Source organism: Lactuca virosa, chromosome 4, assembly GCF_052849685.1.
Source record: "Lactuca virosa cultivar CGN04683 chromosome 4, Lactuca_virosa_CGN04683_v6, whole genome shotgun sequence".
NCBI classification, from domain to species: domain Eukaryota; kingdom Viridiplantae; phylum Streptophyta; class Magnoliopsida; order Asterales; family Asteraceae; genus Lactuca; species Lactuca virosa.
Window position 1 is genome coordinate 424487839 of NC_136429.1, and position 144179 is coordinate 424632017.

At 37.0% G+C, this 144179-nt stretch overlaps 1 protein-coding gene across 1 annotated transcript; it reads left to right on the forward strand.

The window, feature by feature from the left end:
- Nucleotides 1–24468: 24468 nt before the first annotated feature.
- Nucleotides 24469–27463, forward strand: LOC145169131 (uncharacterized). Its single transcript, XM_079087699.1, has 4 exons — nucleotides 24469–24737; nucleotides 25400–26436; nucleotides 26543–27292; nucleotides 27379–27463. The coding sequence occupies exons 2-4, from the start codon at nucleotides 25410–25412 to the stop codon at nucleotides 27387–27389; spliced, it is 1788 nt and encodes a 595-aa protein (XP_078943825.1). The 5' UTR covers nucleotides 24469–24737; nucleotides 25400–25409; the 3' UTR covers nucleotides 27390–27463.
- The last annotated feature ends 116716 nt before the right edge of the window (nucleotides 27464–144179 follow it).

Consider the following 144179-nt stretch of genomic DNA (forward strand, 5'->3'; position numbering starts at 1 on the left):
TCTGAGTATTGGATTCAACCCGCGCTCATTGGAATCACTTCATGGATTTTATCACGAGTGATCATGAGACGATAATATCTTATATTCTTCAAACCTAGAGATATGAGTTGTTACTATGAGTTGGTTATACATTGATTGCACGAAAACGCATTGATAACTCGATGTTATAAAACGTGCCTTTGTGTATGATTCAACAAGTAGTAGAACAAGCCATATGAGTCGAAGTTTATCCATTCCTTTTACCTTCAGGATAAAAGCGATATCTGTGGGCCCCTCGATGATTTGGTGATGACAAACGTAAGTGCTCGGCCGGGCCTGGACTGATTTGATTTGTTCAATTAGTCAGTCGTCATAAATCAGAAATCGGGAAACAACAAATGGACAGAGAGAATGATTATAATCCATGTCTCAGTCCATATGATATCTAGAATGGAGGAATATATGATCCATTATCTAATGGACATGTCATTTGGTTTGTTCAGAGTTTGACAGCGGCTTTAAGAGCTACGATTGCTACTCGGGATCTTGGAGTCATACTTGAATAATAGTTTTAGACTTATCCAAGTGGGAGACTGTTGGATTAGGTGTCTAAGCCCATAACTATTATTGGTATGTATTCGACCCGAGAGTAGCATGGTCCGTTTGGGTTGTATATCATCAGGACAATTTGTTAGGATGGACTTTTGAGAGAAGGTTATTTATGGTTTATTAATATATTATAAGTAATAATATATTAATATGAAATCATATGTTTTAATTTGTAGTGATCAAGAATTAATTTGGAATTAATTTAGTGGTCGAAAGAGACTAATTAAATCTATGGGGACTAATTATGATAATTAGTTATATTTATATGTGTTGGGCTTATGATCCATGTTGGACCAAGTTTATGTATGGATACATAAAGAGTTGGGCCACATGAACCATGGATCATAAAACCCATGGGTATGGATTTGGGTTATATCCATGACCCTAGAAATCCCACATATAAATAGATACTTCATTGCCCAAAATCGCCACTTGTATCTTTTTAGAGTTCATGGTGTCTTTTGTGTGCATGGAATTCTCTCTCAAGTTCATCCTTTGTCCATGGTGTGTTGTGATTCCATTTGAGGCTTCCACACTATTGGGGCTAAGCTCTTTAAGGCCAAATACACCAAGAATTCAAGCTCCATCAAAAGGTATGTCATGCTAACTAGTATATTATAATTTTATGTTAAATGCATGCTAGTTGTAAGATTAATACCTTGGAAACCATTTGCATGTATAAGTAGTGAAAACATAGATCCAAGGTATTTAGGGTTGTATGTGCACCATAGGATGTTGTAGTATACCAAAACCCAACAACTATAAAAATCGAAACTGAATCTGCTCAACCGAAAGTCAAAGTTACAACCGAACCGAAGGGTAATGAAGCTTCGGGTTCTGGTTCTCAAACTAAGAAGAAGGGGATTGATGATGACAGTGATGATGAAGAAGAAGAGACTATTGCTGAGGCCCTTAAACGAAAGAAGAGGGGCAGAGAGTTGGATGAAACCTTGAGGGTTGCAAGGGAGGCTGAGGAAAGGGAAAGGAGGAACAAGGAATAAGAAGAAGCCTTAAACTGCAAGAAGGCCTTGTTTCCACTCTGGACAAAAGAGACACTTATCAATGAGGCAATAGAGTTTCCAAGTGTTTACTGGTTGGAACCTTTTGCTTCGTTTGATTGTGACAATTCTAAGGACTCACAGTTCGACAGGCCAATAACACGAAAGGCATTCACATTTCATTGTTTCGATTCGACTGCTGAAGTTCCTTTCCCTCATCCAACAGTTGATCGTGAGCTTATCGAATTTTATCTGAAGTATGGTCAACCGCAGTGCTTGACATGGAGTGCACAGAAGATTGTTACTATCAAGGTACTCAAGCCTTCGCCTGCTGGGAAGTTCATAAATGTTAATTTTAAAATCACATGAGGATCAGCAAACTCGGTGTCGATTATTTCCCTGGCAGACCTTCCGAATTTAAATCCTCATGACTGGATCCTATTGTTTAACATTCTGCTCACCAATCCAAAAGAATATGAGCCGATACTGGATCATTTAAAGAGGATGTTGGCCTCTTATATGCATGAGGTTGCTGCTATGGATCAGGAGATAGCGAAAGTGATGAACAAGAAACTGACTATCAAGCCAACACCGAAACCAGGAGATGTGAACAAAATGAGGATGGGCCAAATCGATTCTACAAATCTTACTGTAATGTTTACAAGAGGCGAAGCCAATAGATTTCTATTCGCTCTTGTTGACAAACAATTATTCTCAATTGACTGCTTGGAGCACATTATCAACATTATCCATCGGTGCAAGCAGAACTCAGAAGCAGACAAGAATAACTTTACGGACATGCTTTGGTGGTACATTACGTTTTGTCATCATCTATTGGCCATCATACCGAAGGTGTTCACGACAATCAAGAAGTCTTCTGCAGCTCAACCGAAGTGAGCTTTCGGCTCCATTGACGCAAAGGAGGAGATTGTTGAGTCTTATTGTGTTGTGTCATGGGCTTGTGTTTTGTATCCGGATTGGGCCTGTCCATCCGTGATTATCTAGTAGGGTTAGACTATATATAGTGCATGCATGTATGCATTAGTTAATGTTCTTAATCATCATTATAGTTTTGTAACCCTAAGCACCTCTACAGTCGAAGTTCTTAATCGAGCTCTTCTGAGGTGTTAAAGCATTAATCATACGACATCTTTAAAGCCATTCTTGTGTTCATAATTACGTTCTTAATTGTTTTCCTGCATAGAATCTATCGATCCTAATAGAACTTTGTTCTAACATTGTTCATCATCAAAGCAAAGATTCTTCGGAAGTGTTGAGCTGTATCAGTTGAGTTTCAATGGATTCATCAGCATATCGTCAAGTTTGGCTAGAGTTTGGAAGATCTACATGGTTTTAAGCAACAGTTTTGGTTAACTTTACAAGTTTTATCGAGCTAGTTACGCATTGATGGGATCTGTGGTCGTTCATGAGGATGTTTATGTTCATAATTGAGGGTCATCATTTCATTAGGTCTACTAGTACTTCACATTTGGGTAAGGCTGGGAGAAAACATAAATGTTGTAGATCCAGAGTCGGTTATGGGATTCTCTTGAGGGTGTGTATGGTGATAAGTTCATTAGATATTGTTATGAGGGAAGTATGTAGCTTGAGTATAATAGCATGAGAGTACTTGGCTTGATCTATTGGCATGGTTCTTAATTTTTTGTAGCCTTTAAATCGGGAAAAGAGTACAACCACATATCTCATTCTGGTTGTGTGCGACCATGTTTTCATCTGATTTCACGTTAGTAGCAGCATGTACTGTGAAAGAAATTGTGCATGGTGAAAGAGTATTTTAGGCCCCTGTGGTGATGGTCATGATTTTTTAGGCTAGTGATGGAATGATGGCAAGATCAAATTAGTACCGTGAATTTATCGTTTTAGTGGTTAGAAAGTGTCACAAGGTATCATGAACTAGTGGCCGTATGTTTCATATGGGCGGGACTTGGTAGTCATTTGATGGAGACTTTTAGGTCTGAAGATTGTTAGTCTTATTGGCATGTCTGGGATCGGTAGTCTTTTGGGAGGCCAAGATACCGGGAGCATTCCAGACATGGGCTGAGAGCCAAAAAGGGCATTCCAGACTCTTAGGTTGTGGGCCTAGTGTTCATGTTTATTTATTTTGCAAGCGCAATTATTGGTTATCAGAATGGGGGTAATCCTATGCGCAGTTATTGGTTATCAGATCGGGGGTAAACCCGAGTGCAGTTATTGGTTATCTGATCGGGGGTAACCCCGAGTATAGTTATTGGTTATCAGATCGGGGGTAAGCCCGAGTGTACTTATTGGTTATCAGATCGGGGGTAAGCCCGAGCACAATTATTGGTTATCAGATCGGGGGTAAACTCGAGTGCAGTTATTGGTTATCGGAATGGGGGTAAGCCCGAGCGTGGTTATGGGAAGAGCAAATCCAAGCTAGACTTGAGTGTGGCCAACAAATGGCAGGGTTGTTAAGCCAAATGGTTGTTTGGGTTACTCTAGTATGCGATCGATTAACTTCCGTTTAGATCTTGTCAGCGCACTTATATGTTGATTATTATTTCCATAAGTTTTGATGGTGTTCCTAGTCAGAGACTAGGGGTAGGCGCGACGAACGGATGATCGCTAGTCTTAGAGTATGGTTTATGAAGTTTAGAACTGAGGGGTTCCTGGTTCCCTGGAGTATATTTATGGATATTGTTGTGAGTATAGTTCGAGGATTCAGCGGTTGTTTCGTTCTCACTGGTAGTTGGGTCTTCAGTTAGAGAGAGAAAGATAGTCGTTGCGATTGAGTAACTTCATGTTATCGATATATTAGACCATTTTGACTGGTTGGCAGGGTTAGCAAGGTAGCTTACATGCTATATTTTGCTGAAGAGCTCAGTCAGATTCTCAACACCTTCCACGTTTCGTGGCTTCAGAAGTGTGAGGCTGATGACTAAGCGATTGTTCCTTTAGATGATATTCAGGTTGAAGATCGCCTAAACTATGTTGAGATGCCAGTGGCGATTTTGGATAGAAAGACGAAGGCCTTACACAATAAGGTGGTATCTTTGGTCAAGGTCCAGTGGCAGCATCAGAAATGTTCCCAGTAGACCTAGGAGCCCGAGCAAAGATGAGGGAGCATTACCCATAGTTGTTTTCCTCAACAGACTTCGAGGACGAAGTCTGATTCAAGTGGGGGGAAATTGTAACATCCAGATTGTTGGAGGTACTTTAATATATTATATTTTGGATTTTAGGCAGTACCACGTCATGGAGAAGGCATCCCACAATGTGACGATGGTCATTATACTCCGGGTTTTTAATGGCCACCACGGTGTGGAAAATGTTTAATGATAAACCCTAATATCTGGGGTTTGCGTTGTATTTAAGGGAATATGATGGCTAGGGTTGCTCACCCTCATCCTCCATCACACTCTCTCAGCCTCCAACCAAACTATAGCTTGCATTTTTACTCTCTAATCTTTTTGTGTTGTTGTTTGGAGATTAAGGAAGAAGGAGGCGACTTCTATGCTTAGATTTAGCAAGAAACTATTCTCACCATCTTATTCTGTATCTTCTGAACTCTTGTAAGTCCCGAAGTTCCAAGCTTTTTGGTTTATTGTGAATAGATATAGGTTTCTATGCCCTAGTCTTCATGTTCTTGATTATTGGGTGGTGATATCTCATAAAGTTTGCAACTTTATGAATCTCCAAGTTATTTTGAACCTTAGATGCCTTACATCTGGAATATCATTGAGTTTTAGCATCATGCATGGAAGATTTGGCCAAAAACCCTCATTTTGACATAATAGAGTCTAAGTCATGCATTGGACATGCATGTATAGAAAGTAAGGATTTTTATGTTGTTATTTGATGCTAGAAAGGTTTTGGAAATGGAGATCTAATAATATTCAAGAGAAAGTGCTTAATGGGCTAAGCCAAGTTATGATCTTGCCCTTTTTAGGTCTAGAAATGGGATCTCTATCCCTTAGAGAGTCTAAAGGGATAAAGTTGTAAACTTTATCCACTTAGACCTTGGAATGGATCAGATCTGGGCTTTGGAGCCCTTAAGATCAAGGAAATTGACTTAATCCATTAAGCTGTTGGGGAGCCCAGTGCCCACGGTGTGGCCAAGGTCTCTACGGCGTGGTGGCTAGGTTGAGACTCGACTGTTTCGTCATTTGGTGGCCATGACATGGCCAAGGATGGCCACGACGTGGTGACCTGTTGTAGTTGACTTTGACTTTAACCATTGACATTGTCTAAGTTTTACCTAAGGGTATTTTGGGTATTTTGAGTTGTATTTGAGATTGGTCACTATTTGATGAATAGGTGACGGTTAGAGCTGATATTCGGAGCAGAAACCTACTTAGTTATCTGTTCGGACAGAGGTGAGATTTCCTCATTGTACTTGTGGGTTAAAGGCACCATTTTCGACCCAATAGATTATGTATCCTCCTATAGAGGATGTTGATATGTTGTAGTGATATGTTAGATCGGTATCCTGGTAAATAGGATGTAGTATGCGGTAGTAATCTGTAGATGTGTCTGTTTTTCTGTTGACTGTTATATCTTAATCTGTTTGCTTGACATATGTTATATGTTATGTTTATGTCGAAATAGTATGGTTGGGTTGAGGTAGTACTTCTTTTTGTTGTAGCCAAAAAACCTTTAGGTAAGCCAGACATAAGCTGTGGGCCTTAAGGGCAAGCCAGACTTATGTTGTGGGCTCGGGAGCAAGCCAGATAAGGCAAGCCAGACTCATACTATGGGCTTAGGGGTAATCCAGTCTTTTAGCTGTGGACCCAGTATATGCTGTTATATGTTTATGTGGGTTGGTACTTTAGGGGAACTCACTAAGCTTTGGCTTATAGTTTCACTTTATTGTTTTAGGTACTTCAGATGACTGTGGCAAGGCGAAGGCGTGATCATGCACAACCTTCTGTTTTATGTTATTTGGATTCTGGGATACTCTGATTACTGAAATACACTTTTGAAATAATGGTTTTATAAACATTTATGGTTTTGGGTTGTTTTCGAAAAGTTACAAATTTATTGTGATTTTTGCGACGTTACACTTATGCTTTGAGCATGGTCAATCGCTTTCAGGGAAATCCTAGCAGAGCTCATTAGACTGTAGTGAACAATATTCATAAGTTTTTGCGAAGGACGAAGGAAATGTTGAGAGTGAGTGGATATAGTGACGCCAACTTTTAGACAGATCAGGACAATGTTTGTTCTCAGTCGGGCTGGGTGTTTTTGTTAAACGGTGGTGAAGTTACTTGGAATAGTTCCAAACAGGAAACAATGGCTGATCCTACTTGTAAATCAAAATACATTGCAGCGAGTGAGGCATCAAGGGAATCGGCTTGGTTGAAAAACTTTATCGGTGATCTGATAGTAGTCCCGACCATTCATGAGCCAGTGTAATATTTCTATGATAGTGAGGGAACGATTGCTTTGACAAAAGAACCAAATGATCATGATAGATCCAAGCATATCGACAGAAAATACCATTACATCAAACATAGGGTTGAAGATGGTCCTCTCCAGGTGAAGAGAGTATCTTCGGAAGACAATCCTGCAAATCCTTTCACAAAGGCTTTGAGTATCGTTAAGCATTACCAGCATGCTAGGAGCATTTGCATGTTTTACTTACTGAATGATTTGATTATTCGAAATTCCTCAGTCGCTAATACTATTGGAGGTAAGTAGTGAATCAAGATTGTCATGAATTAAGTTGTAGATTGCCTATAAGGGTTAGACATTGTGATAAGATTTGCTAGAATGTTCATGAGTACTTAGAAAATTAGATTTTGAGTATTGGATAAACCCACACTCAGAGAATTACTTCATGGATTATATCATGAGTAATATTGAGACAATAGTATCTTATATTCTTAAAATGTAGATATATGAGTTGTAATCTACAAGTCGGTTGTGCATTGATATTACGAAAACACATCAGTAACGTGATGTTATAAAACGTAGTGCCATGCATGATATTATGATTAAAAGATACAAGGATATAAGTCAATGTTTATTCGTTCCTTTTTCCTTAACGGGGAAAAGTGATATCCTTGGGCCCTCGATGATTTGGTGTTGACATTATAGTATTGGACCCAACCAGGACTGAATTGATGTGTTCAATTAGTAGTCTAATGAGGTCATCACAAATCAGGAAACCGGGAAACATAATTTGAGACAAGAGATTGATTGTAATCCATGTCTCGTGTCCATATGATATCTTGAAGAACAAAGGAATATTGGATCACTTATCTTAGGCCTGATGTCTGGTCATAGACTTATCCAAGTGTGAGACTATTGGATTACTTTGGAAAGCTTACTTTGTTGTTTAATTTAGAAGTTATACTTGCAATTGTAGTTATAGACTTATCCAAGTGTGAGACTATTGGATTAAGTGTCTAAGCCAATAACTAAATTGGTATATACTTGAATTAAAAGCAACGTCCTTTTTGGGTTGCTTTTTGAGAGATAGGTTGATATATTGGTTTATTATATGATTAATAGATAACAATAAATAATTTGTTAATATATTATGAGATTAATGTATTAATTAGAAATAGTATTATTTAATTAATAATTAATCATAAATTAACTTGAATTAATTTTGGGCAAGGTTGTAAAAAGCGTTCGGCGGGCGCTCGTCGGTCGACTGGTGACAAGCGATGAATCGGTGTTGGCGGCGATTAATCGGCGACCCTTATATATATATATATATATATATATATATATATATATATATAGTCATAATCTACTATATAAACATTTAAGTAATAAACCACCATAGTACAAGTCCATACAAAGTTTAATAATCCCCAAAAAACACATTGTCATAGATTTAAATTTCATATTCTTCTAATCTCCTCAGACTTCTTCCAATATTTGAACTCCATCTGATTCATATTCACATTCTTCAAACATTTTCTCCTGATTGGTTGATCCCACAACTACTAGTTAAAGAAAGAATCCTCATTGGTTGATCCGACAACTGTTATATATAGAAAAATAACATCATATTTCAGTGAATATGCTTCATGTTTCTAAACAGTTAGAAAGACATAAGAAACTACAAGTGACAACAGAAAACACAGAAACAGGAAACATAAAACCCAACCAAAATGACATCATATTTCAGTGAAAAACATCATATTTCAGTTAATACCTGTTGAAAAATCAACAACACCTACTATTATTTCCACAAATATTGTAATGTACAATTATAAACAAGCATGAGACATTCACATTCACAAATGTGAAGACGTGTAGATATGTAAAAACGGGAGCAACCAATACATCAGGACACAACAAAATACAGAGTAAAAATCACAAGACAACACCAATACAACAGGGTCAATAAACAAACTATTAATCCAAGAAATAACCCTTCCACTCATCTTCCTTACATTATAATCAAATCGACTGGATTCATACCTTTCCACTTCATATCACACCCCAAAACCGGAACGGCGGAATCGTTCAGGGGTGGAGGACGTCATGTTTAGTATCACGAGATATGTATATGGTAAGCAAGTAATGAACAACCATTTCATTTTGAAAGAAAGTGTTTACCATGTGTGTGTTCACAAAACATAGAATTCATAAGCAAATAACAAAACAAGGCTTGAAGCTACTATGCTCCATCTTCTGAATTCCCAGCACGAGCACCTGTCTAATAGTCTCCTGAGAATACAAGTTATTTGAAAGAGTTGATCAGCAATTAAGCTGGTGAGTTCATAAGAGTTTAGTAATGTAAGTAAGTTGTAAAATGTTATGGAAAATGTAGATGTTAAATGTAGTTGTAAAATGTTGTAAGTTGTAAGCTCTATTTTGAAAAGTTCGCCTGTTCCTCTAGAAAATCCTATATTTCCTACTTTGATGGAAGTTTAAGTAAAATGACACTACAACCCTTTCTATGGGTACTAAGCGGATACGAGTTATATAAGACTCAGAGTAAACAAACAATCGATTGTGCGCATCTGCCCTAAGCTCACAACCAAACGAGGAACAGAAATTAAGGCGGATAGCACACATCCCATTGGTTGTTAGATCATCGTCGTATATAACCCTAGTGTAAACACTTGTTACTCATGGAGTTTATTGTAATGGTTCCTTTATATCTAATGAAAAGTTCTTTAAGAAAACCCATATTTCTTATAATAAAATGGTGACCACAGTGACTACTTTTATAATAGCTTAGTTTATACTGATATATATAATCTAATATCGGATAGAAAGTTAACTGGGTGAATCTGCCCTAAGCCCACAACCAAACGAGGAACATGAAGTAAGGCGGAAAGCACACATCCAACTACCTATTGGGTATTAGTTTTATATATAAACATGGTGTATAAACTAAGGTATTATAGAGTTACTCACCTAAGGTCCTTTAAATTGTACTGGTTTAATAAAATGGATTAAACCCTTTACTGGGAAGTTTCTAGTTTTGTATAGCAAAAGTACTGATTTGGAAAGTATGTTTTGTACTAGAAAAACTGTGCTTTGACTCTGTGTCCTATAACCTGACCCATACCTGGTATCCTTATGATGACTTAATGTATACTAAGCATACATATATATAGAATCGAATAGAAAATAGATTGGGCGAATTCATTCCAAGCCCACAACCAAACAAGGAACAGAAAGTGAAGCGGAGAGCACATATCCTATTACCTGTCGGACCCTATTGGTATATATATATCCTGTGATGTATACATTAAGGAATCATAAGACTAGCATTATGGTCCTTTCTTTTAAACGTAGCCTTCTACGAAGGCATCTTCTGTTAAATGTAGCCTTCTACCAAGGCATCTACTGATATGTGCTAGACTCGACTGTTCCGTTTTTCGTTTGTAAAAATGTATGTTTTCCCTAGTTTATAACTATCTTAACTCGAAAATAGTTTGAGTTTGACTTTCAAGTGGTACTGTCACTTTATGAAAGAATAGGGAAATGTAAGTACACAGTTGTCATTTATAATGACGTGCGGATGTACTGGTGACCTAAAACATGTTCGTTTTATTACGGTCATAATGTGAAGGCTAGAACCCTTACTAAACGCTCTCCCTGTCAAGAGATTAAGGGAACCAAACGCGACCTCTGCAAATTCTTGCAAGCCGTGTAATTCACATTTGTTATATGATCATGTATACCCAATATAACTATCACCTTTTGTTTAAAACAATGAGTTAGTGATCAATTGGTATAATTAGATCCTGTGTGTGTTCTCATGCTATAGCAACCTAACTTGTATTTTTTGTACTGTATATTGTACGTTCTGTTTGTTTCTCATAATTGTGTGTTCTCTATGTATGGTATTGTTTGTTTCTCTTCACTGTATGTTCTGTATGGTATTGTTTGTTTCTCTTCACTATATGTTCTGTATGCTTCATTGTACTAGAATTAATGAATAGCATTCTGCTAAACTATACCTATTATATTTTACTAATGTTCTACTTGAACTGTTATTGAAAAGACTCATTTATCTACTAAGTTATGCTTGTACTTTAAAAACGGAGTTTTGTATAACTATAAAGTAACATAACTTTAAAAGAGTTTTTGAAATGTTTTGACAACTTATAAATGACATAAGTAACATTTTGAAATATGTTTATAACAAACATTTACACAATTATCATTGTGTTCAACTTGTATCCCCCCCCTCTTAAAACAGTTAAAACAGTTAAAACATTCATTACGGGGTATGAACTCACCTGATGTTGGTGATTCAAACGGGTATGCGTGTAAGGATGAGAAGTTCCACGAATGAAGTCCCAAGACACAATAGGTCCTAAATGACATATATTGGCATGAATATAGTGTTTATAAACAACTATATGAAAGGAAACACCTTCCGGGACTAGGAAACACTTTGACCAAGTGTTGGAATCATATGTGATTCAACAAAGGAGAGTGGAATGACACTCACATGAGTTTACGGCCATGGGTTTACGGCCCAAGGGATTTTACGGCCGTAAACTCATGGTCACTCATGTATAAGTGCAAGTTTGAAGGCTAGGGAAGCTTTAGGGACTTTTTCTCTACACTAGTATGAAAAAGACCAACCCATTGAAGGCTTTTGATGAGTTTACGGCCCAAAGGAGTTTACGGCCGTAAACTCATAATCATTTATGTAATTGAGTGAAGGTTAAGGTCCTTCAATCATCAAGGAAGGGTTCTGGGTCACTAGCTTTGCATCTTATAGGGTTTATGGTCCGTACATGCTTCAACATTGAGTTTACGGCCAAGGGAGATCTTGGGCCGTAAACTCAAGATGTTCTTGGGAAAAGCATATTTCAAGGGTGTGATTCAAGGCTTCTAAGTAGATATGAAGTATAGGGAAGAGTACTTACGATCTAGAAGCTTGAAATGGTTGATATTCGCCAGGAACACTAGTGTTTGTTCTTGGTGTTCTTGGTGAAACTTGAAGATCTAAGAAAAGAATGATTTCCATGGATGAAATCATGGAAGGATACTAGATTAAGAGATGTATCAACAAATCTAGGAAGAATACTTACTTATATGAAGATCTTGGAAGAAAGTCTTGATGATACTTGAGAGGATTTGAAGGAAAATCGGCCAAGGAAGGAAAGAATGAGAAACATGGCCAAGTATCATCTATATATACTTGAGTTTATGGCCACATGAGTTTACGGCCGTAAACTCATGGTCTTATGGCCGTGAACTCATTTTGATGAGGTTATGGTTTGGTTTGCTACACTGTGGTTCTAGCAGGTACTTTCTAACACTTATTCCTTAAGTGTATTAGGCTCAAAACTCCTTAGAATGACATTTAACTGGGCTAGAACTCAGTACTAATGAGTTTGACACTCAGCTGAGTTGATTGACTGGGCTTTAAAAATAAAAAAATTTCGGGTTGTCACATCATCCCCCCGTTAGATGGAATTCAATCCCGAAATTAGCTTTCTTAGCATTACTACTGGGGTTGCGCTCCTCTGATTGGCAGAATACCTACTCGTAGACCTGGCAACTTTGCCCTTTTGTTCATGATAGGATTCGTACTGGGTCCATCTATCATTACTTCGTGTATACAAGTCGTATATAATTAGGGTTAGTAAGACGTTCGGATGTGCGACTCTGCCCCAGGTCCACAGCCAAACAAGGAACAGGAGATAGGGCGGAAACACACATGCTAAATCTGCGTAATCATAATCATATACCACCCTCGCGTATACACTAAATAATGATAGGTGGGCTGTATTCTTCCTTAGCCTCTGTGCTCGAACTTGGTCTGCTGGACAAGTGGTATTTCGTGACAGTCTGCGGACATCTGACGATAAGGCTTCGGAGGAAAAAGTACTCTTCGCACGAGTACTTCGGGGTTTAGAATACGAAAGATAAAACTGAGGTTTAGGTCGGACTTTCGATACGAATGACGAAAGTTTCGAGAACTTTCCGATCGAGGCGATAGAAACATTTGAACTCAGTATGGTGAGGACCACGCCAACTCATGACGAAAGATAGTAACAGACTCTTTACTGAACAAAGTTTTGGTCAAATGAAAGAAACGTCCGATATACGATGATGTATCCCTTGTATGATCGATACTGTACTTCTAGTGTTTTCAACAATGTACCCTTTGCAAATGATCCAGGGCTTTCTGTTTTACCTTTGATGTTAACACTCCTACGTATCGTACCGCTATGTGTGTATACATACAAATGAAAGTGTTTTAATAACTGGTGGGGATACTTTATATCATGATCCTCCTTGGTAGTACTACAATCGCCTTCCATATACAAGTTATAAATATTTAAGATGAACCAGGCAGTTGACGGAGTAACTCTGCCTCAAATCCTCAACCAATTAAGGAATGGGGACCTAAGCGGAGTCATTCACTCTAAGTCTGCAACATCTTAGTTGTGCACAACCCTGATGTATATGGTAAGCCGTAATAGCTTCTCTAAACGGATATTTTAGTTCTCTTGAATACTGTGACCTATTTCAACATGTGAGTTATTATAATTACTTTTAGGTGTTATCCCCAAATTTTAATCTTGTATGAATATAAATTAATTTTTAAAAGTAATTACTATTTCGAAAACGTACCGGTACTCGTCGACGACTCCGGGTTATATTCTCCTGTGGTGATCATCAGAATGCGTCCATCCACGCCTGAGTTCTTTACTATCGGGCAGTCCCTCTGAAAATGTCCCGCCTCTCCACAGCCATAGCATGCTTGGTTTTCGTCAGCTCCGGGGACTTGGGAGATCGGTTGAGCCGGTGCCCTGCAGAAACGGACTGTGTGTCCCTTTCTGTGGCAGTTCAGACACTGCATTTCCCGACATACTCCGGTGTGGTGAAAGTTGCACTTTCCACACTTCGGGAGGGTTCCAGCATAGCGACTGGCAAGTGCTGAAGCAGTAGGCGTTGTAGCGGCGTACATAGTACTCGCTCGTTGCTCTTGCGGGGTGTCCTGTGTTGTTCGTTTCTTCTTCCTCTTGTTCCCCGACTTCTGATTATAGATCTCTTCCCTCGATGGCTCGGGAATAGAGACTTTTACACCATGGCGGACTCCGTGGTCGATGAGTCGCTGAGCCAGGCGTTTAGCACTATCGAATGTGGCTGGGTTAGAAGACAACACATTTCCTTGGGTCGGAGCAGTCAGACCCCAAATGTATCTTTCTATCTTCTTGCTCTCCGGGGTAACCATCCCGGAGCATAGATCTGCTAGCTCGCTGAACCGGTCAGTGTAGGTCACTATGTCTGAGCCGACCATAGTGAGATCCCACAGCTCTCGTTCTAGTTTTTGAATTTCGCCTAACGGGCAGTATTCCTCCCGCATGAACTCTTTTAGGTTTTCCCAACCTATTGAGTTAGCCACTGATAGAGTCAGTGACTTAACATGGCTGTTCCACCATGTTAGGGCCTTGCCAGAGAAGGTGCAGGCAGCAAACTTCACTTTGCTTCCTTCTGGGCATAAACAAATTTCGAAGATCGACTCTGTTTTCTCGAACCATTGCAAGAGGGCAATGATTCCTTCAGTCCCATTAAAGGACAATGGCTGGCATTTGGTGAAGTCCTTGTAGGAGAACTCTCTCGAGCGCACGGGGACCTCACCCTGAGTAGAATCAGTAGGCGCTCCACCTCCGCTGGTACTGATGGAGTGATATTGAGCCATGGCTATTGCCACAGCCGCGGCCACTGCAGCGTTTATAGCTGCCATGTCGATTTGCGTAGGAGGCGACGTTGGAGTTATCAAAGTAGTGCGTCTGTTAGATCTGCGAGGAGGCATCTTTGCTAAAAGAATACAAAGATGAGACGGTATAAGTCTAAAGCAATGGACACAAGCCGAAAGCTGAAAAGACAAGGTTATCCTAGTTCTGGGTGTATTGGGTCCTGACTTCCACATGGTTCTAGAAACAATTCATAAAAGAGTCTATACCTAATAAACTCTATGAATTTGAAATAACTATCCTCGAATGAATATCTGTTTCCTGAATAACTGTTACCGGCTGCATGTAAGAAAATAATCTTAACATATAATGTGAGCAGTGTTTCCACTCGCTCATTTAACAAGATTATTATTAAATAGTGTGACGTGTAAGACGTTTTGGTTACTTCGGCTGATCCCTCTTTGAAAACTTCTCATGAACTTGTTCTTTTTCCTCCTGGACTCTTCTGTTGTCTACTATGAGGAAGTGGTTACGTCTATTTGGGCTTGTCGTGCGAGAATGAAAGTGACTAAAGAATCTATGAGCTTTAAGGTAACTTTATGGGGTGATCCTTACGGAGTCCACCTATAATTGTACAATGTATACAAGTTTGTATATAGTTGAAGATTAAATAGACCTTCGAATAAGTGATCCTACTCCAAAACTACACTCTTTAGAGGAATCGATAGCGAAGCGTAGACCACAGATTCTAAGTTTATAAGATCTTGATTATATATAAAACTTTAGGAATATACATTGCAAGATTATAGACCTATCCGTAAGGGTCTTTTAAGTTATCTCATAAGTTATTTATATGGACTAAAATACTCCTATAGTATTTCAACGTAATGTACTTGATATGTTCTAAACTTGTTATTGTGCTATGGAATCATAGAATACTCCTATAGTATTCTAACTCTAAGGTACTTGTTCTAGTATTCTTTTGACTGGTGTTCAGGTAAGTTTTAACACTGTTGCAACACCACATCCTTCCCAAACACATGTCGGTCACATCTCGAATGAATATAGTTGATCAGGCTATATTGATCCTTGCTATGGTTACCTAACTGTTCGGGTTGACGACAGTGCCCAACCTTTAAATACTTTAGTTTTGTTCTCCTCGTGACACTAGTTCTATTATGTACATGTATAAGCAAGTAGGTATATTTTTATAACTTATAGTTATACTCTAAAAATATATCATTATCCAGAGCACTTAAGCCCCATTGTATTTATAGTTATATATCTTTTATCGGTTGATATACTTAGTTCACTATAAACAATGCTCTGATACCAATCTATCGCACCCCAAAACCGGAACGGCGGAATCGTTTAGGGATGGAGGACGTCATGTTTAGTATCACGAGATATGTATATGGTAAGCAAGTAATGAACAACCATTTCATTTTGAAAGAAAGTGTTTACCATGTGTGTGTTCACAAAACATAGAATTCAATAGCAAATAACAAAACAAGGCTTGAAGCTACTATGCTCCATCTTCTGAATTCCCAGCACGAGCACCTATCTAATAGTCTCCTGAGAATACAAGTTATTTGAAAGAGTTGATCAGCAATTAAGCTGGTGAGTTCATAAGAGTTTAGTGATGTAAGTAAGTTGTAAAATGTTATGGAAAATGTAGATGTTAAATGTAGTTGTAAAATGTTGTAAGTTGTAAGCTCTGTTTTGAAAAGTTCGCCTGTTCCTCTAGAAAATCCTATATTTCCTACTTTGATGGAAGTTTAAGTAAAATGACACTACAACCCTTTCTATGGGTACTAAGCGGATACGAGTTATATAAGACTCAGAGTAAACAAACAATCGATTGTGCGCATCTGCCCTAAGCTCACAACCAAACGAGGAACAGAAATTAAGGCGGATAGCACACATCCCATTGGTTGTTAGATCATCGTCGTATATAACCCTAGTGTAAACACTTGTTACTCATGGAGTTTATTGTAATGGTTCCTTTATATCTAATGAAAAGTTCTTTAAGAAAACCCATATTTCTTATAATAAAATGGTGACCACAGTGACTACTTTTATAATAGCTTAGTTTATACTGATATATATAATCTAATATCGGATAGAAAGTTAATTGGGTGAATCTGCCCTAAGCCCACAACCAAACGACGAACAGGAAGTAAGGCGGAAAGCACACATCCAACTACCTATTGGGTATTAGTTTTATATATAAATGTGGTGTATAAACTAAGGTATTATAGAGTTACTCACCTAAGGTCCTTTAAATTGTACTGGTTTAATAAAATGGATTAAACCCTTTACTGGGAAGTTTCTAGTTTTGTATAGCAAAAGTACTGATTTGGAAAGTATGTTTTGTACTAGAAAAAATGTGCTTTGACTCTGTGTCCTATAACCTGACCCATACCTGGTATCCTTATGATGACTTAATGTATACTAAGCATACATATATATAGAATCGAATAGAAAATAGATTGGGCGAATTCGTTCCAAGCCCATAACCAAACAAGGAACAGGAAGTGAAGCGGAGAGCACACATCCTATTACCTATCGGACCCTATTGGTATATATATATCCTGTGATGTATACATTAAGGAATCATAAGACTAGCATTATGGTCCTTTCTTTTAAACGCGGCCTTCTACCAAGGCATCTTCTGTTAAACGTAGCCTTCTACCATGGCATCTACTGATATGTGCTAGACTCGACTGTTCCGTTTGTCGTTTGTAAAAATGTATGTTTTCCCTAGTTTATAACTATCTTAACTAAAAAATAGTTTGAGTTTGACTTTCAAATGGTACTGTCACTTTATGAAAGAAATGGGAAATGTAAGTACACAGTTGTCATTTATAATGACATGCGGATGTACTGGTGACCTAAAACATGTTCGTTTTATTACGGTCATAATATGAAGGCTGTAACCCCTACTAAACGCTCTCCCTGTCAAGAGATTAAGGGAACCAAACGCGACCTCTGCAAATTCTTGCAAGCCATGTAATTCACATTTGTTATATGATCATGTATAGCTAATATAACTATCACCTTTTGTTTAAAACAATGAGTTAGTGATCAATTGGTATAATTACATCCTGTGTGTGTGTGTTCTCATACTATAGCAACCTAACTTGTTTGTTTTGTATTGTATATTGTACGTTCTATTTGTTTCTCATAATTGTGTGTTCTCTCTGTATGGTATTGTTTGTTTCTCTTCACTGTATGTTCTGTATGGTATTGTTTGTTTCTCTTCACTGTATGTTCTGTATGCTTCATTGTACTAGAAGTAATGAATAGCATTCTCCTAAACTATACCTATTATAGATTACTAATGTTCAACTTGAACTGTTATTGAAAAGACTCATGTATCTACTAAGTTATGCTTGTACTTTAAAAACGGAGTTTTGTATCACTATAAAGTAACATAACTTTAAAAGAGTTTTTGAAATGTTTTGACAACTTATAAATGACATAAGTAACATTTTGAAATATGTTTATAACAAACATTTACACAATTATCATTGTGTTCAACTTGTATCCCCCCCTTAAAACAGTTAAAACAGTTAAAAGATTCATTATGGGGTATGAACTCACCTGATGTGGGTGATTCAAACGGGTATGCGTGTGAGGATGAGAAGTTCCACGAATGAAGTCCCGAGACACAATAGGTCCTAAATGACATATATTGGCATGAATATAGTGTTTATAAACAACTATATGAAAGGAAACACCTTCCGGGACTAGGAAACACTTTGACCAAGTGTTGGAATCACATGCGATTCAACAAAGGAGAGTGGAATGACACTCACATGAGTTTACCACCATGGGTTTAGGGCCCAAGGGAGTTTACGGCTATAAACTCATGGTCACTCATGTATAAGTGCAAGTTTGAAGGCTAGGGAAGGTTTAGGGACTTTTTCTCTACACTAGTATGAAAAAGACCAACCCAGTGAAGGCTTTTGATGAGTTTACGGCCCAAAGGAGTTTACGGCCGTAAACTCATAATCATTTATGTAATTGAGTGAAGTTTAAGGTCCTTCAATCATCAAGGAAGGGTTCTGGGTCACTAGCTTTGCATCTCATAGGGTTTATGGTCCATACATGCTTCAACATTTAGTTTACGGCCAAGGGAGATCTTGGGCCGTAAACTCAAGACGTTCTTGGGAAAATCATGTTTCAAGGGTGTGATTCAAGGCTTCTAAGTAGATATGAAGTATAGGGAAGAGTACTTACGATCTAGAAGCTTGAAATGGTTGATATTCGCCAAGAACACTAGTGTTTGTTCTTGGTGTTCTTGGTGAAACTTGAAGATCTAAGAAAAGAATGATTTCCATGGATGAAATTATGGAAGGATACTAGATTAAGAGATGTATCAACAAATCTAGGAAGAATACTTACTTATATGAAGATCTTGGAAGAAAGACTTGATGATACTTGAGAGGATTTGAAGGAAAATCGGCCAAGCAGGAAAGAATGAGAAAAATGGCCAAGTATCATCTATATATACTTGAGTTTGCGGCCACATGAGTTTACAGCCGTAAACTCATGGTCTTATGGCTGTGAACTCATTTTTATGAGGTTATGGTTTGATTTGCTACGCTGTGGTTCTAGCAGGTACTTTCTAACACTTATTCCTTAAGTGTATTAGGCTCAAAACTCCTTAGAATGACATTTAACCGGGATAGAACTCAGTACTAATGAGTTTGACACTCAGCTGAGTTGATTGACTGGCCTTTAAAAGTAAAAAATTTTCGATTTATCACACTTCACGTCTATAATCACTTACACTATCAGACTCCATGTGGACCCCGATAATAACAATAAAAATCGACTGAAGAAAACAATCGTCGTAAGCATCGTCGGCAAATTCGGGGGCTAAAGATCTTAAGACACAGAGCTTGCGTCGTCTTCATTCACAATAATAATAAGAAAAAATCGATTGAAGAAAACAAGAATGAGCTTGCTTCGTCGTAAGCAGCACATAGTTTGCGTCGTCGTAAGCATCACAGAGCAAATCGCCAAGAATGAGTAGCGTACATACCTGAGTTGCGTCGCCGACCCCTGTGTTGGCATCTTGTCGTCAGACGATGTCACCGACGATGAAGCAATGATTAGGTCAAGCCTCTCCAAAGCGGTGTAGAGAGAACCACGAGAAACAGAAGCGATTGAATGAAATTTTAGGGTTAAGTTTGATTTTGGAGCCCTTTTTTCTAATTTTTACCATGGATTTTTTTAATTCGTTGACTTTGTTGACCGACTAGGCCGATTAGCCCGCCAAGAACTGGTTTTGACCAATATTGACCCAAACCGATTAATTTGACTACCAATCTCTAATCGTAATCGGCTCAAGGCCGCCAAGCGATTAATCGGCCGCCAATGCTGATTTATGCAACACTGATTTTGGGATTAATTGGATTAATTAAAAGTGCAATGACTAAAGTTGTAATTGTTTAATAGTTGAACAAGAGAAGGATGTTGGAAGGTTCCCATGGTTGGCCGAAATTTGGCTTAATCTCTAGGGTTTCTAGAATACTCCATGCGGATAATATGGATAATTAGGAAACTAGATAATCCCAGATTTGAAATAATATTATTTTATTTCAAATTAGGGTTTCTAGGATCTTCCTATCAGTTATAAATAGGGCCCCCTGGACTCCTTATTTTCATACATGAATACCTAAAGCAAGAAGATTCATAATTCTACTTCCGTATACTCTCTCCTCTCAAGTCTTCCATTGCTAGGATTTGGGTACAAACCATTAGAGACATCATAATTTTGGTGTTTGCTTTCCAAGCAAATTTAAGAAAATAATTCTTGATTATTTACAATAATAATCAAAGAGGTATGTTAACCCTAATCTTTGTAATTTTGATTATAGTAAGCTTGCCTTAGGGTTTATGATGTTCAATTGTTTATTGCTTTCAATAGAGAAAACTTAAATCCAAATTAGGTTGCATGTAAACTTAAGGGTTAAGTTGTTTTCGCCACATGTATTAATTATAACATATAAGACCTATCAACTTTCACATACGAACTCCGTTTTTGATGTTATTAATATCCACAGAATCCTCTCGATGATATTTACAACTTTCATTAAGGTCTCAACAGCTAATTCTCAATCTAACAAAAATTCATATTTAGACCAGTTTAGACTATTAAAGTCCTTACAAAATTCATAACTCTTTAATACGAACTCCGTTCTCGATTGTCTTTATATCATCGGGTTCATATTCACAAGATCTTCAACTCTCGTTTAGATTGTTTTATCTGATAATCAACCAATTTGAATTTCGATTTCTATGTCCACACTGCTCCGCTAAAACTTCGAAAAATCATAACTTCCTCATATGAAGTCAGATTTGGATGTTCTCTATATGCACAATTTTGGTTTTATGATTACTACGACTTTAGTTTAGATTACTTTGGATAATAAGCAGTCTATCAAAAATTCACTTTTTATGATGCGTATAGTTGTGTCGATTTAATCGCGAAACTTCGAAGAAGTATAACTTCTTCATTCGAAGTCGTATTTCAGAGTTCTTTATATGTACATAATCCTTGTCACATATACTATAACTTTAGTTAAGATTATTCATCCTAAATAATATCCTATCAAAATTTTGTTTTATTACTTATTATATCTTAATTGTCTAGCCCGGATCTGCGGGTGTTACATAGATGCAACTGGAAATGCTAAACCTTGTGAGGCTTGTGTTCCAGATATACAACACAGGGTGAAGTTCAGTTCGGCTCAAAACTCAATCAAGTAGATCCTCGAGTGTATTCACTCAGATCTATGTGGTCCCTTTCCTGTGAAGTCTCATGATGGATGTCAATATTTTGTGACTTTTATCGATGATTATTCAAGGTAGACCTGGGTATACTTTATGAAGATAAAAGACGAAGATGAGTGTTTAGGCAGTTCAAGGAATGAAAAGACTATGGTTAACAAACATACTAAGAACCAAGTCAGTTCACTTATAACAAAAATGGGTTGGAGTTCTACGTTCATTTGACAACTTCTGCAAAACAAAAAGTATAGTGAGGCATCACATTGTACGACTAACACCACAACAAAACGCAGTGGCAGAATAGATGAACCAAACACTGGTAGACCATGCTTAGTGCATGTGGTTGTCTGCTAATTTATCGAAGCAATTCTGGGCGAAGCAGTCAACACTACTTTCTATCTGGGAAATAGATCTCCATCAACTATAACTAATTGTAAGACTCCTCAAGAGGTGTGGTATGGGAAACCCTCTGATAATTCTGATTTACAAATGTTTGAATGTCCTGCTTACGCTCGTATGAATGGTGGTAAATTGGAGACGAGGGTAATGAAGTGCATATTTCTAGGATATGCATATGGAGGGAAAGGTCATCGTCTGTGGTGTACATAATAAGGAATGACTCTAAAATTTGTTATTAGCAGATATGTGACCTTTGAATCAGTTATGCATAACTAGAGAAAATATGGTATAAGTGTTGTGGGGAACAATCAGGGTGCTAGCTAGAATGTGGAGTTTGAAATAGAAACCCCACGCAGTTTTGTGATAAATGAGGTACAACATGGTGACATGGAACAACATATATGTGAGTAGTCCCTTGAACAACCTAGGAAAGAAGTGTCTGGTAATGATGATGCCAGGAAAGACTACTTGAAGATGTTTCTGGAGAATGAGCATCTGATGAACAATTTAGCAGATGAAAAAGAAGATAACGCGGATGGAGATTCGGAGGGACAGAAGATTAGGATGGTTATTCAATTCTCACTACATTAAGAAAGTGTTGAAACAATAAAAGATAGATCGATAGATTCTAACAAGTGAAATTAACCAAACAATAAGAACAAAGAAGATCAAATGGTTCTAAATGCTTAGATTCAATAGCCTTAGAAGAGTTCAACAAGAACTTTGCTGTAAAGACTACGTAGGGCAATACAACTTGTTAACCCTAAAATGGTGCATGCATGCACTATAATTACTCTAACTCTAATATCATTAAAACCCCGGTGGACAGGCCCAACTCGTTACAATATGGACTATTATAGTACAAAACAATATTGACACAATACATTAAACACCCTAACAATCTCCCCCTTTGTGTCAATTAAAGAAGGTAGATTCTTCAATGCGGCTGACGTTTCTGAACTTTGAACAACTTCAACATTAATCCAAGCAAAGTGTTGCGAACTACGATATACCATTTGATCATGTCTGCAAAGCACTTCTTGTATGCGGCATCATTCGCTTTGCATTTTTCTGTTACCCCCAAAACGTAGTTTAGACAAGATGTAGAATAAAGATGCATGTCTGGTAAGGAGAACAAGCACTTCTGAACTTTCTCGTCTTCTCGTTGTTGAAACGCCATGCTCCAGTTATCCTCTCTAATTTTTCCCAGCTTCATCTTGCTCATATCATTCAGAGCTTCTTTAGGTTGCACAGATGGTTTCTTTCTTAGCTCAACCGCAATCTCCACATCCATTTTCCCAATTTCTTGAATCTAGGAGACTAACATTCTTTTCAGATGTGCCACTATTGGTTCGAAATTCTGTTTATCTTTAGACAAAAGAGTGAACAAAGAAATCCAATCATATGGATTTAGGCAAGGCAAGTCAGCAAGAGTGAATTCAAAGACCGAACTCCCTGCTCCCCGGACTGCTTTGAATCGAACGTTGATGAAGCTTTCTGTTTCAACTGAGCCAAAAACTTTCACTGCGGCAATTCGAACTCCATGTCTGATATTGGAGGTTTCCATGCTTAAGATAAAATGAGAAAAGCATGTGATTGACATCGTTATCCAAATCAGGAGCTTTCTCAATCTTCTCAAAACGTCGGAATATGAAAGCCTTCGGAGTGATCGGAAAATTAAGCTCATATTCCGAAGAGTTATCCAAGTCAAATGGGACAACTGGCTCCAACCAGTGAATACTCAGATTGTCAATTGCCTCGTTCAGAATCCGCTCCATGGACCAAGGAGGGAAGAGGGCCTTCTGAGTTTTAAGTGTGACATGAGCTTCACGAGCCTCCTATTCAGCTGCTTCAGCTTCCTTGCTAACACGCTCAATCTCATCAAGCTCTTTCTCACGAGACTTTCTTTTGAGCTTTGACCCATCGGATAAATTTTCTTCTTCTTCATCATCATCACCAACCATTTTTCCTTTGCTTTTAGATGCAGAAGCTTCATTACCCTTCTAATATTTTGTGTTTGGCTTTGGTTTGTGTTCGAACTCACCAAAATCACTAGCTGTGTTCTTGGGTTCTTTACCAGATGTCTTCTTAGCTTCTCCCCCTTGTTTCGCAAGAGCATCAGATTCCGAAACACCTTCGATACGATTAAGCATGGAGAATACCGGTTTCAGTTTTTCCGTAAGATGTTGTCTTACCGAGACCATGAGAAACGAGTCACAAGTCTCTACCAGATTCTACAAGTAAAGGTTGACATCTGCGACACAACTTTTTATCAGTGTTGCAAATATCAGCCTAGGCGGCCGATTAATCGGCGCCTAGGCGCTTGTCGGTCCTCGAATGTCAACGTTTATAGCTAATCGGGCTATATAATCGGATATGGTCAAAGTCGGTCAAAAACGGGTCTAGGCGGGTCTAGGCGCCCAAATCGGTCAACGAAAGTCAGAGCAATTTTAAAAAAAATATATTTAAGGGCAAAATTGTCAAAATGTAAGAAATGCTTCTTGGGTTGCATCCGTTTTCTCATTCGATGCAGTAAAAAAAATCGCATTCTCTCTGCCTCTCTGAACCACGAACGAGAACGAACAAGGGAAATCTATCGCATCTTCTTCTTCTGTTCACCTTCGATAGTCTCACACCCGTTTTTAGCTCTAGCCCCCGGTTCGTCATCTCCTTCAAGAAACGACGTGCAGTCTCCTTCCAAGCTTCAGTTCACGAAGTTTCTGGGCTCATGAAGTTTAAAGATTGCAGTTCTTGAAGTTTATCGGTTCCAAAATCAACTATTCATCCGACTTCAGCTCCTCTCGTCGACACTAATTGAGATATCAAGGTTCGTTTTTACTTCTGACTCTTCTTCCTACTTCAACTCTTCTTCCGACTTCTCTGTGACAGCTTCTACTGTTAACAGCAAGCAATTTATCTGTTAACACTTAACAACAAGCAATTTATCAGTTGGTTAACACTTAACACTAATTAAGTCTAAGTTATTTATCGGTAACATGTTTATTGACCATGGGAAATCGATTTGAGATTAGGAAAATAGAATAACTTTCCAATGATATTATGTGGATATTTATCTGTACAGAGCAAAAAGATGAAGGCTTGGGGTCTCTGTGACAGCTTCTTAACATGAAATCTATTAACAGCTTGTTTTGTGACAGCTTGGGGTATATGAAGTCTTCTCTGTCACAGCTTCTGTCAAGTAGTTTTTTTTTTTTGAAATCTGTTAATAGCATCTTCTGTTAAGAAATTTGGTATTGGTTAATTGAACATTTGTTGAAACTGTTTAACATGAAATCTGTTAAGAAACTATTTAACATGAAATCTGTTAAGAAATTTGGTATTGGTTAATCTGTTAACAACACTTTAGCAGTAAGGCATTAACATGAATCTATAAGTTGTTTGGTTGATTGATAATCATTTTGTCAAGCATTTATATTATATTTTTTAAAGTGTTAATTTTTTTAATGTGTTAATGTGATGAGTTAACAGTTGACAATCAATGACTTCCAATGCTTCAACTACACCTTCTGTGGGATCAACCGCCATCGATGCACATAAACGGAAGTCGGATGATGTTGGTTGGGAATATGGTTTTATCCCGGATAAAAGCAACTTGGATAGATTGAAACGTAAATTGTCTGGAAAAGTGTTTGGCGGAGGGATTACTAGAATGAAACAACATATTGCTCATGTGAAGGGGAATGTATCTTCATGTCCAAGTTCTACAAAAGATTATCAACTGAAATGTCGAAATTCTATTAATGAAGGGAAGTTAAAAAAGAAAGCTAAACATTCGCAAGATGAAGCCTTAAGATTTGAGGTGAGACAAGAATTTCATGATAGCGTGGATGGAGTTGAATTTTCTTTGGGGTTGAAAGCACCAAATGTTATAGGCCCCATGGATGGCTACGCAAACAAAATAAACCCCGAAGAAGAATTGAATGTGAGAAAGGAAAAAAATGTTGATCTTAACAATATTGTCCGGAAAGAAAGAATACTCACGGTCCATAAATACATTAGTAGGTGGGCATATGAAAGTGCAATTCCTTTTCATGCCTTTGAAAGGGATAGCTTCAAAATGATGTTGGAGGTTGTTGGCCAATTTGGAACTGGGCTTCCACCTCCAACTAGACATGCTTTGAGTGTCACGCTTCTAAAGCATGACGTTGAAAGAACAAAAAACTTGTTGAAAAAAAACGAACAAGAATGGAAAGAGGATGGATGCTCGATTATGACGGATGCTTGGTCTGATCGAAAGAGAAGGAGCATTATGAATTTATGTGTTAATTCGAAGATGGGTACTGTTTTTTTATCTTCAAAAGAATGTTCTAACGAAGCACATACAAGCCAAAAAATATATGAATATGTGGAGTCTTGCATTCAACAAGTTGGTCATGAGCATGTTGTTCAAGTTGTGACCGATAATGCCACGAATAACATGGGGGCGGCAAAGTTGCTAAAAGAGAAAAGACCATCTATTTTTTGGACATCATGTTCGACACATACCATTAACCTTATGCTTGAAGGTACTTACATTATTTTGTTTATTTATTGTATTTATTACTTTATTTTCTTTTAAAATGTTTAATTTTATACTATAATTTGTTATTTAATCGTGTTTATTTCTTCAAGGTATTGGTGCACTTCCAAGGTTTAAGAAAATTCTAGATCAACCAAAGAAGCTAACCATCTTCATTTACGCTCACCACAAGACCTTAGCGATGATGAGAAGTTACACAAACAAAAGAGAAATTATTCGACCGGGAGTCACGAGATTTGCTTCCGCCTTTCTAACATTACAAAGTTTGGCTGAAAAAAAGGAGCAACTAAGACATATGTTCTCTAGCACCGAATGGGAGGAATGTAAATTTTCTAGTACACCTAAAGGGAACGCCTCATATAAAACGGTGTCAAGTGTCCAATTTTGGTCCGATGTGGCTCAATGTTTAAAGGTGTTCTCCCCTTTGGTGAAAGTCCTTCGAATGGTTGATGCGGATTGGAAGCCCTCAATGGGTTTTGTTTACGGGGAGATTAAAGTTGCTAAAGAAGAAATTATCACATCATTGGGTGGAAACGAGAAAGCTTACAAACCTATTATAGATATCATAAACAAAAAGATGAAAGGTCGTCTAGATTCAAGTTTACATTTAACGTCTTATCTTTTAAATCCATATTATCACTATAAGGATCCACAACTCCAATATGATCCCGATATAATCAATGCGGTTCTTGATTTTTTTGATACATTACTTTGTGACAATTTTGAGATGCAAAGGCAAATTGTAACAATTGACTTGCCAAAGTACAAGAAAAAAGTTGATAGATTTGGTTGCGATCTTGCAATTAAAAATTGTAGGGTGAATGATGTCGAGTTTGATCTGGGTAATTCAGTTTACTTTTAGTTATCTATTTTAGTATTTTATAAAATTTTGATATTTATCGATTAATAATGTGTTTTTGTTTAAAAGGTTGTAGCTAGTTGGTGGGGACTATTTGGTATCACAAGTCCTCATTTGACAAATATTGCAATGAGGATTCTTTCTTTGACTAGTAGTTCATCGGGTTGTGAAAAGAATTGGAGCACGTTTGAAGGGGTTAGTATATTATTAAATTTATATTTTATAAAATTTATATATTAAACACATTTCAACTCTTTGTTGTGTTTACATTTCTAGGTACATACAAAAAAAACGAAATAGATTGGAGGCAAGCAAATTGAACAATCTTGTCTATGTTCAATTCAATGCTAATTTAATGGAAAAAAACCAAAAGCGAAAAGATACAAATATGGAGGTGCTGTTAGCAAATGATTCACTCTCGGCTCAAGAATGGATTGTTGATGTAGATAAAGTAGACCCCGAAACGGTTAATCAAGATCTAGGAACCGATGATAATCAAGCACCCCGAGAAAGTCCAAGAACGGGGGAACTTTCCGATGAAGATTTTGAGTCCGAGTGTGAGGAGAAAGTGTTAGAAGAAGACGAATATGAGTCGGATGGGGTTCAAATAATGGAAGTGTGTGGAGAAGATTAGAAGATAATATGTTTTATTTTTGTGTTATTTAAACTTATTATGAACTTGTTGGACGATGATTTGTTGTGTTTGTTGAACTTATTATTAACTTTTTATGTTTGTTTTGGTCTTGTGGATGATAATTTATTGTGTTTATTAAACTTGTTATTAAACTTTTATGCTTATTTACTTATATTATTATGATTAAATTTAGATTTATTAATTTTTGAATAATTTTCTTAATAATTAATGGTCTCCGATTAATCCCCCGATTAATCCCCGCCTAACCGATTAATCCCTTGACCCTAGTCCACCGTCGAGCTACCGTCAAGCGATTTTTGCAACCTTGCTTTTTATAATAGCCTTTTCGGAGTTAAGGTCGCCAATCTGTTTGTTGGCATGAGACATCTGCATAGAAAGAACTTTTGTTTTCTCAGTTTTGACAACCAGCTTATCTATGAGTTTGTTCTCTGTGGCCAGATCCTCCTGTAGCTTCTCAATGTTCGAAACGATAGAGGCACTCATCTTGGCATTATAAACTTTTATGGCGGAAAGAACTTTGGAAAGAGCTTCTTTCTCCGTTTCAAGGGTGGTGCCAAGACTGGTGATAACTTTATTAGCAGATGCAGTATTTTGGTCCGAAGATTTTCGGAATCCTGCCATAAACTGCGTTACATCAGAAAGTAGTTTTTTCACTTTCTCGGTCGTTTCCCTAACAGTTTGCTCGGAATTTTCAACTACTTTTGTAGATGCATCGAGACTTTTGGCATGCTCCTTGGTGAGAGTCTCAATTAACTCTTTGTGAGCCTAAAAGTAATACTCACTGTTGGACGAAGATTGGGATGACTCAAGCAGAGTATCCAATTTTTGATTGAGGTTTTGAACTGCCCTTTCGTCATTGGTGCATCGTCATCATCACTCTCCTGATGAACAGTGAATAGGCTGTAATGGAAATCTTCAAAATCATCCCGATCATCACCACAAATCGTATCAGGATCATCATCCCTTAAGGGCGAGACTGGGGTGGAACTCTGACCAACTATAACACCAAATGCACCTGCCACCGTATCAGATACGTTGACAGTTACTTGAGGTGAAATCGTGGTAGTGGTTGTGGTAGAATCAGTGTAGAGTGGAGTTGTTTGGGCAATAGATATATGTGGTGGCGAAACTCTAGTAGATACATTTGGATAAGGAGCTATGGTCATGGATAGAGAGATTGGTGTAGAAGTAGCAGTAGGAGAAGGTGGAGGAGATGGAACATGAAAGTAATCATCTGTCAAGGGAATTGAAGTGGGAATTGGAGATGATACCTTCGAAGTAGACTCAGTAGGAATGGGCTCCGAAACCATGTGTTCCAAGACCATAGGTTGCGAAGTCGTTGCAGTATCTTCAGTTTCCTACTGAACTTGTTCAGTCCTCCGAATCTTCCGAAACAGTGTGAGAGTCCGAATCCTCTTGAGCGACAGGAGAAGCAGATTGTGGTTTGCGAGCAGCCTTATTAATCTTCTTTTTCGGAGTTTGAGCTGGCTCGGAAGGTCCAGCTTTCGCCTTTCGCTTTCCTTCCTTTTTGGGCTTGTTCCCTTCTTCAAGTACCCTTCGTAAATCATTGGGCATAAGACGAGGACCTGAGGCAGGTTTCTTCCAATACTCACTGATTAGCACATTGTCAGCTGGAACATTGAGTAGCATGGCCTCCGGAATGGATCCAAAAATGTCAAATTTGGTGGTATCGGACACAATAAAGTTGGAAGTATGGAAAATCGGAATCGCTGCCATCACAGAATCATATGGTACCTGAAGCTGAAGAGGAACAAGTGCACACTTGACGATGACTGACCAGAAGCGAGCACAAGAGATTTCCAAGTGCCTTGTGGTCGAAAGTGTGCTTTGAACCCGTTGAGCCCAGAGTATTGAACCATAATCAAGGTTAATCCTAGAATAAAGACCATATATTATTGTGCAGAAAAGCTTGCTTGAACTATCTAAACCCGTAACTCGCTCTGAGAAGCTCTTAAACAGTAGAGTGAAAAGCCCATTCCACATAGGAGGAAGGTTGGGCTTCTTCAACTTCGATAGGAGAGAGAGGTTTTCTAAATACCCCATTTGGTAGAACATCTCCATAATCACAAATGAAGAAATTAATTCCAGATCGACCAACCCCTCTGTTGAAGAAAACCCTAATATCCTACTAAATCGAGCCTTAGAGATGGAGATTTTCTTGAAATCAACCTCAAACATTATCACAACTTCACTTTGTTGGTAGCTTGCAGTGGAGAATACCTTGGACAGATGAACCAATGAGACATTCTTAGCCATCATTAGGGCTTGAGCCAACGGAGAGTAACAGAGACACTCGATCATAGGCTTGATTAATTCAGCGTAGTTGGATGAATCGAGATCCATGATGAGGTTTTGGATGGGTTTGACGTTCTGTGAGAACAAGATCTATGCGCAGAGACAAGGTTTGAGAATTCAAACCTTGAGTGATTGCTTGAGATCAATGTCTGCTTGATAATGGATGTTCAAGTCGAGACTGGAAAGACCAGTCAAGTCTTAGATAATCGGTTCAACAAATGATCAAGACATTAATTGAGACCAACTTGATAATGATCAAAGTAAAGTTAATAAATGAAGAACAAGAAGAATGTTTTTAATATGATAAGAGTAAATGCCAAAAGTGAGTGAAAGATCCGTACTTGACTTGTATTGAAATCTCCTATTTAAAGGAGAGAGTGTTACAATGAATTATCCCAGATGTTTACATAAGACCGGACAAAAGACATAAGTCTAACATTCTGATTGTCCTAAAGCAACTTTAGACTAAGTCCTATGAAACGTTACATTACATACAAGACAAATGTAATAAATGCACTAAAGACATAAAGACTTCATTCCGGACAAGTAATCTTCCGGAGATGAGGCTTTGATCCGGATCAGCATACATTTCGGACTTCAGGATCAGCTCCGGAATGTATTCCTCTTCTAAATACTTCACTCTCCTTTTCTCCTGCTCCGGATAGGTTCCGGATCACATCTTCCTTCGAAACCAACATACTTCGGAATATGTACTTAGGATTGCTAGAGGTTCACTTTCAGGTTCCAACAATCTTCCCCTAAGTGAACTTAGCAATCCATCAAGCTTAGTTCATTTCTTCCTTGATGAAGGTGTATGCTCAGAACAACCATTCACACACCGCAATATACCAATTCAGTTGACTTACAAACTTTGCCTTAACCTGTTCCGGAGCATCAGACTTGGATGCCCGGGATATGAACTTCTGCAGAGCTTTGGTAGGAACCAGGTGTTTGTCAAGGACTCGGAAGAAGTGCTTCTTGTTTGTTCTTCTGGTGGTGTAGACAAACCCTAGAACTGGTTCTTCGATCGAACCATCTGCAAGAACTTCAGCTTCCCGAAGAACAAAGTCGATCTTTGCAATGAATTGTTCGGTTCCGTAGAGGTGATCAAGTTCGTAATCACAGCAGCAGAACTCAGCAACATAGTCTTTGAGAAAGCTGAGAGTTGCGTGGTAGGCACCCATACTGATGTCATTCTTCTGATTTTCTCTGAAGTAAGTAGCTAGGGTAAGGATGTCGTTCGGATTCATTGATGGAAAATCCGCATCAGTAACAGTCTGGGGAGTTGGCTTGTTCCGGAGGAGATGGAAACGGAACAGAGGACAGTTCAGCTCAAATTTTACCAAGATTTTTCTTCCGAAGCCATGAACTTTGGTGATCCTCTTCCTTGTCCATACTTCCTTGAAGGGTTGAGCATTTTTAGCATAAAAGGTTTTGAGCCTCTCACGCTCTGTCCGGATGATCACTTCCGGATTGTCGGTTGGGTGGAGCGGAGCAAACTTCGTGTATAATTTGCTACAGGGAGAGAGAGGAAGATCCAGTTGATCAGAGTCATTTGAGGGAAGGTCGTAGTAGAGGGTTGGGATGATTTCCTTGGCTTGAAGGATGCCTTCTCGACATAGAGGAGAGATGCCACGCATCGGATCGGGATGGTCTTTTGAGGCTTGAATATGGATGCTGTCCTCCAATGCCTTGTGAATTTCCTCCTCAGACCATCCATATTTTTGTTTGAGAGGAGGTCTGGAGTGGAAGGCTTGATGTTCGGAAGTCATCGGTTTCTTCCCTTTGTCTTTCTGAAGTGCATCAATGACCAACTTCATATTTTCATCGATGATAAATTCCGGAGTGGGAGTTGGAAGCGGTTCTTCTGGAATTTCATCTGGAGTCCGGAGAGGAGAGCCTTGATCAATTGGGGCTATTTTTGGTTCCGTAATGGGAGTGGGAGACAGCACAGAGGGAGTGGCTCGGAAGGCTTGAGCAGTAAGGATGATTTTGCCTTAGCCATTTTAACGGCCATTTCAAAGGCGTCCGGAAGAGAGGATGGCCAGGAGACTGCGAACCAGATCCTCTTTTGTTCCTCTGTTAACACCTTCGGAGCAGTCAGCTTTGGAGCTTGAAGACCAAGAACTCCTTTGGGAGCTTCATCCGGAATATAGACTTCATAATCTTCATCACCTTCGCTCCCTTTAGTGATTCCCAGGATTCCGGAGACAAATTGAACATCTTCTTCTTCGGAATCGAGGTCCTCATCCCTGAGTGTGAATTTTAAGGCTGGTGGCCAGCTCCTACTTGAGCCTTCTCCCCCTCTTGCATCGGTGAACCTTGAAACTGGTGCAAGCGTCAAGACTTCCTTGATATCATCAACTTTGGAGAACACCTTCTGAAGACCTGTGGAGATTTAAAGAGTAAGAGTGTCACAGGCTTCAGAAGTGGGAGCTTGTTCGGAGAGATGCTTGAATGTGCTGCTGAGGATGTCAATCATCTCAACAAACTTCCTGTTCGGAACATCAACAATGTTCCAAGTTGAGCGCAGGAGTTTGACGAGGACTTGTTGAATGATGAGGTTCATCTCATCCTTCTTCCGGATCTCCTTCTCCAATCTTTGAATTTGTTTCTCATGACGAACATCAGTCTGCTTGATTAGATCGTTGGTGGCAGACACAAGATCGTCATGAACCTTGAGCATTGAGGAGATGGTGTTGAGATAGTTTTCAACAAGAACATCATACTTGGAGTCAAGTTGCTCAACAGTGTGCTTCAGCCGGATGGAGATCAGCTGATCGAGTTGGGCTTCTCTCTCTGCCACTGATGGTCCGGACTGTTGGGAGAGAGACTGAAGAATATCATCAAGTTTTGAATCAAGTCCAAAGACTTTTTGATCCAACTTAGAATTCAGCTCTGTTACGGATGCTTCTATAGTTGACACTTTATTCATAGTGTCCGAAACATTGTTGCGGATCTCCAAAAGGGCAAACGGGTCAACATGGTCACCAGCTGAGGATTCTGAATCAGAATCAGAGTGTTGTGGAGGAGGTTGGTGAGCGTCCGGATTTGAGGATGGACCCGGTTTGGTAGTAGCATCGTCTTCTTGAAGATTTGAGTTGGAGCCGTCGTCTGAGTGGTAGTGGAGGAGGATCCGAAGTCAAAGACAGACTTGGATACGGATGCTTTGGATTGATAGTGAATGGAGGTCATGAGATGAGCATCCGGAACGGTTGTTGCTTCTTCCTCCAACATAACTTCTTTGGAGATTTCTTCTTCCGGATCAGTGTGGAAGATGCTTTGATGAATGGTGACAGGGGGTAGCTCAGTAGTGAGTTCATTGATGGCGTCATCGTCAGTTGGAGTGACGAAGGGCAAATTGCTTTGGATGGCCCTGTTCCTCATGGAGATGAGAGTGGACTCCACCTGAGATCGAGAAAGGTCCGGACATCGAGATGCGGCCCTGTTCATATAATCTTCCCACAAAGGATCATTAGAACCTGGTCGTCCTGTATGCCTTCCGGGTATCAGACCAGTTGTGGCATCGGAAGTTGGAGAGACTGCTCCTCCTTCCGGATGCTTAGGTTCTGGAACAATGGTTCCGGAGTGTGTGCGTGTGGAAGAGATAATGGGAATATCGAATTTGACACGTGGGTGTGTTCCAGGGGGCTGCAAGGAACTTTGTTCAACACCGGCATCACCCTTTTGGGAGGGTGAGGGTGGATTATGTGGAGACTCCCCGTGAGTGTGTGCTTGTGATGATGAAACATTGAGGGGTACCTCAGATGAGTGGGCAGGAGGGGTGCGCGGACGGCCAGAATCAGCTGAAATGTCATGGGTGCCCTCCTGTTGAGAGGGGGCACTGACTTTGGATTTCTTTTTGGCCTTAGGCTTGGAAGGTGAAGCCTTTCGTTTGGATTGTTGCTTAACTTTGGGTCCGGACTTAGCATGAATGGCCTCTTCCGGAGTAGGCTCAACTGAGACCGGGGCAGGTTGTGTTGGGTCGAACACAACCGAAGTCTCAATATGTTGTTTCAAATAGGGAGAATCGGAAGGAATGAGGGCCAACATATTGTCCGGAAGACGTCTGACCGGACCAAAAGATGATTGGTCCGGAATTCTATAAGCCTTAACGAGTTTTGAAATTTCGGAGCATTTTGAAATTCCAGAGCAACTTTGAAATTTCCGGAGCACATTTTAAAATTCTGGAGCAAATTTAAAAATCTGGAGCAAGTTTTGAAATTCCGGAGCAACTTTGAAATTCCGGAGCACATTTTAAAATTCTGGAGCAACTTTGAAAACATCGCCTTTCCGGAGAGGATTTTCCGGAATTCCTTTATGAAGTGAGTTCCGAAAGAGAGATTCAAATGATGGTTGATCTTGATAGTCGTGATAAAGGTAATGAACTGTACAGCTTAAAGAACTCAAGGGATAATTAGTAATAAAGACACGTAAATGATCCTATGTATTTAGAGGAAAAATAGTTCCGAAGCAAAAAATAATTGAATTCGGAGCATATTTTTCTTCTGAATACTTCTATCAAAGAGAACATGTCTCCTGAAAGAATTGAGGATCAGGCATCATCATACCCATTTTGTTCAGAAAACCATTAAATTTGGTTTCATCTAATGCCTTAGTAAAGCCATCAGCAATTTCATCGTCAGATGGAACAAAAATAAGTTCGATGTTGCCATTTAGAACATGATCTTTAATAAAATGGTATCGGATGTCAATGTGCTTCGTCATGGAGTGCTGAATTGGATTGTGAGAGATTGCAATGGAACTTTGAGAATCACAGTAGATAGGAATGCGTTGAAATCGGTAACCATAATCCAAGAGTTAATATTTCATCCAAAGAACTTGAGAGGTACAGCTGGCAGTAGCAATGTATTCAGCTTCAGCTGTGGAGAGAGCAATGCAGTTCTGTTTCTTGGATGACCAGCTGACTAATCGACCACCTAGGAATTGACATCCTCCTGGTGTACTTTTCCTATCGAGTTGAAGACCACCATAGTTTGAATCAGAGTAAGCTTGCAGAAGGAAACTTTCATTTGCTGGATACCAGATTCCGAGGCTCTTTGTACCTTTGAGGTATCGGAATATTTGTTTTACAGCCAAAAGATGATACATCTTCGGATTGACTTGGAATCTGGCACATAAACATGTTGAGAACATAATGTTCGGGCGACTTGGAGTAAGGTAGAGTAAGGATCCAATCATTCCATGATACTTCTTTTCATCAACGGAAACACCCGAAGGGTCGGCAAAGATTTTGTGACCGAAGCCCATAGGTAGCTTGGCGGAGGCACAGGTGTCCATTGAGTATTTCTTGAGAAGTTCAGAAATATACTTCTCTTGGTGAATGAAAATACCTTTGTTAGTCTGTTTGACTTGAAGGCCAAGAAAGAAGCTTAATTCTCGATTCATGCTCATTTGGAATCGACTGACCATAAGTTTGGCAAAATCAACAACCATAGATGAATCCGTAGATCCAAAAATGATATCGTCCACATAAATTTGTACCAACATGAGATGCTTTCCATTTGATCTTCGGAAACGAGTGGGATCAAGTATACCTCTTTGAAAACCTGAGCGTTTGAGAAAATCGGTGAGAGTCTCGTACCAAGCCCGAGGATGTCACACCCCAAAACCAGAACAGCGGAAACGTTCAGGGGTGGAGGACGTCATGTGCAGTATCACAACAATGCATAGTAGTAAACAAGCAACAACATCATCCATTGCATTAATAATATATTTCAATACAAGTGTGTTCTGTGAAGTTTATAAGACAACAAAAATGTAAATCAAAATAAAAGATGAGTCTTGAACGAGCTCCATCTTCTCAAAACCTGGCATCGGTACATGTCTACTGATGACCTGAGAATACAAGTTATTTTGAAAGAGTTTATCAGCTTTAAAGCTGGTGAGATCATAAGTATTTTAGTGTCATTGCTTGTATGAAAGTGTTTGTAAGAACTTGATGTATAAGTTTGTAAATGTTTGTAAATGTTTGTATATGTTTGTATCTCCTAGAAAATCCTATATTTTCTACTAAACGTAGCCTTCTACGAAGGCATCAAATGTCTTGTATGTTTGTTTCTTGCAAAAGAGTGTATTTTCCCACGTATGACTATCAATAACCAAAAATATAGTTTTACATTACCTTTTATGTGAAAAGATCACAATATGAATGCAATGGGGAAATAATAAAGTAATGTAGTGTTGTATTAAGTAACTACTGTTGTACTAATTACCTTAAACCAATATGTTATTTAAAGTAACATGTGATGTGCCTGTACCATACTACCGACTAATAACACGACGATGAAAGACGTCGGAAGAAATGACATTTGGCATCCGTAGACTTGCAAGTCCCACTGTAGCGAGCAGCAAGGTGTAGGATAGTCAATCCAGTATAGATCTATACACAAATTCAACGCTCTCCTTCTAGGAGACTCTGGATACAAAACGAGCCATGACAGGTGATGCCATGCCCCGTTACGTGGCTCACATAACTGTTGTAATGTTCTTGTATATGTATTGTATGTACTAGTGTAATGTATGTTCTCTCTGTCTAGTATGTTACGTTTGTTTCTCATCATAGTATGTTATGTTTGTTTCTCATCATAGTATGTTATGTTTGTTTCTCATCATAGTATGTTATGCTTGTTTCTCATCATAGTATGTTATGTTTGTTTCTCATCATAGTATGTTATGTTTGTTTCTCATCATAGTATGTTATGCTTGTTTCTCAGCATAGTATGTTATGTTTGTTTCTCATCATAGTATGTTATGTTTCATGTATGAACTGACTCATTGAATGGTTCATTGTTCTAGTAATAGTAGTAGTAACTTCCTAAACTATACCTATTATAGTTTACTAGTAATGTTATTGGTATGTATGGACATGATGGTGTACCTTTGCTACCCAAAGGCACTGAACTAAATGAAGGAACTTTTATATGTATACACATATACATAATATATAACTAAGATTCAAACGACCTTCGGACAGATAACCGATACCCTAAGTCCACAACCAAACAAGGAACAGGAAGCAAGGCGAGCTATCAGTCCTAAGTCCTTTCAATCCTACTTATATAACTATATCTATATAGATATGCATTTGACAAAATATAAGTTTAAAAGAGTTTGAATAGAAAGTATTTAACATGTAAAAGTATTTGATAACTATTTGAAATAGTTTTGTTTGATAAAACAACTAATTGAATAGCAAATCCTTTGTTTGATAGTTATTAATCACATGTGATTGATATCATAAGTATAATATTTCAACTTGTATTCCCCCCCCCCATAAAAGCATTTAAAATCATTTAAAAAGGTAGATTAAGGGGTATGAACTCACCTGTAGTGAGTGGTTTGGATGAACGGATGTTATATGATGCTAAGTGTCAAGTGAAGACTTGAACACACACACGGATCCTATTTAACATATAATGACACATATATGTATCTAATTAGTCAATTAACAACTAATTAAGCAAGTAAAGACACCCTAAAACATGGATAACACTTTGATTCAAGTGCTAGGAGTACCAAAGGGTTGTATCTAAAGGGAGTATGGCCTCTCATTGGAGTTTATGGCCAATATGGTTGTATCACATGAGTTTACGTCCCATGGTCATTTCCCCATGAGTTTACGTCCGTAAACTCATGGTATTTTGTACCATTTTGTGATATAAGGTCGTACAAGTCATGATTAAGTATCCTATGATCAAGTCTAAGCCTTAGGAAGAAATAGTGGCACAAATGCACCACTTTTTAGAGTTTACGGCCCAAGGTGATTACCTTGGCCGTAAACTCCATGTGTTCTTGATTCTTTTGTTGTTTAAGCTCCTATACTCTTCATGGAAGTGATCTAGACTTGATTCCAAGGCTTTGGAAGGGACTAGGGCTCATATTGCCCCCTTTATTAGGGTTTACGGCCCAAGGAGATTGCCTTGGCCGTAAACACCTTATGATCTTGTGTTCTTGATGTTTTCTACGTGTAATCTAAGTGATTCAAGCACACAACAAGCTAGGGTAAGAGTACTTACAATATAGAAGCTTGTAAGGGTGTTTAAAGTCCAAGAACACTAGTGTGTGTTCTTGGTGTTCTTGGTGAAATGAAGAACACTTGAAGATCTATCAAAATGAAGAGATTTCATGGATGAAATCATGTACAATCACTAGATGTTGTAATATGTCAACTAATCAAGGAAGGAAACACTTACAAAGTTGAAGATCAAGAAGAAAAATCGGACGATACTTGAGAGAGAATGACTTCTAGGCTTGAAAATGGTAAAAATGACTAAAATGGCTAAGTGTCATATTTATACCTTAGAGTTTATGGCCGTAAACTCCATGTTATGGCCGTAAACTCCAAACTATTGGAGTTTTGAGACTTAAATGATGCACAAATAACTCTAGATTATACCTCCTATAATTACCTCTTGAAGGTACCAGGCTTAGAACACTCAAGCAGACTCAAAAAAGTGCTAAAAGTTAGAAGAAATAAGTCCGACTTAGATTGAAGTGAATGGTTGTATAAGATAGAAATTTTGAGTTGTCACAGAGGAGCTTGCTTGAGTCCGTAGACAGCCTTTCGGAGTTTATAACAATAGTTTGGAAAGGAAAGATTGATAAATCTGGGGGGCTGTTGAAGGTATACTTCAGTGTCAAGTTCACCATTAAGAAAGGCACTCTTAACATCCATTTGGTAAACTTTGAAGCCTTTGTGAGCAGCATAAGCAAGAAAGATTCTGATAGCTTCAAGTCGTGCAACAGGATCAAATGTCTCGTCGTAGTCAAGACCTTCAATTTGAGTAAAACCTTTAGCTACCAATCTTGCCTTATTTCGGATGATAACTCCTACATCGTCTAGCTTGTTGCGAAATACCCATCTTGTACCGACAATAGGGTGATTTTGAGGAGGAGGTACGAGAGTCCAGACTTCATTTCAGTCAAATTCTGCCAGTTCTTCTTGCATGGCTGTAATCCAATCAGCATGCTCTAATGTTTCCTTGATGGATTTGGGTTCAACCATGGATATGAATGCTGAAAAATGACATTCAATTTGGATGTTGGTAGCTGAGCGAGTTTGTACACCAACATTCGGATTGCCTATCACTTGGTTCGGAGGATGATCCTTTGTCCAAACATGCAATCGAGGGAGTTATTGTGCAGCCGAAGATCCTACATCAACAGTGGAATTGATTTTCTCCCCCTGAATGATTTGAATATTGGGATGATGCTCCCCCTGAACTTCTGAACCGGAGAGGTTGACATCATCATTAGAAGGGAACTCAAAGAAATTTTCGTTTTCATCAATGTTGAGAGGATTAGAGTCATCGAAATCGGCAGCTACATCTTGGAAGCCATCCACATTTGATTCAAGAGAGGGATTTGCATTATTCTCCCCCTCAACCTGAGAAGGTTGAAATGGTTCGGAATCAAATGGAGGTAGGCTCGGAAGTGGACCGGAGAGGTTGTGAGAAATTGGGGCTTCCGAAGGAGGAATTGGAATTAAAGAAGGTCTTGATCGAGATTCGGAATCAAGAGCGGTTTTGGAAGGGCCAAAGAGGATTTCAAAATAAACCTCAAGAATGGTTTGAGGGTTCCGACAACCTGGCGGAGGAGCATCAGACTCCATGATGTGAGTTGTGACGTGAGTGGGGCCAGAATTTCGAACATAGTTGTCATCAAAGGTGATATCAAAACTTTCTTCCAGAACATGAGTTCTTTGGTTGAGAACTCTGTAAGCCTTTGATTTGGAGGAGTACCCAAGAAATATGGCTTCATCATCTTTGGGTTGGAACTTTGTAAGCTGGTCACGGTTGTTTTTGATGAAGCATTTACATCCGAAGACATGTAAGAATGAGATTGTTGGCTTTCGACCATTCATTGCTTCGTATGGTGTCATGTTGAGACGTCGATTGATGATGCTTCGATTTTGAGTGAAGCAAGCAGTGGATACAGCTTTAGCCCAAAGATATAGTGGTAAGTTTGCATAGTTTAGCATGGATCGAGCGGCTTCAACAAGTGTTCTATTACGTCTTTCAACTACACCGTTTTGTTGTGGAGTGTAGGGAGCTGAGAAGTTGTGATCGATTCCTTTTTCTGTGAGAAATTTCTCAATGGTGGAATTGACAAATTCCGAACCATTATCACTTCGGATTCTTATGACTAGGAGTTTGATAAGAACTTCTATTCCTTTGATAACATTGATGAGCTCAGAGGCTGTTTCCGATTTCAGCCGTAGGAAGAAAACCCAGGTGAACCTTGTAAAATCATCAACAATCACAAGAATGTATTTCTTATGATGAAGACTTACTACAGTGGATGGTCCACAAAGATCAATGTGTAGAAGTTTCAATGGTTCTGAGATGAACTTTTCTATGATAACAGGATGACCCTTCTTGGATTGCTTACCACACTCACACGCAACACATAAATGATCATTTTCGAACTTAAGAAGAGGTAAACCTCTTACCATTTCGCCAGATACAAGATCATTCATGTACCGAAAGTTCAGATGAGTGAGCCTTCGGTGCCATAACCAACTGACGTCAGGAACAGCTTTGGAAAGAAGGCATAGTTGCGGTTTGCCAATAATCATGTTGATGTCAAGCAGGTACATGTTCTTGTTGCGAAGTGACTTTATCAAACATTCTTTTCGGTCTTCAGTCATCACATAGCTATACTTTTTGCAAAATTCCACACGTCGACTTGAGTCAGTGAGCTGAGCAACACTTATCAAATTATGTTTCAAATCAGCTACATATGCAACATGTGAAATAGAGAAATTTCCATTGGTGAGAGTTCCATAACCACGAATTTCAGAATTGGAGTTGTTGCCATATGTCACGTAACCAGCATTTGGAGAAAGCTTTAAATCTCGTAGAAAATCCTTCTGCCTCGTCATGTGCATGGAGCAAGCACTATCAATATACCATATTGTTTCTTGCTCCGAAGCACAAAGTGCCTGCAAAATTAGTGAGTAACGGAGTTTTTAGGCTCCGAGTTAGACTTTGGGACGTAGGCATGGGCTTTGGACTTTGATTGTGACTTGGGAACAACTTTGTGTTTCTGGGTGACATTACTGGAATTCTTTGGAAAAAGACAGAATGCTACTGTCTTTTCATTTATCCAGTAGTCATATTCAACTACTTGTGGGTCCGGAGCTGACTTCTTCAGATCTTTGGTATCCGAAGGATTGACAATTTTTGTTACCTCCGGGATTGTTGTTTTGCTAACAGATGTTTTGATTTTCCACACAAGATTTTTGTTTGAAGATTTTGAAACATTGGTTTTTGTACTTGTGGATTTGTTTGATGACACATTGTTTTTTGAAATTCTTGGTTTAAAAATTGTGCCATCAGATTTTGCGATAAAGACAGATGAAACATTTCGAGGTACCAGTGAAGTATTTCGAATGGTTTTGACATTGACATTAACATGAGCTTGAGGTGATTTGGAGTTAAGGACTGCCTTAGGTTCCGAACGAACAGGAGGTTCGGAAGGTCTTTTTAGGATCCTTGTGGGAACAAAAGAATTTTGACTATGAGTGGAGACACGAGGATTCTGGGATGAATTTGGTTTAGAGTTAGCAAGGAACCTGGAATTTTGTCTAGTCTTAACTTCCTTTTTGTAAGCATTTCTGACTTCTACCTTGGGATCTACAACATCTTTTCTATTCAACATTGGTTTTTTCTTAGGATGAGGAGAGGATCTAGAAGTTTGTCCTTTGGATAGATTTGTAAACTCATGAGTAATGGGAACCAATTTGGTTTTTGAAAGAACTAAGGATTCCGATTAACATGAATCAAAGGACACATGGCTTGAGACTTCTACTTTATCATCTAAAGATGCCCATACAAATTCCGAGTCATTGACTTCAGTTGTTTCCGGAATAATTTCCTCAATCACACAGTTGTTTACGTGATTACTTTTAGGAACATAGTCTACACAATTTGGAAGACTATAATGATATTTCGTGGTCCGATTCAGGTCCAGGTTTATCAGAGGCGGAAGAGGCGTGGAATCAGGCCACTTGACAACTATTGGTTGGAACTCAGGAATTAGGGACTCAAAATGTCTTTTAGCCTCCGGAAGGGGTGACAAGGGAGAAACAGGGGTGTCCGAATGTTTGATGTTCGGAACTTCTCCCATGAATGTCAAATTTTGCAATTCCTTCAGAGGACTAACAATTGGTTTCGGAAACTCGCTTCCGAGACCAGGAGCTTTGGACCATGGATGACGAAAATTATGAGTCATCCGAATGTCAGCTTCAAGCATGTCTACAGAGTTATGCAAAACACCTATTTTAGCATTGAGACGTTTGTTATCCGAAATCAAAATATTTCGTTCCGAATAAGTGATTTCACATTTATCTTTCAAAAAGATACATTCATCTTTTGACATTACAAGTTCATGCTCTAGAGACTCGATTTTCAATTTCTTATCCTCAAAACGTAATCTAAGACGACTTAGTTCACAGTCCTTCTTCTCACTAGCTTCTATGGCAGACTCATAGGCTTTATAGATGGTGTTCATATCTGTTTGGATCTGGGCCAGATAAGGTTCACATAAAGTCAAATCAAAATTATTATCAGAGATCATGGATTTTACCTGCTGAACGATGCTTCGACCTGGTGGATCGTTAGTGGCCATGTAGCAGTACTGAGGTTCAGCAACATCATCTTCATCTTCGGACCCAGAAGACCAATAGCCTTCGTCACATTCAACCGTTTGTCTAGCCATCAAACACATGTTTCTTCCAGTTACTAAATCAGCATCATCTCCGGATGACCAATATCCTTCGACATCTCTTGAGACGGTAGTATCAAATGCCTTCTCACTTTCAGCCATTTCTTGTGCTCTTCGGACATAATAAGCTAAATCTTTGACTTTTGGTTTTTGTGGAGCATCAGCTAGACAATCTTTGGCAAAATGGTTTGCATGACCACATTTATGACACAAGATCTTTGGTTTGTCTGATTTGGAATTTTGAGAACATTCCGGAGCGGAGTTTGTTTTAGTGAGGTTGGGCTTGTATGTAGGAGGATTTTCAGAGGTCTGTTTCGGTTCCAGAGAGGAATATGGTTGAGAATGGGTTTGGTGAGGAGCACTGAATCTGTTTTGGTATGGCTTGTAAGTGGGATTGAAAGGTCATTTGTATTTCATTGAGAGTAAGGCAAATTCTTGTTGGAAACGGAGTTCGGAATCTAGGGTTTCGGAATCATCGTCAGGATAGATGTGTGTGGGTAAAGAGGTTAAGGAAGGAACAGTGGGTTTGTAAGGTTCCGGAGTAGGTGGGTTCGGAATGGTTGATTCAAAAGAACTGACTAGAGCAAGTGGTCCTCCGGAAAGTTCCCTTATGGTTTGAGCAACGTTTGATTCATGTCCTTTAAGCTCATCAAAAAGTTGATAGAGTTTCAATTTTTTTAAGGAACCATTGCTTTGAAGACAGGACTTTACATTTCCCCATCCTTTACCAAGGCTGTTAATGAACTTGAGATTGTACTCGAGAGGAGTTCGAACAATCCCATGAGCAGTCATGTTGTTGACAACGATTTGATATCGGTTGGAGGCTGAGGCTACAGATTCGCCTGGAGTAGTGGTGAAGGTGTCAAAGTCATTAACAACCGAGGTGAGGTGCTTGTCCTTCATATTTTCAGAACCTTCAATCAGATCCTGAAGAGTGTCCAAAATTTCTTTGGCTGATTTGCATAGCTTGATATGCTCAAAGAGTGATGGAGGAACACCAAACACCATTTCTGAGAAGGCAACTTGATCAGCATGCAGCTTCTCAATATCGTCAGCAGTTAGAGGGGCTGGACGAGCTTCATCCTCTCGCATGAGCTGAGCTGTTGCATCTCTTACAACTGTTCTTACAGGAACATGAGGGCCTTCTTTGACGGATCTCCAGATTTGTTCACCTTTCTCTTTGGCTAATAAAAACCTTTCCATTCTAACTTTCCAATGATCATATTCTTCGACAACTAGCAATGGGGCACGTGTAGGGCCACCCACGCTATTTGCGATTTGCATTGAAATCATTTTCTGAGGATTTGAAGCAGCCATTGAAGTCGAGATATCTTCAAGCTTAAGTGGTATATACAAGAACATTTATCCTTAACACATAAATGGTTGAAATACCAAGGTAATTTCAAACCAACTATAATCTGATCTTATGGATTCAAAGGACAACCTCTCGGGCTCTGATACCAATTGTGAGAACAAGATCTATGCACAGGGATAAGGTTTGAGAATTCAAACCTTGAGTGATTGCTTGAGATCAATGTCTACTTGATAATGAATGTTCAAGTCGAGATTGGAAAGACCAGTCAAGTCTTAGATAATCGGTTCAACAAATGATCAAGACATTAATTGAGACCAAGTAGATAATGATCAAAGTAAAGTTAATAAATGAAGAACAAGAAGTATTTTTTTAATATGATAAGAGTAAATGCCAAAAGTGAGTGAAAGATCCGTACTTGACTTGTATTGAAATCTCCTATTTAAAGGAGAGAGTGTTACAATGAATTATCCCAGATGTTTACATAAGACCGGACAAAAGACATAAGTCTGACATTCTGATTGTCCTAAAGCAACTTTAGACTAAGTCCTATGAAATGTTACATCACATACAAGACAAATGTAATAAATGCACTAAAGACATAAAGAATTCATTCCGGACAAGTAATCTTCCGGAGATGAGGGTTTGATCCGGATCAGCATACATTCTGGACTTTAGGATCAGCTCCGGAATGTATTCCTCTTCTAAATACTTCACTCTCCTTTTCTCCTGCTCCGGACAGGTTCCGGATCACATCTTCCTTCGGAACCAACATACTTCGGAATATGTACTTAGGATTGCTAGAGGTTCACTTTCAGGTTCCAACACGTTCAGCATAAACGATGAGGCAGTTTATTCAGCAACGGATGGAGTTTCAGAGGAGTTAGCCATGGAAACTGTTGGAGAAGATGATGAACAGTGCAGAGAGAAAAAAGTATTTTCGCCGGAGAGTTTGAATACTTTGATAGCTGTGAAAGAAAAGTAAACGTCGATTTTCCTTTTATACGGTATAAGTGGTGAGAGAAAATCATGATTGACGTTTCCATATCCCGATAAAAGCACCTGGAAAATCGTGACAGCTGTTAGTGTGTCAGGCGGCGTAACTGTCAGGCGTGACGTTAGGGTTTTTGAAAAGAACGCGCCTTTTTGAAATCGTATCCCCAGAAATTCGTCGTTACAGTTCTGCACATTCGCAATCAAGCATCAAATTTCCATAACCTTTTCTCGGAATTGAAAGTAACCGTTCGGAATTATGAAACCAAACTTATGAAAAATCATGAGGATTTTTGTGCAAGAGTGTGCCAAAGATAAAGAAATAAAACAAATAATATATGGGAATCTGTGATGTCAATTATAAGTAAACATAAAAACAGTTGGATCCCGGGCAATGATCTCTTCCTTTGGAGTCAAGAGAGACTCGGAAGTGTCTGTGTGGTACCCCATTGAATTACGATCATTTGTTTCTTGAGATACAGTGAAAGGATTCTTCTCATTTTGGCTTTAAAGGGTGGCTTAGGCTTTAACCAGATTGTAAATCTCAACATGAGTCCAAAAGTCTAGAAGAAGTACTTGTATGACCAGTGTAGTCATAATAACAAGTTTGCTTTGGAATTATTTAAGTAGCTAGATAGTATAGGAATCTCAAGAAAAATAAAAACTGGATCGTTTGGGAAGAAAAGTATTAGGTTGAGAGCTTTTCGTAAAGATCACTGAAAATAAAAAAAAATAATAAGATTTCAAACATATAGGGTACGAAGCATAAAGGTTTTACTCGTCAATTAAGATGTGAAAGTATCTAGAACTCATTAATTGTTCACCATCAATCCATAAATTGGTTTCGGATTTTGGGTTTCACTCAATTCATGGTAATAATGAATTTAAGATCATAAACACAGATGTTTTGTAACCATAAACCTCAGTGGTAATTGCTGAGAGTCTCGATGTTCACATTTGTGGAAGTGAAAATTATAGAGAAATGATGGAGGTGGTTCTGAAGATAAAAATGTACGTCTGCTATATAAGACTGACCAAGCAGTGAACTCTTAACTCAGTTGAGAAGATTAAGGTAGCTCAATGACTTATGTGAATTTATAGCTTATTTGGGAAGAAACGATTGGTGTTATCGATTCAATAAGGCTTCAAACATAGAGTCTCAGAGGCTTTGGGCAACATCCAACATCATGTTTCTAGGGACACTTAACTAGTGCAAAGGATTCAGAATTACAAACTTTTCCCCATCGTTATAATTTAAAAGCATAATGAATATATACTTGCATCTAAAATACATGTTGAAAATATCACAAAAAATAATAATAAAAACTATTTTTGGTAATTTTGAGTTTTTCTAAAAAAGATAAAGCAGAAATAAAGAAAATGTTTTTTGTGATTTTGGATTTTCTTGAAAAATAAATAAAAAAAATAGAAAAATAAAGAAAATATTTTTGTGATTTTTGAATTTTCTGAAAAAGAAATAAAAACAGAAAAATAAACTCAAAAACAAAAATGTGCAATAACTTCCGAATCAGTCGGAAGAGACTTAATATACAAAGGATACAAAGACTTTCGAACCTTTAGATGAATAGTGGACTCCGAGTCGTTCCGAGGGTTTGCAACCATTCGGAACATGAAGTATATATTTTGAATCATTCCGAGGGCTCGGAGCGGTTCGGAGAAAGAACACTGCTTTACTTTACTATGTTGTTTTCGAAACGTAATCTCCTTCTATCATTCCTAAGCCTTGTAGAATTCGATTGAAGGTTTGTTTAGGTAAGGCTTTCATAAAAATATCAGCTAGTTGATCAGCAGATCTCACAAAGTGAATTTCGACATTGCCATTCTCTACATGATCCTTTATGAAATGACACCTCAGTGTTATATGTTTCATCTTGGAATGTTGCACTGGGTTATGGAAAATGCGAATGACACATTCATAATCACAGTATAAGGGGATCCTCTTCATATTTATCCTGTAATCTCTGTGCTGACTTTGAATCCATATCACTTGAGAAGTACATGAGGCAGCTGTGATATACTTAGCTTCAGTGGTAGATAAGGAGATGCATGTTTGCTTCTTAGATTGCCAACTTACGAGTTTTCCTTCTAGAAACTTGCATCCTCCAGTTGTGCTTTTATGATCCAGACCGCATCTACCAAGATCAGCATCAGAGAATGCTTGCACAAAGAAACCTGAATTTGAAAGGTACCAAATTCTGAGTAAGGTGGTTGATATCGAAGAATGTTTTTCACTGCAACCATATCTGGTTCACGAGGATTCGCTTGAAACCTGGCACAATAGCAAACAATAAACATAATATCTGGACGACTCGATGTTAGATACATTAGAGATCCAATCATTTTTCGATACAAAGTCATATCAGCTGCAGGTTTGTCTAATGATGGTGTAAGCTTTGTTCCGAATTCCATTGGAACCTTGACCTATGAATCTCCCACCATTCCGAATTTCGCAAGCAAGGTTTTTGTATAAGCCTCCTGGTTGATGAATATACCCTCTTCACTTTGCTTAATATTTAAACCAAGGAAAATGTTAATTGGACCCATTGAGCTCATCTCAAACTTAGTTTCCATCAATTTTCGGAATTCAGCAGTTAATTTAGGATTAGTAGATCCGAAAATGATATCATCAACATAGATTTGAACGATCATTGGATGGTCACCATCTTTCTTGCAAAAGAAGGTTGGGTCGACCGAGCCTTGTTTAAATTTGGATTGTTTTAAGAATCGAGTTAGGGTTTCTTACCATGCACGAGGAGCTTGTTTTAAACCATAAACCGCTTTATCCAAAATATAACAATGATTTGGATATTTCTCATTTACAAAACCTGGTGGCTGTTCCACATAGACCGTTTCTTCTAATTCACCATTCAGAAATGCACATTTGCAGTCCATTTGATAGACTTCGAAATTTTTGTGAGCTGCATAGGCAAGGAAAATACAAACAAATTCTATCCTTGCAACTGGTGCGAATGTTTCTTCATAGTCTATGCATTCCTCTTGGAAATATCCCTTCACAACTAATTGTGCTTTGTTTCTGAATTATGTTTCCTTCTTTGTCAATCTTATTGCGAAATACCCATTTCAAACCTACAACCGATGCATCCTTCGGAGTTGGAATCAGCCTCCAAACTTTGTTGCGCTCAAACTCATTGAGCTCTTCCTACATTGCTTGCACCCAATCGAAATGATCAAGAGCAATATTAACTGTTTTTGGCTCAATCTTGGAAATAAATGAATTAAAAATGCAAAATTCCATTTTGGAAAATAATGCATTCTGATTCGCTTTTGTTGAGCTCTAGTAAGAACAGCGGAAGAAGCTGCTCCAATCACTAGTGATTTAGGATGATCTTTGGTCCACTTTTCCAAAGGAGGGTAGTTCAGATCAAAGGATGGATCCAATTCTGCATTTACATCTTCGTATTCTGACTGATCATCTGAGTCATTATTTTCACTCTCGTCTCCCCCTGGAATGTTACATGTGACTCTACGTTCGGATTCGGGTGCTCCCCTGGATTGGAATCTCGTGGTTGACTTTAGAGTTTGAATGCTCCCCCTAAACAGGTGTACTTAATGTGGAGGTTGAAGTGGAAACCTCCCCCTGAACTGGAGCATTAGAAGCTTGTGGTTGTGGTGGTTTTTCAGAAGTCTTTGGAATTTGAGGCTCTTTTTTCAAGGTTTTTGGCAGTATCATCCATAATCTTCTTCAGTTCATCTTCATTATTATCTGATGCTTTTGATTCCGAAGAGATCGCCTTTTCTTGCTCATCAAACAGGTTCATGAATTCCTCGTAAAGATTTGAGAGAGGAATCGTCATCGGATTTGTCATGGGAAAAATCTCCGCAGATTGACAATCAACCTTCTGATACTTCTTCAGATAATTATCATCAAACATGATATACTAGGTTTCTTTTATCTTTTTCGACATTTTGTTCAAAATCCTATATGCCTTCGAAGTAAGAGAGTACCCCAAAAAGTTCCCTTCGTCAGGTTTCACATGGCACTTGTTCCATTGCTCTTTAGAATTGAAGATAAAACACTTGGAACCAAAGACATGAAAGAACTTGACATTAGGTGTACGTTTATTTAAAATCTCATATGGAGTGATTGAAAATCTTTTATCTATGAGAGACCGATTCTGAGTGAAACAAGCAGTTCCAATAGCCTCAACTCAGAAGTAAAGTGGAAGATTCTCAAATGATAGCATCGTCCTTGCATCTTTGCAAAGAGACTGGTTTCGTCTTTCAACGACCCCGTTCTATTGAGGAGTGTAAGGAGCAGAGAAGTTATGAATAACTCCTTTTTCAGTCAGGAATTCTTCAAACACTTGGTTTTTGAATTCCAAACCATTATCACTGCGAACGTTCTGAACTAGCTTTCGGAGTTGAAGCTCGATCTGCATGATGAAGTCCTTAAGCTTGGAAGTTGCATCTGCTTTCTGTTTAATAAAATAAACCCAAGTGAATCTGCAAAAGTCATCAACAATAACTAGAGTGTATTTGTTACCACCAATACTCTCGATGGAAGATGGACCACAAAGATCTATATGTAATAATTCAAGTGGCTCGATCACTTTGGTGTTGATGATAGTCGAATGACTCTTGCGACTTTGCTTTCCCAGTTCGCATGCTGCACATAGATGTTCCTTCTCGAATTTCAAAAGGGGAAGCCCTCGCACAAGATCGCCAAGTACGAATTTGTTGATGTCCTTGAAGTTGAGATGCGAGAGTCTTCGGTGCTGTCACACCCCAAAACCGAAACGGCGGAATCGTTCGGGGGTGGAGGACGTCATGTACAGTATCACAACAATGCATAGTAGTAAACAAGCAACAACATCATCCATTGCATTAATAATATAATTTAATACACGTGTGTTCTGTGAAGTTTAATAGACACCAAAAATGTAAATCAAAATATGAGATGAGTCTTGCATGTGCTCCATCTTCTCAAAAGCATGGCATTGGTACCTATCTACTGATGACCTGAGAATACAAGTTATTTTGAAAGAGTTTATCAGCTTCAAAGCTGGTGAGATCATAAGTATTTTAGTGTCATTGTTTGTATGAAAGTGTTTGTAAGTACTTGATGTATAAGTTTGTAAATGTTCGTAAATGTTTGTATCTCCTAGAAAACCCTATATTTTCTACTAAAAGTAGCCTTCTACCAAGGCATCAAATGTCATGTACGTTTGTTATATGTAAAAGTGTGTATTTTCCCAAATATGACTATCATTAACCAAAAATATAGCTTTTACATTACCGTTCATTGTGTGAAGATCACAAAGTGAATGCAATGGGGAAATAATAATAAAGTACTGTAGTGTTGTATTAAGTAACTACTACTATAGTAATTACCTTAAACCAATTGTTATTTAAAGTAACATGTGATATGTATGTACCATACTACCGACTAAAAACACGACGATGAAAGACGTCGGAGGAAATGACATTTGGCACCCATAGACTTGCAAGTCCCACTGTAGCGAATAGCAAGGTGTAGGATAGTCAATCCAGTATGGATCTATACACAAATTCAACGCTCCCCAATTAAGGAGACTCTGGATACAAAACGAGCCATGACAGGTGATGCCATGCCCCGTTACGTGGCTCACATAACTGTTGTAATGTTCTTGTATATGTATTGTGTGTACTGGATGTATTGTATGTTCTCTCTCCGTCTAGTATGTATGTATGTTCTCTCTGTTTCTCATAATAGTATGTTCTCTTGTATAATGTATAGTATGTACTAGCTGTATTGTATGTTCTCTCTCTGTCTAGTATGTATGTATGTTCTCTCTGTATGTTATTGTTTGTTTCGCATCATAGTATTCTCTATTTGTTTCTTATTATAGTATGTGTTGACTCATGTATGAACTGACTCATTGTATGTTTCATTGTTCTAGTAATAGTATTTGTAACTTCCTAAACTATACCTATTATAGTTTACTAGCAATGTTGTTTGTATAAATGAACATGTTTGTATACCTTTGCTACCCAAAGGTATTGAATTGAAAGAAGGAACTTTTATATCTATATACATATACATAATATATAACTACGATTCAAACGACCTTCGGACAAATAACCGATACCCTAAGTCCACAACCAAACAAGGAACAGGAAGCAAGGCGAGCTATCAGTCCTAAGTCCTTTCAATCCTACTTATATAACTATATATATATAGATACACATTTGACAAAGTATAAGTTTAAAAGAGTTTAATAAAAGTATTTAACATGTAAAAGAGTTTGCAAAACAATTTGAAGTAGTTTGTTTGATAACACAGTTTGGAAAAGTAAGAAAATCCATATGTTTGATAGTTATTAATCACATGTGATTGATATAATAACTATAATAGTTCAACTTGTTTCCCCCCCCCCCCATAAAAGCACTTAAAATCATTTAAAAGGTTGATTAAGGGGTATGAACTCACCTGTAGTGAGTGGTTTGGATGAACGGATGGTATAGGATGCTAAGTCTCAAGTGAAGACTTGAACACTCACACGGATCCTATTTTACATATAATGACACATATATGCATCCAATTAGTCAATTAACAACTAATTAATCAAGTAAAGACACCCTAAAACATGGATAACACTTTGATTCATGTGCTAGGAGTCCCAAAGGGTTGCATCTAATGGGAGTATGGCCTCACATTTGAGTTTATGGCCACAATGGTTATAACACTTGAGTTTACGGCCCATGGTCATTTCCCCATGAGTTTACGGCCGTAAACTCATGGTATTATGTACCATTATGTGTTTAAAGGTCTTATAAGTCAAGGTTTAGTATCCTATGATCAACTCCAAGCCTTAGGAAGTAATAGTGGCACACTTGCACCACTTCTTAGAGTTTACGGCCCAAGGTCATTATCTTGGCCGTAAACTTCATGTGTTCTTGATTCCTTTGATGATTAAGGTCCTAAACCCTTCAAGGAAGTGATCTAGACTTGTATCTAAGGCTTAGGAAGGGACTAGGGCTCATAATTGTCCTTTCATTAGAGTTTACGGCCCAAGGAGATTGCCTTGGCCGTAAACACTTATGATCTTATGTTCCTTGATGTTTTCTAGTTGATTAACAAGTGAAACAAGCCTATAACAAGCCAAGGTAAGAGTACTTACAATATAGAGGCTTGTAAGGGGGTTCACGGCCCAAGAACACTAGTGTGTGTTCTTGGTGTTCTTGGTGAAATGAAGAACACTTGAAGATCTATGAAAATGGAATGATTTCATGGATGAAATGATGTAAGATCACTAGATAATGATAGATACCAACTAATCAAGGAAGGAAACACTTACAAAGTTGAAGATCAAGAAGAAAAATCGGATGATACTTGAGAGAGAATGAGTTCTTGGCTTGAAAATGGTAAAAAGTAAATAAAATGACTAAGTGTCATATTTATACCCTTTAGAGTTTACGGCCGTAAACTCCATGTTATGGCCGTAAACTCCAAACTCTTGGAGTTTTGGGACTTAAATGTTGCACAATTTACTCTAAAGTATACTTCCTATAATTACCTCTTGAAGTACTAGGCTTTAGAACACTCAAACTGACTCAAAACAGCTTAAAAGTTGGCAGAAACAAATCTGACTTCTATTGAAGTGATTGGTTGTACAAGATAGAAATTTCGAGTTGTCACATCATCCCCCCGTTAGAGGGAATTTCGTCCCGAAATTAGGGTTTAAGAAAATAAGTAGTTACAAATAACTAAGTAAAAAGATGAGGATATTTCCGTTTCATTTGATCCTCTCGCTCCCAAGTGAATTCATGTCCTCGCTTGGCGTTCCAGCGAACCTTCACTATCAGGATACAGCTTTGCTTTGTTTGCTTGACTCTCGGTCTATGATCTCTACAGGTTCTTCCATGAAGTTGAGGCTCTCGTTGATCTCGATCTCGTCGAGTGGGATTACAAGAGTCTCGTCGGACAGACACGTTTTCAAGTTCGAGACGTGGAAAGTAGAATGTACGTTATTGAGTTCGCGAGGTAAGTTGAGTTCGTAAGCTACAGGGACGATTCTAGCGAGAATCTCGAAAGGCCCTATGTATCTTGGATTCAGCTTTCCACGCTTTCCGAAGCGTATCAAGCCTTTCCAGGGTGAGACCTTCAATAGAGCACGGTCGCCCACCTGGAATTCCAACGGTTTCCTTCGTTTATCTGCGTAGCTTTTCTATCGGTCTCTAGAGGCTTTCAATCGTTCACGAATCTGAACGATCTTCTCTGTCGTTTCCCGAATGATTTCCGGACCGGTGAGAGTGCTGTCAGGAACTCATCCTTTAGCTAACTGGGTGTCACCCACCTCAGGCCAGCACAGAGGGGATCTGCACTTTCGGCCATAGAGGGCTTCAAATAGAGCAGCCTTTATGCTCGTGTGATAACTGTTGTTGTAGGAAAAATCGACAAGAGGTAAATGAGTATCCCAGGCTTTCCCAAAGTCGATCACACAGGCTCGCAACATATCTTCCAAGGTTTGGATAGTCCTCTCACTTTTTCCGTCGGTCTGTGGATGGTAGGCTGTACTCATGTCCAGCCTAGTTCCTAGGGAACTTTGTAGCGACTGCCAGAACCTCAAAGTGAATCTACTATCTCTATCGGAGATAATAGAAATAGGAACACCATGCAGTCGTACGATCTCCCTAATGTAGGTTCTTGTAAGCTTATCCATCTAGTCTGTTTATTTGATAGGCAGGAAGTGTGCGGACTTGGTCAACCTGTCTACGATCACCCAAATGGTATCGAGACCACCCGTTGTCTTGGGCAACTTGGTTATGAAGTCCATCGTGATCCGCTCCCACTTCCATTCTGGTATCTCTGGCTGTTGTAGTAAACCTGAGGGTTTCTGGTATTCGACCTTAACCTTGGCGCAAGTAAGGCATTTACTTACGAAGGTAGCAATCTCTGCTTTCATGTTAGGCCAGCAGTGTAGCTTTTTAAGATCCAGATACATCTTATCTGAACCTGGGTGGACGGAATATCGAGTGTTGTGCGCCTCGGTCATGACCAAATCTCTGAAACCACCGTGTTTCGGTGTCCAGATCCGATCCATGAGATATAAGGCTCCGCCACCCTTGACTTCCAAATTCTTATCCATCCCTCTCAGGGATTCACCCGCCACATTTTCAGGTTTCAAAGCGTCGAGCTGAGCTTCCTTAATTTGTGTGGACAAGTTTGAATGGATAGTCATAGTCAATTATTTGACTCTACGACCAGAGTATTCTTTCCGACTTAGGGCGTCAGCTACTACATTAGCCTCGTCGGGATGATAGCGAATTTCGCATTCGTAATCACTGAGTAGCTCGACCCACCGTCGTTGTCTCATGTTGAGCTCCTTCTGGTCGAATATATGCTGTAAGCTTTTGTGGTCTGTAAAGATTGTGCTTTTTGTACCATATAGGTAGTGTCTCTAGATCTTCAGAGCAAACACTACTGCTCCCAGCTCGAGACCGTAAGTGGTGTAGTTGACCTCGTGTGTCTTCAGCTGTCTCGAGGCATAAGCGATGAACTTACCTCGCTGCATCAGAACACAGCCGAGCCCTTGGTTGGATGCATCGCAATAGACTACGAAGTCTTCTATCCCTTCGAGGAGGGATAGTATCGGTGCGGTGTATAAGGCTCACTTTAGCGTTTGGAACGCTTTCTCCTGCTTCTCTTCCCAGTCAAAGGCCACGCCCTTCTGGGTCAAAGTCGTAAGAGGTTTCGTAATCCGTGAGAAGTTCTGAATGAACCTGCGATAGTAGCCAGCGAGGCCTAGAAATTGACGAATTTCCGTAGGCGTCTTCGGTGCTGACCAGCTCTCAATGGCTTTGATTTTGGAAGGGTCCACGTGTATTCCCTCTTCGCTAACCACGTGCCCTAAGAATTCGACTCTTCAGATCCAAAATTCGCATTTCGAGAACTTCGCATAGAGTTTCTCCGATCGTAATGTTTCCAAGACTTGTTGAAGATGTTGACTATGCTCCTCCTTACTACGAGAGTAGATAAGTATGTCATCGATGAAGACGATGACGAACTGATCCAAGTAAGGACGACACACCCTATTCATTAAATCCATGAATACCACGGGCGCGTTGGTTAATCCGAACGGCATCACTACGAATTCGTAGTGTCCATAACGAGTTCAGAAGGCTGCCTTCGGAACATCCTCCCCTAACACTCGTAACTGGTGATACCCGGATCTTAGGTCGATTTTTGAAAAGAAGTTCGCCCCATGAAGTTGGTCGAACAAATCGTCTATACGAGGCAAAGGGTAACGATTCTTGATGGTTAGTTTGTTGAGCTCCCTGTAGTCGATGCACATACAAAACGATCCGTCTTTCTTCTTGACGAACAAGACTGGAGCTCCCCAGGGTGAGAAGCTTGGTCTTATAAAGCCCTTGCTGAGCAGTTCGTTAAGTTGACCGGATAGTTCTTGCATCTCTGCAGGTGCTAGACGATAGGGCGATTTGGCTACTCGGGTAGCCCCTGGAACTAAGTCGATTCTGAACTCGAATTGACGTTGTGGAGGTAATCCTGGGAGTTCTTCTGGAAAGATGTCGGGAAAATCGCGTACTACTGGAATGTTCTTAATGTGTTTCGTTTCTTGGCTCACATCGACAACATGAGCAAGGAATGCACGACATTCCTTTCGCAAGAATTTCTGGGCTTGAATGCTCGAGATGAGGCGAAGGTTAGTGTCGGGTTTGTCGCCGTAGATTACTAGAGTTTTGCTAGATGGCAGATTTAGGCGAACAGCCTTTTCATAACACATGATGTCGGCACGATGCAGACTCAACCAATCCATGCCGATAATGACGTCGAAACTTTTAATTGAGACCTGCATGAGGTCGATCGAAAATGAATGGCTATCTAGAGTTAGAGTAAAACCTATGTATATGCAGCTAGTACTCTCTGTCTTTCCATTAGCCATTTCTACTATAAACGATTCTTTTAGTGCATACGATTTATTCTTAAGTAAGTGAGCAAATTTCCGGTTCACGAAACTTCTCTCTGCTCCACTATCAAACAGAATGCATGCATATGAGTTATCGAGGAGAAACATACCAGTGACCACTGTGGGGTCGGCAACCACTTCCTCGTGCCCTATAGCCAGAACTCTTCCCACTCCGCCGGTGATCCCTGCCTTCGGGCAGTTCCTTTTGAAGTGGCCCGCCTCGCCACAAACGTAGCAAGCTTGGCCTACACCAGCGCCGGGGACATGGGTGATTGGCTTCGTCGGAGCCTTCCAGAAACGAGCAGTGTGCCCCTTCATGTTGCAGTTAGAGCACTGCATTTCTCGACAGGCTCCGATGTGGTGGAAGTTGCATTTGTTGCACTTGGGCAAACTTCCAGCGTACTGCTTTACCGGAGCAGCAGCGGCAGGCGCTATCGCAGCATGAACTGCCACGACCTGCTGCTTTTTGGCAGCCTTCTTCTTCTTCTTGTCATCCTAGAATTTCCGCTTGTTGTCAGCTGCTTTGGAGGGTTCTGAGATGGCTAGGGTTGTTGTTGCTGATGGGGTATGGACCCCATGGTCAATGAGTCGCTGTTCCAACCGTTTGGCACTATCAAATGTAGTGGGGTTTGAAGCCAGGACATTCCCTTGAAATGGAGGCACCAGCCCCCAGATGTATCTCTCGATTTTCTTTCCCTCTGTGTGCACCATGTTAGGACAGAGGGCCACCAATCGCAGAATCTGGCGGTGTAGGAGACTATGTCGGAGCCTTTCATGGTTAGGCTCCACAGTTCTTGCTCCAGTTTCTGGATTTCGCCCCTCGGGCAGTATTCTTCAATCATTAGCTCCCTCAGAGCTTCCCAGCCCATGGCATTTGCCAATATTAGAGATAGTGACTTGACATGGCTATTCCACCATGTCAGGGCTTTTGCCTCGAAGGTGCATGCAGCAAATTTGACTTTGCTTCCTTCTGGGCATGAGCAGATCTCGAAGATCGACTCTGTCTTTTCGAACCATTGCGAGAGGGCAATGACTCCGCCAGTCCCTTTAAAATATAGTGGCTTGCAGTTGGTGAAGTCCTTGTAGGATCACTCTCTCAAGCGCATAGGGGATTCACCGTGAGTAGAATGAACGGGGGTTCCAGCACCGTTGGCGCTGGTAGAATGATATTGATCCATGGCTGTAGCCACAGCCGCAGCTACTGCAGCATTTAGAGCTGTCGTATCAATTTGAGGAGTAGGTGGTGTTGCAGTTACTGGAGGATTGCATCTCGTTGATCGGCGCGGAGGCATCTTTTAACTAAAAGTTTACAAAGATGACGATACTGGTAAGAATAGAGAAATTGATGAGAGTGACTCATGGACTAACTCTCCATAGTCCAACAACACAATTGAATAGTATGATTGAATGTAGATCTAGTACTAAAAGATGATAGCATTTGGATATTAAATTCCATGAGACTAGATATCTGTCAATTATACTGGTATTACAGATGTAACAAGTTTGGGAAAACGACCTAGAAGTAGGTCTTACATCAAACCAAGATGGGAAAATTTTGACAGACTAAGACCAAATCATGACTTAACAGATAAATGATCTCCACAAAGATAGGAAATTAAACTAGAGTTTTTACATAAACTAAGTTATATCCAAAAGAGAAAGTTGAGTAGGCTCTATATACGACGAGAGCCACTAGAATGAGTCCTTGACTCTGACAGACGGCGCTCCATGTCTCTCATGCGCCTCTCAGACATTGCCTGACGAGCTCGAAGTTCCCTAACTTCAGATTGGGTTTTAGTAAGTTCTCTCTGCAGGGCTGCATTCTAGTTCTGAGTTCTTTCATGAGCAGACTCCAGCTGACGTATGCGGACTGTATTAACGCCAGAGTTGGCGTCAATTTCCACGACTCGGTCGATGGCTGCTCGACCTTGCTCGGTGTTCCGAGCAATCCTACGGACCATGATGGGTAGGACTCGGTCAGTTGAACCTCCCTCGCTTAGATTGTAGAAGCTTCGGTCCCCATTGTAGGGTATGGGTTGACCCTGCTCCTGACTCCATCTGCTCAAGTTTGTTGCCCACAGAGGTGTGAGTCCTTGATATGTTGGACGAGGGTTCGGGTTAGGAGCTACTGGAGGTAGGTTGTTGACTTCAGGTTAAGAGTCAGAACCATCAGAAAAGCCTTCAGCGAGGTGATCATCCAAAGGGATGGGATAATCATCTTCTGGCTCTTCTTCAAGCCATCCTGCATTGCCTTCGTTTGGGAAGTATGGATCTCCGGGAAGATGGAATCCAGCCATGATATCTACGTGAGAAAAGGGGTATAAGAAATAACTAAATAGACGTAATAATTAGATAATTGTAAGATGATCTTTTTAGTTTTCAGATAAGTAATTATAGTAACACAAAATACTCCTATAGTATTTTAAGTTTATGTTTTGTTCTAATGTTTTCATTGTAGTAGTGTTGGTAAGTTTTTAGACTTGTTGCAACCTCACAACCACTCTTAGGCACATGCTAGTCACTCCTCGGAAAATATAGTTGATCAGGCTACATCATTCCCAGGGTTGACTATATGTCTCTAAGTCTAATTGTGTTGCCCAACAATCGTAATACTTTTGTTATGTCCTAATGACACTGATTTTAGTATGAATGCAGGTATGTATACTTGGTTAAATATTTTATCATTTAAAAGTATTAACGCTTAATCAGAGTATTTTAATCCCGATGTGTTTATAGTTTGTATATCTTTTATTGGTTGATATACTCGATTCACTATAAACAATGTTCTGATACCAATCTGTCACACCCCAAAACCGGAACGGCGGAATCGTTCGGGGGTGGAGAACGTCATGTACAGTATCACAACAATGCATAGTAGTAAACAAGCAACAACATCATCCATTGCATTAATAATATAATTTAATACATGTGTGTTCTGTGAAGTTTAATAGACACCAAAAATGTAAATCAAAATATGAGATGAGTCTTGCATGTGCTCCATCTTCTCAAAAGCCTGGCATCGATACCTGTCTACTGATGACCTGAGAATACAAGTTATTTTGAAAGAGTTTATCAGCTTTAAAGCTGGTGAGATCATAAGTATTTTAGTGTCATTGTTTGTATGAAAGTGTTTGTAACTACTTGATGTATAAGTTTGTAAATGTTTGTATCTCCTAGAAAACCCTATGTTTTCTACTAAAAGTAGCCTTCTACCAAGGCATCAAATGTCCTGTATGTTTGTTATATGTAAAAGTGTGTATTTTCCCAAATATGACTATCATTAACCAAAAATATAGCTTTTACATTACCGTTCATTGTGTGAAGATCACAAAGTGAATGCAATGGGGAAATAATAATAAAGTACTGTAGTTTTGTATTAAGTAACTACTGTTGTACTAATTACCTTAAACCAATTGTTATTTAAAGTAACATCTGATATTCCTGTACCATACTACTGACTAAAAACACGACGATGAAAGACGTCGGAAGAAATGACATTTGGCACCCGTAGACTTGCAAGTCCCAATGTAGCGAACAGCAAGGTGTAGGATAGTCAATCCAGTATAGATCTATACACAAATTCAACGCTCCCAAATTAAGGAGACTCTGGATACAAAACAAGCCATGACAGGTGATGTCATGCCCTGCTACGTGGCTCACATAACTGTTGTAATGTTCTTGTATATGTATTGTGTGTACTAGCTGTATTGTATGTTCTCTCTCTGTCTAGTATGTATGTATGTTCTCTCTGTTTCTCATAATAGTATGTTGTCTTGTATAATGTATAGTATGTACTAGCTGTATTGTATGTTCTCTCTCTGTCTAGTATGTATGTATGTTCTCTCTGTATGTTATTGTTTGTTTCTCATCATAGTATTCTCTATTTGTTTCTCATTATAGTATGTGCTGACTCATGTATGAACTGACTCATTGTATGTTTCATTGTTCTAGTAATAGTATTTGTAACTTCCTAAACTATACCTATTATAGTTTACTAGCAATGTTGTTTGTATGAATGAACATGTTTGTATACCTTTGCTACCCAAAGGTATTCAATTGAAAGAAGGAACTTTTATATCTATATACATATACATAATATATAACTACAATTCAAACGATCTGCGGACAAATAACCGATACCCTAAGTCGACAACCAAACAAGGAACAGGAAGCAAAGCGAGCTATCAGTCCTAAGTCCTTTCAATCCTACTTATATAACTATATCTATATAGATACACATTTGACAAAGTATAAGTTTAAAAGAGTTTAATAAAAGTATTTAACATGTAAAAGAGTTTGCAAAACAGTTTGAAGTAGTTTGTTTGATAACACAGTTTGGAAAAGTAAGAAAATCTATATGTTTGATAGTTATTAATCACATGTGATTGATATAATAACTATAATAGTTCAACTTGTATTCCCCCCCCCCCCCTAAAAGCATTTAAAATCATTTAAAAGGTTGATTAAGGGGTATGAACTCACCTGTAGTGAGTGGTTTGAATGAACGGATGGTGTAGGATGCTAAGTGTCAAGTGAAGACTTGAATACCCACGGATCCTATTTTACATATAATGACACATATATGCATCCAATTAGTCAATTAACAACTAATTAATGAAGTAAAGACACCCTAAAACATGGATAACACTTTGATTCAAGCGCTAGGACTCCCAAAGGGTTGCATCTAATGGGAGTATGGCCTCACATTTGAGTTTATGGACACAATGGTTATAACACTTGAGTTTACGGCCCATGGTCATTTCCCCATGAGTTTACAGCCATAAACTCATGGTATTATGTACCATTTTGTGTTTAAATGTCTTATCAGTCAAGGTTTAGTATCCTATGATCAAGTCCAAGCCTTAAGAAGTAATAGTGGCACACTTGCACCACTTCTTAGAGTTTACGGCCCAAGGTCATTATCTTGGCCGTAAACTCCATGTGTTCTTGGCTCCTTTGATGATTAAGGTCCTAAACCCTTCAAGGAAGTGATCTAGACTTGTGTCCAAGGCTTGGGAAGGGACTAGGGCTCATAATGGCCCTTTCATTAGAGTTTACGGCCCAAGGAGATTGCCTTGGCCGTAAACACTTATGATCTTGTGTTCCTTGATGTTTTCTAGTTGATTAACAAGTAAAACAAGCCTATAACAAGCCAAGGGAAGAGTACTTACAATATAGAGGCTTGTAAGGGGGTTCACGGCCCAAGAACACTAGTGTGTGTTCTTGGTGAAATGAAGAACACTTGAAGATCTATGAAAATGGAATGATTTCATGGATGAAATGATGTAAGATCACTAGATAATGATAGATACCAACTAATCAAGGAAGGAAACACTTACAAAGTTGAAGATCAAGAAGAAAAATCGGATGATACTTGAGAGAGAATGAGTTCTTGGCTTGAAAATGGTAAAAAGTAAATAAAATGACTAAGTGTCATATTTATACCCTTTAGAGTTTACGGCCGTAAACTCCATGTTATGGCCGTAAACTCCAAACTCTTGGAGTTTTGGGACTTAAATGTTGCACAATTTACTCTAAAGTATACTTCCTATAATTACCTCTTGAAGTACTAGGCTTTAGAACACTCAAACTGACTCAAAACAGCTTAAAAGTTGGCAGAAACAAATCTGACTTCTATTGAAGTGATTGGTTGTACAAGATAGAAATTTCGAGTTGTCACAGGTGCCATAGCCAACTGTCATCCGAAGATGCTTTCTTAATTAGGCAAATCGAAGGCTTTCCAGTTATTAGCTTTATATTCAAAGGAAACATCTCTCCCTTTCTTTTGGATTTTAGAAGCACTGCCTTTGTTTTCTTCTCTATGATTTCTGATCCCTCATCATCGAATGACACTTTCAGCCCTGTACCTACAACCAATTGAGAAACTCTTATCATGTTATGTTGCACGACTTCCACATATGCTACTTTCCGAATGGAGAATTCTCCATTCGTGATCATGCCATATCCTTTGATTTCTCCCGTAGCATTATTTTCGTACTTCACTTTGCCTCCGTCCTTCAGCGATCAGAATTCCCTAAGCTCTTCTCTCCTTCCAGTCATGTGACGCAAACAACCACTATCAATATACCATTCCGAGTCATACTGTTCGTCATGAATCACCTACAAAATTCAGAGAGGTTTAGGAACCCAAAGTTATTTGGGTCCTCGTGAGGTTTTCTTAAGAACAGGAAAAGTTATTACTTCATCAACGAAATAAGATATCTTTATCAAAGTGGAATTCTCTCCTTTCGTGATTTTAAAAACAACAATCCTCTGATCTTTGGGATTCTTTTCATTAAAAATATTTTGTCTTTGTTTAGATTCTATGTGTTGCCTGGCAACCTTTTTCATAAACATCTTTTCCTCTTTTTTCAAATTTTCTTTGGAATCCTTGAAGGAAGTTTTAGGTTCCGAAACAACTTTTCCTTTGCCCTTAACATCTTTCAATGTATTGATAGATTTTGAAACACTCGTTTTCATAGAAAAATTAGGTTTTGTCTTTTCCCATGTTTTTAAAAACGATTTAGGTTTCTGAGTTGAAGAGGGTTTCGCATTGTGATTCACAGATCTTTCTAGATTAACAGAATTGGAATAATTAGATTTCCAGAATCGCTTTCTTTCTTTTAAATTTTTCTGATATCTATCATTTAGTTTCCGTTTCTTAGCAATATGATCCTCAGCGACTTCTAAATGTTGGCTCTAGGTTTATGTTTTCTAACGGGTGTGGTTGTTTGCTCGAAAGAGGTTTCACTCATGATATCCTTAGTGCCACTAGGTCCTGACTGATCATAATGAAAGTCAACAAGATTCAGAGGATCTGAAACGTATTTTCCTTTCATTTTCCAAGAGGTCATTTCAGAAAGACCTTTTGTTTCGTCCGAATTATCTATTGGACCAGACCAGAAAAATTCGTCACATCCATCAGCATTATCATCATTTACAATGGACGTTAGTTCTGATGTGTCATTTTTGTTCAGTCCAGTTTTTACGAAAACTTGATTAGGAACGGATTGTACTTTCAGAAATACAATAGTTTTTGCTTTTAAAACATCTGAACCCTTATTTTCAACAACACGAACATATTCAACTGAGTTTATAGAAATCAACTTATTCTTTGGTTCAGACTCATTTTGTATAAATGCTGAACAATCAATCTCATCCTCTACAGAAATCTCACTCATGTCACTTTCGTCAAATTCAGAAACATTTTAAGCATCGAAAGTGTTTTCCGAACTCAATTTTGTGCATAAAGAGTCAAATTTTTGCAGTATCAGATTTAATATGCTCTTTATCATTTTCATCCAACATTTGCTTTAACATGCTTTTATGTTCTTGGGACTGAATATATGCTTCAATTTTGTCAAGTCCTTTTTTGTAAGATTTAGATACATCGTCCGAGGACACAATGGATTCGCACTTATAGCACTCTGTATCGATTTCATCCTCTTTCAGTTCGAGAAAGGGTAAAATCATTTTCTGTATATATTTTTACCTATTTCACAATCAAGATGCAGTTGAGTAATGTTAAAATATAACCGCTTCACAATTAAACAAAAAATGTTTCGCTGTTTCAATAAAGCAAGATTATCTCTCCTAAGATAAATGACATCATCCCTCGACCTAGTTAACTCTAATTCCAACTTCTCTATCCACATCCTCCTCTATTCACTTTTATTTGTTACTCTGCTAATTTGATCGCATAGGTTATAATTATTTAAACGAGTTCTTTTTAAACTATATCTAAAACTAGTGAAACTAAAATTCAGATCGCCTAATTCAGTTTTGTAACGTTTAACAGGAATATCAAGAGATTGGAGTATAGAGTGTACCTTACTCATGACTTTCTCACATTCACTGACCTGTTCAGAAAACATGTCTTGCAGCAAAACAGTTGTCAGAGGCATGGCCGCTATCAGTGGCATATCCTCTCTACTTCGAGACATCACTGCGAACCATCAAGCATCTTCCCTCGTTCTCAGGAACACTAGACTTCACTACGAAAAATCCACCATGAGTGGGCTTCCGAACTTCCTCGTCTTCCGAGTCTGTTGACCAGACTTCAACACATCCAAACTCATTATCATCCTCCTGCACATTCGAATCAGGATTAGCACTATCAACACTCTTTTTCTTTCTAGGCTCTTCTATCTTTTGAAGATAGTAAGCTTCATTTTTCTCTTCTTCCTTCTTTTCACTTATCCTTCTCAGCATACACTCTTTGGCAAAATGGTTCTTGCCATGACAGTAGTTATAGTCATACCCAGAGTCTCCTAGCAGCTTCTTCTCCTGTTTATCTTCATCCCTATGGGAGCATTTGAAGTTTTCATCTCTTGAATTTTCAGAACTGAAGTTTCATGCTCTATTTCTGCCTTTGAACCGACCAAAGTTCTTTTTGATGAATCTTTTCAGATTAGAAACCATCATAGCATATTCTTCCTTAGTAAATTCAGAATCCGAGATGTCAGATTATGAATCTTCTTCAGCAACCTTTTTACCCTTCGCAACCAGGGTCAACGATCCCATGCTGGAGACAATCTTAACATCTTTTGTTACTTCATCTTCGTGGGACCTCAAAATTCCCACCAGCTTTGCCAAATAATAACTTTTAAACTGTTCATGAGCTTTAACCGTGGACACAACAACTTTCCACTCTGATCTCAAACCATTCATAAACGTGACTTTTTGCTCTATCGGTTCACGCCTGATCTTGTGTTTTAACATTTTTCTCAAGAGATGATTAAAACGATTGAATGTTTGATCAAGTTTCTCGTCTTCCCTTTGAACAAAGGCACCAAACTCTGATAAAAGTAAAGTTTGTATAGAATGTTCCAGATCTGCATCGTTTGAGTAGAGTTCCTTTAATTTATCCCATCTCCTTCGCTGTATCACGTGCATTTACCAGACGAAAAGTGTCTTGTGGAACAGCGAATATAATAATTCTCAACGCCTTGATGTTGATTAACAACTTTTCTTTCTTATCTTAAGGAGTATCTTTATGATCGACGAGAATAGCGTTGTAGTCAGCTTGAGTTTTAACGATCTTCCTCATAGCCGTGTGAGAGAAGGTTTGCTGCATCATAGCCTCCCATATGGTTGAACCGTGTTCTTCCAGACCTAGAAGATAGTCTTTAAAGAGTAAGGCCCAGACCTCATAATCTTGAAGGAAGAGGATTAGGATCCTGGTAGTAGATACAATGTTGCTGGATAGATTGAAGGAAAGAGTATGAGGATCTTCTGGTTGCATGATGTCGATTCACATAAACCAATTTAGAATCAGATGTGTAAAATGATAACCGAGTCTAGGGCAAAATAAGGATCAAGATCCAACGTCTACAATCGATAAAAACAATGAAGACGACAAGAACACATCCATCAAAAGCGGAAAACCCTAATTACACTCGAAAGAAGAATTGCGTATGGTTTACACAATCTCCCACTCTAATACCAATTGTTGAAACAATAAAAGATAGATCGATAGATTCTAACAAGTGTAATAAACCAAACAATAAGAACAATGAAGATCAAATGGTGTCGAATGCTTAGATTCAATAGCCTTAAAAGAATTCAACAAGAACTTCTCCGTAAAGACTACGTAGGGCAATACAACTTGTTAACCCTAAAACGGTGCATGCATACACTATAAATAGTCTAACCCTAATATCATTAAAACTCGGGTGGAAAGGCCCAACCCGTTACAAAACAATATGGACTATTATAGTACAAAACAATATTGACACAATACATTAAACACCCTAATAGAAAATTTTGTAGTTGTTCTATCATGATCAGTCCAAATGTGTTGGTACTTCTTTGGCAGTTCGAGGCAGTCAGCAGAAAGCTCATTAGGAAGTGGTCAAGTGGATTTTGCGACACTTGAAGGGAATGCTTGATGTTTGTCTAGTGTATGGTGCCAATTCATGACATATGGACTTGGTTGGATTGATAGATTCAAACCATGAAAGTGATCTGGAGATAAGAAGATCATTGGTGGTTGCTCTCGTTCAGAGTCTTCTTTTGAAGGTGGAGAAACCTATCATGTTCTATAACATATTATGCATTCAAAAGTCTAGTGCCAAGGAGAATCCGAAATACATGGTGACAATGAAGTTGCCCATAAAAAAGTTAAAGCTTTGTTTGGAATTGGTTGACATTCGCATGTGGTAAGCCGCTTCGAGGCTTGATGGTAGGAAGGGAGAGAAACTTCTTGTTTAAAGTGGAGTTCAGAGGATACTCAAGTCAAAGTAGAGATTCTTAAATGTGACTTGAGCATTTGGAGCGTTCTCATAGAGCATTTATGTTGAATGGAGCACATTGAACTCAATGGAGCACTTGTAGTTCATGAAGCATGTGACAAAGGAACAGAGCATGTGACAAGGGAATGAATCATGTAACAAAGGAACGGATTATGTGACAAATGAACGGATCACCGTAAAGGGAAAATGAAGCACCTGAGAAATGAATGGAGCATCTGAGAAGGATGTGAAGCACCTGAGAAAGGAAAGGACTTATCTGTTTCCTAGTTTTCCATGAAACTTAGGTTATATCCCTTTAAAGGTTTATTTTTCCTAAATTAAACATAGGTTTAAATGTTTATTTGAGATCAAGACACTTTTGTAAGACAAATATTATACCAAATATACATGAACTCTCAGTCATTTTTAACCTTCAAAGAATATGAAAAAGAAAAAACCAAAGATATTCTAATATAATATTATTCAAAATAAATATTATTGATAATATTTAATAAAAATATTGTTACATCTTAAAATTTTGCAGATTATAATATTATTAGTAATATTCTATCATAATAATAATAAAGATTTTAAAACTTTGTAAAATATTCGATAAAATATTAAATATTATAATTTAAAATATATTCTACTAAAATAATATACACGGTGATTTTTTATATGTTAAAAATGAAGAAAATTAATGACATATATATATATATATATATATATATATATATATATATATATATATATATATATATATATATATATATATATATATATGGAAAAGTTCAATAGAGAATCATTATTAATCAAGGAACTAAGGAATCAATCCAAAGCGTCGGAATGTAAAGCGATGAACGGCAAAGGTAAGGGTTGTAAAATTTTATAATGGACGTACATGTACCGGATTATAACAAAACTCACTTCCATTTAAAAAAAATTTTAGGCCAAGTTTTTTACCGAAAAAAAAAAACCGAATATAACGTTGTTCACGATTTTTTGTCCTCTTCCATAGAGATCCATGATAATATATAAAAAACAAACTTTTTTTTTCAAAAAAAACGCACTTAATTTTCTTAGTTTTTTCAATATTTAAGTTTATTTTTATCAAAAAAACTAATTATACCAAAAATATTAATTTTTTGTACTCTATTAATAAACATCAACACCGATTAAAATAAAAATAAAAAAATAAAAATAAAAATAAAAAAAAAACCCGAACATTGTAGATTCACACTGTGAATCTAAACTGTAAATATTTCAATTTTTAACATTCACAATATGAAAAATCTCGAACAGTTCAGATTCACATCGTGAATCTGAATTACTATTATGCACACTGTGAATCTGAGAAGGTTAACAAAAAAAAAAAAAAAAAAAAAAAAAAACTCGATTAGTGTAGATTAACACTGTGAATCTAAACTGTAAATATTTCAAATTTTAACATTCACAATGTGAAAAAGCTCCGATCAGTTCAGATTCACACGGTGAATCTGAAGAGGTTCACAATGTGAATCTGAACAGGTTTACAATATGAATCTGATCAGGTTCACAATGTGTATCTGAACTGAAATATCGTTTTTTTTTTTTTTTTTTTTTTTTTTTTTTTTTTTAACATGAATATGAATATATGTTTAAAAAGTACAAAAAATATGAATTTTGATATATTTATTAATTTTTTTCTATAAAAAATAGACCTTAACTTTTTTCATAAAAAAAAAATGAAGTGGGTTTTTTTCGAAAAAAAAAAGTTTGTTTTTTATATATTATCATGGATCTCTATGGAAAGAGGTCGAAAAATCGTGAACAACGGTATATTCGGTTTTTTTTATGATAAAAAACATGGCCTAAAAAAGTGGTGGGTTTTTTTGTAAAGGGTGAATTGTTTGGTATAATATGATGTGTGTGCGTCCAATGTAAAAGTGTATATCTATTTCGTTGGCCGTTGATCGTTATGATTTCCAACGCATACGATTGGTTCCTTGGTTCATTGGTTAATTATTCTCTATTGAACCTCACCATATATATATATATATATATATATATATATATATATATATATATATATATATATATATATATATATATATATATATATATATATATATATATATATAGATGGAAAAGTTCAATAGAGAACCATTATTAATCAAGGAACTAAGGAATCAATCCAAAGCGTCGGAATGTAAAGCGATGAACGGCAAAGGTAAGGGTTGTAAATTTTATAATGGACGCACATGTACCGGATTATAACAAAACTCACTTCCATTTAAAAAAATTTTTAGGCCAAGTTTTTTACCGAAAAAAAAACCGAATATAACGTTGTTCACGATTTTTTGTCCTCTTTCCATAGAGATCCATGATGATATATAAAAAACGAACTTATTTTTTCAAAAAAAACACACTTAATTTTCTTAGTTTTTTCAATATTTAAGTTTATTTTTATCAAAAAAACTAATTATACCAAAAATATTAATTTTTTGTACTCTATTAATAAACATCAACACCGATTAAAATAAAAATAAAAAAATAAAAATAAAAATAAAAAAAAACCCGAACATTGTAGATTCACACTGTAAATCTAAACTGTAAATATTTCAATTTTTAACATTCACAATATGAAAAATCTCGAACAGTTCAGATTCACATCGTGAATCTGAATTACTATTATGCACACTGTGAATCTGAGAAGGTTAACAAAAAAAAAAAAAAAAAAAAAAAAAAAAAAAAAAACTCGATTAGTGTAGATTAACACTGTGAATCTAAACTGTAAATATTTCAAATTTTAACATTCACAATGTGAAAAAGCTCCGATCAGTTCAGATTCACACTGTGAATCTGAAGAGGTTCACAATGTGAATCTGAACAGGTTTACAATATGAATCTGAACAGGTTCACAATGTGTATCTGAACTGAAATATCGTTTTTTTTTTTTTTTTTTTTTTAACATGAATATGAATATATGTTTAAAAAGTACAAAAAATATGAATTTTGATATATTTATTAATTTTTTTCTATAAAAAATAGACCTTAACTTTTTTCATCAAAAAAAATGAAGTGGGTTTTTTTCGAAAAAAAAAAGTTTGTTTTTTATATATTATCATGGATCTCTATGGAAAGAGGTCGAAAAATCGTGAACAACGGTATATTCGGTTTTTTTTATGATAAAAAACATGGCCTAAAAAAGTGGTGAGTTTTTTTGTAAATGGTGAATTGTTTGGTATAATCCGATGTGTGTGCGTCTAATGTAAAAGTGTACATCTATTTCCTTGGCCGTTGATCGTTATGATTTCCGACGCATACGATTGGTTCCTTGGTTCATTGGTTAATTATTCTCTATTGAACCCTCACCATATATATATATATATATATATATATATATATATATATATATATATATATATATATATATATATATATATATATGATTTTCTATAAAAAAAATTCAAAAAAAAGTTTTGTGATCTCTAAGTATTTTTTTTTATGTATTTTTATGATTTTTAGGGTTTTTTGTTTTCCATAGAACCTAAACCTATATATATATATATATATATATATATATATATATATATATATATATATATATATATATATATATATATATATATATATATAAGTTTAGGTTCTATAGAAAACAAAAAACCCTAAAAAAACCCTAAAAATCAAAAAAATGCATAAAAAAATACTTAGAGATCACAAAACTTTTTTTTTTTATATTTTTTATCAAAAAATCGCAGCTTTTAACATAAAATCGCTGAATTCAAGTCCATACGTTTCTGTCATTCATTATTAACTTAAACTTAGAATTGAACATTTGAACATTTCCATATATAATCTGTTTTTAGTTAACATAAAAAGGTCCGATTTGAACATTTCCATATATAATCTGTTTTTAGTTAACATAAAAAGGTCCGATTTGAACATTCATAAAAAGGTTTGTAACCAATAAAACCCACGTTTAATTCCAGTCCATGCGTTTCTGTCATTCATTATTAACTTAAACTTAGAATTGAATGAATTGTTTTTGCATATTAATTTTGACATTTGCATACAATATTAACAGAATGATTAATCATGCAAATGTAGTTATACACTATTCTAGATTTTTGTACCATGAATTTGTAATATAATTAATTTTTCTAGCTTTAAAATAGTTTTTTCCAATACATATAATTCTATTAAGAGTTTAAATGAGTACAGTGTCATAATTACATTTTCTATAAAACTTTATCTTAAAACTTCCAAAATACATACATGATACAACCTTATAAATTCAATAGATTACAAAATCAATATCCCGTTTTGAATATATAGCTGTTTTTTTCACATTTCCAATACATACCTTTTACGTTTTATTTGCAAATAATTTTACAAATAAATTAATAAATAGCATCCATTAAAAATACAAAATTAGAAATTACATTATTAAAATGTTTAATAGTTTAGAAATTACGAAACCTAAAAATTAAATAATATTTTAAGTATAAATACTAAAAATACATAATTAAAAAGTACAAAACTAAAATCACGTTGATTAAAGAACTATGAAAAATAAAATATTTAATTTCCATGCAAATATAAATTAATAAATATTTTTTAATTAATAATTTTTTTAATTTATACTTTAATTGATTTTCTTTATTCTATATAATATAGGAAAATTTTATAAATTAATCCACAAAATTAATGTTTTTGGGGGCCTGCTTCATCTCCATGACACGGTTATATAACCATACATGATACAACTCATTTCTTCATATTAGTCCACTTCACTATCTCCCACTTTCAAAGCCGGTCCAAACTTATTCAAGCCTTGGGACAAAATGAAAAATAAGGCCTCTTAACACCAAAATTAAGAACCCATTTATCAATATCAAGATCCCATTATTTGTCCTATAGAATAGTATATTAGAATTATCGATACCCTTATACACATACCATTATGCATAAAACATGTTGATTTGATTTATTCATTAATCAAAACAAAGTTTAATATATCATCAAAGTATGTGTATTAAATCTTTAAATCAACGTTAGCATCTTATTGTTTCTTGCACCTTTTCCTTGAGTAACGAATATCTCATGATCCTAAATTACAAAAAATAGAATCTAAGAAAAGTGTGAAGGGAAAGATTCTAAGAAAAATGTGAACAAGGGAAGACAATCAACAATTGAGTTGAATAAGGGAAGAACTAGGGATGAGCAGAAGTATCCGGACCGAAACCGGACCCATAATTCTAAGACCAGAACCGGTTCTAAGACCGACTCGGTGCCTCTAATCCCAGTTCAAATATCGGAACCGGACCTGGAATTTGAATAATTGATTAGTTAATATCCATGCAATATTTTTGAAATATTTCAAAATTCCATCATAATCATTTCCTAAATACCGATACTAATACTACCCTAAACAAAATACCGATTTCATCACCTCTAAACTCAACATCGATCCAACTGAGAGCCTGAGCCGGAAAAGAGCAAAAAAAAAAAAGATCGTTCTTCCTCTGTGACGATACCTTGTATCAATTCATCCATTCAGGTGCATAATGAGCTCTTTCTTTTATTGTTATATACTCGCTTCGTCCCAAAATTATTGTCTACAGACAAAAAACACACATATTAAGGAAACATTAATTACCATTAACTTTATACATTAAAATGATAGTTTTGTCATTACTTTCCACTTAATGTTTAATTAAATACTTAGTTGGTTAACTAATAATGATGAAGTGTTTTGATAAAAACGTTATTTATTTTTAAAAGTGGACTATTATTTTGGGACAAACAAAAAAAAAGATAAACTATAATTTTAGGACGGAAGGAATATATTGTAATTAACTTAACGCACTAATGAGTTTGAATGAGATGCAATATGTTGGGGTCAGGAATTATGAGAAATAGAGTGTTATTGTGTTAAGGTTCCAGCTCAATACTTGGTTTATTTAATATTAATGTAATACAAAGTTGTGTTGTAATCAGTTATCAAATATAAATAATAAATTTGGTATGGATCAAAACAAATACACTCTACTTGCCATCCAATCCATACGTTGTACCACATGAATGGAAAAAAACAAGTTTCAAATCCGATGGAAAATTATTCGATAACATGCATTCTCTTGATACAATTGGGATTTTATTCCAAAAAAAAATGTTATTCTCATTTTCCCGACTTTTAGCGTATGATACTATGATTCACAACTAATATAATGTTATTAATAGCTATAAAAATTGTGGTTAATAAATGATAATTTATCAAATCACTAATATATTAACATCAATATACATATTATCCACAAGTGTTACATATGTGATTCAAAAAGCGGTTATGTTCTGAAAAATAACAGAAAAATTAGCACTGGAACTGACGGTCTAGTTCTCGGTTCATATAATATAGCAAATTTGATTACGAATCTGTCTGGTTCTAAAGCTCATCCATAGGAAGAACGATTGTTAAGGCCAACAAATAAAATTGAACGAAGAAAGCACGCACATTGGGTTAGGATCAAACACAGGACATCAAACATCTCAAATACCACACCTTAAGCATCTCAACCGCATCTAACTTTATTAATTTGTTGCATATTATATTATATAGTATAAGGCTATTTATATTATATAAAATCGTAACTTGTAGGGGTCCCAGATTTGGCGAAGCCTGTAATAGTCGCCCAGCTTGCGTTGGCTCCAGAACCGGCCCTGCCCACTTTATACTGTTATCATACCGCTCCATATCATCACTCTTAATCATCATACAACATTATTGGAGCTTATGATGAGATTAAATAATATGACTTTCTGTAACGTAGAAGAATTATGATTTTCTACATTTTGTGAAATTTATGACTTTTTTGTTATTGACTTTAGTTTGGCATGTGAAAGGAAGATTATGATAAAGATTAAGAAATATTTTATGTGGGACAACGTGATATAAAATTGTGTATACATTTCTCGAACTAAATCAATCCTATTTTGGAAGAATAATGTGTATTCGCTAAGGACTGGAATGATGTCGAGAGTTTAAGCTTATCGTCTGTAATATAGATTTTTTTTAATTATTATTATTATTATTTTCACGATATTAATATGATAATATTTTATATTATGTAAGATGTTTTACTTTTACATTTAAGAATATCAAATGAATTATGTCAAAAAACAGTCACAGGCACGTAAGCTTATAATGTGGGTCGTTACCCCACAATATGTTCATCTAAATATTTTATATAAATAATAAAATGTAACGTACCTATCCCACCTCTTGTCGAGTTTTTTCGATTTTTGTAATTAGATTTTCTTTCTTAGTCAATTAAGCATACCCTACACAAAACTAAATAAATAAACGCTACCAATGATCGTTCTTGTTTTTCTTCTAAATTAAAAAAGAAAACTGATAATATAATAAAATACAACGTAACATCATATTTACTATTTATTGATAATTTATGTATAAAAATCAATTAGATTAACAGTTAATATTTAACATTTCTTATAAAAGATATAAAATAAAGACTGCTAAAATTATAACAAATACATATATTTTTAATGTTAATATGTAAAAATAATTATACTTTCAGACATATAGATATGTAAAAATAATAATACGATAAATAATAAAATCTTCCAAATATAATTATATAAAAATGACACAAAATTCACATTGATAAATATATAAAAACAATTATACAGGGAAAACATACATGATGATATACCATTGGTATTCAACGTCTAATTACATATCATATTGATAAAGAATTATCAGTCACATCACGTTGTCGGTGCCGTCGTAACAGCTTTCAAAATTCAAAGGTTTAAATTTAATTATTTCTAGCACTTTGTTTGTGTTATTTGTTATCTTGAGTAAAGAAAATATGCTACCAAATTCGTAAAATAAGCAAATATTTTGGAAGTTGATATTTAGGGTGCATTCGGTAAAAATAGTTGTTTGTTGATAGTTGTTAGTTGAAAGTTGGAAGCTAGAAGATAGAAGTTTGAAGCAATAAGTTTTATTTGTATAAAAGCGTTCGGCAGCTAAAGGCTTTTGAAACATATAAAATTATTATTATTATTAAACTTGGTGAGGGGATAACCTCTTGATAAATAGAGACTATCCGGTTATATCAACTTTCAACCGTGACTGTTCTAATTCGTTATTTACAGGTTTTTGACAGTTATCTTCCATTTCTACCTTCACGTTCTGCTCTCCGCTTCTCCCGCCTCATCCCCACATTCTATCGGTTAAGTAGATCAATAGTTACCCACATTCTTCCTTCTTCTTCGACCTCTCCATCTGCTATATATTGAAAGTGTAGGCTTCTTTCCACTTTCCAATTAAATTCTTTGTTTCTCCTCATTATCGCTTATAATGGTTTATGTTATGTTTTGATTTCTCTTTCTGTATCTGCGTTTCAATTTTGATGAACAAAACCCTAATTTCTACTCTTGCTTTCAGGAATTGAGAGAACAATGCTCCTTCTTCATTTCTCTCTTTATAATTGAAGGCGACACATAATTCACAATGGGGCAAAATCGTAGGACATTTAAGCATATATCAACCAAGTAGACCAATCACCAAGAATAATGGCAACCCACGACAACTTCTTAAATCCTCTCCAATCCAATATTAATTTCTAGATTTTTTTTCTTCTTTTGGTTGTGATGTTGTTACCTGAGATGACTCTTGTTCGATTGTTGCTTGTGCTTCCGATCGTCATCCATAGAAGCTCATCCGGATGGGTATAGAAGAAATATCTATACCTATCTCATAAACTATTGCAAAAGGTTCGTCATTACTTTTTTTAATTGGTCATTCACCGACTGTGCACTACATGTTTGTTTCGTTTCTATTGTGTAGTTCGGTTGGGGTTTCCTATATTTTTTATTTGTTCAACAACCGTAGTTTGAATTATAATAAATCACTTGGTTGTCAAGAGGATAATGATGATTTATGGGCAATCAGAGCTTTCTATGGTGATTCCCGGTTTTTCTCTTAAACCCATTGAAGATGTAAGTTCTCAACTCAATTTGTCTACCTTCTTATGTATTTTCTTTTTTGATTTAGGGATTTACATTGCTCCCAAAAATTGATGATTTTGTTTATTTCTTTGGGAATCAAACTGTGTTATGGTTTGTTATCTGAATCCTTGCATTATTTTAAAAGCTTAGAACCTTTTCTGAGGTCTTATATATGAATGGACTATAGAGTGGGTCTATTATGAACTTTTTAATTACGGAATCAAAATAATCAAAGAAATTGTGTTTTTTGCTTAAATTTTTTGTTATATGATGTGAGTGTTACACTTCTATGTTTTTTTTATTTAATTTCTTTGATTAATTTGAAAAACATTAGGCTTTTTGTGGGTATATATATGATGGATATATTATGATATATCTAATTAGGAGTCAAACTAATCAAAGAAGTTGTATCTTTGTCACTGGATTTTGTCATATCTCAACTTGGTATTATTGTTCTAAGATTCTCTATTTGAATTTTTTAATTGAACTAAAAAATAGACTTTATTTTGTGGGGTTTTGATATATGAAGTGAGTCTTTGTTTAACTGGATTGCAAATCAATATCTGCGACAACAAAAATGTAGCATGACCTGTAGCAAACGCAATTTACATAAGGCTATGAAGCCTTCATGACTTAAACGGCTGAAAGAAACTTTTCCAGATGAGAAATTTGTTTTAAATTTTGAAAACATGTATACATATATGGTGATGTAGAAAAATGCAAGTTGTGAAGATACATTAAGAGGGTGGTTGGTGGCGGCTTATACAAATTGGGATGTTGAAATGTTGGAAGATGCACATGAAAAGATGAATATAATGATGTCTTCCTTGGTGTCTCAACAAAGAGGAAAAGGGTGGCATATTGAGGTAAATCTAATATTAGTTATAGATTGAGGTAAATGTGACATTCATCATAGATCTAGGTAAATATGATATTTATTAAGTTCAAATGGCAGGTCTTAGTGCCTCAACAATAAGAGAACATATTTTTTAAACTATATTTGTTGTTAACAACACATGGTAAGTGAAAGAATATGTTGTAGGGTGTTGTTATGGTGAGTAAAGTATGTATAGACCGAGATATAGAGTGTCTAAGCTGAGAAACTTGATGCAAAGTCAATCTAGATGTTTGGTGTGCAGAAGGGTTAGTGTACGCTGAGGTGTAGAAGGTATAGGCTGAAATTCAAGGTTCCAAAGTTATAAACATGTCATCTTTGATTTGCAGGATTCTTAATTTTTAATGTTTGTGTGTTTGGTTAATTTTCAGGGTGTTCTCGGTTTATTGTTTCTTGAAATTCTTATTTTAAGATTTTTCCTTTTTATGCACTTGGCTTCATGTTCTTTATTTCAATTAAACCATATCAGGTAAAAAAAAATAAGAGGTAGCTACTGATCAGTCTGATCTTAGCAATGATTGTTGGGTTTTTATTCAAAATAGTCCAATTATAAACACAAAATTAGATGTAATTAACAACAAAAGCATTTTTGATTGAATAAACTAAAACCATTTTATACGCACCAAGGATCATTTTGCAAAAACTTAGAAAAATTAAACAAAGCCAAAGAAGAAGAAAGTAAAACAACCTTTGCAGACTTTCGTTCCTTTTGGAAATAAGGAAGTTGATGAAGATGGCTTTAAGCTCTAAATTAAGCTCTCTATAATGTATCCACCAAGAAAGCTTGACACTACCAAAATATGCTAGTAAACACTTGTTATAAAGATGTTCTTAAGCTTTAACACTTACACCAAATAAGTGATTAAAGAGAAGTAAATTTATGTCTTCAATTCTAGCACCAAATGCAAGACAAAACAAGAGAGGGAGAGGCTTAGAATTTTGAAAATTTGTCTGCCATTTCAGTGGATTCTAATGAGAAAAAAGACCTACCAAATCACTAGTAAATGCCTTCTTTATACACCATCAAATGTATACAAAAGTCAAGACCAAAAAGTGAAAAGGTAAGGCTTTCTTACAAGCATGGAATTAAGTAATAAACAATTCAAAAGCATGATGCCTAGTGAAAGAGACAAAATCTAAGTGCTTATTACATATCCCATAACTAGTTAGTTGAGTTGTAAACATTTGGTTACCTAAAGTGTCCAAAAGTTTGTACACAACTTTAATAATCATACCATAATACATATAACTAGTTTTGTTCTCTTTATTATTATTTCCTAGAAATAATAATTCTCAATATGTTGGTAAAATATTATTTCTCAAAATAATGTTTTTTTAAATTAAATACAAGTGTTGATATATATATATATATATATATCAATTGATTATCTATTAGTATAAGGTCACACCTGATAGCAAGTTGCTACCAATTGATTATCTATTAGTATAATTTGACTATATATATATATATATATATATATATATATATATATATATATATATATATATATATATATATAGTCAAATTATACTAATAGATAATCAATTGGTAGCAACTTGCTATCACGTGTGACCTTATAGGATCATATGTTATTAGCAATATCATTCTATAATGACTCTTGGGCATACAAGACCTTTCAATCTCCCACTTACACAAGACTCATCATAGATTGATATAGACAGTGGTGAACGTATAGTAACCTTTCACTGTCCTAATAACATATGATGAAGAATGTCATTCATCAACATCCAATTCCCAAAAGCTCAAAGCTTCAATTGATGTATAAGGTAAGTTTCGCAGTTATCCCTTTGTTACAGACATCCTGTTGAACATGAGACTTGGATCACAATCAATATCATTTGGTGTTTAACTTCGGGCATCGCGATAGATGCCTAACTCTCAGCACATAAGAGGAACAAATCCCACATTGACTATATAAGTCTCTTGCATAGTCCATACCATACCTGAAAATGGCTTTTATAACTGCACGTTTAAGGATCAGCATTTGGCCATATGAAAGCACAACACTCCCTACTAGTGGTTGTCAAGGCCAACAAAGATAAATACCCTCAATATTACACACTAAAATAGTGTATAGTGCTAAAGAGATCGTATCCATGGAGATTGGTTCAATTAATATCTCTATGAAGATCTTGTTATACAAATACTTGTGAAACTAATATAAAAATAAAAATGAGGGTTTTTAATCTTTTGAGATATTTAAAAGAAAACTAGAGTTAAACTAAGATTTAAAAATACAATTCAACAATATCAAGGTTTGATATAAAATCAATGAAGGAAAGATGGTTGACTTAAGATTTCATCACTTGAATACTTGGTGAATATATCACTAGAATCCAAAGTGCAATACTTGACTTAAATCTCTAATTTGGCTATAGTAATCCAAGAAGCTTGAGATTACCTAGACTTTTCTTAGTTATTAAAATAGCTAGAAAAGCACATAACATATTTCCTTAGTTAAAGTCATAATTTCCATTAATCATGTAATTAGTGAAAATTAACTCGCATTAAGAACCAAAAAGTCACCAAATCCAAGAGGAGTCAAAAGCTTCCACTACCATGTTGGAGAAAATGTTTTTGTGATTGTGTGAAGTGAAAACTAACACAAGAATCACTTGTTTCTTACTAATTTGAGGATCTATTACTTAATTAAGAAATTATCCAACTAATCACTACAAATAAATTTAAACTCAGGAATAAAAAGATACAAGTAGCAAGAAGATGTTAAAATATAAAACATTCTCATAAAGACTCAAGAACAAGTTCTTGGAATTCTTCAACATTCAACCAAGAATTCAAGTAAATCCACCAAAGTAAACCAAAAGAAGTTTAGCTTAGCATGTATAAACTCAAGAAAACAAAATAAAACTGAAATGTACCAAGTATGTAGCAAGATTTAGGGATAAAAAGATGAAGTTCTTCAAGTGTTTGAGCCTTTAAAGTCTTCAAAATCTCTAGAGAAATGTGAAGTTTCCGGATGTGTAGAAGTGTGGAAAAGTGGTACATCAACCTTCCCCATATAGAACAAAAGAATAATTTTCGGATTTGCCCTTGTAGAGCTGTGCGCGGCCCTCGTGCTGTTGCGCGTGTAGGCTGCACGAGCAGTGATTTGATATATGCTCATTTGTGATTTGGGTTTCTAATGACTTAGCCCACTGGCCCAAAACGAATTCAATAAGTTTATAGTCCATTGTTTCAAGTTTTCTTCAATTGAAGCCCATTTTGTCTTCTGCACATCACCTAAAGCTCATGTACTCACCCAATCAATAATTTTGGCATGCTCAAATATTCTTCCGTCTTCATTTAAGTAAAAAATCATCTTCTTTAAGTTTCCATTATCAACAATCCCACAAAATTGCATCATCTCCACTACTCTTCTAGCCCAAAATTCCTTGTTTTCCATAAAGTCCAATCGCTTCTAACAAGTCTCGAACACCTCCGCTCTGCTAGTCTTCTTAAAATATACAATTATGCTCAGAAAACTAGAAAGTACCTGAAATAATCATAAAATTATAAAAAGGAAAATATGCATGATGATTAGCTAAATTACAAATGAAATATGATAAAAAAATCTATATAAAGAAGTAAATAAAATAAAACTATCACCTACACTTAAGTCACACTCTGTATCTCAGGTGTTAAGTATACAAAGATAGTACCTTTTAATCAAGTGTCACTCACAAAAGCGGTCCATGAGGTGATCTTGATGTGGGCCCGTTCAGTACCAATTCTATGACAAGTACCTATGAAACTTGGTTACAACTACTTTCCTACTTTCATCTGGTAAGAGTCAACCAATCCAATTCATGTTAGTCTTACTTCATAATTTCTCCCATAATTATAACCGACTATGAACTTTTTGAATAATGAGATTATTCATCGATTAAACATGTTAATATAGAACACAACAAGTATTGATGTGATGATCATATCTCAATATATCAACACAATATAATAGTTGTTGTCTTAATATTCCAATATCCAAATACTAAATTCAATTCAAAATCCCATTTCTAGAATAATGAAGTACTATAGCTGAAGTGTGACCACTCATACTTAGCTTAAAAGGAAGGACTTTATTAATGGGTCCGACTAAATTTAATTTGTGTGAATTCTGCGAATACTATCATCTCCACCTTTGACTTTACTCTAAGTATATTTAAATATCTTAGAGAATATGATTGGTATTCTTACATGACATAGAGTCTCTTAGCTTGATTAAGTATACTCTCAAAGTCACAAAGATTTCTATGTGATCCTTGAATAGAAGAAATCAACATAGTTTTTCAATGAACTCATTCATCCAATCATATTTGGTTTCAACTTCTAAAGTAGTATTGTATTCTTATTTAGTAGCCTATGTAATTTTGTTTTACTTGGACCTCATTCCTACAAAACTTACTCTTCATTCCATAATGAAGTCATAATCCAATTATAACTCATAATTACATATATATATATATATATATATATATATATATATATATATATATATATATATATTGAAGTTAGCATCTTGTGTAGCTCTTTACATAAAGATCTTCTTCGAAACTGATTATCTCATAAACATTCTCTTACTTCTTCTTAAGTACTCTTAAAATGTTCTTATAGTCACCTAGTGACTTACCCATGTATCCAATTGGTATCTTACGATATGTTCACGACATAATTATATACATGGTCTTGTGCATAATATGGCATAAATGATGGATTCATTTGCTAAGCAATCTAAATATAAATCATTTTATCTAGATCAAACCTATGTGCTAGGTCCTTTTGAGTCTAGCTCAAAATGGTGCCATGTGACAATGCTAAGAATCCTAGAAAGGAATCTTCTATCTTGATATCTTTCAATACATTGTCAATATATGCATAAACATTTTAAAACTTTAACATTCATCTTTATCTATCTCCTTACACTTTACATTCCAAGAATTTATCTTTTCATTCCTATGTCTTTCATTTTAGAAATACATTCTTAGTATAGGTGAAAAAGCCTGGCATGGTAAGAATGTATTTTCTCATAATTAAGTATGTCTCATTCATACAAGAAGAATATCATTATGCTCCCACTAGTTCTTAGTAAACACAAATGTTATCTTCATTTTGATATAAAACTACACCTTGTATTCACATATTAAAATGATGATTCAAACCTTGACATGTTTTCTTTATATCCACAAGTGTATCTTAAGCTTTACACATTTTGTTAGTATAACTAGGATTAAGAAAACCTCAAGGCTAATCTATATAAATATATTCAAGTAGATGTCTATTAAGAAAAGTGGGTTTTCTTGATTTCTATTTGCTATATCTCATAGTAAGAATATGTAGTCATAGTAAATAATATCCTTGTTGATCTAACCATAGCTACTTGTGAAAAGGTTTGATCATAGTGTAACATCCCCACAAATACAACTAAAAAATTTCCTTTTTAAGTTTACTAAATCACAAACATAAAACATCATTGATTCTAAGATCACGAAAACATAAAAATAGTTATAGTGTATAATCAAGACAATTCGTGGAAAAACATTATCAGAGCATAAGTCCCAAAATCCCTACTGCGGAAAATCATAGTGTGATGCGTCGCGATCAAGCCGGCCCCTTCCCCTTTAAGCTGGAAGTACCTAAAACACAAATTAAAACAGTAAGCACAAAGCTTAGTGAGTTTCCCCACCACCGTACCACATATAACACAAACATATTGTCAGGCATATCTGGGTGCCCGACCTACCCTGCCGAGCATATCTGGGTGCTCGACCAACCCTGTCAGGCATATATGGGTGCCCGGCCTACACTACCAGGCATATCTGGTTGCCCGACCTACCCTCCGGTTTATTTCAACTGGTTACAGGGTCTATTTTGCCTCTACCACTACCATATAATAACATACATAAATCACATAATCATCGAGCAATACATGGACCATGATAATTATCACATAGACTACCATCATACAATACAATAAATAAAAGGCCGGCCATGGTGCCTTCAACCCGTAACATTCACGAAGGGAGACTTACCTAAACTGCGAATGTCAAATCGTACTCGTTGGAAGACTCGAAACTCCTCTCCCTATAGCACACCAAACCTCCTAATTAGACATTGGATCTAAACCTGTCCCTGAGGCCCGAACCCTGATTCATGACATAAGGCAAAGGTTCCCTAATCTTTGCCCTATTGGGCCTCTTCCTTCCAAGGCCCAACTTTCATATTAAAATGTCCAAGTCCATCCAACTAAGATTTGAGGCCCAATAAGGCCCAATACTATAAATACTAGGCCTAGGCCCAGAGACCTTAATCCACACGTGGGCTTGATGCCCAACAAATCAAGGCCCAAAATCTAAAGGCCGAAAAACCATATTTGACGCACTGCATGCGAACGCGCGACGTACTTCGCACGTACACCCAACGTACGTTGGCCTTGACCAGATACAAGAAGTTGACCTAGTATGCGTAGCGTACCAGGGGTACGCCCAACGTACTGGCCAACCACCTTAAAAGCTTCATTGTGACTTAATTAGTTAAGTCCTATCGTTCACAACATAGATCTAGGCCCTTAAAGACGTCCTAAACCATAAAGTTATAAACTTTATGTTGTTGCATGCACTTATGGGGATTAAGACATGATTTAAGTCCATAAACACACTTTGTGGTCATCTAACACTTTCATGGTTGAGGCTAAACCATCAATGCTCGATTTTTATGGCTCCAAACACTTTCAAGAGCCTAAAAGGACAGCTCATATGGACTGCAACTTCTAAAACTCAAGAAACCTTAACTATGGAGCCAAAATGCAACATAAAACACCCCAAAACTAGATCTAAGCATCCAATGGTCAAGGTTAAAGTTTATACCTCAAATGAGTCAGAAATGATGCCAAACTTTAGGATCTACAAGCCCTATTCACGTTCTTAATCCTTCTTCAAACTCCTTCTTCGTCAAAATCACCAAATATCACCAAAAATGCTCAAGATTAGCTCAAGATGCATGCAAGAGGCTTAGGGTTCGAGTTTAGCACGTTAGGGACAGTGGAGGCTGAGAGAATGAAGGTTGGGATGAACTTAAGGTGTTTACATAAGATGCAAACCCTAAAATTTAGGGTTTGCATATGGCCAGCTTGCGCCCAACATAAGCATGGGTACGCCCAGCGTACGCAGGAGCTTCCCCTGCTTCACACCTTACCTTTGTACGTCGTGCGTACACTATGTATGTCGTGCGTAGACTATGTATGCCTGACGTACGACCCTCCCCTTCTCATAATATTGTCATTATTATTATTATTAGATTAAGAGAATACCTCGCAACTCGGGCATTACATATAGTCAATGTCATGAGTATAATAAAGATCATAGTCAATGAGACGAGTATGAGACAATCCTTTTATAACAAGTCTTGCTAAATGTGTTAGATCTCCATGTATATATTCTTTATAAAAGAATTACTTACTCCTTCTAGCCTTGCTATAGAGAGGGAGATTAATTAAGCCCATACTTGATTATCATACATCATTGCATCTCAATGTTCATGACTTAAAGTCTTTAATCGGATTTGAGATCTGATACAATATTTTGGTAGTTGATGGATTTGCCAGAAACCATCAAGAAGAAATCATCAATGAGAGACTCCATATTTCTCAAGTCATAAATGATTTCTACCATTAATGCAAACATTTTGTGTTTATGAATTACTATTATTCATTTTTAACAATTTATTGTTAAAACTAGTCCCACTTTCTTTGTCATTAGAAGCTTGCTTTCTGCTAACTCAGCTTTCAATGGAATAAAAGAACTTATTCTTGGTGGTTTTGTATGTAATAATCTAAACAACCTTTTAGAGTATTCTACAAATATGTATTTAGTAGAATTTAGGATTATAACTTTTAGTCTGACATGGCTTTAAATCCATAAAACATTAGGTAAGCTAAGGATGGAGCCTTTCCATACAAAATCTTATAAAGTGTTTTTATCTACTTATTAGTTGGTGTTTTTGTTCTAAGTACAATTGATAGTGACTAAGGTATAATCCTAAGAGCATAAAGGAAGATAATTTATACCGATTAGAAAGTAAACTTTATCCAGTAAGGTTTACTTCATCCTTTATCATCATTAAGGCTTTACATGGTTCCACTACATGGTTCCACTGGTTTGTTTGTTATCTTTATACATTTGAAAACTTCATCAAATATTTCACATTTATATTTCAACATGTAAAATTTAATTATAACTACTATAGTTGTTAATAAAATTGATTTGGTATCTTATGCTAAATCTTAGACATTTATTAGAAAACAAGTCATACATCATAATGTATAGTTTCTTAATAAATATTTTCTCTATTTTTTAGTGAAAATATAATTAGTAATCTTTTATATATAAATAAGATCCACATATGTCAAATAAACTACATTATTTGCCTTCAAATATCCCTTTCTTGAATTCGGAATATGTGTATTTCATTTATATAATAAATATAAAAATATCTTAGATAAGTTTGATTAAAACAAGTTTAAGTCAAAACTATTTGCATATAGAACTTGTTATTTAGAAAGTTTTGATTTTTACTTTATAATTCTATTATGAGATATAGTCCCGTAAATAGAACTTAACCATTTCAGAAGATGAATATTATTGTTATGAAAAACAATTTAAGTAAATAATCAAATTTTAATAAATTAATTGAGACATTTATTTAGACACGCTAAATTAAAACATGCATTTTTCCAAAACAAACATTGTTTTACAATACACGTACATTATGTTTGTAACACCTTGTTTTGGGTTATTCTCTGATTCAGGGTTGTTGGCTGGAAGTCGATTTTGTAAAGGATTTGGTCCTTAAGGAGGCAAAGTTTAGTCTTTGGGGAAGGAGGTAATGATGGTTGAGAGATATAACCTTTTAATTGTGTTATGGGCCGAAGAGTAGAAAAGGGAAAGTCATAGGCCGGCGCCTTGCATGAAATATGGATTTTTGTTCGGGAAGTTTTTAGTCCAATATATCTAGATAATATTGTGGGGCTCCTCAATACCTTTACATGGATATAAAGATCATCGAAATCGTATTTGAAACGAAGAAGTTATGGCTGTTTGAAGTTAGGACGGTTTTGGGTTAAGCCGCGCACATTGGGTGTACTTTGCTGGGCATACCACGAGTACGCTGGGCATATGCGATCAATACCCAAACCCTATTTTCATGGTTTGAGCCCTATTTATGCTCCTTAACTTTCCCAAACCCATTCCATTCTCAGCCTCCACCTCTCCAACACCCTCCCATGAAAACGCTAACCCTAGTTTGAGCCTTTTGAACAAAAAAAGGTGATCTTGAGTGATTTGGAGTGTTCTTAGTGCATCTTGGAGATGAATGAGATATTTGGTGTAACATCCCGATGTCAAGGTAACTTCAATTTCAACCCTATGTTTGAATAATATTGTATTTTAGCCTTTGGGATTGGAAAGGATTGCAAAATGGCCTATAGTGGTAGTATAGTAATTTCTCCAAAGTGTAGTACGCTGAGCGTACGTTGTGTACGCTAGGCGTATGCCTCGTATATAGGGCGTATGTGAAGAAATGGAAAACTCTAATTTTTTGGGTTTGGTCCATATTTAAACCTCATTATAGCCTCATATCTCATTTCTTCTTCAGCCTCCCTCTGTGAGAAACAACCTCAAGCAAACCTAAGTGAAAGAGCGCATTTTGGAGCCCTTTGGAGTGTTTAGAAGTGTTATTGAAGAAGAAGAGAGTGGTGAGAAGAGCTTGGAGTTTGGGAAGCATCTTGGATCTGGGATCTCCTTTTTGTTAGCAACCACCAGGAGGTATAAAGTTTGCATCTTGATCACTCCATCTTGTAGATCTAGACATTTCTTCCTTTAAGACACTTTTTGTCAGAAAAATGGTGATTCTTGAGCATAGCATGTTGTTCACCCAATAATTCATTTCTTCCTTTAAGACACTTTTTGTCACAAAAATTGTGATTCTTAAGCATAGCATGTTCTTGACCCAATATTTCTTCCTTTCAGATTTTATGAGGGGTCTTGAGTCATAAAAATGTAGTCTTGAGGGTTAGTTTCACTCCATGCTAGCTATAGAAGGTCTTAATGTATTAAGATGTTGAGGGTTTGTGTTTTAAGAACTTAATGGCCATGCAAAGTCATAAAGTTGGAAACTTAATGACTCATGATGGTATTTTAGCCTTGGATCTGACTTTGGATGTAAAGATGTGGAGTATTACGCTCTTAATGGAAAAAAGGCTGAACAAGGTGTATACGTTGGGCGTATCAGGTGGTACATTGCCCATACGCGGTCAGTGCCTCGTAGGTTGGTCAAACAGGTAGTATGCCCCACATACAGAAGAGTACGCCTAGTGTAATCGGCTGAGTCGACTCGGTCAGGTTGGATCGACTGGGTGTTGACTTTGACCTTGACTTTGACTTTGAACAAGTTAACCTGGGGGTATTTTATATTGTGTTTGAAAATTGGTTATTTGGATAGATAGGTGACGGTTAGAGCTGAGATTCAGATTCGGGACCTCATCAACTATTATTCAGATTGAGAGGTGAGTCTTCCTCACTGTACTTACGGGTCGAAGGCACCAAGGTCGACCCATTGTATTGGATATCCTGTTATATGATAGTATGTTATTTTGCTGTAGAGATCTGTTAGATGGATATCCTGATATATAGGATGTTAGCATGCAATACTGATCTACAGATCTAGCTGTTTGTCTGTTGCCTTGTTATATTTTTATCTGTTATATGTATTTTGACATCTTATGGTTGGTTAGGTTGAGGCGGTCCTGCTTTGTGCTGAAGGCCAAGATACCTGGGGCGGTCCGGATAGACTGTAGGCCCTACGAGGCGGTCCAGTCAGGCCGAAGGCCCGATGAGCAGTCCGGATAGGCTATAGGACCTGCGAGGTGGACCAGTCATGTCGAAGGCTCAGACAGCTGTCCAGATAGGCTGTAGGCCTTGCGAGGCGGTCAAATTTGGCTGAAGGTTCAGTTATGCATGCTGTTGTTTGATATGTTTTATGTGGTGGTACCTTCCGGGAAATCCCTAAGCTTTGGATTATGGTTTAGTTTATTGTTTCGGGTACTTCTGATGATTGCGGGAAGGGGAAGGCGTGACCATACACATCCTCTTGTTTTATGGCCTTATGATTTTGTTATACTCTGATATTGACAAACACTTTGGAAACAAAGATTTTGTAAACATTTTATGATTATAGGTTGTTTTGAAAAGTTTAAAAATGTTGTGATTTTTGATATGTTACATTTGGAGAAGTGTTGGTTGCATTAGAGCTTGTAGATCCAAACTTTCGTCACCTTGATCTTTCTTCTAGATGTCTAAAGTTTTAATCTTGATGATGCATTTGATAGATCTAGCTAGTCTTGAGTATTCTGAGCTTTTGGTCACTTTAGTGCAAAAATTTAGATCTTGAAAGTTTATGACCTTGTTATTGATAAATTTGGAAACTTTATCCATCTAAACATCATATTGATTCAGATATAAAGTTTGGAGACTTAGACTTAATGGATTAAGTTGAAATAAATGCTCTTTTGTTCCCTTCGAGATTTAAAAACTAGATCTTGGTAGGTTGGACCATTCTAATGGATAAATTTGGAAACTTTATCCATTATGGAGCTTTTAGGATCCATAAAAAGGTGATCTTTGTCCTTTTATTCCTTCCATGCAAGTGTCACGACGTCTTAATGGATTAATAAGTTAGGGTTTTCGCTTTTAGACATTTTCTAGAAATGGAAAGTCATAAAGGTAGGAAATTTAGGACTTAGAATGATGTTATGGGACTAGATCTTGAGTGTTGGATGAAAGTACTTAAGAGAATAAGCACTTAATGGAAAAGTGTCATCTGACCGAGTATGTTGGGAGTACTTTTGAGTACAGTGTGCGTACTCGTATGGAGTCCCGATTATGGACGATGAGTACACCATGCGTAGGAGCTGTCTACTCTGGGTGTACTCAGCATGAAGTTGATTTCTTGACTTTTTGACTTTTACTTCCATTAATTATTGCCTTTTGATCAAGTTTGACCTTGGGTGAAACTTGAGGATTTTGGGCTATTGATTAAGATTTTATCTGGTTCTGGTGTTAGTGGATTTGTGGGTGCAAGCAGTACTGGAAAAGGGATCGTATCGTAGTGTTTCAAAGTTCTTTGATTCAGGTGAGTTTTCTCACTGTGCTTGTGGGTGGAACGCACCAATGTCGGACCACTAACTTGTGTATGTAGGATGTTTGCTGTCTTTGTGACTCTTGCATGATTTCTGTGTATATACGTGTTGACCAACTGGGTCTTATTTGTTGTTACTATTATATGAGATATTGTGTATACTGAGACCTTAAGTGGTCTCCAGGGTTGTTGATAACCCACATGGCGTGTTGTTTGCCCACTGAGACTTCGGGTAGTGTCTAGGCGTACTGATAACCCACAGGTGTGTTGTTTTCCCACTGAGACTTCGAGTAATCTCCAGGGTTATTAACCATAACTATCTATTTGTGATGTGTTGTGTGTTGTATTTTAGGGAACTCACTAAGCTTTGTGCTTACGATTTGTGGTTGAAATGGCTTCATGTTTTCTTATAATGAAGGAGGGGCACGACTTGATTGCATCAGATCAATGGGAGACTTGTGGAAGTGATAACTTATGACGATACTCTGATAAATGTGTTCAGATTAAATGGTCCTATTTAAGATTTTGTAGTTGTCATTTTAATAAACACTTAGATTTTTAATTGAAAATTTTGGGTTGCAATTTGGGGCGTTACAATGTTCTAAGAATAAGTTATGAACTAAACTCCGAGAGTGAAGTTCCAACTTGCATGTGCTTAGCTGGTTACTCTTTAGTAAATATCTAAAAGCAAGTTATAAATATTAGATTAACAGTTAAGTACCAAGTACTTAACTGTTGTATGAAAAGTATAAGTTCTATCTAGTAGACACCTGAACTACTGGTCTCTTCCAAACTTTCTTTTTAGATAGAGGAGCAGTTTCTTTTTCCTGTATCATGTTTCTCTGAAAAAAGAAACAAGATACATCTATGTGGGCCTTATTAGATTTCTTGGGCCTAAAGGTATTCATTCCATAAACTATGGGCGTCTTAGATCACACATGGTGACTCTTTTCAGCCTTGCATTATTCCGTTGTTTGAAATGGCTTAAAATAAAATAACACTTTATTCTAGGAATATTTTCTTAATCTTGTTATATCATCAGACATACATCTAAATTATCCAAGAATTCATGGACGTCAGGAATAACTATTCCTAGGGTGATGTTAGAAGCATCTTGAGCATTACATTGATTCCTTTACTAGGTATCATGTTCAAGTATATTTCTCAAAGCAAGTTGTTTAGGAATAGGTCCTTTGTGAGTGTACAATTTCCAGTTTCTCAAAACATGAACCCATTCATTGAAATTGTATCTATTGAATGTTATTGTGTTTCATATCATTATGAAATGACGACTCATAGTAATGAGAATGAATTATATATATCTACAAAATTTTAACAAAATTCATTTAGTATTTTTAATATTTAATCTACAATAATTAATACCCTTTTTAGTTTCCAAAAACATTGATTATTAAAGTCTAAGATCCAAGTTGTAAAACAAACAAATGATTAGGCATCCTCTATCCCATTCATTTGAATCCAACTAGGTAGATATCGATTATTAGTTATATACTAGTATAATATTCCTAGATTTATGCAATCGTTAATAACAAAATTTAATTATACATTTTGATCCCATCTATACCTCAGAACTCTCCTGCTTAGGTGTCCTTTATCACATAAGATTTCCGATCAAATCATCCAATTTAAACAAATTGTGTAATCATACTATAACATAATTATAGAAATCACCAATACACACTGACCATCAAAAGATAACACTAAGCGGTTAGATATCCTTTATCCCACTAGTTCATCAATAGATGGTCTACTGTTTTTCAAAACGAAGTGCATAGATTTGGGGTTTATAAGGGGTCTTTGATGTTTTTATAATTTTAGTTTAAAATATGATATCATGGTTATTGCATGCATCCAATAAGCCATAGTATACTTTAGAAAATTTATTTTATGTAAAATCACATTTTAACAATGTTCTTTTATAAAATCCGGTTTTATAAAATTGACGCAATCAAATTTTAAGATTAATAGTTAGTATTAAGTTTTAACGTTTAAGCATTTTAGAACATTTGTAAACCTTTTAATAAAACTTCCTTTTATAAAATAAGGATTGGAGTTTGATAATTTTATAAATTTCTATTTAAGCTTTTGTGACAACCCGAAATCTTTTTTTAATTTTTGCCTTGGAAAGCTCAGCCAGTCACGTCAACTGGATGTCAGACTCATTTCTGCTATCATTTAGCCTCGTTTGGAGTCCGTTTAAAGGTCCAAAGGTCGGTACATTCAAGAATTGAGCGTAGAAATGGATCGCGTACACTTTTAGCATCAAATTTGGGCCTTACACTCCAACATCAGGAGTGTACGGCCGCACACATGGGTGTGCGACCGTACACCCTTCTCCTGGCAGCACACTCACTTGTACAAAAGAGGGTTTAGCCTCCATTCATCCCTTTTCACTCTCCAAGGCTTAGGACTCGAATTCTCTCTCAACTACCATCCGATTTTCAGCCTAAATCTTCAAGAAGGTAAGTGTTCTTCCTTTGGTTTGTGGTTAATCTTCATAAACTAGTTACAACCTTTGATTTCATCCCTTTGAAATTGTGTTTTGGCTAGATCTTCAAATCTTCATCCATTTCACCAAGAACACCAAGAACACACACCTGTTCTTGGCGATTTTGAGCCTTCTCGAGCTTCCGGATCGTAAGTACTTCTTCCCAATGCTTGAATCTTGTTAAGAACACTTGTTTAAGTCCTTGGAAATGCCCAGAACTCGTGATCTTATGGTGTGTGCGGCCGCACACACTCATGTGGCCGTACACCCCTCAAAAAGCCTCAAAACACCCTTCAAACACCCCTAAAGGCTTCCATATTGTAAGAACCATCCCCTAAGCTTGTTACTTACTAGATATGGGCCTTAGAAGACGACCAAACCATGTTCATCAAGGAGTGTGCGGCCACACACACTCCATGTGATCGTACACCCCTTTTGTTAGTGCTTAAGGGCCTCCAAAGTGCCTTTTTAGCTTCAACACTTGATGAGCATCATTCCTACAAGCCTCCCTACCATTTGGAAAACGTTTTGTGCACTTTTTACCATGAGTGTGCGGCCGCACACTCCCCTGGCTGCACACCCATGGCCGCACACTCCTCAAAGTGGTCGTACACTCCCTTGTAGTGAATCACATGTGATTCCAACACTTGGCCAAAGTGTTTCCTAGTCCCGTGAGGTGTTTCCTTGCATTTGGTTGCTTCTAAACGCTATATTTATGTCGATATGTGTCATTATATGTCATTTAGGACTCGTTAAGTCTCGGGACTTCATTCGTGGAACTTCTCATCCTTACGCGCGTACTCATTTGAATCACCCACATCAGGTGAGTTCATACCCCGTAATGAATCTTTTAACTGTTTTCAATGTTTTAAGGGGGGGAATACAAGTTGAACACAATGATAATTGTGTAATTTTTTGTTTCAAACATCTTTCAAAATATTTTTTTATGCCTTTTATAAGTGATCAAAACATTTCAAAAACTCTTTTAAAGTTATGTTACTTTATAATTTCACAAAACTCCGTTTATAAAGTACTGGCATAACTTGGTAGATAAAAGAGTCTTTTCAATATCAGTATAAGGAAAACATTAGTAAACTATAATAGGTATAGTTTAGAAATCCGATTCATGCTAGATACAATACACGATAATATAAAGAGAACCCACTATAAAGAGAAACAGGGAGGAATACACCATACTAAGTACCGGGAAAAAATCACGTTATATATCTTGTCGGGCCTGCATTGACACTGGTACGATTTCACGTACCAGGACTAGCAGGCACGAGGTGATAAACCTAATAATATATCTTGCCGGGTCTGCATTGACACTGGTACGATTTCACGTACCGGGACTAGCAGGCACGAGGTGATAAACCTAATAATATATCTTGCCGGGTTTGCATTGACACTGGTATGATTTCACGTACCAGGACTAGCAGGCACGAGGTGATAAACCTTGAAGTAACCGACTTAGGACTAAAGGCTACTTTAGACTCCCCGAGGTGTATCGTTCATTTAATACTACCTGGAGTCAGTATTTTATTACTTTATAACCAGCAGTGCCATTGCTGAGGTGAAACATTATTTTCCCTATTACATTTACTTGTGATCTTCTCACATATTCATTAATGTATAAACTATATGTAGTTAAAGATAGTCCCATTTGGGAAAATACCTACTAATACAAGGGAAGAACACCCATAACATTTGATGCCTTGGTAGAAGGCTACGTTTAGTAGAAAGGACCATAATGCTAACCGTATGATTCCCTAATGTATACATCAAAGGATACATATATATCAATAGGATCCGGCAGGTAATAGGATGTGTGTTCTCCGCTTCATTTCCTGTTCCTTGTTTGGTTGTGGGCTTGGAGCAGATTCACCCAGTCTATTATCTATTCGATCCTAGATATATATGTCCAGTATACCTTGTGTCATCATAAGGGTACCGGGTATGGGCCAAGACATAGGACATAGAGTCAATGCACAGTTTTCTAGTACAAAACACATTTTCCAAATCAGACGTTTGGTATACAAAACTAGATACTTACCAGTTAAGGGTTTAATCCATTTTATTAAACCAGTATATACTCAAAGGACCTTCGGTGCGTAACTCTATAATACTTTAGTTTATACAGCACAGTTATATATCATTAATACCCAATAGGTAGTTGGATGAGTGCTTTCCGCCTTACTTCCTGTTCCTTGTTTGGTTGTGGGCTTAGGGCAGATTCACTCAATTAACGATCTAGTCGATATTAGATCATATATATGTAGTATAAACTAAGTGATTATGGGAGTAATCACTGTGGTCACCATTTTACTAAAAGAAATAAGGGTTTTCTTAAAGAATCTTTTCATTAAATATAAAGGAACTATTACAGTTAACTCCGTGAGTACCAAGTGAATACGCCAGGGTTATATACAACGATGATCAAACAACCAATGGACTGTGTGCCTTCCGCCTCATTCCATGTTCCTTGTTTGGTTGTGGGCTTAAGGCAGATACACACAACCCATTGTTTGTTTACTTTGGGTTTTATATAACTTGTATCCATTTAATACTCATAGAAAGGACTGTAGAGTCATTTTTACTTATATTTCATCAAAGCAGGAAATATAGGATTTTCTGGAGGAACATGCAAACTTTTCTAAACAAAAATTACGATTTATTTATATCACTAAAATCTTATGAAATCACCAGCTTAATTGCTGATAAACTCCTTCAAATAACTTGTATTCTCAGGAGCCTAGTAGACAGGTACTCGTGCTGGGAACTCAGAAGATGGAGCGTTATAGCCTCACGTCTTGTTTGTTAGTTACTTATGTATTCTATGTTTTGTGTACACACACTTTGTAAACACTTTCTTTCTAATGAAATGGTTGTTCATTACTTTGCTTACTATGATGCATGTATTGTGATACTAAACATGACGTCCTCCACCCCAGAACGTTTCCGCCGTTCCGGTTTTGGGGTGTGACAGATTGGTATCAAAGCATTGTTTATAGTGAACTAAGTATATCAACCAATAAAAGATATACAACTATAAATACAATGGGGCTTAAGTGCTCTGGATAATGGTATATTTTAAGAGTATAACAATAAGTTATAAAAATATACCTACTTGCTTATACATGTATACATACTAGACCAAGTATCACAAGAAGAACAGAACTAAAAGTATTTAAAGGTTGAACACTATCGTCAAACCTGAACAGTTATGTAATCATAGCTAGGATCAATATAGCCTGATCAACTATATTCATTCGAGATGTGACCGACATGTGTTTGGGAGTGATGTGGTGTTGCAACAGTCTTAAAACTTTCCGAATACTAAGTCAAGAGAATACTAGAACAAGTACATTTGAGATAGAATACTATAGGAGTATTCTATGATACTATAACACTATAACAAGTTCAAAACATACCAAGTTCATTACATTAGAATACTATGGGAGTATTCTGTGACACTATGACACGATAACAAGTTTGTAACGTACTAAGTACCTTACACTAAAATACTATAGGAGTATTTTAGGCACTATACAAATAACTTATGTGATAATTTAAAAGACCCTTACGGATAGGTCTATAATCTTACGATGTATACTTCCAAGGTTATATATAATTGAGATTTTATAGACTTAGAATTTGTGATCTACGCTCCGCTACCTGTTCCTTGTTTGGTTGTGGTTTTGGAGTAGGATCACTTATTCGAAGGTCTATTTAATCTTAAGTTATATACAACTTGTATACATTGTGCAATTATAGGAGGACTCTGTAAGGATCACCCCGTAAAAATTTCCTTAAATCTCATAGATTCTTTAGTCACATCCATTCTCGCACGAAAAACCCAGATATATGTAATCACTTCCTCATAGTAGACAACAGAAGAATCTAGGAGGAACAAGAGCAAGTTCAGGAGAAGTTTTCAAAGAGGGATCAACCGAAGTAACTGAAATGTCTTATGCGTCACACTAATAAATAATAATCTTGCTAACTTAATGAGCGAGTGGAAACACTGCTCACACTATGTGTTAGGATTATTTTCTTACATGCAACTGGTATCAGTTATTCAGGTAACAAATATTCATTCGAGGATAGTCATTTCAAATTCATAGAGTTTATTAGGCATAGACTCTTTTATGAATTGTTTCTAGAACCCTGTGGAAGTCAGGACTCGATACACTCAGAACTGGGATAACCTTGTCTTTTCAGCTTTTGGTTTGTGTCCACTGCTATATACTTATTCCATCTCATCTTTGTATTCTTTTAGCAAAGATGCCTCCTCGCAAATCGAACAGACGCATTGTTCCGATAACTCCAACTCAACCGCCACTACCCCCGCCACAGCTCGACCTAGCTATTTTTCAGGCAGCGGTAACAGCAGCCACGACAGCCGCCCTAACCCAAATTCGCGCAAGTGGTTTCAGTGGATCTGGTAGTGGTGCTCACCTAACCGACCACGAAGATACCCATGAACACCCAAGGGAGTGTTCATATAAAGACTTCATGAAATGCAAACCCAGATCATTCGACGAAAATGGTGGAGTCATCGCTCTAATGCAATGGTTCGAGAGGACATAGTCAATTTTCGAGATCTGTTCGTGCCCCGAAGGGAGCAAAGTGAAGTTTGCTGCCTGCACCTTCTTCGGCAGAGCCTTAACATGGTGGAATGGCCATGTTAAGTCACTAACTTTATCAGTGGCAAACTCTATGGGCTGGGAAAACTTGAAGGAAAGGATGATGAGAGAGTACTGCTCAAGGGGCGAAGTACAAAAGCTAGAACAAGAGCTATGGGAGCTCAGGATGGTTGGCTCAGACATAGTGGCCTACACTGACAAGTTTAGCGACCTAGCAGCACTGTGCCCCGGGATGGTTACCCCGGAGAGCAAGAAGATAGAAAGATACATATGGGGTCTGACTGCCCCGACCCGAGGAAACGTGTTGTCTTCTAACCCGGCCACATTCGATAGTGCAAAGCACCTGGCTCAGCAACTCATCGACTATGAAGTCCACCAAGGCGTAGAAGTCCCGGTTCCCGAACCATCGAGGGAAGGGGACTATGGACAGAAGTCGGGTAACAAGGGGAAGAAGAAGCGAACAACACAGAACACCCCGCAGGAAGAACGAACGAGTACTATGTACACCGCCACAACACCTGCTACTCCAATACATGCCAGTCGATATGCTGGAACCCTTCCGAAGTGTGGGAAGTGCATCTATCACCACACCGGAGCATGCCGGAAAATGCAGTGTCTGAACTTCCACAGAATAGGACACACAGTCCGTTTCTGCAGGGTACCGGCTCAAACCGATCTCCCAAGTCCCCAGAGTTGAAGAAAACCAAGCCTGCTATGGCTGTGGTGAGACTGGACACTACCAGGAGGACTGCCCGATAACCAAGAACTCAGGCACGGATGGAAGAATTCTAATGATCACCGCAGGAGAATCAACCCCGGAATCGTCGACGAGCAGCGGTACGTTTTCGACCTAGTAATTGCTTTGAAAATTAATTTATATGTATATATAAGATTAAAACTTGGGGATAACACCTAAAAGTAATTATACTAACTCACTTTTTGAAATAAGTCACAACATTCAAAAGAACTAAGAGGTCCGTTTCGAGAAGCTATGATGGCCAGTATGTACATTAAGGGTTGTGCATAGCTAAGATTTTGTGGACCAAGAGTGAGTGATTCCGCCTAAATTCCTGTTCCTTGTCTGGTTGTGGATTTGAGGCAGAGTTACTCAGTCGACCGTCCAATTCATCTTAATTATTCATAACTTGTATATTCCAGGCGATCGTAATGGTACCAAGGAGGATCGTAGTTTAAGTATCGATTCTATATAACAAAACACTTTCATTTGTATGTACTCGCTCGTCGCGGTACGATACATAGGAGTATTAACATCAAAGGGAAAACAGAATGCACTAGAACATTTACAAAGAGTACATTTTTCGAACACCCTAGAAGTACATTGCGAGCGCACTAAGAGTACATTTTCGAGCACGCTCGGGATACATCATCATATAACATACATTTCTTTCCAATCGGCAAGACTTTGTTCGGTAAAGAGTCCGCTACTATCTTTCGTCATGAGTTGGCATGGTCCTCACCATACTAAGTTTATATGTTTCTAATCGCCTCGATCGTCAAGCCCTCGAAACTCCCGTCATTCGTATCAACAGTCCGACCTAAACCTCAGTTTTGTCTTTCGTATTTTAAACCTCGAAGTACTCGTGCGAAGAGTACTTTGTCTTCCGAGACCTTACCGTCGTATGTTCCACAGACCTTTTCGAAATACCACTCGTCCAGCAGACCAAGTTCAAGCACAGAGGCTAAGGACGAATACAACCCACCTATCACTATTCAGTGTATACGCGAGGGTGGTATATGATTATGATCATGCAGATATAGTATGTGTGTTTCCGCCCTATCTCTTGTTCCTTGTCTGGTTGTGGACCTGGGGCAGAATCACACATCGGGCGTCTAACTAATTTTAATTATATACGACTCGTATACATGAGATAAGGATAGATGGACTGAGTATGAATCCAATCATGAACAGTAGTGCAAAGTTGCCAGGTCTACGAGTGAGTATTCTGCCAAACAGAGAAGCGCAACCCTAGTAGTACGGCTAAGAAAGCTAATTTCGGGACGAAATTCCATCTAACGGGGGGATGATGTGACAACCCGAATTTTTTTTTTAATTTTTGCCTTGGAAAGCTCAGCCAGTCACGTCAACTGGATGTCAGACTCATTTCTGCTATCATTTAGCCTCGTTTGGAGTCCGTTTAAAGGTCCAAAGGTCGGTACATTCAAGCATTGAGCATAGAAATGGATCGCATACACTTTTAGCATCAAATCCGGGCCTTACACTCCAACATCAGGAGTGTACGGCCGCACACATGGGTGTGCGACCGCACACCCCTCTCCTGGCAGCACACTCACTTGTACAAAAGAGGGGTTTAGCCTCCATTCATCCCTTTTCACTCTCCAAGGCTTAGGACTCGAATTCTCTCTCAACTACCATCCGATTTTCAGCCTAAATCTTCAAGAAGGTAAGTGTTCTTCCTTTGGTTTGTGGTTAATCTTCATAAACTAGTTACAACCTTTGATTTCATCCTTTTGAAATTGTGTTTTGGCTAGATCTTCAAATCTTCATCCATTTCACCAAGAACACCAAGAACACACACATGTTCTTTGCGATTTTGAGCCTTCTCGAGCTTCCGGATCGTAAGTACTTCTTCCCAATGCTTGAATCTTGTTAAGAACACTTGTTTAAGTCCTTGGAAATGCCCAGAACTCGTGATCTTATGGTGTGTGCGGCCGCACACACTCATGTGGCCGTACACCCCTCAAAAAGCCTCAAAACACCCTTCAAACACCCCTAAAGGCTTCCATATTGTAAGAACCATCCCCTAAGCTTGTTACTTACTAGATATGGGCCTTAGAAGACGACCAAACCATGTTCATCAAGGAGTGTGCGGCCACACACACTCCATGTGATCGTACACCCCTTTTGTTAGTGCTTAAGGGCCTCCAAAGTGCCTTTTTAGCTTCAACACTTGATGAGCATCATTCCTACAAGCCTCCCTACCATTTGGAAAAAGTTTTGTGCACTTTTTACCATGAGTGTGCGGCCGCACACTCCCCTGGCCGCACACTCCTCAAAGTGGCCGTTCACTCCCTTTTAGTGAATCACATGTGATTCCAACACTTGGCCAAAGTGTTTCCTAGTCCAGTGAGGTGTTTCCTTGCATTTGGTTGCTTCTAAATGCTATATTTATGTCGATATGTGTCATTATATATCATTTAGGACTCGTTAAGTCTCGGGACTTCATTCGTGGAACTTCTCATCCTTACGCGCGTACTCGTTTGAATCACCCACATCAGGTGAGTTCATACCCCGTAATGAATCTTTTAACTGTTTTCAATGTTTTAAGGGGGGGGGGGGAATACAAGTTGAACATAATGATAATTGTGTAATTGTTTGTTTCAAACATCTTTCAAAATATTGTTTATGCCTTTTATAAGTAATCAAAACATTTCAAAAACTCTTTTAAAGTTATGTTACTTTATAATTTCACAAAACTCCGTTTCTAAAGTACTGGCATAACTTGGTAGATAAAAGAGTCTTTTCAATATCAGTTCAAGGAAAACATTAGTAAACTATAATAGGTATAGTTTAGAAATCCGATTCATGCTAGATACAATACACGATAATATAAAGAGAACCCACTATAAAGAGAAACAGGGAGGAATACACCATACTAAGTACCGGGAAAAAATCACGTTATATATCTTGCCGAGTCTGCATTGACACTGGTACGATTTCACGTACCAGGACAAGTAGGCACGAGGTGATAAACCTAATAATATATCTTGTCGGGTCTGCATTGACACTGGTACGATTTCACGTACCAGGACTAGCAGGCACGAGGTGATAAACCTAATAATATATCTTGCCGGGTTTGCATTGACACTGGTACGATTTCACGTACTAGGACTAGCATGCACGAGGTGATAAACCTAATAATATATCTTGCCGGGTTTGCATTGACACTGGTACGATTTCACGTACCAGGACTAGCAGGCACGAGGTGATAAACCTTTAAGTAACCGACTTAGGACTAAAGGCTACTTTAGACTCCCCGAGGTGTATCGTTCATTTAATACTACCTGGAGTCAGTATTTTATTAGTTTATAACCAACAGTTCCATTGCTGAGGTGAAACATTATTTTCCCTATTACATTTACTTGTGATCTTCTCACATATTCATTAATGTATAAACTATATTTAGTTAAAGATAGTCCCATTTGGGAAAATACGTACTAATACAAGGGAAGAACACCCATAACATTTGATGCCTTGGTAGAAGGCTACGTTTAGTAGAAAGGACCATAATGCTAACCGTATGATTCCCTAATGTATACATCAAAGGATACATATATATCAATAGGATCCGACAGGTAATAGGATGTGTGTTCTCCGCTTCATTTCCTGTTCCTTGTTTGGTTGTGGGCTTGGAGCAGATTCACCCAGTCTATTATCTATTCGATCCTAGATATATATATCCAATATACCTTGTGTCATCATAAGGGTACCAGGTATGGGCCAAGACATAGGACATAGAGTCAATGCACAGTTTTCTAGTACAAAACACATTTTCCAAATCAGACGTTTGGTATACAGAACTAGAAACTTACCAGTTAAGGGTTTAATCCATTTTATTAAACCAATATATACTCAAAGGACCTTCGGTGCCTAACTCTATAATACTTTAGTTTATATAGAATAGTTATATATCATTAATACCCAATAGGTAGTTGGATGAGTGCTTTCCGCCTTACTTCCTATTCCTTGTTTGGTTGTGGGCTTAGGGCAGATTCACTCAATTAACTATCTAGTCGATATTAGATCATATATATCTAGTATAAACTAAGTGATTATAGGAGTAATCACTGTGGTCACCATTTTACTAAAAGAAATAAGGATTTTCTTAAAGAATCTTTTCATTAAATATAAAGGAACTATTACAGTTAACTCCGTGAGTACCAAGTGAATACGCCAGGGTTATATACAACGATGATCAAACAACCAATGGACTGTGTGCCTTACGCATCATTCCCTGTTCTTTGTTTGGTTGTGGGCTTAAGGCAGATACACACAACCCATTGTTTGTTTACTTTGGGTTTTATATAACTTGTATCCATTTAATACTCATAGAAAGGACTGTAGAGTCATTTTTACTTATATTTCATCAAAGCAGGAAATATAGGATTTTCTGGAGGAACAGACAAACTTTTCTAAACAGAAATTACGATTTATTTATATCACTAAAATCTTATGAACTCACCAGCTTAATTGCTGATAAACTCATTCAAATAACTTGTATTCTCAGGAGCCTAGTAGACAGGTACTCGTGCTGGGAACTCAGAAGATGGAGCGTTATAGCCTCACGTCTTGTTTGTTAATTGCTTATGTATTCTATGTTTTGTGTACACACACTTTGTAAACACTTTCTTTCTAATGAAATGGTTGTTCATTACTTTGCTTACTATGATGCATGTCTTGTGATACTAAACATGACGTCCTCCACCCCAGAACGTTTCCGACGTTCCGGTTTTGGGGTGTGACAACTTATATAATTTTAATCCTGAAATTTAACGGTTACTAGTTTTAATAAATAAAGCTTGTTTTATTTTAAAACTCTTTTTTTACCATCTTATGTTAAAACGTAACTTTCATTATAACCAAGCTCCTTTGTGTTGTTTATTTATTTTCAAATATTATTTATCATTTGAAAAAATTATCAATAATAACATAATAATAACAACATAAATATACAACAACACAAACATATAAAAACATATGTGCATAAACCAACCATCTAATGAAATTTTGTAAGTCATCACAAAATGTCAAGTCCATTCCTAATAGAACATTTAAGGGACCAGAAAAAAACATCTAGTAATGTTGTTGGTGAAGCTCACAGTTGAGAAAACATCCATTGCTTGCAAAAAGGTTAAAACTTCTTGAAAGGGCTTAAAATCAACAATATGCAACACTTTAGGAAAGTGTTGCCTTAGGGCCTGCACTATAAGGAATCTGATGAAGCACGATGCAAACAAAAGCACTTTTAGCAACACTTTTCAGAAAAGGTTGTATTTGTACCTGCACTCTAAAAGTTGCGAAAATAACCCTTTTTGATCTTCAAAATGACACTGTCTTAATTTATCGTTACATTTTTGTACAAAATAAATTATGTATAAAGCTAATCTATTACTTAAAAAAACAAAAAAAAACAACTATTTAATTATTGCTTACCATATGAATAAATAAATAATTACAACCATTTTAAACAAATCAACACAAACAACAGGCTACTTTATGCACATCATACACATGCACACACACACACACACACACACACACACACACACATATATATATATATATATATATATATATATATATATATATATATATATATATATATATAGACACACACACACACAATTATATAAAACAACTCTTTGTTTTTTCAAAAAGAACTTTTGAGACAAAAAATGCATGTAAACTTTTGTCACCAAAAATTAATAATTATAAAGTTGTTAAAGAAAACATATATGGATTTTTTTTGAAAAGAGAAAAGCACCCATGTTTTCCAAAAACAAAGGTTCATCAAATCAACAAATAATCTAACTAATCTTGTAAAAAAATAGTGTTGATACCAATTGTCGGGTTTTTATTCAAAATAGTCTAATTATAAACACAAAATTAGATGTAAGTAACAATGGAAGCATTTTTATTTGAATAAAATATAACATTTTATACCCACTAATGATCATTTTGCAAGAACTTATCGGATTTGTGCATGATATACAGATTTATACAATAACCATTGATGGATTCCGATAATTCGAGTTTTAAAGAATTCACTTTCAGATTAGTGTATATAAAATTTGAATTTTTTTAGTAAAAGCTCTAATTTATTCCAACCAAAGAAAGAGTTGTAAAAATATTTAAAATTATTAGAAAAAAATTACTCGAAATAGTTAGAAAAGAGAACTTAGAAAATAAAATTAAAAGAAAATCGAAAAAATTCTGGAAATAAAATAAAAAATGTCAGACAGAAATAAAAAAGAAAATTAAAATTAAAATTGGAAAAAGAATAAATATTTGATATAATAAAAATAAAAAATAAAAATAATTATAAACAATTTTACAAAAAAAATCTAAAAGAAAGTTAAAAGCATTGAATTGTGATTTAAATTAGACAAAATTACTTAAATAATCCATGTGGTATAGTGAAATAGACACATAAAGTCCAACTTAAAAAAAAAAGATAAAGTTTGTCATTGTGTATTACATAAACTGTCCCTCTGCTAGACAACGTCAATCAATTGTCATTTAATGTCTCTCACGTGCATAACATGTGAGAGTACAATCGTCCTTTTATGAAGCTTGTTCATTTGGACTTATTTAAAAGCATTTGCCCTACCGATCTCTCTCTTTCACCACACTCTTTCTTCTCCAACTCTCAAGTTGTTGAGGGGAAGAAATAGGCTTGAAAAATGTAACACTTTGTTTCGAGTCGTTTCATAATTCGGGTCTGTAACCCGAAGATCAAGTATCATAAGGCTTCAGGCTTTGGGAAAGAGAGTTTTAGAACCATTTGGATGTGGGTAATGTAGATTATGTGATCCAAGAGTTTGGTTTGTTCATTGGAGTCAAAGGGAAAAATGGGAAAATCAGTGTTTCAAACTTCTTTTATAAAATATGGATTTTAGTTCGATGTATTTGTAGTTAAAAGTAGTTATATAGGGTTGTAGAGCTCCTCAATACCTTTCTGTGGATATAAAGATCGTCGAAATCGGAGTTGAAACGAAGAAGTTATGACCGTTTGAAGTTAGGGTGATTTTTGGGTTAACCGCGTACGCTGGCCGTACGGTGAGTACGATGGGCGTACTAGGGCATCCCTAGTATGCTGGGCGTACCAGGAGTACGTTGGGCGTACGCGATCAATTCCCAAAACATGCAATGTCTTTCCTTAACTTCCCCAAACCCATTCCATTCTCAGCCTCCACCTCTCCAACACCCTCTCTTGTAACCCTAACCCTAGTTTTGGGCCTTGTAAGCAAAAAGAAAGTGTTTTTAAGGGCTTTATATTTTTCTCGGTTCACCTTGGAGAAGAAAGAACTCATGGAAGAAGCGTTGGTTGCATTGGAGCTTCTAGATCCAGACCTTGTTCACTTTGATCTTTTTCCTGGAGGTATAAAGTGTGAATCTTGATGATGAAATTGTTAGATCTAACTAGTTTTGGGTGTTATGAACTTTTGGTCACTTTACGTGCATAATGTTTAGATCTTGAAAGTTTGTTACCTTGTTATGGTTAAAGTTGGAAACTTTATCCATCTAAACATCATATTGATTCAGATATGAAGGTTGGAGACTTGGATTTAATGGATTAAGTTGAAATAGATACATTTTTGGTGCCTTTGAGACTTAAAGACTAGATATTGAATGTTGGGACCATTCTAATGGATAAATTTGGAAACTTTATCCATTATGGAGCCATTAGGAACCATAAAAATGTAACCATGGTCCCTAGTTTTCCTCCATACATGGTCGTGGATGTCTTAATGGGTTAAGAAGTTAGGGTTTATGGATTTTGAAGACTTGATAGCCATGCAAGACGAAAGAGTTGGAAACTTTATGGTTAATGATATCATTTGAGGATTAGATCTGGATTTTGGACGATATAGCTTAAAGGATTAAGCTCTTAACGGATTCGGAGGATGGCAGCTGCGTACGTTGGGCTTACCAAAGGGTATGATGTGTGTACGTGGTCTACCCCTCGACTTCTGGTCAAGGCGTAGTACGCCCAACGTACTCAACTGAGTTGATCCGGTCGACTCGGTTGGCATTTAACTTTGACCAGGATTTTGACCAAGTTTGACCAAGTTTGACCTAAGGGGATTTTTGGTAATTTGATTTATAGTTCGAGATTTAGATTCCTTTTAATTGTATATGTGACCGGTAGTGATAGCTTTTAGAGCAGTGATTGGTTCAGCTATTCTTTTAGACTGTGAGGTGAGTTTTCTCACTATATTCATGGGTCGAAGGCACTAATGCCGGCCCATTACTTGTTATGTGGAATGATAGTTGTCTCTGTGATGCTTGCATGAAAGACCAGGATTTGGCCCTTGGCAATTGTATGAAAGACCATGATCTGGCCCCTGACAATTGTATGAAAGACCAGGATCTGGCCCCTGGAACTTGTATTTAAGACTGGGATTTGGCCCTCGACATTGCAAGGAAAGACCATGGGGGTAGCCCATAACACTTGTATCTTTTGGTATGTGGTACTTTGGGGAACTCACTAAGCGTTGTGCTTATGGTTTCGTATTGATGATTTCAGGTACCTTCGGTTCGAAAAGGAAGGGCCCGACGTGACTGCACAACACCCCCCCAGAGTTTTCCACATTGGCAATTAATGATATTACTCTGATGTTTAAATAATATATTCTCTTTGATCGGTTTTGGAACAACTCGTTTGTATGATTTATTGTTTTAAAAATTAAAAATTTTATCTTGGATTTTTGGGACGTTACAAAAAATCTCTTCAAGATGTTGTAACTGATGCTAAAATGTACACTTTTTTATTCATATTTTTGGGGTTTTAATTATCGTTTTATTTTCTTAAAGACGTGAATTTAGTAGTAGTTGTTGTTATGATGCTAATTTGGTGGTTGTAATCGTTTTTTGTTTCGTTTTTCAATAATCGATTTGTCGTTAGTGTAACGGAAATGTGGTTGGTGTAATTCAAAAGTTTTTGGTTGATGTAATAGAAATGTGTTTGTTTTTTGTGCAATGGTATTCTGTTTGCAAGAACATTATGGTTCATTTACAAGTACTTTACTAAGAAAAAATATTAAATACTAACCATTTAATGAATATTACATATACAACTAAAATGAATGCAAAATTTTGTTAATAGACACATATATTAGTGTGGTATGAAACCACATACAAAAGTTACACACAATTGTATTAAACTCACCCATGGTGTTGATTGCTTAAAAAGAACTACAATTAAAAGATTTCATATGAATGCGTTCACAACATAAAGCAAACCAACAAAAAGAAAAATTGTATTACACCCTTTAACATATCTAAAGTTCATGTGCCAACACTTAGACCATTGGTCCTTTCCTCCTGTCTTCCCCCATTTTCTTATACTCTAACCTAGTGTACCTTGTCCCTTGCAACCCCTAGAGTTATGACCGTTGTTTTTTCACTTTCTACAAGTCACTATCACATACTTTATTGGAAACGATGGAGTTTGGTTACTCCTTTCATCCACTTCTCTTGTCCTTTTCTTTATAGGCCTACCAGACTAAATCAATACACTTATAACCAAGATTGAGATGTATTTAAGTAATTTGCAAGAAAATGAAAAGGATTATACTTGTTCCTGATGGTTTGGTGCAATTATAGTGATGGGGTAGTTGTATGTGGGTTTCATGTTTCTCCCGTTTATTGGTTCAATCTTGTAGCTATACACTTCTTTACATGTTGTTAACCAATAACAAGGATGTACCCAACTTTCATGAACTCTAACTTCCAGTCCATTATCCAACATGTCAAATATTACAGATACTCCAAGCTTACATGGGATACCAGTGACCTCCCATACCGTACAAGTACAACTTCTCTCCCTTATGTTCACCACAAACTCATCCATAGGAGGACCACTTACCTGATACTTGTCATTCCTATCAAATATGCAATTGTATTGAGCAACATCCTTCTATTTACCTCTTCTAAAATTATGGTAGCATATGGTGTCAACACCCCTTCATATTTTTCAATTTTTTTTTTGTATAATTGTCAACCTTTTTATCAAGTACTCCCTTATAAACTCCACACATGTGATAATAGGCTTATCTCTCCCTTCATCCAGAGCTTAGAACTAAAACCCTCACAAATATTATTCAACAATGCATCTATATGTTCCCTTTTTCTCCATTGATTACATTAAAAAAATTAAACAAGAAACATTCATAAATAAGAATATAATATTCACCACATAAATAATTATGTAGACATACCAGAAAATGGCTTAGAGACCACCGATGTTTTGGTGGAATCTAACATAACCATGCATGAACGTCATTGTTCATTTTCTGTAAATCTGTCATGGTCTTTTGGAAATGTATTATTGTTGTTGCCTTGGAAAAATATCCACACTTGATCCTTTATGTAATCAACCTTCCATTGAAGTCTCTTGTTCTTATGGATATGCCTCAAACAATATTAATGCTCAACATTTGGACACACATAGACAATTGCATGTATCACCCACTGAGAAACACATAATTAGGCTAAGTAACTAGAAAACAAAACCAATTACAAGTGAACTTTGATTTTCTTACCTTTTGTTTGTCACTGATGAATGTGAAGTTGGATATGCTTCCCATCTCCAAATCCTCTCCCAAGTGTGTCAAACACTAGGTCCAAGAATTCGTGTTTACGACTTTAACAAAAGCATATGCAACTGGTTAAATCTCATTATTTACATTAGACCCCACTACTGATAACACTTGACTAAGATATGGTCTCTTCACAAAACAACCATTTAGCCCTAAAAATTCCCTTTACTCTCCATGAATCCTTTCCTTACAGCCCCCAAACATATGTAAAGTCGTTAAGATTTCCTAATCTCAAGATTGAAATTTGTTTCAGACTTAACTTCCAAGTTTATTTTTGTACATGGGTTACTTATTTGCAACTCCAATATGTAATCCCTGGGGATGGTGTACTGTTGTTGATAATATCTATATAAAGCAGTTTTGGCTTTTTCTTTTGCTCAAAAGACTTTCATCTTTGAAATCCCAACTTTGTAATTCTTTGTTAATTGATCTTGTAAAGCTTTAGTTGAGATACTGGGATTAACCTTAATTTGATTCAATATATCTTTTGCCAATAATGTTGAAGTACATGCCTTAATTGCTCGATTCTATAAGAATTTATGCTCTTTTGTGTATGTTTTTACCATCCCAAAACTATTTTCATCGGATTTTGAAACATGTAGGACCCATGGGCATTTTTCACACCAAAAATTACACTTTTGCCCTTACTTTTTTGGAATTTTCATTACTTGGCCCACATAATACTTCATATGGGATCAGGCCTCTACAAATATTTCTCACTCTAATCTTTTCGTTTTTCTTTTCATAAAGAGCTCTTCGTTTGGTACAGCAAGATGTTGAACCTTTTCCTGAACCGCCATCTCACCATAAAGTCTTCCCACAGTAAAAGTGAGGTGCATGAACATTACCAGCTGAGCATTTCCTGGGCTTCTTTACGTTTTTAAGCATTACTTTCCATAAATCATCTTCATCTGGAGCTATTTCAAATATGTCATTGTCTATGACAACTAAATCATCATCATCATCATCATCATCATCATCATCATCATAATCAAATTGAGCTTCAACATCATCTTGCTGCACACTAACACCTCTAACAACCTTTTCTTCCAGAACCTCATCAGAAATATCTCCTGAGTTATTTTCTTGGTCATCATTATCATAATTAACTTGTAGGTTACTTGCTTAAACAACCTCATACATTTATATAAATTCTCTTGTTACACCTTCACCTTCATTTACATACATCTCATCTTCAATAAACAAATCCTCATCGTCACTAATTTCATGCATTTTAGGTTGCCAATGAGTTTTAAAATAACTAACATTAGCCATTTTCGGTAAATGTGCCTCGTACTAAACTTCCAAGGCCTCACGAGAGTATGTTTCATCATGCATATTAGTTTGCACATTTACTACATTTGGTTCATCTTGTAAATCATGTACATAGTCAATGATAGTGTTAATGACAGGGTCAATGATCTGGCTTTGTGTGACTAAAGTAAATGGAACACGAGGCAAGTTTTCATTCACTTGGGATTCCATACTATTTGTTAAATTCATCATGTCTAACTTCTTGCTACAGGAATGACGAATGATTTTAGGTTTTCTCTTGGTAAGCATTAGGTGAACCATCCTCAACAATCTCCTCAATAATGATGTAACACACCAAATTTCAACATAAAATTTTAAATTAAAAATCTAAGTGAATATTCAAATCATAACTATAAAATATTAAATAGGACCATTTAATCTTAACACATTTATCAAAGAATCGTCAAAAGTTATCACATGCGCAAGTCTCCCATTGATGCGACGAAATCGAGTCGTGCCCCTCCTTTATTATAAGAAAACCTAAAACCATTTAAACCACAAATCGTAAGCACAAAGCTTAGCGAGTTTCCCAAAATACCACACACATCACATCACAAATAAACATCTATGGGTTATCAGCAACCTTGGAGACTACCTGAAGTCTCAATGGGCAAACAGCATGCCCCATGGGTTATCAACAACCCTGGAGACTACCCGAAGTCTCAGTGGGCAAACAACATGCCCTGTGGGTTATCAGCAACCCTAGGGACTACTCAAGGTCTCAGTATACACAATATCACATATAATAGTAACAACAAATAAGACCCAGTTGGTAAGCACGTATATACATTGACAATCATGCAAGAGTCACAAAGACATCAAGCACCCTACATACACAAGTTAGTGGGCCGACATTGGTGCCTTCGACCCACAAGCACAGTAAGAAAACCCACCAAAAACAAAAAATCTAAAACACTACGATACAATCCATTTTCTGAACTGCTTGCACCCGCGAATCCACTAACACCAGAACCAGATAAAATATTAATTGATAGCCCAAAATCCTCAAGTTTGACCCACTATCAAACTTGGTCAAAAGTCAATGGTCAACAAAAGTTAAAATTCAGGCTAAGTATGCCCGGTGTACTCAGCTCATACGCATGGCGTACTCACCATCCAGAATCGGGACCCCATACGAGTATGCGCAACATACTCGGTCATATGACACTTTTCCATTAAGTGCTTATTCTCTTAAGTCCTTTCATCCAACACTAAGATCTAGTCCTAAAACATCATTCTAAGTCATAAAGTTTCCACCTTCATGACTTTCCATGTCTAGAAAAGGTCCAAGATCACATTTTTATGGATCCTAATTCATTAAGACATAATGACACTTGCATGGAAGGAATAGAAGGATCAAGATCACATTTTTATGGATCCTAATAGCTCCATAATGGATAAAGTTTCCAAATTTATCCATTAGGATGGTCCAAACTGTTGGATTAGATGTCTAAGCCCATAACTATAATTGCTATGTACTTGACCCGATAGTACCATGATCCATTTTGGGTTGCTTTCAGCAGAACAATTTGATAGGATGGATATTTGAGAAAGAGGTTATTTACGATTTATTAATATATTATAAGTATACTATATTAAATTGAGAAATCATATTATTTAATTAGTATTGATCAAGAATTAATTTGGAATTGAAAGAGACTGATTAAATTAACGGGGACTGATTATGTAAATCGGTGATACATAATGTTTGGGCTAATGATCCATGATTAATTTGTGATGGACTAAGCTTATGAGATAGTCCATGAAGTGTTAATCCATATCAATTGCTGGATCATTAGCCTAAGTGTAAGAATTAGGGTTTACAAGTGACTCTTGGAATTCTACACTATATATGTAATCTCTAAGCCCCTAAAATCGAACCAAGAGTATTCTAAGAGGATATATCCGATTTTTGGTGCTGCAAGCTCTCTCTCATTGTCATCCAATTTTTGGTGGTGTTTTGTGAAACATTTGAGGCATCACACTTGAGGTGTTAAGATCTTGAAAGGCCAACTTCTACAAGCTACAACAAAAGGTAATCATCTAACTAGTTTTTATGATTCAAATATAAAATTTGTATGCTAGTTAGGCTTCATGCTTTGGAAAAATGAAATTGCATGTATAATTAGAGAAAACTTAGATCCAAAGCATTAGAGTTGTATGTGCACCATAGGGATGTTATAGTGCTCAAAACCCATCAGTGGTATCAGAGCGTAGGGTGTTTTCTATAATATTGATGTAATTGTTTGTTTTTCAAAGCTGAAAAAATGTGTTTTCTGGCCACTGACTGCTGGTCTCGTCGAGTCCCATAAGGGAACTCGACGAGTTGGATCATATGAGATGAACTCGACGAGTCCATGCCATGAACTCGACGAGTTGGATCCTCTGTTTGCAGTTTTTTGAGTTTTTTTTACCAAATTGGATTAGGATCATTACAACAAACTGTTTTGTATCATAAAATTCTTTTTTTTCTGATATGGTGATAATTATCCTCATCCAATTAAAAGACAATTATCAAATTTTAAGATAATAAGTTGATTATTTGTATTATTTGATTTGAATTGCCTTGCTATGTGAGTTGCATTAGATCAAATTAGTAAGAGATAAAATTATATGATTACTTTATTTGTTAAATTTGATCTAAATGGTTCTTGAAGAATTTCATAACTTGTCCTCAAGTTATGGAATATGAAAAGTCTCATTCATGAAACATTAACTCCTTAAGTTATGGAATTCAAGAAGTTTTGAAGAGTTTCAAAACTTGCCCTCAAGTTTTGGAATTTGAAAAGTCTCATTTATGAAACACTAAAATTCCAAACCCTAGAATTTTAAAAGTTTAAAATTCAACCTTTATACTATTATAATATTAAAGGACTAATACTTATATATATATATATATATATATATATATATATATATATATATATATATATATATATATATATATATATATATATATATATATATATATATATGTATAAGAAAAGTCATTCTAACCGTCAGTAGGCCTCATTCACGAAGCCGATCTATAAGGGGGTATAAGGAAACTGCCTATAAAATGGTGATTGAATGGGTGTCCACTATCACCCACCGCTTCCTTGATTGGTGGAGGGTCGTTAGCCGAACGGGTAGGATAGGACATTAATTCTCATTAAAAAGTATAATGATAATTATAAAGTAACTAAATGCTTTATAAATTCTCAATCTTAGTTACTTTAGGAAAAATGTGAAAATGGTGCTATTCCATGAAATTGCACTTTGCACATTGCCAAGTCGTTAGTGGAGCATGTGTGGTTTACCGGCACACTAATTTGGGACTAGAAAGGGTGGCAAAGGGTAGCTTGATGTTTGTCATAGATTAATGGAGTGTGTGTGGTTAACCGACACATTCATTAGGTGATAAATGACATCAAGAGTACCTGTCACACCCCGAAACCGATGGCGGAAACGTTCCGGGGCGGAGGACGTCATGTGTAGTATCACAACAGTTGTATCATAGTAAGCGAAGTAAACACAACCATTACATTATAATATGAGTATTTACATTGTTCAAAACATGGTTTATACATATCAGTAAATATATACAAAAGTAAAAGACGTGACTTCAGAATGTTCCGTCTTCTCCAAAAGTCGGCAGGAGTACCTGTCTATTGATGCCCTGAGAATACAAGCAGTTTTAAAATAATGAGGATAAAGCTGGTGAGTTCATAAGTGTTTAGTTCTGGTAAAAGAAATGCTTCCTTGATCCTTTGAAAAGTGTTTCCCAAGAAAATCCTATATTTTCTTATGAAAGGAGTTCGATTATCCATTAGTTAAACAGCCTGTTTACGAAAGATTTAGTTATCCCAAGAAAATCCTATATTTTCCTTAAAAGTTGATAGTTGGTTATCGATTCTGAAATGAGGTGTACAAGTATCTACCATACTTGTATCGTTAGATGTAGTTTCCTTGAAAAACTCTGTTTACTCTCTGTGAGACGTATTAGCCTTATTACATAAATAAAACTAATAAAGAAGTAGGTAGTGAACTAGATCCTAAGGGTATTATCAATACCCTCTAGTAATCAAATCGGTTATTACTTTGAGGTTAGTTCACTTGTTTCATTATTACAAAAGTAAGTCTCTGTTATGTAGGTTGCGAGTTTTATAACCATACACTAAACTGGATATGGCATGAAACGGGGCCAGTATCTTTTATGACTTTGTCACCCGTAGACCTGACGGTCCCACTGTAGCTAGCAGCGAGGTGCGGGATAGTCAGTCCCGTATAGATCTATACACAATAGTCACGCTCTCCCTACAAGAGATTCTGGTTATAAGAGCTAGTCCTACACTCACGAAATCCGGTGGAGTGTTACCAAGGACGTGTCTCCAATCCTAAGATGACAAACTTACAAGTAATAGTATCGAAAATCCTGTTTATGGTTTGTATAAATCCTTTAGAAAATATCACATTCTATGAAAAGATTTACAAGTTCCTTGCTTTAGTTTTGAAAACTGTTTGTACGAGTTGATTTCTTAATCGATTGGTAAAACGGTTTTCTAGTGTTAAAAGCATACTGAACATATAATTATTTTAAACAAAATAATATACTTGAGCACAAGTTTCCTTGTAGTTTTACTTGTATTCCCCCCTGAAAACATGAAAAACTCGGAAAAAGCGTAGGGGTATGAACTCACTGTTTGACGTGGGATTCGAGTGTAAGTTGCTAGGAGTTGCTGAGTGTCAAATAGATCCTCGGACACAAACGGATCCTATTTAGCATGTAAAAGTACATATATACATTAGGTGAGGGCATAACACTATTTGTTATGGAAGGAAACCACCTTAGGGACTAGGAAACACTTAAAACTAAGTGTTAGAATCACATGAGTTTGAAGAGGGGAGTTTGCGGCCGTAATCAGGAGTTTACGGTCCCTGGGTTTACGGTCCAGGTGTTTACGGTCCAGGTGTTTACGGTCTAGGTGTTTACGGCCGTAAACACTTTGGCGAAAAGTGTGATTTTCAATGTTTCAAGGCCCTTTCTAGCCTTCTGGAAGTGTTCTGAGCCTCGTTTCTAAGCTTAGGAGGGTGTTGTGGCAACTTTGCACCTTATAAATAGAGTTTACGGTCAAGGGAGATTGCCTTGACCGTAAACACTCTTTTGGTCATGATTTCTAGATGTTCAGCAAGAGATTCTTGTATCCAACAAGCTAGGGGTAGTGTACTTACGTAGTAGAAGCTTGAAATGAGGTTTCTAGCCACCAAGAACTAGTGTGTGTTCTTGGTGTTCTTGGTGAGAGAGAAAATCTAGAAAAAGATGAGATTTATGAGCTAAGAACATGGATTTGCCACTAGAAATGGATTTGAAACAACATTCAAGGTGGAAAAACACTTACTTCTTGAAGATCTTGGAGAGAATTCGAAGTTTGTAGAGAGAGAAAGAGAGAGAGTAGAGAGAGAAAGCTTCTGGAGTGTGTAAAGTGAAAAATGAAGGCCACTCATCCCTTATATAGGGGCGAGTTTACGGCCAAAGGGGTAGGGTGGAGGGTTTACGGCCGTAAATAGGGTTTACGGTCGTAAACAGAGTTTATGGTCGTAAACCAAGTTTGCGGCCGTAAACTCCTCTCGAAGAGTTATTTGGCCCGAATGCTATGCTTTGATTTAGAAAACCTCGTTTTCGAATACGAAACTCGATCGAACTGAGTTTAGAATGTTCCGTTAGACCAAAAATAGTACTAACGTGAACGGAAATAAATCCGAATTGATTTATTTAAAAGTAAGTCCTTCCTAAACTATCAAATTTGGCAGAATTAAATAAAGACCCAAAATTGTTTAACGGAAATTGAGTAAAGATAAAGGAAAAAGTTTCGGGTTGTCACAGTACCAAGCACATTTGCATGGTTATTCACACCTTGTTTGTGATCCTCCGTATCCCAGTCACAAACTTGAAGGGCATAATCGAGATTTAAACATGCCATTGAAAAGTTCAATGAATCTCAAAAGAATCTAGGAATTTCAATTCATTTAAAACTAAATACTCTTTTTCGTTTTTCATGGTGGAAATTGGTAAATCGCCATTTGCCTACCTTTAAATATTTTGCAATTAGATTACGGCATCCCTCTTCCGAATTTTGAAACATTGTGTTGGGTCCTAGCCTTAATATTTTATTTGGGTGTTATGTTAAGTATTCTTATCTAATCTAAACTTTTTCTTTCTTTTCAGATGTCTTCCAACACCGCTTCTGGCTCAAACCCTTCTGGCTCTTTCTCCCTCATGAACTTATGTGGGAGGGTCATTTTCAATGGATCGAATTTCAATGGATGGATTTGGAACATTCGGATGGTCACTCGTTATAAGGATAAGGAATATGTACTCGATAAAGAGCTTAAGGAGGTGGATGAAGAAATTGCTACTCCTGAACAGGTTGCTGAATATAGGGCTCATGAGAAGGACGCAACAAAGGTGTCGTGTGTCATGCTTGCCACTATGACAGCTGAACTCCATAAGTCCTATGAGGACTACTATCCTTTCAAGATGCACCAAGACTTAATGGAAAGGTACCATCAAAGTGTTCGAAAAGGAAGGTATGAAATCATTTCCTCCATGATAACAACAAAAATGAAGGATGGAGAGTCTATCACGGCCCACTTGAAAAAGATGCAAAGGTTTGTGGACCGCTTGCTGAAGTTGAATGTCAACTTCGATGAAGAGTTGGCTATTGACATTATCCTACACTCTTTGCCTTCTTGTTATCATCAGTTCCGTATCACTTATCATATGAACAAGGAGGAAGTCACTCTTAGCAAGCTTCAAGGCCTACTGAGAACTGCTGAAAGTAGTTTGAAAGGCAAATTTGTTATTCCCACTCCTACCACTACTACCCCAGTCCTGGCAATTGGACATGGTAAAGGGAAGAAAAGGAAAGCTCCTTCGAAGTATCACAAGGGAAAGTCTCGTGATGGATCCTCTTCTAGTGGGTCCAAAGGTGGTTCTGTTGCTTCCTCTTCCAATCCAAAAGAAGCAGAGTGCTTCTACTGTCATGACAAAGGGCACTAGAAACGAAGCTGCCCTAAATACTTGCAGGACGTCGAGGATGGGAAGATAAAGCCCACCTTCGCATGTATTTATACTATTCATTCTAATAACTCATCACATGCTAATTCTTGGATCCTGGATACAAGATGTGGTTTTCACATTTGTTCTGATTTGTAGGGACTAAAAAGAAGTAGGAATGTGGAGCACGGGAAGATGAACTTGATCATGGGGAATAGGAAAGTGTCTCCTGTTACCAAGATTGGAGTTTATTCTTTATTTCTTAGTAGTGGGTTAGAATTAGATTTGAGTAATTGTTGCTACTCGTCCGATATGGCGAGAAACATTATTTCCCTTCATGGTTTGTATAAACAAGGTTTTATATTTTCATTTAATAATGAAATTGGTTCTATTAATGCTTTTTATAATGGTAAATTTTATTTTGAAGCATTACCTTGTAATGGTGTATATGAAACTGTGATGGTTGTTGACAACTTAGGAAACAATGTATTACATATTGATTCGTCCAAAGGTTTAGACAAGGCATGCTTGTGTCATTGTCGTCTTGGACATGTCAACAAGAAGCGCATAGCCCAACTCCAAAAGGATAGAGTGTTGGAGTCATTTGACTTAAAGTCGGATGACACATGCGAATCTTGTCTGCTTGGAAAGCTGACCAAGTCACCCTTCACTGGTACTTGTGAAAGAGGTGAGGGTTTGTTGGACCTCCTACACATTGATGTGTGTGGACCCTTCAGATCCACCACAAAGGATGGTAACCGCTTCTACGTGACTTTTACTGATGATTATAGCAGATATGGATGTCTATTTAATCAAGCATAAGTCAGAAACCTTTGAAACGTTCAAAGAGTTTAAACAAGAGGTGGATAATCAGCTGGGCAGGAAAATTAAGATGCCGCGATCCAATCGAGGTGGTGAGTATCTTAGTATTGAGTTCGACGACTATCTTAAGGAATGTGGAATTTTTTCACAGTTGACGCCCCCTAGGACACCGCAGCTTAATGGTGTGGCTGAGAGGCGCAATCGATACTTGTTGGATATGGTTCATTCCATGATGAGTCGAGCTTCGTTACCTATCTCATTCTGGGGGTATACCTTAGAGACTGCCGCCCATATCCTTAATCTACTCCCAACTAAGAAAGTTGCCAAAACACCTCACGAAATGTGGACAGGGGAGGTTCCCTTGTTGGCACATATCAAGGTTTGAGGTTTCGAGGCTTTTGTAAGATAAGAGACTCACGACAAGCTCGAACCTCGTTGTGAGCATTGTATTTTCATCGGCTACCCACAGAAATATTTTGGATATCTCTTCTATATACCGAGTGACAATGTTGTCTTCGTTGCGAGGAGAGGGATTTTCTGTGAAAGAGAACTCATATGCCAAGAGGACAGTGGGAGGCAAATTGGCCTTGAAGAGCTTCAAGAGTTAAGTGATGAAGGAACCTCAAACACTAGCACTCAACCTGAGGAGGAAACTGCTATTGAACCAGTTAACGAGTCCTTACCTCTGAGACATTCCAGTAGAGTTAGAATGGCACCGAACTTTTATGGTTTTCATATTACTACGAAAGGTGATACGTTTATCAGTGATAGTACACTGGTAAATTTGGATGAGCCATCTAACTACAAGGAAGCCATGGCGGGCCCTGAGTCTGCTAAGTGGAAAGAGGCGATGGACAGCGAGATTCAGTCCATGTATGACAATCAAGTTTGGAATTTGGTTTGACAATGTACCTGGTCATAAGAAGGTCGGATGCAAATGGATCTTCAAGAAGAAGACCGACATGGATGGGAAAGTACACACATATAAAGTGCGATTGGTTGCGAAGGGATTTACTCAAAATCCTGGAGTTGAATATGACGAGACCTTCTGACCAGTAGCGAAGATCAAATATATAAGGGTTATGCTAGCCATATCTGCGTTACATGATTATGAAATATGGTAGATGGATGTCACAACCGCTTTCCTTAATGGAAAGTTGGCTGAAGATTTTTACATGAGTCAGCCAGAGGGTTTTGTCGATGCGAAGTACCCTAATAGAGTGTGTAAGCTTGAAAAATCCATTTATGGATTGAAACAAGCATCTCGCAGATGGAATCTTTGTTTCAATGAGAAAGTCAAAGAGTTTGGATTTTCGAGAAGCGAGGATGAGTCCTGTGTGTATGTCAAGGCTAGTGGGAGTATAGTTAGCTTTCTCGTATTGTATATGGATGACATACTACTCATAGGAAACGACGTCTCAACCTTGCAGGAGGTTAAGTCCTGGGTTGGGAAATGTTTCGCTATGAAGGGCCTCGGGGAAGCTGCTTACATTCTAGGGATAAGGATATTGAGAAATAGGAGTAAAAGACTAATAGGACTTAGTCACAGTACCTACTTGGACAAGGTGTTGAAATGTTTCAGCATGGAGAATTCCAAGAAAGGTGAATTGCCTCAACTGAGCAACACCAAACTGAGTAAGACTCAAAGTCCGAGTACCGATGCCAAGATAGCAGAGATGAGCCGAGTACCATATGCTTTCGCAGTTGGCTCGATCATGTATGCTATGACATGTACTGGCCCTGATGTGGCTTTTGCTTTGGGCATAGTCAGCAAATATCAGGGGAATCCTGGTAGAGCTCACTGGACTGCGGTAAAGAACAATCTTAAGTACCTGAGGAGGACTAAGGACTAGGTCCTTACCCTCGGTGGGAGTGATGACTTGAGAGTGACAGGGTATAGTGACGCCAGCTTTCAGACCGACAGAGATAATTTCCGCTCTCAGTCGGGCTGGGTATTTACTCTTAATGGAGGAGCAGTAACATGGAAAAGTTCCAAACAGGAGACTATAGCTGATTCAACGTGCGAATCAGAGTACATAGTAGCAAGAAAAGCATCAAAGAAGGAGATATGGCTAAAGAACTTCATCGGAGACCTTGGAGTTATACCAGCTATAAAGGAGCCTGTGGAAATTTTTTGTGATAGCAAGAGTGCGGTCGCCTTAACCAAGGAACCAAGGGATCATGGTAGATCCATGCATATCGATAGAAAATATCACTTCATAAGATATCGATTAGAAGAAGGACTGCTGGTAGTAAAGAGGGTATCGTCAGAGGAGAACCCAATAGATCCCCTTACGAAGGGACTGGATAGGGTTAAGCACTTGCAGCATGCTAGGAGTATTGGGCTGAAGGACGATATTAGTTTTAGTGATTAGATAGCTATCTAGAAACTTGTAATAGCTAAAATTTAATTGACATTTGATGATTAAATAAAAGAAGTTTTATTTATGAGTAAAGTTACTATCTTGTGTTAATCGTTTACTATTGTTTCATTTTGCATGTTTTGACTTCCAGAATAATAAGATTATTTGAATTTTCCGCAGTTAATCATACTTTGGGAGTAGGTACCGAGGCAAGACTGTCATGAATTGACTTGTAGATTGTCTAAAGAGTTTAGACATAGCAAAAGTTTGCTACAAAGTTCATGAGTGCTCCTGAAATAAGATTTGAGTATTGGATTAAACCCACGCTCACATGAATCACTTCATGGAATTTATCACGAGTGATTGTGAGACGATAACATCGTATAGTCCTTAAACCAAGATATATGAGTTGTTGATTACGAGTTGGTTGTGCATTGATAGTATGAAAATGTATCAGTAACTTGATGTTATAAAACGTGCTATTGTATATAATTTAATAAGTAATTAGTAAAAGCATATAAGTCGAAGTTTATCTGTTCCTTTTATCCTAAGAGGATTAAAAGTGATATCTTGGGCCCCTTGATGATTTTATTTTGACTTATGTGTCGGGCCCGGTCAGGACTCAATTGATGTGTTCAATTAAGTTCTATGTCAAACAAATCATAAATCGGGAAACAAACTGCTGGACAATAAGTACGACTATGTTCCATGTATTTGTCCGCATGATATCTTGAAGAACAGAGGATTATATGATCCCTTATCTAAAGGACATGTCAGAATTCGACAGCAGCTTTTGAGACCTACGATTGCTAATCGGATTTTAAATTTGCATTGTCAGTTATAGTTATTAGACTTATCCAAGTGGGAGACTATTGGATTAGATGTCTAAGCCCATAACTATAATTGGTATGTACTTGGCCCGATAGTAGCATGGTCCATTTTGGGTTGCATTCACCAGAACAATTTAATATGATGGATATTTGAGAAAGAGGTTATTTTTGATTTATTAATATATTATAAGTATAATATATTAAATTGATAAATCATATTATTTAATTAGTATTGATTAAGAATTAATTTGGAATTAATTTAGTGATCAAAAGAGACTAATTAAATTAACGGGGATTGATTATGTAAATCAGTGATACATATGGTTTAGGCTAATGATCCATGATTGATTTGTGATGGACTAAGCTTATGAGATAGTCCATGAAGTGTTAGTCCATATCAATTGTTGGATCATAAGCCTAAGTGTAAGAATTAGGGTTTACAAGTGACTCTTGGAATTCTACACTATATATGTAACCTCTAAGCCCCTAAAATCGAACCAGGAGTATTCTAAGAGGATATAGCTGACTTTTGGTGCTCCAAGCTCTCTCTCATTGTCATCCAATTTGTTGGTGGTGTTTTGTGAAACATTTGAGACATCACACTTAAGGTGCTTAGCTCTTGAAAGGCCAACTTTTACAAGCTACAACAAAAGGTAATCATCTAACTAGTTTTTTTATTCAAATATCAAATTTGTATGCTAGTTAGGCTTCATGCTTTGGAAAAATGAAATTGCATAGATAATTAGAAAAAACTTAGATCCAAAGAATTAGGGTTTTATGTGCACCATAGGGATGTTATAATGCTCAAAAACCAATACAAACCACCAAGATCTAGTTTTTAAGTATCAAAGGACCAAAAGATCATCTCTTTGAACTTAATCCATTAAGTCCAAGTCTCTAACCTTTAGATGTTTATATGGATAAAGTTTCCAACTTTATCCATAACAAGGTCACAAACTTTCAAGATCTAAACTTTATGCAGTAAAGTGACCAAAAGCTCATAACATCCAAGACTAGCTAGATCTATCAAATGTATCATCAAGATTCAAACATTATACCTCTAGAAGAAAGATCAAGGTGAACAAAGTCTTGATCCACAAGATCCAAAGGAAACAACACTTCTCCAAAGAGCTCCTTCTTCTCCAAGATCCACTAAGAACACTCCAAAGCACTCAAGATCACCTTCTTTTTCTCAAAAGGCTGAAACTAGGGTTAGGGTTTTCATGGGAGGGTGTTGGAGAGGTGGAGGATGAGAATGGAATGGGTTTTGGGGAATTTAGGGAGCTTAAATAGGGCTAAAACCACGAAATAGGGTTTGGTCACTGATCGCGTATGCCCAACATACTCATGGATGCCCTAGTACGCCCAATGTACTTCCCCGTACGCCCAATGTACGCGGCTTAACCCAAAACCGTCCTAACTTCAAACGGTCATAACTTCTTCGTTTCAACTCCAATTTTCACTATCTTTATATTCGCATAAAGGTATTGAGGAGCTCTACAACCCTGTCTAATTAATTTTGACGTAAAACACATCAAACTAAAATCCATAATTCATAAAAGAAGTCTGAAACACTACTTTTCCCATTTTACCCTTTCACACCAAAGCACAAACAGAAATCTTGGATCATATAATCTACATTATCCACATCCAAATAGGTCTAAACTATCGTTCCTAAAGCCCGAAGCCTTATTATACTTGATCTTCGGGTCACGACCCCAAATTATCAAACGACTCGAAACAGGGTGTTACAACTCTCCCCATGTAAATTTGATTTCGTCCTCGAAAATTACTCCTTTCTACTTTCCAGGAAATCAGACGATCCGACCATATCTTCTAGATCCCTGATAAAAGTCGACCCAAACATGCGATGGCCTTCCAATAATCGGACCCATCCTTAGCAAAACCCGCACACTGTCGATGAACGAATCCTTACTCTCACTGACCATAAGAAATAAAGGACAGCCATCACTACTCAACTTAAAACCAGGAATCCAATACCTTTTCTGACTTCCCGACATACAAAACCATTATGAATCACAACCAATATGGCTCAATTTCACAATCTAATCCGAACGAGATCCTTAAGACCCTAAGTTATCATGCTTTCCAATATTCACAGTTTTGATCTATCTAAGATCTTTTAAGCTCCGAGATGATCTACCAATTATCTGAAGCACTGGATTTCAGACCGGACGCCGAAATCGACATCCTCTCAAATGACTGCACCACGAGACTCTATCCAAGAGTCTGTCTGGCAAAGCTACCTTAACCTACTTGTATATAAGGCTTCAACAACCCTCCTATTCTAACCAAGGATATCATAACTAGCCATGACACCGATGCAACCTAACTTACTTTGCTCTAAATGAATGCTACAGACCTAGCCGTTGTTTTACAATACAACCGGCCCCATATGGCCCACAACCTTCCTTGATTCCATGAATGTTGTGGCCTTCCCACAGTCTCACTACCCATCCTGCCATGGTCTAATCCCACCTAAAGGAAACTATGAGCCAAATCATAGATTCACCACACTCTTGTAGTTGATCATGGACTAGGTGATTACTACGGGTGACCCCCCAGTCCTACAACACTTCTATCACCACCTACTAACTTAATGAATGCTACGTCCACCCTACAGTCTTACAACACTTCCACAACTGGATCTTATCCAAGTGAATGCTACGGCTTCTCCACAGTATTACATCACTACCACAACCGCACACTAACCTGGTGAATGCTATAGCTGCTCCGTAGTCTTACATCACTTCCACAATCACATACTAACCTGGTGAATGCTACGGCTGCACCGCAGTCTTACATCACTCCCACAACCGTATACTAACCAAAATCACTACGAGTCAAAACCTTGTCCTAACAGACTCTATCAAGTGTTTGGGTGATGCTTCAGACCCCAAAGCCTTCATCATAAAAGAATAAGAAGAGAGCTACTAACACAACCCTCGACTCGAACCTAGCCATGAATCCATATCATTTGCTTTGATGCTCACCACTGTCCAATGAACCCTCTGCCTTGCTCAACCCTGAACCCTCTCGCAACCAAAATTGGCTCTCTAGTTGACTTAGGATGATACCATGATGATTGTCCTTCCTAGTTAATCATTAATCAACCAGAATTGGCTCTCTAGTTGAATTAGTTGTCACATTCACTGACCTCCAACTTATGCGACTCAACACCTTTGAAGCTTCCCAACTATAGAAAATGAACGAGAACAACGAGCAATCGAGAATGCACTGACAACAACCCGATAATACAATGTTTTCCACTGAACTAAACCCATGCAGAACTATATATACCCAACCCTAAAGTTGATTGACATATCAACCATTGCTTGTCTTAGACTATAGGTAGCAATTTATACATCGAGCTAACAAATCCTTCAACAACCGATGCTCAACTCGATCGACCTAACCACCTCTTGAATAGTTCATCGACTTTCCTGAAATGGACCACTGGCTACAACGAGCTCCTTGACCAACAACTTCTTATCGTGAAGAAAACTCATGCATTTCCGAGCACATATATCAGATGACAACTTACTCTGCACCCTCGTCTCGAACCAGAGTCTCACATACCCGGACCGTCGATCCATAAAACCCATTGATCTAGAGCGATGAACTTGAATAGATCGTTGATCTTCTAAGTGGCATATCCAGTTCTCCCCCACTTGGGTTCGAACTATCACCAACTGACGTTGCAGACAACTACACTTCAAATCGGCTCAGCTATGATACATACCATCCTTGACTCTTGGAATGTATAACACAACGCAAGACGATCTTCCAAATAAAGATCCAGCAACTCAAAGACATTCCGAATCTCAGATGGGTACCTCAGAAACTTCCCAGTCATAACCGCTTCTATCATCAAGAACCGCATGCAATTACACAAGCAATAACTCTGATAGCCCATTCATAGCATCGATTCTCCATCTAAGAAAAATTGGACTACCATACACTTTGCCTCTGAATCCATAACCTTCACTCCATCGCGAGACACAATCATAAAAATATGAGGCATCAACCTCAGTCGAGATACAATAGTTGTCATTCGCAATTCACTTCTCCTGATCACCGGGAACAACATGCCAGAATACACTCTAACTGAACTCAAGGAAGGCATACCCATGGTCCTCATCTTGTACAGTCTCCACGGAACAACATGCCAGAATACACTCTAACTGAACTCAAGGAAAGTATGCTTGACCCTGGACATGATTACATAACTGCCCAGGTTTAACCGCAGTGTCCCAACATCCAAATACTTTTGTTTCATTCTATCTATGACTCTGGTTCTGTTATGTATGCATACTAGTATACTTGTTACAAAAATACTTTATATTTCGAAAACATACTTTTATTTTAGAGCACCTAGGCCCCTTAGTGTTTATAGTTGTATACCATGTAAGGTTCGGTATACTTAGTTCGCTATAAACAAGGGCTCTGATACCAATCTGTCACACCCCCAAACCGGAACGGCGGAAACGTTCGGGGGTGGTTGACGTCATGCGTAGTATCACAACAGTTGTATCATAGCAAGCATAGTAAACACAACCAAACATTGAATACATATATGAAAAAGGTTTACATTATCTTAATACATAGTTTTGTTCTTATCAAGAGTAAAATGGAAAGACGTGACTCTAATGCGCCGACTTCTCCAAAATCCTGGAAGTACCTGCCTACTAATTCCCTGAGAATACAAGCAGTTTCGAAAGTATATCAGCATAAAGCTGGTGAGTTCATAAGAATTTGGTTTTGGTGGAAAATGTTCTTTGAATCCTTTTGAAAAGTGTTCCTCAAGAAAATCCTATATTTTCTTATAAAAAGCGTGTTTGAAAACCCATTCCTTCCATGACTTCTCGGTTCATACTAGATATGCACAATGCAAGGAGTCATGGAATGAATATGAATATCCGTTAGTGGAATAATAAATCATCAGTTTTTAGAATGCCGGTGTTATCCTGGGAAAATCCTATCTTTTCCCTAAAAACATGCTATCCGTCCTAGAGGTAGAGATCTAAGTTTAGAAATCCATGATTACTATCAGTATATATGAAAGTAGTTTTATTACTCAAAATAAAACAAATGAAGAATAAAATCCGTAAAACCAAAGTTAGTTTATACTTATTTGCGAGTCGTATAACCATACTTGATATGACCTAGAGACCTTTATAACGTTCTTCAGGCGTTTAAGCTAAATGGCATTTGTTCACTCCAGGCGTGCCCGCCTAACTGTAGCTAGCAGTTCAGGTGTGGGATTGTCAGTCCCGAATAGATCTATTCACAAATCTCACGCTCTCCCTCCAGGAGACTCTGGTTATACTATGATAGGATTTAGTTCTGTACACTAAAGGGTACAGTATTGAAGTAGAGCCTCATAATTCTGTATAATCTAGTTTACTAGCGAGAAACAGTATAAAACAATAATTAACCTTGAATTATAGTACTTTATACTCCTAAGAAAATATATAACATAAACTAAATCTGCCATAGTTTATACAGATTTATTCATGAAATTTGATTTGGTGAAAACTGCCTAGAGGATTATCCCAAACTATACCCATTATAGTTTAATAGAATTTATATGAAAATGCTTTGTAAAATCCTTTCTGAAAGCTATGAAATTAGATTTCCAATATAACAATTTCCCTTATGCTCAACATATTACAAAAGGGATAAAATATCCGAGTAAGTTATTAAACATGGAAATCATTGAGTTGTATTAATAAGTTTAAAACTTAATAAAATACTTTGAGTTTGGCTTGTATTCCCCCCTGAAAACATTTTAAAACCAGTAAAAGTGTAGGGGTATGAACTCACCTGATGTGGGTGATTCAACGAATATGTGCGTAAGGATGAGAAGTTCCACGAATGAAGTCCCAAGACTTAACGAGTCCTAAATGACATATAATGGCATATATTGGCATAAATATAGTGTCTAGAAGCAACCAAATGCAAGGAAACATCTTCCGGGACTAGGAAACACTTTGACCAAGTGTTGGAATCACATGTGATTCATCTAAAGGGTGTTTAAGGCCATGGTTTGGTGTTTACGGCCATGTGTTTACGTCCAAGGGAGTTTACGGCCGTAAAATCATGGTCAAACATGCATAAGTGGGTGTTTGAAGGCTAGGGAATCTTAAGGGACCATTGCTCTACACAAGGATGAGAAAGACCAACTTAATGGAGGGTGTTGAGGTGTTTACGGCCACACCATAAACCCTATGGTCGTAAACTCACCAAATGGTGTCTTATTGGGTCTTAAAGGCAAGGAGTTTCAAAGGCTCAAGTGTTCCAATGGTTAGTAAAGGTCTAGATGTGTTTAAGGTCCAAATCATGACAACTACAAGGGTTTACGGCCAAGGTGTAAACTCCTGGCCGTAAACTCTCTTTGATGATGAGCTTGGTGATGATTCAAGGTCTTACAAAACACAAGGGAGTGTTCTAGCCTCAAATCCAAGCCTTAGGAAGATTTTAAGGCTCAAATGGCACCTTTATAGGGGTTTACGGCCCAGGGAGATGCTCTTGGTCGTAAACTACTTTTGTTCTTGAGAATTGGATGATTTCAAAGTGTAGATCAAGTGTTTCTAGCATACAACTTAGTTAGGGGAAGAGTAATCACACTTTCGAGGCCCTTTGATGAAGATCGGGAGTGAAGTCTCGATGATACTTGAGAGAGAATGGGGAGATTTCATCCAAGGAAGGAAAAGAATGAGAAGAATGAAGTGCTCTTATATATATAGGAGGGGTTTAGGGCCATGGTTGAGTTTACGGCCGTAAACTCCATGTTTACGGCCGTAAACTCCACATGATGGAGTTTATGGCTTTGTTTGATGGTTTGAACTTCAGCAGCTATATCCTAACACTCCTTCCTGGAATGAACTAGGCTTAAAGCACCCAAACAGACTCTAAACAGTGCTGAATGATAGCAGGAGTGAGTCTGACTTAAGGTTGATTGTACTGGCGTTGCAAGGCAAAAATTTCCGGGTTGTCACATCATCCCCCCGTTAGATGGAATTGTTGGGTTTTGAGCATTCTAACACTCCTATGGTGTACATGCAACCCTATAAACCTTGGATCTATGTTTTCTCTATCATACATGCAAATATTAACTATTCCAAGGTTTCATCCTAACTAGCATATTATAAAGCACCTATACTACAAAGTTCTAGTTAGATGACATACTTTTTGATGTAGCTTGATGTCTTCAAGCTTTAAGAGCTTAGCCCCAATAGTGTGGAAGCCTCAAATGGAATCACAAATCACCAAAACACCTTGGAAGAACTTGAGAGAATATGTATGCACACTAAAATCGGCCCACTCTTATTTTCACACACTTGTGCCAATTTTGTGAGCCAAGGACCCCTTTATATATTATGGAGGATTAGGGTTACATCCATGTAAACCCTAATACCCATGACCTTTCATTTACATAGGATCCATGGGTTAAAAGCTCCATGGACCATCCATGAAAGCTTAGCCCAACCTAAATGAACTTGGCCCATTCGATATATGTAAGAGTCCATATTTAATTAGTTCTTTTTGATCACTTAATTAATTCTAAATTAATTCTTGATCAATACTAATTAAATAATATGATTCCATATTAATATATTAGAACTTATAATATATTAATATAAATCATAAATATACTATTCTCAAAAGACTATCCATATAAATTATGCCGGTGAGGTGCAACCCAAATGGATTATAATCATTCTCTCTGTCCATTTGTTGTTTCCTGATTTTCGATTTATGATGACTGACTGATTGAACAAATCAAATCAGTCCTGGCTTGGCCAAGCACTCACATGTGTCATCGCTAAATCATCGAGGGGCCCACAGATATCGCTTTTATCCCGAAGGTAAAAGGAATGGATAAACTTCGACTCATATGGCTTGTTCTACTACTTGTTGAATCATACACAAAGGCACGTTTTATAACATTGAGTTACCAAATGCGTTTTCGTGGAATCAATGTATAACCAACTCATAGTAACAACTCATATCTGTAGGTTTGAAGAATATAAGATATTATCGTCTCATGATCACTCGTGATAAAATCCATGAAGTGATTCAAATGAGCGCGGGTTGAATCCAATACTCAGAACTTATGAGCACTCATGAGTGTTGTAGCACCACTTTGTCCACCAACTTGGACCTCTACAAACCAACCCATGACAGTCTTGATTCATATCTACTTCCAACATATGACCGACTGTGGATGGTTTGAATAACTTAATCATTCAGGAAGAGCGACTTAGTTATTCTGGAAGTCAAAACATGCAAAGTGAAACACAAGAATAAATGAATCAAGTATGGTATCAAACCCTATGAATATAAATAAACACTTTTATTTATCACCATACTGATTACTCATTATTCATTGTTTCGGTTTTATCAACTTTATACTTGAATTAAAAACACTAGTTGTCCCATGCTCCAAGCATGTACACTATGTTTTTCTTAAACAATAGCTTTGCCATACACCAAGTATGCACTCTATGTTTGTCTATGATCCTTACTTTGTGAAATAAACCAATTGAACATAATTTCAATGATTCTAATTTCACACTCCCAAATCCTTATCAAAAAATGTGAGAATTTCAAATTCCTATCATTTATCGAAATCTGTTTAGATTTTAAACTTATATGCACTGACCCTCCTGTAATGAATATGTACAAAGTCACAAAGACTTGTCAACAGTCATTATAAGGTATTCCAATGGAGATCAACTCCATGGAAACTAAGTCTCATATTCAAAGTACATTGCTTTGGACATGCTTCTTGCATTAAGTTTTCTAATCTTACACAGATAACTTCCACCTATGGAGACAACTCCATAATCTCATTCTGACTATCACTTCTGAATAAGAGATGCCTCTTTTTAGAATATGTCAATATGGTCCTTCCAAAATTAGCACTATACTTCCAACTGTCCCTGAGCAACCAATCTTTGGTAAACCTCAGATTGTCCTCGACAATTGCTTAATCATTTTAGTTATATCCAAATCTAGACCTTTTCCTTCTAAATGCCTCTAGGCATTTAGAAAAATTCAGAAATGACAAATATTATAGCACATGCAATCGATCCTGTACCCAAAGCAAATGGTACACGATTCATGATGTCTCACATAAAGACATGATTCTAGACCAGTCTTTTGCTACAATATTTTTATTTGCCATGTTTTCAAATTTTGACTATGAAGAGGGATGCCATAATCATAATCGAATTTTGAGAACGCAATATATAGAATTTCCATAAGTTGAACCAATCCAACATGAAATTCATATATATATATATATATATATATATATATATATATATATATATATATATATATATATATTCTTGACTAAAGATGATTAAGGTCTCAATCTAAGCCTTTAGAACTGAAATGAAGTATATCCTCTCCCTTAATTATAGCAAAACAACTTTTTCAATCCCTGCAGCCTCACGAATTGAAACTTTTGTTTTCTATAATTAACATTGCTAACTTGCAACACTAACAATAATTATCATGCTCCCATTAACATGATGATTATTAGCATAACACTTATGCTCCCACTAGCTTTGACATGTACTCAGAAATCAGCTGGACTTCTAGAAATCAATACTTTATTGACTTTCTTACCAAAGTTCAGATTTCTGATACGAGATGCTTTGATAAAACTTTATCAAAATCATACACCTTTCCTTAGATAGCATGCATGTGTGTCTAAACAATTTCAGAACTATGAAAAGGGATGCCGTAATCATAGTCTCAATTGTTTAGACCTTTTGCCATCTGCTTCAAATCTACTTGGTGGAAGTGTTTCCTCACCATCATTTTCATGAATCGGAGAGAAACCTTATGACCCATAGATTTTATGGTGTATGTGTTCTTATCCATGTGAATCGTCAAAACCATAGTCACAAGACAAGCATAATGACAAATCCAAACTCATATGGACTGAACTTATGCAATCTTAACTTCTTGCCACCTGGCAGTACAGGGCCTGCCATTGCTTCCAAGTTGTTATGCAACCAATTGAGAACTTTCAGAACTCCTATGCAAAGCCAACTTTAACTGGAATGGGCACAGAATATGTCAACACGATAGGTTATAAACCTCAAGTCGTGTGCTAGTGAAGAACCTCAGGTTTTATTCTTGATTAGTTCTTGAAATTCTTTTTAGGATCTTTAAGACTCCCACTATACTCTTGACATATAAGACTATCTTGCCAAATATTCAAGAGATAGTGCGGATTCTTTATCAAGACAAACACTTCACACAATTGGCCTTAGTTGGTCTTTGTTTTATCCAAAACATCAAAACTTACCAATTTCAAATGTACAAGAGTAGGACACATTTACTCTTACATTTGACAAGTGTTTTAAACCTTTCTTTAAGATATGTCACTCAAGTTACAATCTTGGAGTATGACTCTAAGAATTGTTTTGGAACGAAGTATGACTCATCTTCCTGATCTAACCATTTCAACAATTCATGACTCCTCTTCTTAGTCATAAGAATGCACTAAGATGACCTTTAGAGGACTAATTGTGATATGATTTCTAAATCATTAAGATGATCACAAACATGATACTAAAGTACTCTCCCATCTTTTCAGATTTGAGAAACTTTTATCTTTCTGCCTAATTTGATTCTTCCCATTCGTTCTGCCATACATTGAGACTTTTCCAATGTTTCAGAATTATACTTAAACTGGTAAGTATAACCATATTTACTAAACTTTAGTAAATCAAATAGTCTTAACGATCTTTGTGGTGGACATTACCAGTGCACAAGAATGTGTACTCGATCCCTTTAGTCCTTCACTTGACTCACACATCCATGTGAACAAGTAATTAGTCTTGATTTTCCAATGCTTGAAAGTTCTCATTCATCATACTATTCAACTTGCATGATTCCAAGTTTCGGTCCAATTGAAACTTGGGCAATGAGGAACTTTCCTGATTTGGTAAATTTAGACACTACCACAAATAAAAGAATCAAATCCATTTTCCAATATTGCTGTCAGTGGAATCATATAAGCAACAATTTTCCACAAATGCCATTGTAAGGATACTTCAAATAAATAAAATTAAACAATTTTCTTTTATTTTAAAACTTTGCGGAAAAACTTATCCTTACAATCCACATGGAAAATTGTTGTTATCTATTCCTTAGCAATATATCATAACTTCTTAAGCAACTGCTCAAAATTCTGATGCGATCGAAATCCACCTTCGCGATCAGAATCAGCATATACTTCCTTTAAGATTTCTCTCTATTCTTTGATTCTTAAAACATCAACATGTGACCCAGTCATATCATGTAATGAGGATCTCAGAATAGAACTTAACAGGGTTAGATAATGGGCTCTACCTGATGTAGAGTCAAACTTATTGACTTTAACATCCTTAGGTAAATTTGGCAGCTTTGCAATCAACGCCCCTTCCTTTGGCAAAATAAACATATGGACCCTTTAGTAATGGGACTATCTCAGACTTAGCCTTTCTCTTTACCATTTGGTCAATCGGGTTGACTATGGCCAATCCCTTTCCATTGGGAAGAGAATGCTTTTTCTGGATTTCCAGTGTCACCATTGTCACTGTTCATAAAGTTTTTGGGAAGTTGATCTTCTAATCAAATTTGCTTTACTATCGTTCCAAATCATTGCTGATTCAGCAGCACCAAGCAAATAGATATGATCATTAAGGTTCATGTCATAGTCTGTTTCATAGTAGTCCCAAAGGAACTCACTATGTGACTTAGAAAGTGATTGAACATCCAACTTTCTCAAGACTTTGACACCCAACTCTCCCGGCTTGTCAATATGTGACTTCATCTCTAAGATGTGATCACACATAGACCTTGCTTGTCATTAGGGCTTGAGTGACCTTGAACTTGTGGGTTAGGGAGAATAATTGGAGGAGGTGGAGGAAGAGAAGTATGACTTCCATGAGCCAAACTCGGGAAGTCATATTCATTAGGAAAGCTTGGTTTGGGAAGATCATTGTTGTCTAAACCAGACATCAACAATGGGAGAAATTCACGTAAAGTTGATTTAAGTCCTTAATATAACATCCAATATGATATATTAAGGCTAGGACCCAACAAACTATTTTATAACTTGGAAGAGGGATGCCGTAATCCAAGCTATAAAATATTTGAAGGTAGGTGAATGACGATTCACCAATTTCCACCAAGATAAACGAAATGTATTATTAGGTTTTAATTGGTTTTGAAACTCCTAGATTCTTTTGAGATTCATTGAACTTTTCAATGGCATGTTTCAATCTCGAGTGTGCCCTTCAGGTTTTGTGACTGGGATGCCGAGGATCACAAAACAAGGTGTGAAGTAACCATGCAAATATACTTGGTACCCTTAATATTTACCCCTCAATCGATGTGGCGGTTAACCACACACGCTCCAACGATACTATGATAAACATTAAGTTACCCTTTGCCTACCTTGTTAAGTCCAGGTTAGTGTGCCGGTTAGCCACACACGCTCCACTAACAGCTTAAACAAAGTGCAAAGTGTAATTTCATGGATTAGCACCTTATTCACATTTTCCTAAGTAACTAAGATTGGGAATTTATAAGTGTTTAGTTACTTAGTATTTATCATTATACTTATAATGAAGGGAGAATTATAGTCCTTGTCCTACCTGTTCGGCTAACGACCCTCCACCGGTCAAGGAAGCGGTGAGTGAGAGTGGACACCCATTAAACTGCCATTTTATAGGCAGTAACCTTATACCCCCCTTATAGACCGGCTTCGTGAATGAGGCCTACTAATGGTAAGACGACTTGCACTTATACATATAATATATTAAACTTTTAATATTATAATAGTATAAGGGTGTATTTTAGACATTTAAAATACTTGGTGGTTTAATCTATTAATTAAACTAGACTTTTAATTTAATTAAACTCAAACCATATATTTATGGATTAATAGTACTCTTTTAATTAAACGCTTTAATTAACTATTAATAAAGTCCATAAGAGTTAATTTGAACTATTCAACAAAACATCATAATTCCAATTATTAAACTCAAAATTAAAACCATTTAATTAATTGTTTAAGTTATGAACCCAAGAGTTTTAGAATTCAATTCTTTTTTTCATAAAAAACTTTTCTCAAATTCCAAAACTTGAGGGCAAGTTTTGTAATTCTTGAAAACCTTTGGATTCCATAACTTATGGAATTAATGGTGTTTTATGATGAAACTTTCCATGTTCCATAACTTAAGAACAAGTTATGGAATTCTTTAAAACATTAACACCAAATTTTGTAACTCCATAAAAACTTTGAATCAATTTTTTTTATAAAAAAAACTTTCATATCCATAACTTATGGAAGTTTCAAAAACCCTTAAGATCACATCTTTAAAAAAAACTTTTGAGCTCCAAAATTTTATGACAAAATATGTAACTCCTTAAAACATTTAGATCAAACTTTTAAAACTAATAAAATAATCATATCATTTTATCTTTTACTAAATTTGACCTAATTCAACTCATATAACAAATGATTCAAATTTTACAAATAATTCGTTTTTCACAAAACAAGTAATTATCTTAAAATTTGACAAACGTCATGTTTTTTTTTTCCTTTTTTTTTCAACTTGAAAATAAAACATGTGCATCAATATAACAGAAAACAACCCATGGCTCTGATACCACTGTTGGGTTTTGAGCATTCTAACACTCCTATGGTGTACATGCAACCCTATAAACCTTGGATCTATGTTTTCTCTATTATACATGCAAATATTAACTATTCCAAGGTTTCATCCTAACTAGCATATTATGAAGCACCTATACTACAAAGTTCTAGTTAGATGACATACCTTTTGATATAGCTTGATGTCTTCAAGCTTTAAGAGCTTAGCCCCAATAGTGTGGAAGCCTCAAATGGAATCACAAATCATCAAAACACCTTGGAAGAACTTGAGAGAATATGTATGCACACTAAAATCGGCCCACTCTTATTTTCACACACTTGTGCCAATTTTGTGAGCCAAGGACCCCTTTATATATTATGGAGGATTAGGGTTACATCCATATAAACCCTAATACCCATGACCTTTCATTTACATAGGATCCATGGGTTAAAAGCTCCAGGGACCATCCATGAAAGCTTAGCCCAACCTAAATGAACTTGGCCCATTCCATATATATAAGAGTCTATATTTAATTAGTTCTTTTTGATCACTTAATTAATTCTGAATTAATTCTTGATCAATACTAATTAAATAATATGATTTCATATTAATATATTAGAACTTATAATATATTAATATAAATCATAAATATACTATTCTCAAAAGACTATCCATATAAATTGTGCCGGTGAAGTGCAACCCAAATGGACCATGCCGGGTCGGGTCAAGTACATACCAAATATAGTTATGGACTTAGACATTAATCCAACAGGAATTTCATCCCGAAATTCAAGAATAATGATACGACTCGTGGACCTAAAAGAGATCGGGGTACTTCTGTTTCCTTGGATTCTCGTGCTCTCAAGTGAATTCAAGTTCTCGTTTGGTATCCCAGTGAACCTTCACTATGCGGATACGACGTTCGTTTCGTGCGCTTGAACTTTCTGGTCCACGAGTTCAAATGATTCCTACACGAAGTGTAGACTCTCGTTTAAATCGATATTGTCGAGGGGAATCGCAAGTGTCTCATCGGACAGACACTTATCTAGGTTCGACACGTGAAAGACGGGATGCATGTTGCTAAGTTCTCTAAGTAAACTAGCTAACCCGGTCGGAGGTAATGATTACAGGTATACCATGAAAACGGATTACTTCTCGAAGGTAGACACAGGTGAGTCTCTCCTTCTTGTATTCGGACTCTCGCCAGATGTTTCAGCGGATATTCACTATTGTACCCGCTGATTCTGATTCATACTCTTCGCATGGATACCTTCGGTTTTCGAAGAGAGATGAATTTTCGAAGTTCGCATCTAGTTTACTATTACGACCGACGAGAGTTTTGCGATCAAACGATTTAAGACAACAGGGTTTGGTATAACATAGTCTCAGTCGGCTAAACAGGATGATGTCGTAGAATCGCGTGTTAAGTTGGTTTGGAAGGATCGCTTTGTTAGAACATTGATGCCCCTGGGTGAATGTCTCTGGTGGTTTCTGTGTTTGACTCGAAGTTAACAGGTACTACTAACACGAGGGTTCTGATGTTTTGAAGCTATGAACTTTCATGAAATGGTTCTTACTAGATCTCTCTATGATTGTTTGGTGTACACAAGCCAGGTATAACTGCAACTGAACCTAACATATTCACTAAGCTATCATAATTTACTCATTAGGGCTTTAAATCTTATAAGAACATCGTGATTCAATTTGGACAAGGAAGTAATCACGATTATGAGCAATTATTAGGGTTTGCGAAAACATACCAAAACATAGCAGGGTTCTTTGATGCTTCCTCATTCCCTGAGGTCAGACTCATCCCGTTTCCTCATTGTTCTTCTCTGTTGGGCAGTCCCTTTTGAAATGTCCCATTTCTCGACATGTACCGCACACTTGAACTAAGCTGGCATCGGTAGTGGAAATGATGTGTTGGATCGAGGACTTTGCGAAACGAGTTTCCTGGCCATCCTTAACCCTTGGACAATTTCTTTCGAAATGTCCGGGTTCGCCATAATTGTAGCAAACTTGATCCATCTTTACGCCAGTAATCGAGGTGTTTGGCTGTGTAGATGCCCTGCAATATCGTGTGGTGTGTCCTTGCCTGTTGCAGTTCTTACATCGAAGTTTACGGCACTTTCCTACGTGGTGGAAGTTGCATTTCTCGCAACTTGGAAGTTTTCCAGCATATTGCCGCGCTGGCGTTGGCACTGGTTGGGCGAATGTGGTGGTTGTAGGAGTTATTTCGGGTTGTCGTCTCTTGGCAATTTTCTGAGACAACTTGTTCTTCATCTTGATCCAGAATTTTCGTTTGGCACTCTTAGGTTTGGGAGTTGGAGTGTCCTCCAGAGTAAGCCCTTGTTGGTCTCCTGGTGTGTTGCTACAGTTCGAGGTGTGGAAACTGTTCCCATTCCCATTTGGGTTGTTAGCGTTAAGAACAGCTAGGGCGGCTGTTACGGCTGCTGTGACAGTAGCTTGGAACGTAGCTGAGTCCATCTGGAGGACTGGTGTTTTACTAGTGGGTTGGTTATGTTCCTTCGGAGGCATGATCTGCTATATGTCAAAAAAAAAGAAGCTTGTGAGCAACAACGGTTGCCTTTGGATGTATCCTAAATATTTATCTATGCATTGGGATTTCCCGTTTTTCTATATGACTCTCATCGATTCGACCCACATCCCCATGACGTGGTCCTAGCAAAAATAGAAAAAGATTTGAACGCAATAAAGTTCACATACAATAAACTTACGGACTCCTTGTTGTTCGGCTCATTGCGCTGGCTGGATAACTCTCACATTCTCGTCGGCTCTGGACGATATGGAGATTTAGCTATAAGGGTAGTTCCGAGGATCAAGTCGATACGGGATTTAACTTGACACTCGGAAGAAATCCCTGGAATGTCCTTGGGGAAGACATCAGGAAGATTGCAGACTTCGGATATGCTCTCGAGGTCTTTAACTTTTTGTGTCTCATCAACCACATGACCCAGGAATGCATGGCATCCCTTTCGCAGATACTTTTGGGCCTTGGCGTAGGAAATGATACGAAGGTTTGAACAAATTTTTATCACTATAACCAGGGAGGACCTCGTCAGAGGGAAAGATTAAGACGAATTGCTTTCTCGAAGCAAATGATATCAACACGATTTGGGGCTTAACCATCCCGTGCCGACTAGGACATCAAAGTTTTCATGAGGACTGATATGAAATCCATGGGGAAAAGTAATGATCGTCTAAGTACATCCTATGATACGTGCTTTGAAGACAAAACAGTGATAGGACCTTGATAATGTTGCTTAATTTGCATGCTAACGATCTAAGGTATACTTTTGACAAAGATCATCTTTAACTCAAATATGGTTGTTGCCATCATAACTGAAACTGAGATTACACATATTTCAAATATGGTTGTTGCCATCATAACTGAAACTGAGATCCTCAGGTGAAACCTTAATTCGGCCAGCAGGCATTCCACACCAAGCAGGCGTCTCTCGTACTCTGACTGATGTGCTCGAAGCTCTATGACTTTGGCTCGGGTTGTAGCTAACTCTCGTTGCAGAGCTTCATCGTTCCTTACAGCTCTCGCATGAGAAATCTCGAGGCGACGAATGTGGTCCGTGTTGGCGTTCGAATCCGCTTCGAGCTCCATAGTTCGCTGAAGGGTTTCCATACCCAGTTCCTCATTGTGAGTCACTCGGCGTATCAGGATTGGAAGGGCCCTGTCCGCGGGGCCTCCTTCGTTCAATTTGTAGAAGTTGCGGTTTTCGTCGTATGGGAGGGGTTGGTCTTGCTTGTGGCTCCACCTATTCAAACTCCTGACCCACATAGGCGTTGGACCTTAGAATACAACTTGAGGGTTAGGATTTGGTATTGGGGTCACTTGTGGTAGGTTCTCGACATCAGGTTCTGAGTCAGTCTCTTCAGGAAATGGTTCGGCAAAATCATCGTCCAAAGGAATTTCATGGTTTCCTTCTGGCTCTGGCTCGATCCATCCGCCATCTCCTTGGTTGGGAAAGTACGGGTCGCCAGGGAGATGGAATCCATCCATGCTATCTACGCGAGGTGATGGTAAAGGGATAGTTAATAGGCATCAAATCTATAATACTTCCAATGTATTATAGTTACATGATTGATTCTCCTGGGTAAGTTTCCGGTTCGGTCATTATAGCACCCTAAAATACTCCTATAGTATTTTTAACCCTTATGTTTGATTCTAGAACTCTCCTGGTATCTAGGTAAGTTTTAGGCTTGCTGCAACACCACAGTCACTCCCAAGAACATGTTGGTCATGTCTCGAATGAATATAGGTGATCAGGCTATATTGACCCTGGACATGATTACATAACTGCCCAGGTTTAACCGCAGTGTCCCAACATCCAAATACTTTTGTTTCATTCTATCTATGACTCTGGTTCTGTTATGTATGCATACTAGTATACTTGTTACAAAAATACTTTATATTTCGAAAACATACTTTTATTTTAGAGCACCTAGGCCCCTTAGTGTTTATAGTTGTATACCATGTAAGGTTCGGTATACTTAGTTCGCTATAAACAAGGGCTCTGATACCAATCTGTCACACCCCCAAACCGGAACGGCAGAAACGTTCGGGGGTGGTTGACGTCATGCATAGTATCACAACAGTTGTATCATAGCAAGCATAGTAAACACAACCAAACATTGAATACATATATGAAAAAGGTTTACATTATCTTAATACATAGTTTTGTTCTTATCAAGAGTAAAATGGAAAGACGTGACTCTAATGCGCCGACTTCTCCAAAATCCTGGAAGTACCTGCCTACTAATTCCCTGAGAATACAAGCAGTTTTGAAAGTATATCAACATAAAGCTGGTAAGTTCATAAGCATTTGGTTTTGGTGGAAAATGTTCTTTGAATCCTTTTGAAAAGTGTTCCTCAAGAAAATCCTATATTTTCTTATAAAAAGCGTGTTTGAAAACCCTTTCCTTCCATGACTTCTCGGTTCATACTAGATATGCACAATCCAAGGAGTCATGGAATGAATATGAATATCCGTTAGTGGAATAATAAATCATCAGTTTTTAGAATGCCGGTGTTATCCTAGGAAAATCCTATGTTTTCCCTAAAAACATGCTATCCGTCCTAGAGGTAGAGATGTAAGTTTAGAAATCCATGATTACTATCAGTATATATGAAAGTAGTTTTATTACTCAAAATAAAACAAATGAAGAATAGAATCCGTAAAACCAAAGTTAGTTTATACTTATTTGCGAGTCGTATAACCATACTTGATATGACCTAGAGACGTTTATAACGTTCTTCAGGCATTTAAGCTAAATGACATTTGTTCACCCCAGGCGTGCCCGCCTAACTGTTGCTAGCAGTTCAGGTGTGGGATTGTCAGTCCCGAATAGATCTATTCACAAATCTCACGCTCTCCCTCCAGGAGACTCTGGTTATACTATGATAGGATTTAGTTATGTACACTAAAGGGTACAGTATTGAAGTAGAGCCTCACAATTATGTATAATCTAGTTTACTAGCGAGAAATAGTATAAAACAATAATTAACCTTGAATAATAGTACTTTATACTCCTGAGAAAATATATAACATAAACTAAATCTGCCATAGTTTATACATATTTATTCATGAAATCTGATTTGGTGAAAACTGCCTAGAGGGTTATCCCAAACTATACCCATTATAGTTTAATAGAATTTATATGAAAATGCTTTGTAAAATCCTTTCTGAAAGCTATGAAATTAGATTTCCAATATAACAATTTCCCTTATGCTCAACATATTACAAAAGGGATAAAATATCCGAGTAAGTTATTAAACATGGAAATCATTGAGTTGTATTAATAAGTTTAAAGCTTAATAAAATACTTTGAGTTTGGCTTGTATTCCCCCCTGAAAACATTTTAAAACCAGTAAAAGTGTAGGGGTATGAAATCACCTGATGTGGGTGATTCAACGATTATGCGCGTAAGAATGAGAAGTTCCACGAATGAAGTTCCACGTAAGGATGAGAAGTTCCACGATTATGCGCGTAAGGCTCAAATGGCACCTTTATAGGGGTTTACGGCCCAGGGAGATGCTCTTCGCCATAAACTACTTTTGTTCTTGAGAATTGGACGATTTCAAAGTGTAGGTCAAGTGTTTCTAGCATACAACTTAGTTAGGGGAAGAGTAATCACACTTTCGAGGCCCTTTGATGAAGATCGGGAGTGAAGTCTCGATGATACTTGAGAGAGAATGGGGAGATTTCAGCCAAGGAAGGAAAAGAATGAGAAGAATGAAGTGCTCTCATATATATAGGAGGGGTTTACGGCCATGGTTGAGTTTGCGGCCGTAAACTCCATGTTTACGGCCGTAAACTCCACATGATGGAGTTTATGGCTTTGTTTGATGGTTTGAACTTCAACAACTATATCCTAACACTCCTTCCTGGAATGAACTAGGCTTAAAACACCCAAACAGACTCTAAACAGTGCTGAATGATAGCAAGAGTGAGTCTGACTTAAGGTTGATTGTACTGGCGTTACAAGGTAAAAAATTTCGGGTTGTCACAATTCATGGTGCCAAACCTTGTTCGTACCCTCAACCAACTCTTTAGAATTTCTAGGACTTTCCTTGATTCGAGTACGGATCCTGTGCTTCCACTAGTACGGTCCAAATACTACCTTCCATACCTATCCGTACTTTCCTCAGAATCATCCTGAATCCTCGAAGTCACTCCCTCATAATGATACCCTCCAGAATCTGTTAAATAGTGCACCACTCGCACTAAAGCGCTTCTTAGGCTCTCCTAGGATTACCACCTTACCCTGTCATCAGTTGCTGAAGGAACTCTACTAATGTCAGTTAACTACTTCATGTATACAATTACATGCAACAAACCTTAGATAATCATGTGACTAAAAGACCCAACCCTACAACGGTTAGACTCAAACGAGAGTTGCGCAATAAGGCCAAGTAAACCACTCTAAGATTATTTAACCCTCACTACATGTAACTTAACATATTCATGCGATAGCTAACTTACATCAATATGAGTCCTACAAAGCAGAAAGCAAGTAGCATTCGAGCATCTAGAACTAAAAGCATCACAGAAACAGGTAGTCCTACCTCAGAAGCTCTTGAAGATCTCTAATCACTAGCATGCATCACTACCAGCTCACACAATAGGCATAAGACATCTTTCCTAATCAGGCATCCTACCATGCAACACTGAGCAGATCCTTAGCCCTAATCTAGCATATAATTCTCATATATTCATATCAAACATTAATCGTAAAACAAGTATGGGTATTTTCGGAAATACTTAATTGAGCTCTGCTGATTGCATGCATCACACCTCCTTTTATTTTAAAAACCATTTTAGGAAATTAATTTCTTATAGAAAATTGAACCAATTCCTCAGTTTGAGTTCAGGCACACTCAAGAGTATGCCTAAATCCCTCAAACCAAGGCTCTGATACCAACTTGTAACTCCCTAAATTTCAACCGAAAATTTTCAATTAAAAATCGAAGTGTTTATTTAAATCACAACTACAAAATCTTAAATAGGACCATTTAATCTTAATACAATTATTAGAGTATCGTCAAAAGTTATTACATGCACCAGTCTCCCATTGATGCGACACAATCGAGCCATGCCCCTCCTTCATCATAAGAAAACCTGAAACCATTTAAACCAAAAATCGTAAGCACAAAGCTTAGTGAGTTCCCAAACATACGAAACACATCACATCGCTAATAAATAGCTATGGGTATCAGCAACCCTAGAGACTACTCGAAGTATCAGTGGGCAAATAACACGCCCGTAGGTTATCAGCAACCCTGGAGACTACCTGAAGTCTCAGTAGGCAAAAAGCACACCCTGTGGGTTATCAGCAAACTTGGAGACTACTCATGTAACGCCCGGGATTTCAGGTATTATGTTGCTTTATATTCAAGTTATAATTATGAAATATTGGGATTTTGGGGCGGAGACGTACGCTAGGCGTCAAAGGTGTACGCACGGCGTACATATATGAGGCGCGGAGCGGGGAGTCCCCATGCGTACGCTGGGCGTACCCATACGTACGTTGGGCGTAGGTTGATCAGATGAAAACCCTAAGTTTTAGGGTTTTTCCCCTATTTAAGCAACTTATAACCCTCCCAACCCTTATCCTCTCAGCCTCCCTTGTCCTCACAGTGCCCAACTCGAACCCTAACTCCATTGCATCTATCTTGAGCTTAATTTGAGCATTTTGGTGTTGTTTTGGTGGTTTTGAAGAGCAAGGAGTTTGAAAAAGGAGCAAGGACTTGAAGAGAGCTTGTAGATCCAAACTTGACCATTGCATGCTTAGATGTAGTTTTGGGGTGTTTTATGTTACATTTAGGTCCCATAGTTGAGGTCCTTTGAGTTTTGGAAGAATATGTCCATAAGAGCTGTCCTTTTGAGCTCTAGGAAGCATTTAGTGTTGTATTAGGTGTCTAAGCCCATACCTATAATTGGTATGTACTTGACCCGAGAGTAGCATCGTCCATTTGGGTTACCTTCACCAGGGAAATTTGATACGATGGACTTTTGAGAAGAGGTTATTTATGATTTATTAATATATATTATAAGTTCTAATATATTAATATGAAATCATCTTATTTGATTAGTATTGATCAAGAATTAATTTGGAATTAATTTAGTGATCAAAAGAGACTAATTAAATTAACGGGGACTGATTATGTAAATCAGTGATATATATATATATATATATATATATATATATATATATATATATATATATATATATATATTGTTTGGGCTATTGATCCATGATGGGCTAAGTTTATGTAACTATCCATGAAGAGTTAGCCCACATGAAATATGGATCATAACCCAAGTGTATGGATTAGGGTTTACCCATGACTCTTGGATTCCTACACTATATATATGACACCCCTTTGGCCTAAAATTATGTTGAGAATGTATTCTTGGAGTCGCATAGCCGAATTTTAGTGCTCTGTACTCTCTCTCAAAAGTCCTCCATTAGTTCATGGTATTTGTGAACCATCTGAGGCATCACATTTGAGGTGCTAAGTTCTTAAAGGCCAAAACTACAAGCTACAACAAAGAGGTAATTCCATAACTCAATTATATGTTGTTTATGTCAATTGTATGCTAGTTGTAGGCTTAATGCTTTGTAATTAATATTGCATGTATAATTAGAGAAAACATAGATCCAAAGCATTTAGGGTTGTATGTGCACCATAGGATGTTGTAGTATAGTAAAACCCAACACTGGTATCAGAGTCTAACATTGTTTTCTGTTATATTTGACGCATGGCTTATTTTTCCAAAGCTGAAAAACTTTTCTTACAACACCTACTCGATGAGTACATGCTTGGACTCGACGAGTAGGATGAATTTTGCCTTGAACTCGACGAGTCCATAGTTGGGCTCGACGAATTGTATGATCAGATTGCAGTTTTTCAGGTTTTTTGGCCAGAATTGGATTATCCTTGTCCAATTAAAAGATAATTGTCAAAATTTCATGATTTGTATTAGTTTATATGATAGGCTAATTTCTTGTAAGTTGTTGATATGAATTGTCTTGACTTATGAGTTTAATTAGATCATGACAATTATATGATATTTTTCATAAAAACCATATTAACTCATAAGTTATGGAAACATGAAAAGTTTTATCATAAAAACCATATTAACTCATAAGTTATGGAAAACCAAAAGTTTCGAAGAGTTACAAAACTTGCCCTCAAGTTTTGGTATTTGAAAAGTATCAAATTATGAAAACATTAACTCTAGTAATTGAACGGTTTCAAAAAAATACATCTCTTGGGTTCATAACTTAAAAATTAATTAAATAGTTTTAATTTTGAATTTTTAATTACCTAGATGTCTTGAATAGTTCAATTACACCGTATGGACTTTATTAAATTAATTAAAGTGTTTAACTAAAAGAGAATTAATAATTCCATAATGACATAGTTTAAGTATAATTAAATTAATAGTATAATTTATTAATAGATTAAACCATCTACTATTTTAAAAGTTTAAAATACACCCTTATACTATTATAATATTAAAAGTTTAATAATTATTATATATGCATAAGTTAAAGAGTCAGTCTTACCGTTAGTAGGCCTCATTCACAAAGCCGATCTATAAGGGGGGTATAAGGTTACTGCCTATTAAATGGTGGTTTAATGGGTGTCCACTCTCACCCACCGCTTCCTTGACTGGTGGAGGGTCGTTAGTCGAACGGGTAGGATAGGACATTAATTCTCATTAAAAGTATAATGAAAATACCAAGTAACTAAACACTTAAAAATTCTCAATCTTAGTTACTTAGGAAAAATGTGAATTTGGTGCTAACCCATGAAATTGCACTTTGCACCTTGTTAAGTCGTTAGTGGAGCATGTGTGGTTAACCGACACATTAATCTGGGACTGACAATGCGTGGCAAAGGGCAGCTTGATGTTAATCATAGATCAATGGAGCGTGTGTGGTTAACTGGCACATTGATTAGGTGATCTATAACATTAAGAGTATCAAGCACATTTGCATGGTTATTCACACCTTGTTTGTGATCCTCGACATCCTAGTCACAAACTTGAAGGGCACAATCGAGATTTAAACATGCCATTGAAAAGTTCAATGAATCTCAAAGGATCTAGGAATTTCAATTCATTTAAAACCTAAAATTCATTTTCGTTTTTCATGGTGGAAATTGGTAAATCGTCATTTACCTATCTTCAAATATTTTGTAATTGGATTACGGCATCCCTCTTCCGAATTGTAAAATATTGTGTTGGGTCCTAGCCTTAATATTTCATTTGGGTGTTATATTAAGGACTTAAATCAACGAACTTGAATTTCTCCCTTATAGATGTCTAGTTCTGACAACTATGGTCTTCCTCATCCTTTTGGAAAAAGTTTTCTTCGTAAACATGATATTCCACAAGATGATCAAGGTGAAAGATTAATCC

Coding starts and splice junctions, on each gene's coding strand:
- LOC145169131 (XM_079087699.1), top strand. CDS start 25,410: ATGACTTCCAATGCTTCAACTACACCTTCTGTGGGATCAACCGCCATC. Junction 26,437..26,542: donor CATTAACCTTATGCTTGAAG/GTACTTACATTA, acceptor TATTTCTTCAAG/GTATTGGTGCACTTCCAAGG.